General features: G+C 40.6%; 8 protein-coding genes and 3 long non-coding RNA genes across 24 annotated transcripts in view; 3 read left to right on the top strand and 8 right to left on the bottom strand.

Moving 5' to 3' along the window:
• Positions 1–1,103, bottom strand: part of stradb (STE20 related adaptor beta) — a 10,982-nt gene extending 9,879 nt beyond the window's left edge. For 2 of the 3 annotated variants that reach the window (XM_053683497.1, XM_053683498.1), the window contains exon 1: positions 947–1,103. The gene's annotated coding sequence lies outside the window, so the exon portion shown is untranslated. The remainder of the gene's footprint in view (positions 1–946) is intronic. The other variant, XM_053683499.1, reaches the window with a different exon arrangement.
• A 1,340-nt stretch (positions 1,104–2,443) lies between these two features.
• Positions 2,444–26,764, top strand: trak2 (trafficking protein, kinesin binding 2). Of its 9 annotated transcripts, none has more exons than XM_017479325.3 (17): positions 2,444–2,584; positions 6,787–6,971; positions 8,666–8,809; positions 14,627–14,689; positions 16,327–16,403; positions 16,500–16,616; positions 16,739–16,957; positions 17,723–17,801; positions 17,953–18,083; positions 18,265–18,339; positions 18,447–18,584; positions 18,745–18,824; positions 20,568–20,747; positions 20,871–21,169; positions 21,857–22,306; positions 22,534–22,633; positions 22,870–26,764. In XM_017479325.3, the coding sequence occupies exons 2-17, from the start codon at positions 6,917–6,919 to the stop codon at positions 23,495–23,497; spliced, it is 2,835 nt and encodes a 944-aa protein (XP_017334814.2). In that variant the 5' UTR covers positions 2,444–2,584; positions 6,787–6,916; the 3' UTR covers positions 23,498–26,764. The 9 variants fall into 9 exon arrangements, with proteins under 9 accessions (XP_017334814.2, XP_017334816.2, XP_017334815.2 ...); XM_017479327.3 differs by having other exon boundaries at positions 22,537–22,633; XM_017479326.3 differs by having other exon boundaries at positions 20,874–21,169.
• Positions 26,765–27,196: 432 nt separating this feature from the next.
• On the top strand, positions 27,197–30,403 carry LOC108271661 (zinc finger protein 239). 2 transcript variants are annotated; one of them, XM_017479380.3, is made up of 2 exons: positions 27,197–27,413; positions 27,833–30,403. In XM_017479380.3, exon 2 carries the CDS (start codon positions 27,926–27,928, stop codon positions 28,739–28,741), a length of 816 nt encoding a protein of 271 aa, XP_017334869.1. In that variant the 5' UTR covers positions 27,197–27,413; positions 27,833–27,925; the 3' UTR covers positions 28,742–30,403. The 2 variants fall into 2 exon arrangements, with proteins under 2 accessions (XP_017334869.1, XP_017334868.1); XM_017479379.3 differs by having other exon boundaries at positions 27,198–27,413; positions 27,859–30,403.
• A 1,837-nt stretch (positions 30,404–32,240) lies between these two features.
• Positions 32,241–47,736, bottom strand: trim25l (tripartite motif containing 25, like). Of its 2 annotated transcripts, none has more exons than XM_017479336.3 (21): positions 47,067–47,736; positions 45,984–46,079; positions 45,484–45,717; positions 43,995–44,151; positions 42,863–42,928; positions 42,071–42,115; positions 41,851–41,889; positions 40,491–40,553; positions 39,602–39,667; positions 39,246–39,302; positions 38,823–38,885; positions 38,613–38,678; positions 38,450–38,521; positions 37,536–37,604; positions 37,389–37,460; positions 37,242–37,301; positions 36,966–37,016; positions 36,831–36,848; positions 35,406–35,468; positions 35,190–35,255; positions 32,241–34,556 (listed from the first exon to the last, which is right to left on the bottom strand). In XM_017479336.3, the coding sequence occupies exons 1-21, from the start codon at positions 47,721–47,723 to the stop codon at positions 33,979–33,981; spliced, it is 2,658 nt and encodes an 885-aa protein (XP_017334825.1). In that variant the 5' UTR covers positions 47,724–47,736; the 3' UTR covers positions 32,241–33,978. The 2 variants fall into 2 exon arrangements, with proteins under 2 accessions (XP_017334825.1, XP_017334824.1); XM_017479335.3 differs by having other exon boundaries at positions 41,851–41,892.
• A 2,687-nt stretch (positions 47,737–50,423) lies between these two features.
• LOC124626050 (CMRF35-like molecule 8) lies at positions 50,424–55,425 on the bottom strand. Its single transcript, XM_053683543.1, has 7 exons — positions 55,386–55,425; positions 54,972–55,292; positions 53,538–53,882; positions 52,908–52,988; positions 52,693–52,788; positions 50,969–51,024; positions 50,424–50,803 (listed from the first exon to the last, which is right to left on the bottom strand). Exons 1-7 carry the CDS (start codon positions 55,423–55,425, stop codon positions 50,522–50,524), a joined length of 1,221 nt encoding a protein of 406 aa, XP_053539518.1. The 3' UTR covers positions 50,424–50,521.
• A 2,281-nt stretch (positions 55,426–57,706) lies between these two features.
• On the bottom strand, positions 57,707–71,443 carry LOC128628684 (uncharacterized). The gene is made up of 5 exons (XM_047158394.2): positions 71,095–71,443; positions 70,907–71,005; positions 70,691–70,795; positions 69,766–69,821; positions 57,707–60,017 (listed from the first exon to the last, which is right to left on the bottom strand). Exons 1-5 carry the CDS (start codon positions 71,222–71,224, stop codon positions 59,646–59,648), a joined length of 762 nt encoding a protein of 253 aa, XP_047014350.2. The 5' UTR covers positions 71,225–71,443; the 3' UTR covers positions 57,707–59,645.
• On the bottom strand, positions 67,021–67,419 carry LOC128634006 (uncharacterized). The gene is made up of 2 exons (XR_008397176.1): positions 67,167–67,419; positions 67,021–67,083 (listed from the first exon to the last, which is right to left on the bottom strand). It is a non-coding gene; the product is annotated as an uncharacterized LOC128634006 (long non-coding RNA).
• Positions 71,443–77,344, bottom strand: LOC124626045 (CMRF35-like molecule 6). The gene is made up of 7 exons (XM_053683507.1): positions 76,980–77,344; positions 76,705–76,812; positions 76,490–76,585; positions 74,559–74,614; positions 74,308–74,451; positions 72,829–74,186; positions 71,443–72,736 (listed from the first exon to the last, which is right to left on the bottom strand). The coding sequence occupies exons 1-6, from the start codon at positions 77,146–77,148 to the stop codon at positions 74,139–74,141; spliced, it is 621 nt and encodes a 206-aa protein (XP_053539482.1). The 5' UTR covers positions 77,149–77,344; the 3' UTR covers positions 71,443–72,736; positions 72,829–74,138.
• On the top strand, positions 75,332–76,810 carry LOC124628634 (uncharacterized). Its single transcript, XR_008397177.1, has 2 exons — positions 75,332–75,464; positions 76,515–76,810. It is a non-coding gene; the product is annotated as an uncharacterized LOC124628634 (long non-coding RNA).
• Positions 77,345–81,932: 4,588 nt separating the features above from the next.
• On the bottom strand, positions 81,933–85,344 carry LOC108271638 (uncharacterized). Its single transcript, XM_053683544.1, is given in 6 exon segments — positions 81,933–83,118; positions 83,236–83,291; positions 83,582–83,686; positions 83,806–83,943; positions 83,946–84,407; positions 85,242–85,344. Coding segments are annotated over 6 exon segments (978 nt in total). The 3' UTR covers positions 81,933–83,004.
• A 12,981-nt stretch (positions 85,345–98,325) lies between these two features.
• On the bottom strand, positions 98,326–100,329 carry LOC128634008 (uncharacterized). 2 transcript variants are annotated; one of them, XR_008397179.1, is made up of 3 exons: positions 100,259–100,329; positions 99,607–100,139; positions 98,326–99,486 (listed from the first exon to the last, which is right to left on the bottom strand). It is a non-coding gene; the product is annotated as an uncharacterized LOC128634008 (long non-coding RNA). The 2 variants fall into 2 exon arrangements; XR_008397178.1 differs by having other exon boundaries at positions 98,326–99,489.
• Between the last annotated feature and the right edge of the window lie 13,580 nt (positions 100,330–113,909).

Genomic DNA, 113,909 nt, shown 5'->3' on the forward strand with positions numbered 1-113,909 from the left:
GAAAAGAGTCATATTTAAGGAAGGAAACACTTCGAGACGTGTTATACTACTTTTCCCAGAACGGTTTGCCAAGGCGAACGGATTTGGAATTCATTAACGAATGCTTTGTTGTATTTTTTATCCGTTTATGTTACATTTCATGCTGTGGAATTTCTGTGAAGAAAAAAAAAATCAGTTTAGATTTGAAACGTTCTTCTATCTTAACTCTGAATCTTTTGAAACCAGGACGATTTCTTTCACATTTGGTCATCGTTACAATAGTTTTAAGTCATAAAGATGTCAGACTTCCATTCGTCAGTCTTGGAACCACACACATTTCCTGTAAGTATCAGTGAAGCCATGGAATCATTCGTAGCAGTTCCTGAAGAATATGTTTTTTTTTTGTTTTTTTTTACGTGTAACGAAATCCATCCGTCTGTTTTTCCGTAACGCTTCTCCTACAGGGTCACGGGGAGCGTGGAGACTATCCCAGGGAACTCGGGCTACAAGGCGGGGGACACCCTGATCGGGGTGCCAGGCCAAAGCAGGGCACACACACACACACACACACTATACGGACAATCTGCATGATGTTAGAGGGTGGATTCTACGCCTTGCGCTGTAATTCTTCACCTTTGCACTGAGATCAGAGAAAATCTGACCTCACAAAATGATGACCACAACAATTCTGTGGATTTTGGACTGGACATGATTAGCTTTAGAGATCGCACAGGAACGCACACACACACACACACAAACACACACTTACTATTACATCATATCCTGAGATAATTACATTACTGAAATCATATCAACACTGACAAAGATCTCATAAAGATTTCTCTTAGTTAACCTTTAACAGCTCAACATGTCCATCTCTCTCTCTCTCTCTCTCTCCCTCTCTCTCTCTCACACACACACACATACACACACCTACACACACACACTCACACACACACTCACTCACCAGTTTGGTTTGAAGGATTATCTAGATTATGATGGTAAAATCCAACCTCCTCTATCAGAACATATAGGCAGCTTCAGTGTGTGTCCTTAACACACACACACACACACACACACACACACACACACACACACACACACACACACAACAAAGTCCTCCCCTTCGCAGCTGATCTCACACAGTGACATCACACAGCAAGACACAATAATAGTCCCAAGGCTAGAAATATAGTGTACTACTACTACTACTATTATTACTAATAATATACTACTAATATAATAATAATAATAATAATAATAATAATAATAATAATAATAATAATAATAATAATAATAATAGGAACAGAATAAATTGTACTTCCTGCTGTTTTGTATTATAATGACGACAGCAAGAATACAAGTAAAAATGAGTCAAAGGAATACCTCATGTAGAATGTAGTCTGTAATGTTATGGCTTGATTAATGGAAGTCACAACTGTGTGCTACGAAACCCTGTACGGACTGATATAACATAGCAACATAATAAATAATTGTGTATAATAATGTACTACATAGGTTGTAGGCATGTTTATGTTGTATATTTTATAGTGTAGTAGAGAGACTATTTTTTATTTTTTTTTTAAATTTAGGATCACTTAAAAAAACAACAACAAGAATTCAAGAATAAACTTCTGAACGTTTTTTTTCTTTCAACTTTCTAATTCTGCTAATAATGTGGCGTTGATCAGATTGTATCAGAAGATGAAGATGATTTCTTTATTTCTAAAATGAATAGTAGCTAAAGTATAACTTCACCAAATCCTCAACGTCACTCACTGCTCTTATACAGTATTTACAATTTTGTCATACATGACAAAACTAGTAATAATAATAAATAAATGAGTAATATTTGTGCGCATGGTGATTTAGTGATTGGCACGATCGCCTCACACTGCCAGGGTTTGGGGTTCGATTCCCGGTATGTCTGTGGGGGTTTCCTCCGGGTACTCTGGTTTCCTCCCCCAGTCCAAAGACATGCATGGTAGGCTGATTGGCGTGTCTAAAGTGTCCGTAGTGTATGAATGTGTGTGTGAATGTGTATGTGAGCGTGCGATAGATTAGCACCCTGTCTAGCATGTACCCTGTCTTGTACCCCATGCTCCCTGGGATAGGGTCCAGGTTCCCCGTGACCCTGTAGGATAAGCGGTATAGAAGATGGATGGATGGATAAGTAATATTTAATCTTTTTATAATATATTTATATTTATATTTAATATTTAATCAATTCGTAATATTCTGACAATAAAGTGATAATACTATAGACTTTTTTCACGAAAAAAAAAAGAATTATTTAATTCATTTTTTATTTTTATTTTTTATTTTAAACCACCGCCCTAAAAACGTCTTCGTACATTTGCGATTTTGACCCAGGACTCTTATTCTCAAATCCGTCGGTTATAACCGTTGGAAACGTCACGGCGTCCATTTTTAAATTTCGTAATCAAAAAGCACGCGCTGCGCTCCTCCTAGTAGACTTCCGCCCTGCTCGAGCTTTTGTCTGTTGTTGGTTTTCTGGCTTGGCAGCAGCGGAGTCGCTCGCGCGTGCGCGCGCTACAGGCGTATCAGGGGAAACAACGGCTGTTTTAAAAGCGCTTTGCTGAAGGTTAGTAGTGTTTGTTTATTGTTTTCATCCTGTTTATTTTTCTCTCTGAATTGAAACCCGAATCGAGTTTCTATGTGACAGAGTGCAGAAATGTGAAACTAAAGGAGTATGACAGCAGGAAGGACCCGGATGTTTCCGCTTTTGCGCTCGTGCGAAACAGCTCAGCTATACACTGCTTTCTCTACTTATACATTCAACATTGGTTTATTTTCTATTCTATTCATTCTAGATCCGGTTCAGGTGAATACACACATGCATGGTGCATGGATACAGTGTGCTCCATCAATTCAACTCGATTCCCATTAATACAGCCCGAATTCTGTTCATTTTTTTGTGTATATATTATTTATTTATTTATTTATTTATTAAATAAATGCATGGTTACATTCTGAATGCGATCATATATTTATCTGTAGCGTTGCCCCATTTGTCCTAGATTCGGTTTATAGTTTTGCGTTCACACTAGAAAGTGATCTGATCTAATAAAGGACGATTCTTGCACCGGTTTGGAACTGAAACAGTTGCACTCTATTGTTCAAATTCACAAAAAGTGTTTCTTCCCCCGCAACATAATGTACATTAGTAACCTTTGCATGTATAAATTAGTCATATAATATATACACGTATACACAATGAATAAATAAATAAATACCACCACAGCACTAGCAGCGCCAGTCAGTAAACATATCTTTTCTATTTATATATGTTGTACTGGTGTTATATAAATTAGCACACCGGTGCATGGTTATCCAGCACCTTTCTTCCTAATATAAAGAATTCAGTTCTGTTTGGTATCGATGCATTGCATTGTTATATCTATGCTAACTTTGGTTTATGCGTTGGTTTTGCGTTCACACGAGAGAGTTTCCCGGTTTCGGTCTGCGTATTAATATGTCGCACTTATTGAGCCGATCACGTTATTGCACTATATAATTTTTTTTTCCTATTTCTAATTAAATGAGCTCCTCGTTCACTGTAAATCTGTAGATTTTTCTGCTTAATTTAATACGATTTGTGTGTATAATCATTGAAATCCCCACCGTGGCCCTGTGTGGGCGGAGTTTGCATGTTCTCCCCGTGCTGCGGGGGTTTCCTCCGGGTACTCCGGTTTCCTCCCCCAGTCCAAAGACGTGCACGGTAGGCTGATTGGCAGGTCTAAAGTGTCCGTAGTGTATGAATGGGTGTGTGAGTGTGCGAATGATTGGCACCCCATCCAGGGTGTACCCCGCCTTGTACCCCATGCCCCCTGGATAGGCTCCAGGTTCCCCGTGACCCTGAAGGCAGGATAAGCGGTATAGAAAATGGATGGATGGATCATTGAAATCGTTATAAATGTATATTTAGCAGCACTCATAGGCTTCATGTTTGGATCAAGAGATACTGTATGTTTATATATTTAGCAGTGATGCACTTTTGATTCAGTGTTTATCGGTAGATTGAAGCATATTCAACGGCGTGATGTATTTGGATAGATTTGGGTAAATAATATGCACCAGGCTTCCTGGACGGATCATGAAAATCCCATGTTTTTTATTTCGTTCTGTCCTGAATAAGATATCTCGCATAACAGATGTTTACATATCGTCCACAAGACAAGATAATAGCTGAAATTATAAAAATGACCCCGTTCAAAAGTTTACACACGGCCGATTCTTAATCCTGTGTGCCGTCACTTGGATGATCGCTGATTGTGTTTATGTTTTGTGAGAGTTGTTCACGAGTATCTTGTTTGTCCTGAGCAGTTAAACTGCCCACTGTTCTTCAGATAAAATCCTCCAGGTTCGGCACATTCTTTACTTTTCCAGCACCTTCTGCATATCTGAGTGCTTTCCAACAGCGGCTGTATGATGTCGAGATCCGTCTTTTCACGGTGAGGACGACCGAGGGACTCGTACACGACTATTACAAAAGGTGCGAACGTTCGCCGATGCTCAAGAAGGCAAGACGATACGTTAAGAGTCGGGTGTGTAAACTTTTGAACTGGATGATCGGTGTAAATTCTTAGTATTTTGTCTTCTTGGAGACATGTCAGTTTTTTTTATGTAGCTTCTGAAGGGCGGTACTAAATGAAGAAAAATAAGATCTTTAAACAATATAATGATAATTTAATAGAAAGGGCTTCCATATAGCCCCGCCCCCTCCCCCAGACATGTGAAGAATACGAGAGATTGTCGTCATAGGCGTGGAGTGAGCAGGACCTGCCAGATATTCCTTCATCTCCTTTAGAGGGATCGTTCGCCTACAAATGCAAATTCTGCCATCGTTTACTCCTCCTCACGTCGTTCCGAACCTGTATGCATTTCGTTCTTCTGCGGAACGCAAAAGGAGATCATTTTGAAGAATGTTGGTAACCAAATCGTTTTGGTGCCCATTGACTTCCATTGTATGGACAAAAAAACCCCCAGACATTTCTCAAAATATCTTCTTTTATGTTCCACAGAAGAAAGTCAGACATACGGTTTTGGAACAGCGTGAGGGTGAGTAGATGATGATGGAGATTTTATATTTTTGGGTGAACCATCCCTTTAATGTTGCTGTAGGTCTCTTGATCAGTTTAAAGTCCTGTTCTTGGTCGTTCTCCGTTTTCCCAACTTGTTGATGATGACTTGGGTACATCTCATGTTTTGGAAATTGTTTCGTACCCCTATCCTGATTGCTACCCGTATACACTGAGGTCCTGCACATGCTTTCTAAGCTCTTTATGGACCATGGCTTCAGCAGTGCAGATGAAACCAAGTAGATATCAGGAAAATCCTGGAGTTGATCATAATCGCTGTATCGATGAAGGGGGGTGTGTGTTTATATCCACTGAAGATCATCGAGTACTGACGGAGAGACTTAATGAAGGACGTGAAACACAACCTCAGCATGTCGCCTCGCTCGTGTCACTTTCATTCGTGTTTTGTGGAGCGAGGAACTAAACGGGAACTGATGGCACGTAGGAAGTGAAGTTGATTATTGCGGAACTGAAGTAACATCGGACCACAGAGTGTGTGTGTGTGTCTGTGTGTCTGTGTGTATGGTGATAATTGGCACCTCCATGTGGTATAAATTGACAATTTGGAGATGTAAATTTTTAAATTCTTGAAAGCAGTGATGGTGTGTCACTGTTGGAGGGAACCGTGTGTGTGTGTGTGTGTGTGTGTGTGTTTGGCACTGTTAAAGGATGGGGAGTGGCATTGTGCAGCTACAGTGACTGCTTCCCATATGAATGAGAGATTGAACATGATGACAAAAATAGCAGTTGTTCCTCTTTCTCTCTTTTGTGTGTGTGTGTGTGTGTGTGTGTGTGCGCACAGGCAATGTCTCTCTCTATCTCTCCCTCTGTCTCTCTCTCCCTCTGTTTCTCTCTCTCTCTGTCTCTCTCTCTCTCCCTCTATTTCTCTCTCTCTTCCCCCAGATTGCTCTCCTTGAATTTCTGCTCCTGAGCTCACTTCCTGCTTGTGGCTCCTCTAACTCGTGGCAGTGACTTAAGACTTCAAAAACAGGAAATACCCAGACTCTGGGAGATAACACACACACACACACACTGTGCTCTAGATGAATGTTTGACTGATGCACAACTGTAGATGAATAAGTGGGAGATGAAGGAAGTGAGAGACATACAATAAACAACCGGAGAGAGAGAGAGAGAGAGAGAGAGAGAGAGAGAGAGAGAGAGAGAGAGAGAGAGAGAGAGAGAGAGAGATGAAGGTGCGGGGGGGGGGTATGTAGGGATAGAGAGATGAAGGTGCGGGGGGGGGGGGGTAGAGAGAGAGATGAAGGGAGAGAAAGTGAAACAATGAACAAAAGGAGAGAAAAGAGTGCTAACACAAGCATTGTCCGAGTCAGAGATTCCCCTGACGTGTCCACTGTTTTTCAGACACACACATTTCTGCACGATTAATCACAATTATTCACTTTCTAATGAAATGAAGTAAGGAATAAAGCACCTCAGTGCATGCTGTTTTAGGAAAATACTCAATGACCTCCTGGTGTGATGAAGCTACTCTTCCCACCCTGACGTCGCTCAGTTTCCCATAGCAGCACGTCATGAAGTGTTTTATTCCTCTTATACCACAACAATTAGTAATGAACGACATGTCATACTATTTTTCTTTTTTTTTTTTTATCCGTTTATAGTTACATTTGATGTTTTGGAAGGTCCACGAAGCAAATGGGTCTCAGTCCTCATCCTGCAGTGTGTTGTTGGTCTCTTTCAGGTGGAGGAGGGTATGTATGAGGTGGAGGCGGGACAGGATGTGAGGTCATGATCAACCTTTTCTGACTCTCCGTCCTGCGCTAGGGTGTGATTGAGGAGCTCCGCCTCTCTCCACCCAGCAGCCAATCAGGATGCTGGAGGTGAAGCATATGAGTGCGGAGAAGAAGGAGACGGCTGTGGGAACAGGTGTGTGTGTGTGTGTGTGTGTGTGTGTGTGTGTGTGTGTGTGTGTGTAAAGCATGCACAGCATGCACCAGCAGCTATATTTATCTCTTGCCCCAGTGAACTACTTATTCCTCCAGCTCCAGTTAACATTCGCTGGCCTCAGAGAGACGGGGTTGTGTCTCAAATCGTCCACGTCACCCCTTCTGCACTACCGATGGACACTTGTTGATTAGGGACTGTGATGTCAGTGGTATATTATGCCTTTATGCTATGCTAAACTGTCGTTTCTGTATTGTTATTATACACTACTGAACACTGAGTGATTGTTTTAGCAAATCTTCTTTACGTAAGGAATAAAAAGTTACTGTGAATGAGCTGTTGCTATAGAAACAATAATGAAACGCACAATAATATTAACTAGCCGCTTAAGTGTAAATGTTTTGCATCCAAGCAAAACTAGTTAGCTTACATCACAGAAAAATTTCCAAACCCAGGCTAAGATTCTAGAAAATTCCTAAACAAAGCTAGCTAGTTAACCTCGAGGAAGATTTCCAAATAAAAATTGGCATCGTGGGAAATTTCCAGAAAACTTGCTAGCATTATAAAAACTCTCCAAAAGTTAGCTAGTAACTGCCAGGGAAGTAAAATCCAACCAAGAGCTAGCTAGCTAATGTTTAGAAGAATAATCCTAATCTTTGGAATTAGAAATTAGGATATTTTTGAATAAAGATAGCTAACATTACAGAAATGTTCAGACCCTGGCTAACATTACTGAAAATTCAAAAGCAAAACTAGCTAGCTAGCAAAGTGGCATCGAAGAAAATGTCCAAAATTCTTGCTAGCATTAGGGAAACTCCCCAAAAGCAAACTCAGCAAACTGCCATCGAAGGAAAAATCCAATCAACAGCTAGCTAACTAGCCTTTAGCGGAAAATCCCCTCTGTTAGAGAATATTTTCAGACTAACATCATAGAAAATTTTCCAAAACCTGCTAACATTTCCAAAATATGAAAACGGGCTAACGTGATTGAAAATAACTAAACAAATCGAGCTAGCTAACATTGAAGAAAATCACCCTCCAAAATAAAACTACCCCAAAAAACTACCTAGCTAAGCTCAAAAACGATTTCCAAATGAAAAACTGGCTAACTTTTATAGAAAATCCCCAAACAGAACTAGCTAACCAACACCGAACTAGATCCCCAAAACAAAGCTAGCTAGCATCATAGAACATTTCCAGACACTCACTGGTGTTCGAGAAGATCCCTAAACAAAACTAGCCAGCTACCCTCAAAGAAGATTTCCAAACAAAACCTGGCTAACGTTATAAATGATACTGAAACAAAACTAGCTAGCTAAGCAGCATAGCTTAACATTTCCAAACAAAAACACGCACCATAGCTGATTTTTTTTAAAGAGGAAAATCCCCTCTTTTGTGAGGATATTTTCAGACAAAGCTAGTTAGCTAACGTTAGAAAATGTCCCAATAGACAACTAACTATCTAATGATGGTTCAGCCAGACAGCTAGTTCAGTAGAGCTAAGGGAAGAGGACTTTTATTTTATATATAGGAGTTATATATTGATTGATTTATTTATTTATTTATTTATTTATTTATTTAGATTAGTTTGAAGCAGTGGTACTGTGATTATATCCTGTGTGTGTGTGTGTGTGTGTGTGTGTGTGTGTGTGTGTGTGTGTGTGTGTGTGTGTTAGATGAGGGCCGTAGTGTGTGTGTGAGCAATGCAGACCCTGTGTACGTGTACGAGACTCAGGACTGGATGGTTTCTCCGGCCTGCTCTCCAGATGAACACAACTCCATCTCTCCACTGCTGGCTGAGGAGACGTTTCGCTACATGAGTGAGTCATCTCGTGTGTGTGTGTGTGTGTGTGTGTGTGTGTGTGTGTGTGTGTGTGTGCGCGAGCGCACATACAGAGAGCTGTCCATATTAAGAACTAAATTTAGAACCTGTCCAACTGAATGATGGATAATTGGATGGAAACATAGACAGGAAGTGTAAAAGCTGAAGGAGGTGCTGGTTTAGTGGAAGAGTGTGTGTTGAGTGTGTGTTGAGTGTGTGCAGCGATTCATATCAGAGAGGCAGCTGTAGTATTATTTCTAGCCTTTTTAATTCACTGGATTACTCTGCCGGCTTCATGTCGTGTTTCCTCTGAATACCAAACATGCTAAATTGATTTATTTTTCGTTTCTACTTTGATTGGACAGTGTGTGCTTACCCTGGCTAACATTACAGAAATCCCATCAGCAAAGCTAGCTAGCTAACCAAAGATTTCCAAACAAAGCTGACATTATGGGAAATTTCCAAAAGCATACTCGCACAATAGGAACTCTTTAAGTATTATAGAAAATCTCCAAACATGGAATATATCAGAGATATGAATACCCAACTAAAAGCTAGCTATTGCAGCTAAGCTAGCTTTAGGGAGGCCGTTTTCATGCTAAGCTAGTCGGCTAACGTGAGGAAAATGTCCTAATACTAAGCTAAGGGATAAAAGAGTAAATAATCCGCCTTGTGAATGTCCATGACACTGTACTATATCGAGTCTTCATGCCCTTCTGCCTATTTTTTTACGAGCATTGGTGGTGCGGTTCCATGAAGGTCCGAAATAATCCACTTTAAGCAAATAATCCGCTGTGGATGTTGAGAAACGACCCTGATACTGATATACTTATACTGATATTTTCATATTTGAAAGCCCTGCTAGTTAATTTATACCAGCCGCTCCTGTATGTGTATATGCTGTGTGTGTGTGTGTGTGTGTGTGTGTGTGTGTGTGTGTGTACTGTATGTCATTGTAAGTATGCGTGTGTGTATATGTACTGTATGTCATTGTGTGTGTGTACACTGTTCTGTGTATCGGACAGTGTGTATCAAGGTTCTGCTATTTATATACACATTATTCAGTTTCGTGTGTGTGTGTGTGTGTGTGTGTGTGTGTGTGTGTGTGTGTGTGTGTGGGGCAAGGTCAGAGGAATTTATTGCTGGTCCCTTAAGTGCGTCTGACAGCAGATACAGGGCTAAAGTCACGGGATGGAGAGATGGAGAGATGGGGGAGGGAAGGAGGGAAAGAGAGACAGACAGGGTGAGAGAGAGAAGGAAAGAGAGGAGCAGCAGCCATGGCAGTTTTAAACCTTCAGAATGAGGAGCTTTATGACAACTTTGTTGCTGAAGGTCAGAGTTTAAAAGGCATTGAGGAGTGTGTGTGTGTGTGTGTGTGTGTGTGTTGTGTGCCTGCATGTATGTTTTTTTTACTACAAGGTCAGTTGTACAGTATTGTGTGTTTTGATTTTTATTAGTGGTGAGGAGTAAGTATTCAAATTGGTACGCTTGTAGCAGTGTTGGTGTGAGTCTGATGTCATATTTAAGCGCCTCCTGCTGATGTCATATTTAAGCTTTCCATGCTGATGTCATATTTAAGTGCCCCCTGTTGATGTCGTATTCAAGCGTTCCATGCCGATGTCGTATTTAAGCGTTCCATGCCGATGTCGTATTTAAGCGTTCCATGCCGATGTCGTATTTAAGCGTTCCATGCCGATGTCGTATTTAAGCGTTCCATGCCGATGTCGTATTTAAGCGTTCCATGCCGATGTCGTATTTAAGCGCCTCCATGCCGATGTCGTATTTAAGCGCCTCCATGCCGATGTCGTATTTAAGCGTTCCATGCCGATGTCGTATTTAAGCGCCTCCATGCCGCTGTCGTATTTAAGCGCCTCCATGCCGCTGTCGTATTTAAGCGCCCCCTGCTGTTGTGTTGTGTTGTGTGCGTCTGGTTTGAAGAAGAAGCGCATTTGGGTGTGGGTGTGTTCAGGTGTCCACTGGTTTTTCACTATATAGTGTAGAATAGTATGGTCACACAGAAATGTTCTGAGAATAAAGATTGTAGGCATCAGTGAAAGAGCAGAACGTCTCGGTGTAACCGTGTTTAATTTGAAAGATCAGGGCTGATTATCTGACTGAGAGACAATTGAAAGTTTAAAAAAATAGAAATAAAAGACTGAGTTATACTGGAAATTTGGGGCAGAGTCTTTGGCTGTACTACTTTCATGAACCATGACACTGGCTGCATCTGAGCGTTTGAACCGGACAGCTCTGACTGTGAATTATTATTATTATTATTATTATTATTATTATTAGTAGTAGTAGTAGTAGTAGTAGTATTAGTATTAGTCCCAGAGCTAAATAATATGGTAGAAAGTACATAGAATAGACATACAGAACATATTTTTCTCCTTCATTCATCAAGGCATTTTAATATCACCTTTACCCACTTGTTTACGAGAGGAATTTATCACCCGTTCTCATGTCATATTTGGTGGTTTTGCCTGAGAGGCAAATCTGAGTCCGTGTCCTCAATCGACCGTGTGTTCTGTTTGCAGTGCAGGGTCATGGAGTAGAGTGAACCGTCACCGTGTGTGCAACAACGGGTCAATTTCAGACACGCTGTAGAGGGACGGAGTGGAAATCAGGGCAGAGAGGACCAAGTTAACAGGAGATCACATCTTGCCCACAGGTTGTTTCGCAGGTCCTGCTTTGCAAAGCTTCAGCCTTTAACCTTTGACCTCCAGTGTTAGGCTAAGGTCGGAGCTCAGTACTCAGACATGCAGAAAGATATTGTGTGTGTGTGTGTGTGTGTGTGTGTGTGTGTGTGGTTATATAACATGCAATCAACCCGAACTTGTTTAACGTCACTGAACCTGTTTATCGTCAGCGAATGAAACCGGTTCTGAAGGACGGATTGTTTCACAAGGAGGTGATTACCCCGGAGTTTCTTGACCTGCAGTAACACTGTGTGTGACCTGTATAAATTTAGCCTCATCACCGTGAACCTGCTAACTATCCACTAATTTGACATGTTGTGTACTGTATATTATATTATTTATTTATTTATTTACAAATTGTTATGAATTGCAATAGTATGTATTATGTGTGTACTTTTTTTTTTTTTTAATTCTGTATCTGGCTCAGAGACAATTGAAGGGAAAAGGCTTCTCTGTTATGATGTGCGTGAAGTCGTACAGGAAATGTGGGGCCGGGTCTTTGGCTGTACTACTTTCAGGTACGATGGCACCGGATATTAAACCCCGATTGCAAAAAGGTTGGGACGCTATGTAAATAGAAACGGAATGCAATGATTTGCGTATCTCATAAACCATTATGTTATTCACAACAAAACATAGGAAGCATATCAAACGTATCGTTCGGACCTTCGGGGTTGGGGGTCCGTATCCCACCTCCGCCCCGTGTGCACGGAGTTTCACGTGTTCTCCCTGTGTTTCGGGGGTTTCCTCTGTGTGCTCCGGTTTCCTCCGCCAGTCCGGAGGCGTGTGTTGTGCCCCGAGTTCCCTGGGATAGGCTCCAGGCTTCCCGTGACCCTGTGTAGCATAAGCGTTACAGAGAACGGATGGATGGAAACCAGAAATGAATTAAGCTAAGCTATCATAAAGAAGACTGTGCAACACACGGAGTGGTGTACGCCGTGCTACGGCGGGTTTTACACGTTTCCGATTACTGCCGTCTTTTAAATTGAATACTTTTCCCACTGTACAACGTGATCGGAATGATATCTTTTTATTTAGAATTGTATAACAGACCGCGTGATAGTCCTTTAACCCATGGCAGACTGTATGGTGAAGATCCTCTGACGGTAGACCTGTGATTAAAGATGCTGACCGTGTTCTGTTTCCGTCATCAACCAGCGGGATCGCGGCTCGTGAAGAGAACGGGCGAGACGCAGAAACAAGCCCTCGATGTATTATTCGTAGAGGTCGACCGATCGATCGGTTTTGCACCGATAACAGATAGCCGGAGCTGAAACTATCCGCAGCGATAGTTTTTCCCGGCTGCAGGGGAGCGGCCGAGGAGGGTCCGCCGTCATTATACGGTACGAGAGCGGCCTCTAGAGGTGAAATAGCAAACTATCACTGACTAATTTTGTTGTGTTATTTGAAGTGTTTTTTGATTCATCTTGGATGTCTGTATTTTTATTGGTTATTTGGACGGTTAGTTTTTGGTTCAGTTTGGACGTGTATTTTTTATTTATTTACAAATAATATATGTTAATTGATATATTTATTTCATTTTAAAAAGTACAGTACATTGGTACAATCAGTACTGTTTTATTTTTGTAATAAAGTTCAGGATTATTTGACTCTGCGTGTTTTATGTTTTCATTCAGTATCAGTTTGAAACATCGGTCGATTAGTCGGTTATCGGAAGATATCGCCCGACTTGGTTCTGGGTATCGGTAAAATCCACTATCGGTCGACCTCTAATTATTAGCAGCGTCATGTCTGGAGGAAACGCGCTTTAAAAGGTGAAGAAGAGGAGTTTGGAGCGGTTCATGCCTGGGTAAAAGAGGAAAAACGGGAAAGTCTGTTGTTCGAAGTGAGCTTGGGGTATTGAGGATATTTTTTGCCGTGGGTAAAACTCTATTCGTAGCCGTGATGCGAGTGTTTTTATCGGGAAATCGGAGCTCGGAATGACATCATTTTCAAAGTGGGGGGAAAAAACATGGACGCCTGTACAGTATGTACGTCTTTTGTTAGCAACAAGCCAGCTAGCTACCTGTGATGAGTGGTGTATATTTACCTCCACAAAACTGTACAGTCGGTGTCATAGATGTCGCAAGTAAACATGTCTGTATGTTGATTGATCTAAAGATAATACGTGTGTGTGTGTGTGTGTGTGTGTGTGTGTGTGTGTGTGCAGCATAACTAACTCATTTACAGGTAAGAAGCGTTACTGTGTTTATCGTTGATGCCATGAGCAGCCGTGTTGGTCTGATGAACTCGCTGAACTCGGCGTGGAGGAGACCGTCACGGGATCATGAGTGGGAATTCTGAGTTGAGGAGGCGTATGGGGTTTTTTTTAATCTTTTTTTTTTTCTTTTTTTTTTTTTTTTGGTCGGTCGTTCATGACTAAGCGGAAACTTCAGCTCCTCGGAAAATCCGAGTTTCTCAAGAGCTCGGATTTCTTCTTCGACTCGCAGCACGGGAGCCGAAAAAGAGAAATAATGGCACGGTTGCGACTGATTTTCTGTAATTCGAGCCGCACTACAGGAAGAAGACGACACAGGATGACGTACATAACCTGGAACAGTGAAAACAAAATCTCAACTGTTGTGGAAAAATATGAAGGAGTAGATTAGCTCTTTGGGTGTTTTTGTGTAAAGTCTGTGTGAAGGTTTTTATATTGCGTAGGAGGTGTGTGTGTGTGTGTGTGTGTGTGTGTGTGTGTGTGTGTGCTGCGTTCTGTTTTTCTGTGTGTGGGTGGGTGTTTAATATAAGCATTAATACCACATTATGAATCTTCTCTTTGCCCAGGTGCGCTGTCTCTCTGGGTGAGGGGCGGAGCCTATGGTCAGGTGCTGAGGCTCTTTCCAGCTTTGCACTCATCCCTCCATCATTTTCTCTCTTTCTCATTCTGTCTTTCTTCTCTCTCTTAACTATCTCTCTCCTTTCACTTCACTATGGCCATATCTCTCTCTCTCTCTCTCTCTCTCTCTCTCTCTCTCTCTCTCTCTCTCTCTCTCTCTCTCTCTCTGGTGAATGGGTGTCTCACATCTGCCTCAGCTGATTATACCCTCACTGTCCAGCATTTAACATCTCTCTCTCTCTCTCTCTCTCTCTCTCTCTCTCTCTCTCTCTCTCTCTAGCTTTTCTCACCCTGGAGCCCTCTTCCTCCTCCTCCCTCTCCCGCTCTCACACTTTCTCCAAAGGTATCTTGCGCTATAATTCCTCTTATTTACTCTCTTTGTGTTCTTTATTGCTCTCTCTCCCTCCCCTTTGCTCTGTATTATAGTTGTGCATGTGACTTAGCTGTGCCCAGTTTAGTGTGTGTGTGTGTGTGTGTGTGTGTGTGTGTGTGGTTTAGCATGGCAGTTTTAGTAGCTGATCATTACTGCTCTGTACTAATTGTAGCTTTTTCTAGCATGACTCTGTGGGAAACATTTAGAGGCTAGATTATGTTTCCTGCATGCAGAGAATTGTGGGTAGTATTGTGTTTCCGTATAAGTGCGTGTGTGTGTATGAACAAGTATAAGCCTTGTGTATATACACATAGTGTGCTTGTGTGTAGGCATGTGCCACTATGAAATATTCTCATTACTTCTCATCGTCACATGACTTGTTTTTTTCCGTAATAAATGAAACGTCTACCCGTAGCTGTTATTTTTAGCTCCCGTTTCCTCCGTTATCATCGTCATCATAACTGTATCGTCGCGTGACGTACCTTGATCTAGCGACCTGTTCTCGTCATCTTTCTTGCTGCTGATCTTTCAGCTGACGTCGTATTTAAATAATAACGTTCGCCTACGATTTGTCGTTTTCGATCGTTTCAGCGCCCGGTCGTGTCTCGTTTCAAATTCCACTTTAGCTAAATCATCGCCGCTAGCTAGTTAGCCGTATATAACCACGGAAACGACGTCTATCGTCCTACATTTATACGTTCTATATTGGGTGAGTAGAATTACGGGATGGATGTGGTCCAAAGTTTGGACGTTATATAAATACGTATTATATAAGAAATAAAACATTTAACGTTGTGACGTTTTACGGAATAGAGATGCTACGGCTTTTTCTTTTTATAACGAAAACCTCAGCTGATACGGGAGCCCGTGCGATAGTGTTTTCTTTAAAAATGACTAAGCTTACAATGTTTTTCCACACAGATTGTTTCCCTTGCATTGTAAATGTAATAAAGTGCAAAGTATAACCAAAATAAATTCGACCCCTCCCCAACCCCCCACCCCCTACTGTCTGTCGAGTTTGGCTTAGCCTGGGCTGTGAGGTAAACGGAACGCTATTGGCTATTTAAATAGGGGGCTCTCTATGTCCCGCCCTGACTTCCTGTTTAGTGGAAATTACGTCAACACGTCGAATAGCGCTACGGGTTTCAAGGCACTTGACGGAGAGTTTAAAGAAAAGGAACATGTCCAGGTCCACGATACATTTCTTTTCCAATCCCAATTCCAAACTTTGCCATTCGTCCCAGGATCTTTGATACGTTTTATTTCGATATCCGAGCCACCGTGTTGTGCTGGTATCAGCCCGATCCTGATACTAGGCGTCTCTGATTAATGGATCGTTTTCCCGAAATGTTTTATTCCTCTTACACCACAGCAACTCGCCAACGGTTACAGTATTTAATATATTACAGAATGACGCGTCGTAATTTTTGGTTGCAGCTTTACTTCCGACTGTAAAGCTGTAGAGCTGACACTGGAGACTCCTTCCATAAATGACGAATAGACAAATCTTTATCGAACAGTTTGTTGGCACGTGCCTACTTGCGTGTGTGTGTGTGTGTGTTTGAGTTTGAGTTTGACCCCCATCCTATCTCCCTCTCTCTCTGTAGTTCTCACCTCCGACCGCGTGGAGCAGATGACAAAGACCTACAATGACATCGAGGTGGTCACACACCTGCTGGCCGAGGTGCGTAATCGGTCGATCTGTTTGAACAGCCGTAACCGTTCCTGATTCCCGATTCGCTGTCTGATTCTTGTGTTCCGTTTCAATTCCACTGGACAGCGGGACCGGGATCTGGAGCTGGCTGCTCGGATCGGTCAGTCTCTGCTGCAGAGGAACCATGTCCTTCAGGAGCGCAACGAATCACTGGAGGAGCAGCTCGCACAGACGCTGGATCAGGTACACACACACACACACACACACACACACACACACACACACACACACGTATGCAGCAGGGCTATAACCGGGCAGGCATGTTATGTATAGAATAGAGGTTATGGTCTTGTTGTCATCTCCAGGTCCATCAGTTGCAGCATGAGTTGATGAAGAAGGACGAGCTTTTGCGAATGGTGTCGAGTGTGAGTGAAGAGAGTGAGACGGACTCCAGCTCGTCTCCGTCGCTTCACCACGCACCCTCTAATCACACACTCGCACACACACTCACCCTCAGCCAGCTGGAGGTGCTGCAGAGCAAACTGCAGGAGCTAGAGGAGGAGAACCACAAACTACAGGTGGAGGTGAGGGACATCATGACTAATATCTCTCTCTCTCTCTCTCTCTCTCTCTCTCTCACACACACACACACACACACACACACACACACACACACACACACACACACACACACACACACACACACACACAGAGGATGGATGAGATGGAAAGATGGAAGAATGGACTGTGTAGAGGTCATCCGGGAGGCCCTCTTATATTATAGCTCATACAGAGGCCCTCTTGCTGCGTGGCTCACCCGGGAGGCCCTCTCGCTGTGTAGCTCACCCGGGAGGCCCTCTCGCTGTGTAGCTCACCCGGGAGGCCCTCTCGCTGTGTAGCTCACCCGGGAGGCCCTCTCGCTGTGTAGCTCACCCGGGAGGCCCTCTCGCTGTGTAGCTCACCCGGACAGTACTTTTAGTGTCTAGCTCAGCCAGGAGGCCCTTTCACTTTATAGCTCATTCAGGGGGCTTGCTCATCCAGTAGATCCTTTTAATGTGTAGCTCATCCAGGAGGCCCTCTCAGTGTGCAGCCAGGTTTTGGGGTTAAAATATCCTGCCCCTGGACCACTAGCTGCAAAGCATGAATGATGACGAAGCCAAACATGATGAGGCACGGTGGTTCATGGAATAAAACAGTCGTTTGTCTGCATTAAGAAAGTCCCAAAGAGAAGACCAAGCGCAGCCAAAAAATGTCAGATCTGTGATCATAGGTGATTCTTTCTAACTGCAAAAGAGTAGCAGCCTGACTCGTCCACAATACAACACACGATTTCAATTGTACGTCTGCAGGCGGGCCAGCTGAAGAAGGAGACCATCACGTACGAGGAGAAAGAGCAGCAGCTGGTCAGCGATTGTGTTAAAGAGCTCCGTAAGTTCATCACAGTTTGTCTAATGTAGTGCCTTTTTGTTTTGGAAACTCTTGATAGAAGACTGATCTCAGAACCCACTGTAGCGAATTAAAAAAAAAAAAATTAGTTCTTTGGGACGAAAAATTGAGGCTGTGTGTGTGTGTTTCTTAGGCGAGTCGAACACTCAGATGGTGAATCTGACTGAAGAACTTTCTCAGAAGAACGAGGATCTTATGAAACAGCAGGAGGAGATCTCCCAGCTCCTGTCACAGATCGTGGAGCTCCAACAGCGCCTCAAACAGGTGAAAAATGTGGAGGTGTGCAGACAAAAAAGAGAGCGCGAGAGAGTTGAGGGATGTGTAGAATGTAAAGAGATGGTGGAGAGGGAGAACCCCAGAAGAGAAATCGAGGCCGAGAGAAAACGGGAAAGGCAGACGGAGATGAAGATGGTGGCTAAAGTGTTGTTTGTGTTGATGTTTTCAGTTAGCACTGGAGAAAGAGGAGCTGAGGATTCATCTACAAGCCTCAAAGGACTCCCAGCGACAGCTAACTGCTGAGGTACACACACACACACACACACACACACACACACACACACTTTACACGCAAACATTGTGCTTTCTTCACCATCCAATCCCGGTCCTACTCCTACTCCTGTGTTTTAGCTGAACGAGCTGGCTGACAGGAATGCGGAGTGTGTAGGGATGCTGCACGAATCTCAGGAAGAGCTTAAGGAGCTGCGCGGTAAGATCAGTCCGTCTGCAGGCCTGCGCAGGCATCTCTCACACAGCCTCTACCCCATGGTGAGACGCACACCTGTCTCTCTCTCTCTCTCTCTCTCTCTCTCTCTTTCTCTCTCTCTCTCTCTCATATGTTCTTCTACTACACATACCAAACATTACGGGATTATTTATTTATTTATTTATTTACGTTCCGTCACGTTTGTCTGTCCCTCTTTCTCAGGAGTGTCTGGCGGCCGAGATTGAAGGCACTATGAGGAGGGAGTTGAGCGTAGAGGAGGAGATCACATTTCAGGACCAGAGGTAATACAAACGCACAACTGGTTACTGTTCAGACGGGATAAGATAGCCAGACGTGTGTGTTAATTAATGTAGTAGGAGGACATCTGGAGTAATTATGATCGACTTGCATGGGATAAGTGAGATCTGTAAATCGTCGAGATGCCAGCTCTTTCACAATCATCACCCTAAAAAAAGCCATGTGTACTATATATACACACCTCATTTTATACAAACTGATCGTTTTAACCTTTTATTCAGGATTGCGCATGTATGTTTTAATATATATTCATTCTTTATTTATTTTTTTCCCCCCTCACGTTTTAGAAGAATAATAATAATAAAGTCATCAAAACTCTGGAGTAAGACAAGCAGAACTATGGGAATTATGTATAAGTGTGCAAAATCACATGTACTGTATATTATGAACATTTATTTACATTGATACATGATTACAGAGATTTTGTTCATATAGAGCTTTCATTTTGGTGACTAGACTTGTGCCAAATGACCTACTATACACTATGGACTTACACTATGCACTATGTACTTTGCAGTGTAGTGTATGAAGTTTGGAAGGGTAGTAAATTCCGAGTAAATTTGAGCCAGTGCCTGGTAGCCCCGCCCCTTTTCTGTAAGCGAAGCTGCGACTGAATGCATGAAGTGTCTGACATTTTTCGGTTGAATAAGTGCATCATCCGGATACTTGAAGTGCACTTCTTCTCGGTGGGATTTTCAGGGTGAACATTATTTACACCGATCAGCCATAACATTAAAACCACCTGGTTAATATCGTGTAGGTCCGCCTCGTGCCGCCAGAACAGCTCTGACCCGTGGAGGCACGGACTCCACAAGTCCTCTGAAGGTGTGCTGTGGTATCTGGTACCAAGACGTTAGCAGCAGATCCTTTAAAGTCCTGTATGTTGCGAGGTGGGGCCTCTGTGGATCAGATTTGTTTGTCCAGAACATCCCACAGATACTCGATCGGATTGAGATGTGAGGAATTTGTTGGCCGAGTCAACATCTTGAACTTTTGATGTTCCTCAAACCGTTCCTGAACAATTTTTGCAGTGTGGCAGGGTGCATGATCCTGCTGGAAGAGGCCACTGCCATTAGAGAATAGTGTTGCCATGAAGGGGTGTACTCGGTCTGCAGCAATGTTTAGGTAGGTGGTATGTGTCAAAATAAAATCTACATGGATGCCAGGACCAAAGGTTTCGAGCAGAACATTGCACAGAGCATCACACTTCCTCAGCCAGCTTCCCACAGTGCATCCTGGTGCCATCTCTTCCCCAGTCACCGGTTCTGGACCACTTTTGGTAGGTATTAACCCCTGCATACCGGGAACACCCCACAAGACCTGCTGTTTTGGAGATGCTCTGACCCGGTCGTCTAACCATCACAATTTGTCCCTTGTCAAAGTCGCTCAGATCCTTACGCTTGCCCATTTTTCCTGCTTCAAACACTTGCACTTTGAGAACTGACTGCCTAATATATCCCACGGTGGTTTTAATGTTATGGCTGATTGGTGTCCACTACAAAATGGCGTAGAATAGTAGGGTAGTGCGTAAGGTCTGGCTGTAATCAGATCTTCCATGTCCTCGGACTATAAAGTTAAACATGCCTAACGCCACAGTTGCTAACTTTACAGCACTTTACATTATATTGATTCACAGAGCTGAATTAAACTGCTTCTGGTGTAAAAATGGGCTTTAGTCCTATCTGTGCACCTAGGATTAACCCATGACCTTTGACCCTGTGTTGCAGGTCGAGCCAAAAGCGTGTGTTTCAGACAGTGAGGTCAGCGAATGAGTCAATAATGCGAGCAGCAGCAGGGACGCCTCCTATTCCCGGGTCGGGGCACTGCAGTGTGGTGATGACATCACAGCCGTTTCATTCCAACACACACCCCACGCCTGACGGAGACCCACAGCGTCGCACGGACAAGTGAGTGTGTGTGCTACCTGTGCAGCGTATGTTTTTCTGTGCTGTTCTGTAGTGACCTGTGTGTGTGTGTGTGTGTGTGTGTGTGTGTGTGTGTGTGTGTGTGTGTGTGTGTGTTTCCTTCAGCAGTGTGTGCGTGGGCCGGCCCGGCTCTCCTGGAGGAAGTGACCTCGTCTCTGCGCTGCGTCGCCTCACTCTGAGGAGGCAGAACTTCCTGTGTGAGCGTCAGTACTTTCAGGCCGAGAGGACCAGGAAGCTGCAGGAGTTCTCCGACGGGGCGGAGTCAGAGGGTGGTGCGAGTGGCTGCAGCTCTCCAATGGGAAGCGTCCGCTCGTCTTTCACCAACCTTTCAGAGTTCTCCATGTCCTCCGGCTGCTTTAAGACGTTTTTGCCCGAGAAGCTGCAGATCGTAAAGCCCATGGAAGGTGAGTCCTTAAAAGAAATAAATCATAAATGGTGCCCTGCTCACTACACCCTACAGGCGAGCACTACATAGTGTACTAGTATAGGGAACAGATTTTGAATTGATGAATCTGCAGCCTCTTTATCAGTCCGTTGTGGATGTGTCCCAAACCACACACCCTATTCACTACGTAGGGCGCATAAACACCATCATAAACGCTTCACTGTATATTGTCTGTTGTTGATGTGTCCCAAACCACATGCCCTATTTATTATGTAGGGAGCACAAACACCATCACTATATTCTGTCCACTGTGGATGTGTCCCAAACATCCACACACCCTAATCACTATATAGGGCACATAAATCTATCACACATACCTCCCCTCATCGGTTCATTGTGGACGTGTCCCAAGCCACATCCTCTACTCCCTCTGTAGGGCATAAAATCACCCATCACAAATGCCTCTACATGTTCAATTCACCGTGGGTGCGTCCCAAACCGCAGACCTTATTCACTATATAGGGTATATAAACACCATGAGAAGTGCCTCGCCATTGTTATTCCACCATGGGCTTGTCCCAATCCACAGCCCCTATTTAATAAATAGGGCACATAAACACCAGTACGAATGCCTTGCCATCATCGGTCCAGCATGGGAGTGTCCCAAACCACACCCCCTTTGACGTTTGTCCTTTTCCTCCTGAAGGCTCTCTGACACTGCACCACTGGCAGCAGCTGGCAAAGCCACACTTGGCCTCCATCCTCGATCTGCACCCGGGTGTGGTCACTAAGGGCTTTAGGCCCCTCCCACAGGATTCTGTGTATCATCTGAACGACCTGGAGGAGGACGAGGAGAACGACAGAGTGCCGTGGGTGGACAACACAAAGCGACGAGATGAGAGGAAGACGGGAGGGGAGGGTGACGACGAAGGGATCACGTTCAATGTGCACTCGTCCTCCACTCCGGAGGGAAGGAAAGAGAGGAGTGTTTTCACGCCACTTAAAGCCCCGCCTCTTTCGCCATCTGTAAGAGCGTCTCCTGTCTCATTGGCTGCAGCTGTGACATTTGACACCTTAGTAAATTCAGCGTCAGGGTCGACGGCACTTCCTGTGTCCCAGCCAAGCCTGAGTGTTACTACAACAGCGCCCTCTATGGGTGAGTTTATTACTGAATTATTACACCACAGTGCTGGTGAATTCTCTAATCTGATTGGTCAGAAGGTGGTGATTCATTTTCTATAACAGCAGCCCTGATGGTAGTGCAGCTCCAAATCACATGTTTACCCTCGTTCTGATTGTTTCTATAGTAACAACACACAGGAATGTTATTCAAGATACTACTCGGTATGTGCGAGTGTGATTAATTGATTTTTTTTTATAAAGCAGTGAATCCTGGTAAGTGTCAGAGCTCCACTTTCTCCACCTACACCTTCACCACCTGCCGCATCCTGCACCCCAGTGATGTCACACAGGTCACACCCAGGTACTGCTCTCTGATTGACTGTTTCTGTTCCTGCAGTATTTAATTCATTAGACTGGTGTGTTGGGGTGTATGTTATTAATTCACTCCGTCATTTTCACTGTATTCGTTGTTTCTTTTATTCTTGATCTTTTTATTCTTTTATTCTTGTATTTTTTCCCCTCTTCTCTTTTCTTTTTCACTTTCATAACTGTTTGTTCTTCTTTCTGTCCCTCCCCTCCCCCCATACCTTCCCTCAGCTGTGTGTCCACCCCGAGTTCTCTCCGCTCCGTTCCCTCCACCCCGGTCACTCCGTGCAGGTTGAGTCTGGGTGACTCGTTTCCTCCTCGTCGCACTACAGCGCCCCCTGCTGGTCTGGCTAAGCTCCTGTTGGAGAAAGGCATCTCTGCCCAGAGAGTTCCTGCTCCTCCCTCTAAACCGCCTCAGCTCCTGCACCTGCCCCCCAGTACCCCTCCCAACTCCCCCTGCCCCTCCCCTGTACCCTTCGAGTCAACCTCCACACTCTCTGACAACTTCCTGGCATCACGGCCGGCTGAGCTCTTCCTGCAGGACGTATACGGCGTGAAACCCGACCTCGTCGAGCGTCTGCGCAAGCTCGGATTGGACAAAAAAGTCATCCGGACAGACTCGGACACGGCTCAGCAATCATCCACTCTGTTACCGACAGGGGGGGGAAGCTTATTGGTGGGATTGAGGCGGAACCAAAGCCTGCCTGCTATGGTTGGTCAACGCAGCCCGTCCTACCCTGTTCCGCCCCCTCACCCCACCTCCCTCGCCCTGCCTACTCCTTCCTGGGGTAACTTGAAACCACGCCCTACTCGTAGACACACCTCCCTTTCACAAGCTCCTTTTCCTAATGAGCATTAAAGAGCTGTTTGAGGTTGTTTGGCCAAAAAAGGGATTGGTGATTGGATGAAAATGTATTTTGTGGGCGTGGCCAGGGGTATGGATTAATCACTGACCTTTCTTGAGCTTTGCTCGGCTTCCTGTAAACTAACAGTAGACTAAAAGGCATGAAGAGACGGTCGCTCTTCAGTTGTGGCTTATTTCATAAAGCACAATCGTGTAAATAGATTTTTGGCATATTTATAGGCCTAGTTATACGCAGCAACAGGAAATATCACATGTCCTGATTTGACCTGGGGCAACAAGGGTGGAGCTTGAATATAATATAGCTTGAAAATACTGGTTTCATCACATAATATAGCAGAATATATAATGTTAGCTAGCATACTAGCAAACTTGGTTCAGATGCGATTATAATGTTCAGCTCAATGATATCTTGGTAAATAGCTTACCTAGCTATAGCTAGCTTGCTAGCAAACATGACTAGCGATGTATGATTATATTGCTACTGTTGGTGAGGTAGTTAAAGGGATAGCCGGCTAACGTTACAACAGTTCCGTGTCAAGCTAGCTGCCTAGATTAGCAAATTAGACTGAATTGTATAAATGAAACGCAGTATTTTATGCTAAGCCCCACCCTCGTCGACTCGGGAACGAGGACGTGCAGGAACGATCGATCAGAATGTTGCGTTAACTTTTTATTTATCCCGTCAAATAAGACTGTTTTGCTTTCACCATTCACTCTCCCCACATCGAAGCGTCTCGGAGTTTAACCTCAGTCGTAGCCACGCTGTCCGTTTATCCCCGAGGCTCTGCGGATCGAGAAAGGTGAGAGGACGTCGAGCAGGGATACCGCACGTAGGGTGAAGTGATCAAGGGAATAAGGAAAGTGTGTTACGGAATGAAAATTAGCGCTTCGTATGCGCGTGGGGTTTTTTTAAAGTGTAGAGCGTTTGTGGTAAGTCGAAAAGGACGCAGGATACAGATGGATCATGAAGGTGAATTGAAGGTGATTTAAAAAGTAGAAGTGAAATAGGAATAATAAATGAAACGATGAGCTTGCAGAGCCTCGGGGGAAACACGGTGCGTCAACACTAAGTAGTACTTTAATTCAGTGCCGGCTAGGTTCCGTACCGCTCATGTTACTGTGTCTACAACTCCTCACCCAGCATGCATCTCTGCCTGGTGTGCTAATCTTAGTTTTAACCCCGAAAGCACATTTTACAGCGGGATTTCACGATCGACAGTCTATCAGGGATTTAAATGCGCATTAGGTTGGTTTGACATTTGAATGATGTCTGCTAATGCTCACGAAGCTCCGCCCCTAGGATCTGTGGTGGCCTTGTAGAGTGTCTATAAAAGAAAAACGACTGACCGGAAGCATATCCAAACACAAACATGTTTTTCCTCTGTGACTTTTGCTAAGGCCACAGCTTAATCCATTGTTGTTGTTGTTGTTGTTGTTTTTAGCATGATCTACATATCATAATAATTAAAAAAAGGAATAATTAAAAAAAAAAACGCACCATTTAAAGCCTTATGAAGAAACGGTGTTATTAGGGACTTTATGTTCAGGGAGCAAGAGAAGGGATGGGAACACCCTCGTCTTACATGTTTCATTTGTACTGTGTTTATTCTAAAGGGAATGGGCACGAGTTCGCCTCACATTTTCACACACATGGTGACGCAGTAGTTCAATCTCGAGCTTGGGTTACTCTGTGTGTGTGTGTGTGTGTGTGTGTGTGTGCATGGTGCCTTATGAATGACTAGCGTCCCATCCAGGTCGTAATCCTGCCTTGGATCTGCTCCGGATGCACCACAACCCTGACCAGGTCATTAACGCTCTTCATTAGTTCTACTCCGGTACAGCGTGTTGTGATTGGCTAAGAGCAGTAACGCATAACACACAGATCAATAACTTCAATATCGGTACCAACCACTGCGAATGGTATTTTCTCATGACGCTCAGTTTTCCACATCCCCCTCCCCCCCATTCAAAGCACTTTTTTTATTTTTATTTTAACCCACTAACATAATGGTATTTATTATTAAATGACAGAGTAGTATGTACAAGCAAGAGAACATAACCATAAGCTAGTGGCATGAAGTAATTTTATTAAGCACTTTCATTTAGAAGAGGTATTTCATTAATATATGTTGCTTATGAGTGTGTTATTTTGGTAAGTTTAAGAAGGGATTCGACTTTTTAAAACCTTTTTGTCCTGGTCCAAACCAAAATGAACATGATTTGACCAGCGTTTTTGCTGGTTGGGCTTTATTACTGCTTTTGTTGTTGTTGTTGTTGTTGTTGTTGTTGTTATTGTTATTATTACTGTTATTATTCTTTTTTTGTAAACTAAACTTGTATGTATGGTTGTAGTTGCAAAGTCTTGCGTTTTATTATAGTGCCATTTTTAATAGCCATTGGATAATGCACTGAAATGGGGCGTGGCTTGTAACGTCACCGAGACGTCTGCTTTAGATAGTTATGAAAACATTTAATATAGTTGATATAACTTGCTGAAGGAATTCATTGCCACGTGATGTATTGTACAGGATTTACACATTGTTGGAATGTTACAAAGAAGCACAGCATGTGATTTGGGTTCGACTGGCTCAGCGTTTGTAACAGTAGCTATTTAAATGAAAATTAAATGTACATCGTTCGTTTATGCCGAATTTACTCTGGCACCGGAGCTCCAAGGCTTTTTCTGTGTATACATACAGTACACAAAGTTTGTATTCCCTTCCTCTAATGACCCTAGATAAACATTTTTTTTTTATTATTTAAATGCGCCATTTTTAGGAAATAGTAAAGTTAGCTTGAAGAAAATGAAGTTGAAACTTGAAACTACACGATCATCTATCATCATCATCATAATCACTTCCAGCTTTCTGCTGTAAGTTCTGCTTTCAAACTTTCAGGCAATATCATTCTGGTTGTCCAAAATGGCCGCCCAGGGAGATAATTTGTACGTTTATAGAACAGACTTTAAAAGATATAGAGATATTTCTGGGAAAGATTTTCCACGAGAAAGACTAGCCTTGTAGCTCCAGTCCAAAACTAACCCATGTTGGACACCGGACGCGTCTTGTCCTCAGAGCTACTCTCCTCATCCTCACATCTTCTCAGACACTCAGGGTGAGCGGTGGTGATGATGATGTGTTTATGATATTCATTTGATAAGCACAGAGATATGAATGTTGTCCTGTTTAAATCCTAATCAGTGCTGTTTTTTCTTGCCTCCCCTTTTTTTCCTTTTTTTTAAAATAAAGCAATGAAAAAATATTTTCCCCACGTTTCATTTAATACCGTGGCAGAAAACTACCTCTGTGTAAAAGGTAAGTTGTTTATGATTAGCATGACTAGCATTAGTAGTGTCCATTCAGAAACTTGTTTCTTTTCTACCAGCTTGACTAGCTCGGCCTGTGTTTTGGCAGCTAAGCTCAATGTAAACTTTTCTCCCGAATCATTTATGAGTATTGTGTAAAATGTTTTAAATTGTGTACAGAATAACATTTTGAATTCTCGTACACTGGAAGACAAGGGTGAAATAAAATGGCGGACAGTAGAGAGCAGTAATGCAGGCTAAATAAAAAAGAATTAGCGGCTAATAAACCACGTCACGTGACCGACACGAGTCAATACCTGTGCTGAGCAGGTCTCTGGTGAAATACACACTCACTCACGGTAGGGGGCAGTAATGCGCACAAAAACTAAACTCAGTAAATACCCAGAAGAAGGAGAAGAAGAAGCGCTGCGTTTTTGCAGAAGAGCCAGGTTAGCCTTCTGACCTGAACGTAAACGCAACATTTTTGTTACAGGATTATTATATTTAAAAAAAAAAATTATTATATCTCGGAAAGTTAAAAAAAGACAGGTATTCTATGTGTATCTGAGATGGTTAACTACGTTCGGCTTTAACGCCTGCTTTAAGGTAAGTTCTACTAACGCTTGCTAGCTGAGCTAGTGGCTGAACTCCAAATACACTTCTATTTCCTGTCTACGTGCCCTACATAGGGAACGAATTACTAGTATATGTGCCCTATGTAGTGCACTTTTTAGCCAGTAGCGCTCTATTTAGTATTCAGCCTTGGAGACAGGTCACAAAACTGATGTAATGATTAACGCTGTAGCTTTTAGTTGATTTTCTTTTTAAATTTAAATAAAAAATAAACATTTATATACCCTATATGACCTGGCTTGTTATTAGAAGAGGATAAAATGAATTCTTATAAAACGCTCAAAGAAATCAATTAAATAGAGGAATGGAGACTATATGCCAAAATGAATCATTGTTATTGTCTTATAGGTTTATTCTTATGGTTTATGTTTGTTTTTTTGCTTTTCTTCAAGGTATTCTTTTTCTTTCTTTGTCCCAGGAATGAGAACGCTCCTGACGGCAGTCTCCTCCTTTTTGTGCTCCTCCAAACAAACCTCATAGTCACCATGATGAAATTGAAATCGGAGGAGGTTAAATACGAGAACGTACCCACGAGAATCTCCAGCGATGAGCAGGTTTCACCTGGAGTTCAGCACGTTGACACTACGTGGAGAGAAGCGCAGCCGGGAACGTACCGGTGCACGAAGAGTTTCGACGATCTGGGAAACGCCGAGACGCACCGTTACGTCCACGCGGGAGAGAAACCGTATTACTGCTCGGAGTGTGGGAAGCGGTTTATTGAGCGAAGACATCTGGAACGCCACCAGCGCATTCACACGGGAGAGAAGCCGTATCGCTGCTCGCACTGCGGGAAGAGTTTTACCCGAGAGGACACCCTGCAACAGCACCAGCGCCTTCACACGGGAGAGAAGCCGTATCGTTGTTCGGACTGCGGGATGAGTTTTACCCAGCAGAGTACTTTCCAGCTGCACCAGCGTGTTCACTCAGGAGTGAAGCCCTATGAGTGCTTGGAGTGTGGGAAGAGTTTTCGGCGGCAGGACACGCTCCAGCAACATCAGCGCATTCACACCGGCGAGAAGCCGTATCACTGTTCGGACTGCGGGAAGAGTTTCAGGCAGCAGAGTCATCTCCAACTACACCAGCGCGTGCATACGGGAGAGAAGCCTTATCGGTGCTTATACTGTGGGAGGAGCTTTAGCGATAGTCGAAACCTCAAAACGCACCAACACGTTCACACCGGAGAGAAGCCGTATCACTGCTCGCGCTGTGGACTGAGATTCGCGTATTCGAGTGTATTTAAGACACACAAGTGCATTACAGCGGAGGCGGCGCACGTGAATGCGTCAAGTCAAGAAATCTGATTATTACTGTGTTTGGGTTTTGCCTTTCGTTTAGCTCTTGCTTTTGAAAAAAGGTGCAAAGATTTATTATCACACATCATTATTGCTTTGCTCCAAAGTGTTGGACGTAGGGCTGCAACGATTCGTCTGAAATCGCCAACTAATAATCGGGTAATTGAAACGCGTGAATTTCGGGGGGGGACTCAAAGATAGGAAGAAAGTTTATAAGCTCTCACGAGGTGGTTTTTCAGACAATTCGACAATGCAGTATTACGAGAAAATGAAATGGAAACACATTTATCGCATTTAGGTCACATGACAAAGTGACAAAAAGAATCACCCCGTACTCTGCACAGGTAGCCAGTTTATAAAGAGCGATGAGGTTGCGCTTCTCGGTCGGAACTGGCTCCTTCGGGAATAATACGGCAGGTGACACGAGCGCCTGATATTAAGTGGGTCGTCCTAGCTGAGCCATATCTCCCTGCAGCTCTCGCCTGGTTTCCCGCTGAAGATAAGCAGAGTTGAGCCTGACCAGTACCTGGATGGGCCAGCAGGGGGAGCTCACTATATGGTCTGTGTGGGTCCTAATTCCTGAGTATAGTGATGGGGACACTACAGTAAAAACAGCACAGTCTGCGGTAAAGCGAAGTCCTGACTCTCTGTGGTTATTAAAAATCCCTGGACACGTATCGTAAAAGATTAGGGGTATAACCCCGGGGTCCTGGCGAAATCCCCTCATTGGTCCTTCTCTATCACGGCTCTCTAATAATCCCCATCTCTGAATTGGCTACATCACTCTCTCCTCTACACTAACAGCGGGTGTGCGGTGGGCTCTCTGGCGCACTATGGCTGCCGTCGCATCATCCAGGTGGATCCTACACCCTAGTGGTGGTTAAGTAGATTTCCCCCTTATACTACGTAAAGCACTTTGAGTGTCTAGAAAAGCGCTATATAAATCTAACTAACTAACATTCTGAAGTTTTGGATCCTCTGTAAAATCCTTACGCACTACGATCTCCCAGAAATCCTGCCAGGTAGAACGGGCTTGCCTTTCCGTTCGATCGCGTGCGTTAAAATGCCTTCCGCCGCCTTCCGTTAAACACTACCACGCCTATTGCGTTGGATGCCATTCAAATCACCGTCCCAACACTCGTCAGCTCTCGGAGACCCGTCGCCGTGTTTAATCGTAGCGACTACAGCGAGAGGAGATTTAAACCCAGATTTAATCGCATAGCATCATTTAATATAAACGCAGAACATTTCGCATTGATCTTTTGTCGACATTCTTAAAATATCGCTTCTGTTTTGTGCAAAAAAACTGCGACACAAGCATTAAAACAAAAATAGCCGAAAGCTCGTGCTCGGTAACTGAAACATACGAAACCGTAGATGTTCTAGCCTCATTTTACATTCCATTCAATACGCTTGACATGTATATGTGCTGGTAAATTTCATTTTTTAAAATTTTTTTAACCCGTTTAATTTTGTCTCGTTCCGTAATTAATTCCGTAATTCCAGTGGATTATTCCCTGTTACAAGAACAGTCATCGCTTGATTAACCAGAGAGGAGAAAGTCAAGTAACAAGATATTGAGTTGTTCCTCACTCTATATGATTTATATTTGAATTATATTATTGCAAAAAAACAGCTAATAAAAATGCCAACTGGTTATTTATTACAGCAGTCCTCATGTACAAGCCACATTTAATCTGATTATTTGTTGATTAATTGACTATTAAAATGTTTGTTTGTTTTTTTGCAGCCCTAATTATAATATATGTTTAATTAAAGTAGCAGATGTTAGCATTTTATTTTTATTGAACGTCGACGGGTAATACGTTAATAATGTAGGACTTCATTAACGTCTGCTTAACCGTAATTGGCTTAATTCTTGATTCTATTTTTTTTTTTTTTTTTTTTTTTTTGATTTTATGTGGATCATTTTCCTCGACAAAAATTGCATCATAAAATTGTCTAATAATGAATTAACATGCATGTTATTTTAATTCGGAGGTTGCATTCGTGTAACCGTGTCGGAACATGTACGAACTTTGGACCGTGGATCTTCTACCTAAGAATGCGTGAGAGCGAGCGTGTGTGTGTGTGCGCGCTCGTAAAAGGTTAACAGTTCGCCTTGTTGAAGACCTGCAGTAATCCTAGAAGATGATAAAACCCCGCGTGCAGGTTTGCAACAAGAAAGAGTCAATATTCAGGTGTAATTATCGACCTCATGCCGTATTACGTGGTAATGTGTTGTACGTGCTATTGTTTGATGAGCACTCAAGAACACCAGCTCTCGGTCCCTCCAGGATTTCGCAATCGCAGAAATGAACGCGAAATCGATCTAACGCCACGATTTACAGAGGAGCTTGTCATTTTTTTTTTCCCGAAATGCGACATCATCGCGACGTGCATTCGGTCCAAACGCCCCGCGATTCACGTGCGCCGAACACGAGTACAGCTAAAAAGTCTCATTTACCAACGGACGTCTCGGCGAAAGAGCGTGCGAAACAATTACGCCAATTCGAGAAGTTTTCCCACAAAAATCCTGTGCAGATCTAGAAAGTTGAGGCAGAAAAATCGAGCATTTTGGGCTGCGACAATCGTGAAAAAACTCGAATCCTGTACGGTCTGCTGTCTCCACAACCAAGATTGAAAAACATCGTTTCTGCAAACAGATTTCTGACTCTCGCTCACTTTAGACTATGAAAAGATTTCCAACAAACGTGACATGCCAGGTGCTGGGCGTTCAGCCGATCTATACACCGTGACCGTGACGGATCCATAACCTGGTGCGCAAGCCTCTGCGTAGATATTGGAACCCGTTGCCTCTTTCTTCTGTGACAAATGAACAGTTTGTCTGAGGACTGGATGACTGCCATCTGGTTTAGATAGGACCCGTATATACTGTATATACCGAGCACGACAAGGAAATGTTCAGATTTGCTCTCATGGAACACTGTGAGGTCAGTAGCATTGCAGAACTGCGGGAACTTGGGTAGAAATCTTGAATTAAACAACGACGTCAAACCACACGTATCAAAGTTATCCGGCTACTAGTTTCCCTACACTTTGTGCTAATCACTAACGAAAAGTACGTTTCAATTTCTTGAAAGTGGGGCCTATGGGACTGAACTACCAGAGGCAGATCCAACACCAGGCTTATGGGGACTCCAGGTGGATGGAAGTGCAGAATGCTGGTCACAAACAAATGGGTTCGCCATCCATTGTGCTGTGGACATGACATCACCGGACACGTCTTGGCTCAAATCTGCGGACATTCTGCTGTAATTTAGAAAAATTGCAAGCGTCTCAGAATATCGAGGAGTTCGTTTCTGTGATCGCAAGATGGTGAAAAAATCGGAGGGACGGAAAGTATTTTGGGAATCCGGCAGCGCAGGATCCGGGCTATGAGAGACGATATTCACTGAAAAGCTTCCACTTAATAGTACGAAAGACCCATGTAGCAGGGGCTCTAGGCTGCAGTCCTCTCTTGACGATTCAGTCGGAGATGCCACGCGACACGACTGTTCACACGGTTTATTTATCGTTTATTTAAATAGCATTTGAGCTCCAGTTATGTATTTATACATAGCCTACATGAAGCTCGGAAATGAAGCAAAATTAGAAGCAGGAGCATAAAACAAAAGGAGTTTCTGAGGAAAAACAAGTTGATGGAAAGAAACTGAGTACAGGATATTCAACTGAGAACCAGACAGAAAAAGAATGAGGAAAAGAAAAGCCTTTACCTAGCTGAAGGTCTGAGTGAAACAGAACTCTGATGTTGTGGTGTTCGCTGTCTGGACGGAAGTTTTCCGTGCTGAATCAACAGTGGCTGATTGAAAACGCTAGCTATCTGTATTGCTAATAAATACAACAGCTAACTCTAAACTACAAACCTTGTGAGTTAACAATCCTCCTGAGTAAACAGTGCTAGAAGTTATGATGTATAATGAAACCGAGTCTCTCTGAGCAGATATCTGAAGCCAGTTCATTCTTTTCAAACGTTCATAGGACGAGAGAGTTCATTTTCTTCTTACGTAACCCAAAAGGACCCATGTCACACCCCTCTTCATCTCCCTCCACTGGATTCCTGTAGCCGCCCGTATCGAATTCAAGGCCTCGATGCTCACGTACAAGATCTTGTCTGGAACAGCGCCCCCTTACCTCAACTCTCTCCGGAAGGCTTACGTTCCCTCACGCAATCTGCGGTCGGTTAACGACCGACGCTTAGTAGTGCCTACTCGGCGTGGTTCGAGGTCCTTTTCCAGAACGTTCACACTAACTGTCCCGTAGTGGTCCCTTCCAACCTCAATCTGGACCACAGAATCTGTCACTATCTTCAAAAAACAGCTAAAGACCCATCTCTTCTGTCAGCACGTAGCTAACCGCTAAAACGCCGACCCCACATTAAAAAAAAACAAACAAAGGAAAAAAACCTTACACCTCTACTCTGCGCACTTTGCTTCTCGAGAACTCAATTATAAATCTTGTACGGTAGCACCACTTGTATTGTTCTCCGCTTGATATATTGACCAAAGTCGAGCTAAGATCCATGAGCTAAGACTTCTAACGGTGTTTTCACACCCGGCTCGTTTGGAACACGAATCACTGTTTTACTTGGACCAAGCTAAAACGCCTCGTTGAAATTTGATCTAACGAACACATTTCTGACAACTTTCAAAAACGCGTAAAAGTTTACAAGGTGTTTCGCGAGAGTCTCAAGCACTTTAATCGCTCCATGGAACATGTCGATTAGATCAATTATAATAACTACAGCTAAAAAGAAAGCCATAATATGCTCGCGGAGCTGCTGTCTATCCGTCTTGATGGATGACTGCTATGACCGGAACACCGGAAGATAAACAGGCGCACTCTGACCAATGAGAGGACAGATTCCTCACGTGTGACTCGCATGAACACGTTTCGATACGCTTTGAAACGTTGCCTTGTGAAAGCGAACCAGCCAAGGAGAAAATGCGACAATGTAAGAATTTGTAACAGTTTCGGAGCAAAGCTACAGGTCTGAAAACGCCCTAAGACCGTGATTGGCTAGAATTACTCTGATTGATACGTGATACATGAAGGCACTAATGCTAATCTAAACTCAGCAAACAGCAAAAAAACATTTAGTGCTTAAGAATATTGAATTTTTAAAATGGCATTCTGGCACACGAGTATGAGGACTGCGTGATACTTCACTATATCTTTCCAAATCATATCAGTAATCTGGAGAAAAGGTTATGGAATGATCTGGGTTAGAGGGAGCAGATTTTAACGCTGTCTGTAGACGCGCTGAAGTTTCCGTTGGCGAAGTTGAGGCCGACTCCGACGCCGCTCCCAACTCCAAAAGCGGCAAACAGCGGCCGACTGGACGAGACACCGTGGAACGTGTGTAGGTGCACGAGCACATCATCAACACCATAGAAGGTCAGAGACTCCTCCTCCTGGTTCAGGAACACGCCCACTCGGGGGCAGTACGTCACTGAGATCTCCTGCTTCTGGTTGTTGTGCATAGCAGCGCAGCACATGTCTGACAACTCCAAACTCCATGATTGGCCATTGTAGCCAAGCCCTGCCCTTGCGTCCGCACCTTTACGGGGCATAGAGGTACTGGCTACACCCACTGAAGAGCCCCGCCCACGCCACTCCACCTCCCAGTAACAGCGGCCAGAGCTGAGTGGCTGGAGGCTGAGAATCTGCGTCCAGCTGTCAAATCGCTCAGGGAGGTCGGGGTACGATTGGGTGGCGGTGTGCAGTGTCGCTTTGGTGGCATCTTCACTGAGAACTAATCGCCGGTGAGCCGTGTTGGGGTCAAAGGTCAGCTCGCAGGCATCTAATTCAGAGAGAGAGAGAGATTTATTTAATTATTTTTCTTTAATATGTGTGGGTTTTTAGATGTTGTAATAGACTCCGGTCTCAAGACGTTTTCGGTATTAACTTGGACTTAGGCTCGGACTAATTGGCATATGTACTTAGACTGCGTCTTGGGCATTGGTCTCACTAAAATAAAGTAGTATATACAACGTTAAGTCAAGAAGTAATTCGTTCTTCTAGAAAATATGCACAATTGAAGCAGACGTGTTCATTTGGACTTGATCGTGACTTGGCATTGACCCCCTTAAGACTCGTTCTTGACCCAGTCTTGGTTAGTCCTGGTCTTGGACTTGACAATCGCGGTCTTAACTACAGCTTTATACAAAGCAGTGTACTGCGTGAGTCAAAAATCTCAAAATTAATATCGTCAGAAAGGAAAACAGACACGAGTAGGTTTAACCGGGTTACCATTTGGTTTCTGACATAAAAGTCTGGTGTTTTCTCAGTGTCATGTTAACAAACTATCCCACATGGAAGTCTAATGTCTCCAATTAAAGTCGTTAAAATGAGCAGTGATCCAGTAGTAATCTGAGTATATTACACCGTGTACGTAACTGGATCTCAGTGTGTGTGTGAGTCTGTATGCACGTACACTGCAGGAACTCGTCTCTGCTCCTCGGCTCGGGAGCCTGGATGCTGTCGATATCGATCTCTCTCACTGCAGGGGAAGGAAAGTGGGATGATGAAGCTGTTAGAAGAAATGAAGGGACTCTATGTGGATGTGTATAAGTGTAAATGCAGTATCTAGGGGGATTTTATGCATGGAATGAGTTGGAGGAGATGAGGAGGAGATGATGAAGACGCTCACATGAAAAGGCAGGGATAATGGAGGAGTCTGCGGGAGGAGAGTCCAGGAAAAGTCCAGGGTTTACTGAGCAGAGAAACAATCGGACCAAAATCACCATTAGTACCATAATAGCACCATTATCATTATCAATCTTGTTACTAATATAATTTAATAATATCATCTTAAAAAAACGCTCTGGCTCAAAAATATTATTGTACATGTTTCTGAATAGTTTGTTTGTAAAATAAATCTGCACTGTATGGGTCTGGGTTTTTTTTTTTTTTTTTAACAGTTAAAGTGATCGTCGAGTAGAAAGTTTCAGAACCCTGAACGAACCATCTAATTCAATCCCAACTTTGGAACAGGGTCATTTTTATATATTCAGCTATTATCTTGTCTTGTGGACAATATGTAAACATCTGTTATGTGAAATAGCTTATTCAGGAGAGAACCAAATAAAAAACAACATGGGATTTTCTTATTTTGATAACAGGATTAAGATTTAGCAGATTCTGCAAAGGGTATGCAAACTTTTGGGCACAACTAAAATACTTATATATGCTTATATATATTATAAGCTTATATTATATATATTTAATACTTTTTATATATTTATATATTTATATATATATATATATATATACACACACACACATATATATATATACACATATATATATATATATATATATATATATATACACACACACACATATATATATATATAATATATACATATATATATATATACACACACACATATATATATATATATATATACACACATATATATATATAATATATACATATATATAATATATACATATATATATATATACATATATATATATATATATATATTAATATATATTAATATATATATATATATATATATATATATATATACACACACACATATATATATATATATATATATATATATATATATATATATACACACATATATATATATAATATATACATATATATAATATATACATATATATATATATACATATATTAATATATATATATTAATATATATATATGTGTATATATATATATATATATATATATATTAATATATATATATATATATATATATATTAATATATACATATATATATATATTAATATATATATATATATATTAATATATATATATATATATATATATATTAATATATATATATATATATATATATATATATATATATATATATATATATATATATATATATATATATATATATATATATATATATATATATATATATATATATATTAATATATATATATATATATATGTGTGTGTATATGTGTATATGTGTATATGTGTATATATGTATATATGTATGTATGTATGTGTGTGTGTTGGTCCGTCCGTATTGTTTGTATACTGTAAATGTCTGAATTGGTCAGTATCAATACAAGATCAAGTTTTACCTTCAATCTGGTTTCCCCCTGCAGAGAGAGAGAGAAACAAAACATTTAGCGTTAAATTTCTCAAACAGGATACAAAAAATGCAAAGCATGTACGCTTCAGGAGTAAGCTGAGTGTATTGAGCGGGTGTGACTTACACTGATCCTTCAGAGACTCTACTTCCTGTTGTATAGGTGAGGCCTGTTTCACTAGAAGAACAGAAAATCAGTGCGTAACTGATGCCTGAATGAAGCTTCTCAGAGTGGGTTTCAGTTTTATATGAAGAACTAAACGTTATTCACGATACTGACATTAGACATTCGAACTGGGATTTGGTTCAGGTGTAGACACGATTCAGTGGAAATATCTCACGGAGATGATAAAACAGCTGGGTGTGTTCGTGTGAGCGGCTCAGGGATTATTCCTTCTCTCACCTGACTCTTGTCTCTTCCTCCGGTTCCTTGGTAACAGTGAGCTCAGACTCCAGCGATCGGCTGATTTTACACCGCAATAAGGAAACAACGATTAGACGTGCATTCGACACCATGAGCACTGTTTTTTGTGCGAGTAAAACATCTTACATTGTCGTTCGGGCTGCTGTCTGGTCGCCGCCGTCTGCTGTGTCCTGGGTGAGCTCGGGACATCCGCATTAGCTAACCGAGAGAGACGATTAACGTGTGTCAGGAAGAATAATCAGCACCTTACCTCTACGTTAAGACACTGTGTACCTGTCTCTCTCTCGTCTCTCTTCTCTCTGCCTCTGATCGACCTGATGGAACCTAAGCTCCAGCTATCAGCTGAAAGAGAAGTGTTAAAGAGTGTTAAAATGCGCGCATGTTTGTTTGTGTGATCTGTTACTATATGCTATATAGCCAAAAGTATGTAGACACCACATCATCACACATACAGTATACAGTATCTGCTTCTTCTTCTCCAAACTGTTCCCACAAAGTCAGAAGCACACTATCATATAGAAAGTCTTTGTGTGCTGTAGCGTTACAGTTTCTCTTCACCGGAACTAAGAAACCCAAACCTGTTCCAGCGAGACAGTGCCCCTGTGTACAAAGCGACCTCCATGAAGTCACGGTTTGAATACAAGCTTGGAAGAAGGTGGAAGAACTGGAGTTTCCTGCACCTCAACCCCACTCAACACCTTTGGGATGAACTGGAACTGGAGCGTCCTCGACATCCCAACATCAGAGTCTGATCTCAACCTCACTAATGCTCACAATCCCCACAGCCACGCCCCACAACCTAGTGGAAAGCCGTCCCAGACGAGTGGAGCTTATCATAACAGCAAAGTGGAGAATGAATCCAGAATGGGACGTTCAACGAGCACATAGGTGTGATGATCAACTGTCCACAAACTTTTGGTTATATAGTATATGTCTTTGCATCATTTTGTTCTTGTATAACACGAGCTAGCCAGGCATGGTAATACTGTTGTACACACACGCCTGCTCTGATAGAAAAAGATCACATTCACACCAAAAGAATACATGTACCAGGCTTATGGTAGTTGAAATCAATTAATCAAAAACATTCACGCATTTAAAGACGACCTTGTTACTTCATGTCCGTGGTTATTATCGTTTTAAGAGGGGGGGGGAATCCCTAGGTTCGTGTGTGTTCTGCATCTTACATTGCCTTTGTGGTTGCTGTCTGGTCATCGCTGTCTCCTGTGCTCTCTGGGAACTCTGCACTTCCCCATTAGCTAACAGAGAGGACACGGAGACAGATCAACACAGAGCTAGAGAGAGATGTTAAACGAGTGTGAGTTAGATGCGTGTTAAGATGCAACGTACCTGTCTCTCTCTGGTCTCTCCTCGGTCTGCCTCTGGACCTGACAGAACTTAAGCTCCAGTTATCAGCTGTGAGGAAAAAAAAGAGACGTGTATGTGAATGACTGTCTATCTACGTGCAAGGTCCGGTCCTGGCCCGATCGTTGTATATGCAGAACTCGATCGTAAATATTCATGAGCATCCACTATTTTGTGTGTGTGTGTGTGTCTCACCTTGCTCCTGGTCTTCTCTCCTCTGTGTCGACTGGCGTAGAGAGCGTATACTCCAAGTGTCAGCTAATGAGGCAGAAATGAATGCGTAAACTGTTTTTCATGTGCAACCTTGCAACACACACATTATTTTTGAAAACACAGCCTGCTTTATCAATTAACATGTCGGCATTTGCCCCTAATCTGTATTATCCAGCTTGCATTTCAGACACAATCTCAGCATTTGATCCTTAAAAACAGGCAAAACCCTGCGGAAATAACGAAAGAACACAGCAATGGCATTTGTGTTTTCTTTTTCGTCTCCGTACAAGGATAATTATACAAAGCTAACGTGAATCAGTTTACATCACCGGAGGTCTCACTGTTGAAGATACCACAAATAAAACGACGACACTAAAATACACAGGTTTTCTTGCGTGATCTTACCCACGTTATCATTTGTGCTTCTGCTTTGAGATACTGCCGAGTCTTGAATCTCCCTCTCTGTAGACGAAGGACATGGAAAAACAAATACACCCTCGATAGTGAATGAAATATGTGCTATATTTTCTGGACTATAAAATGCTTTTATAGTCTATTCAACCTGTAAGAGGAACCAATGTGCCATTTAAAAGGCTGTAATAAATGTCAGAAAAAAGAAAGAAACAAACAAACAAAAAAACACCTGTTACACTAATGTACACAAATGATATAGCCTGATTAATGAATTTAGATGTGTAGGCTTTATAGTCCGGTAATTACGGAGTGTATTGTTACTGTACAGTGAGGTATGATTAGATCACCTTGCTCTCTCTCCTCTCTCCTCTGCGTCTCTCTCGGTGTCAGAGATCTCACACTCCGATTATTAGCTGAGACAAAACACACACAATGAAAAGTCTGTTTATACAGTATATGACACCTGATATACATATACATACACACACACATATACTGTCATATATATATATATATATATATATATATATATATATATATATGAATGGCAGTATATGTATGTATATATGAAGGATTTGGCTTCATATATACATACATGGTTTCAAATAAAAGCATTTGAATACATTGAAATACAAATGATTTCCTCTTATTTGTTGTTAGTCTTCTCAGTATTTTACTCTTAAAGCCTTTTCTACCGAAGAGAAAAGGAGGGAAGATGTTTGGATGTTGTGTAGCTTATTTAAAGGCTGAAAATCGCCGGGTGACGTGTAGTCGAGTGCAAAGATTTGCATGCCATTTGGGCGAAACGGAAAAAGGCAGTAAACAAAATTCATATCAGCAGGACATTTAGTGTATTAGGTTCTACAGATGTTACTTTATAATCATAAAATCACGTTTTTAATGTTATCACTCAAAAAAAAATATACAATTAGTTTTAAAAAAAAATGAAATAATGTATGCAAATATAGGATTAGTAAAATAAATATGGCCTTCTTCAATTTAAAAAAAAAAAAAAAGGGCCTATATATTGTTTATGTACAAACTGCAAAGTTGAATTTTGGAAGTCAGACAATTCAACTTTAACTTCTTATTCATAGATAAATTGTAAAATACGGGTACATTGACCTTTGTGTGCATTCTGTACTATAGGAATGACTCATTTCTATGAAGGATTAAAGATGATATAATATTGTACATGCATTCACGTGTGTGTGTGTGTGTGTGTGTGTGTAATACCTTGTTCTCGCTCCTCTCTGTTGTAGCTCGCTCTCGGTCTTGGGGAGTTTGACCCTCTATCAACTAACACGAGGACAAGACATCTTTGGTAAAACATCTCATCCACATAGAAATCCGCATGTGTTGAATATCAGGGTGTAACTTATTACAGTTCATCATGTATGATATTGCTCTCATGGACAAATAAAAGATATTATCACTTTGTGTCGGAGGCAGCATGTCTGGAAGGGGATTATTCCAGGATGAAGTCTGTCTTGTATAGAAATTGGCTTTGGAATGGCTGCTGTTATTTGAAATATTTGGCCAAACTAATCCGATCTAATCTAATCTGAATAGGTCGAGTGGACAGCGTGCTAGAATTGATGATGTAAAATGTATAAAATGGTAATTAAGCATCGATGAAAACAGGAACAGCTACATTATTACTACATTTAGAAACATCCTGTCATGACGATATTTTCGCATATGATTAAAAAGTAGATTATTGTGAAATCGATTCATCTTCAGCTAGAGCTTTATCCTGTTCAGGGGGGCGGTGGAGCTGGAGAACACTCACTGCAAGGCTCGTACGAGAACTCACAGACAGTAACCCCAGTCACAGGTTACTTCTGAATATGTTATGTGTATTGTTATTATTCTAGATACACTTTCTTGTGCACTCTATCTATCTATCTATCTATCTATCTATCTATCTATCTGTCTATCTGTCTGTCTATCTGTCTGTCTATCTGTCTGTATGTCTGTCTAGCTATCTGTTTGTCTGTATGTCTGTCTATCTATCTATCTGTCTGTCTGTCTGTCCGTCTATCTATCTATGATACTTCTGAATATGTTTATTGTTATTATTCTGGATACACTTGCTTGTACTCTATCTATCTATCTATCTATCTATCTATCTATCTATCTATCTATCTAGCCAGCTAGTTACCCAGCACTAATGTTATGAGATTAAAATTTTGAATTGGCACATGCCTATATACCCAAGGTGCTCTTTCTCACTCTCGCTCTCGCTCTCTCTCTCACACACACACACACACACACACACACACACACACACACACACACACACACACACACACATACCCTCACAAACTCATGTTGTGGCTAATTTCGCCTCCTAATATTCTGTGGACAGTTTTACAGATGGACAAAGATTTATAATCAGTTCTGATAGTTTTAGATACAGATAGATAAATACTGGTGACGTGCAGGCAGATTTAGAGACAGAGGGTCAGTTTACAACATAGACAGACAGTTTAAGAGGTAGAAATAGAGTTAGAGATAGATTTAGGGACTGTTTAAAACATAGACAGTTTTAGAGACAGACAGATTTGGAATGGATATGTTACTGCAATGTTACCTGGGCCTCGAACACTCACAGAAGGCAGTGGAGGGGGACCTGCTGCGCACACACACACACACACACACACACACACACACACACACACACACACACACACACACACACACACACACACACACACACACACACAGAGGCATATGAGATACGAGTAAAGCCTGAAAATAAAATAAAAAAAAGAGTAAAATCAGATATTATTACATATACATGTAGATGATACCTTGTGTGCGACTGCTTGATGTTTTGGCTCCGATTCCAGAAAACACTGACGGACACAGAGAGAAAACACGTTTACAGCTTTATAGTTAAGTAGTTATATCAACATTAACCCAGAGTTGCATTCTGCTTACTGCACTCATGCTGCTTATTACTCATATTACTGCAGCGTACAGCTGGCACACGGTGGCGTAGTGGTTAACACGGTAGCCTCACACCACCAGGGTTGGGGGTTTGATTCCCGGGGGTTTCCTCCAGGTACTCCGGTTTCCTCCCCCAGTCCAAAGACATGCATGGTAGGCTGATTGGCATTTCCAAAGTGTCTGTAGTGTATGAATGTGTATGATTGTGTGCCCTGCGATTGATTGGCACCCCGTCCAGGGTGTACCCCGCCTTGTGCCCCATGCTCCCTGGGATAGGCTCCAGGTTTCCCTGTGACCCTGAAGGATAAGCGGTATAGAAGATGGATGGATGGAACTGTCCAACTGTGGATGTTCTGTATCCGTAGTTCCATACTTGCTTTTTTTGCACCATTGATTACACTCATCATGTGAATATAAAGCTATATTTACTTTATATCCTATATAGGAGTATACCATTATAAGTTACTTCTGAATATGTTTATGTTTATTGTTATTATTCTGGATACACATGCTTGTGCACTCTATCTATCTATCTATCTATCTATCTATCTATCTATCTATCTATCTATCTATCTATCTGTCTGTCTGTCTGTCTGTCTGTCTGTCTGTCTGTCTATCTATCTGTCTATCTATCAGTAGTGGACTTTACTCACATTTTAAAATGGCCGGCTTCTGTCCGCTCTGTCGCTCAGTCACTGTGAACGGCGCTGTGTTGAACACTGTAGGAAAACCGATGGCGTTAGGGTTTGCACAGCAGCTTGTAGGCTTGCGTGATTGAGAAAGGAAAGCGTGGCGATAATACATCGCCAAGAACCGTACACTGAACCGTATACCAAATCAACACCTCAGGTGAGATCATCAAGATCAGCTGAGTGTAAGACACATACAGCAAAAATGTCCAACAACGAACAGTGCGAGTGATTTAAATGTTGTCTGCCTGGTCAGAAATATTAAGCTCAGTCTCAGTCTGACTATATTTAGTAAAAACAGCTCTTCTCTTCGATAAAGGCACAGATCGAGAGGGATTCATGGGCATAGAGAGTGAGGTGTTCTGATGCTTTAATACACTGTTACTCCTGGGGCTCCTCTTTCGCTCCAGACCTGCCTGATTCATCCTGATACGCTACTTTTCCTCCATGCATACACTAAATATACACTAAAAAGTCTCACAATTACAAAAAAAAGGTTTTAATCTTTTGGACACTGTAGCTTTGTACTTAAATGCTGCTGCTGTAATCATAAAGACTGTCCTGTGCTCTGCTTATCCCAGGACTCTTATTCACAATCTTCTCACACTAAACATCCTTTCAATACACCGAGTACTGTTTGTCTTTAGTCGTCTACAGCTTTATACTGTAATCATTTATGGTATAATCCCACTATCCGGTTTCACCCAGAAGAAACCGGGTTCCATTTTGAGTCTGCTTCATGTTAAGTTTTCTTCCTAGTGTCACCTCAGGGAGTTTTTTCTTGCCATCTTCCGTTCTGGATTGTTCATTATAGACCTAAATCTGCATCCAGATTTCTGTAATATATCTTTAGATTGTCTATTCCAACACTAAAGGAATATACGGTACATACTATACACATGCACCAAGTGGCCAGTTTATTACTCATACTGATCGATTAACCAGGGGCAAGCCATTGTGTATCACTAAGGAATTATCTTGTGTTTCATACAAAAACAAAACGTTCTCAATGCACGCAGGATGTGAGCTTGAATTCATGCAGAATAAACAGTATACTGTACGTATCTGTGTGCTCGTATCTGGGAGTGTTCCTGACCTGTCTTGTTAATTTTGTCCAGCTCTTGGTTGCACGTGTTCTCCACTTTCTCCCTGAGATCCGAAACGATGGTTTGTACAGGATCAAACGAGGCGTCCAGATTGACCGTGAAATCGCCGAGCTCACTGAGCTCCGGAGAGCAAAGACACTGATACGTCTGGTGTGAGCAGAAGGAGAAAAATTAAACAGGAAATGTAGATAAATTATTTAAATGACTTGATAAAACTGCCAAATCTGAACTAAATGAATGATCTGGATCACTGATTGGTATTTTAGTCTAATATTAAACATGACATTATTATTCTATCAGTTTTGAAAAGATTCATTGCTATTATTATTATTACAATTTAAAAAAAAACAATGCTTCATCATTGACGTATTATTTGTTAAAATATGATGAAATCGAACCCCTCTGTAGTTTATTTATCCACACTTTCGCAACAACTTGGAAGTCCTCGCCTCCAACTAGTAAAAATCACAGAAAACACCTCCTCAACATGAAATTTCAACTTGGGGTAGTTTTCTCAACTACCACTTCCTCATCTGTTTACAGAGCGACATGAAATCAACATGGCCGCTCACGCTGTGAACAGTATAAATCCCCTTTCTCTACTTTTAAACGAGCAGGACTGGCTCTAGATCAGTTAATATACCTGCACAGTGCAGTACTTGGTTAAATCTAGATCACTGACCATAATAATTGCTGTTTTAAGAAGGTAATCATCAACATTAGAGATATCACTCTACACACAAGTAATGTTAGCTGGCTAGCTTGTTGCTAATGCTACCTGATATTACCCGCTGCTGTCAATTTCAACCCCAAATATTGCATGAATGGTTAAAGTTCACTATAGAAAAACAGGCCTGTAACTGGAAAAGTGTGGTTAAAGTAGCTTTTCATCAGCTTTATGTTCTGACAAAGCAAACAGAACACATGCGTTTGTGGAGGCGTCCATGTTATTTAAAAAAAAGAGACGTCAGATCTACCTCGGTGACGTCATTACAGGTGTAAACGTGTACTTACAAGGCACCATGAACGCAGCATTAGTTCTGTTGCCTCCGGTCATTTCTGCCATGTACACCTGAACCTTTCTGACCCCTATGGCTTCCTGTACTCTATACACCCAGTTTGTTATCTTCTTAGCTCCTCATGTTCTTTAATTATTCATTGCCTCTTTACTTTTTACTTAAATTTTATTTAAAACATCTTGAAGCTCTCTCCTTCTCTCATCCAGCCAATGAGTGTATGCTATACAGCCATAGAATGGGATCCTGTGACTTTTATTAGCATTTTATTTATATTCCCGTGTAATGCATCCAATGAATGCAGACGCCAGCATTTGAAAGTTGTTTAATTGCGTAGGACTGTCACATTACTGATACTTTCACTTTTTCAGTATTTTTCCCAACACTGTGTAACAGTTAGGATAAAAATAAGTGACCCGAGGTGAAGTGAACTAAGGAGCCAACCCTGGATTTGCTTGTGTACCTTGAGAAAGTAGATATTGTCCTGACATGTCACCAGCTCCTTTAAATCAGAGTCTTTCTTCCTCAGCTGACTGATTTCCTTCTCCAGTTTGTCCACCAGCTGCTGGGCCTCGCTGATCTTCTCCTGCCCGCTGGAGCTCATCACCTGCTGGATCAGGTCCGCCAGACGCTGCACCGAGCGCTGAAGCTCACACAGCACCGTGTCCGTCTCCTCGCTCACTGTGTCGAACGAGCACTACACACACACACACACACACAGACATACATACACACACATACATACACACACACATCACACAGATAAAGGCTTAGATAAACTATTCCATTCGTGTCTGACGTAAGCAGCTACTTTAGACGTCTCACACACATTCAGACCTGTTTAACTTGTGTGATGGCTCGAACACTAGCACAGGGTGTGTTTAGGGCGTTCACGGACTGTTAAATACTGTAATCTGTGTTTGAAAAGATGAAAGTGTGTGTTATTGAATTAAAGATGGCCACCTTGAGGGTCTCCAGGACTTTCTTCATGTCTTTGAATTCCTTCTCTCTCTCCTGCAGCTTCTGCAGATTCTCCACCTGAACCATCAACAGGGTTTTCTGAGACGGGGAAAAGGCAGTGACGTCTTATTAAACATTTAAAATATGCATCATTAATTGTAAATATACAATATGTAGTTACCCCACAATAATACACTAACACTAACACTCTCTAATAATATTAACACACTTTATAAGACATTCTAACGCTCATAACACAGAACCCATGAGACCTCACTAATACCTACCAACAACGAGCAGTACTATCATGACATCAGTGTTAACATGCTTTATAGCACAGTGCTGTTCAATTCTCAACTCTGAGTGGTCAGAAGGTGTTGATTAATTTTCTATAACAGCTCCAAAGCACAGATTTATATTAACACGCTCGCTCTATTAATACGTTATCGTTTCTGTAGTAACGATCTACACAGGTACTGGTACACTGGGTGCTCAAAACAATCTAAGGCTAATAATAAATGGATTAAGGAATGTGTCGTTATTTAACAAATAATAACTTATAATCATTGTTTAATGAGATGTTTCAAATGCATCTGCAGTAGTGATGGAAATTCCGCCTCTTTTCAGTGAGTCACATCAATCGACTCAGCTCACTCATAAGAGCCGACTCTTTCGGCTCCCAAGTGGCTCAGTGACAGATTGTTTTTTGATTCACAATCGGCCTACCAAAGTAGTTTAAAAAATCTTTCTCTACCTTCTTATTAAAATAACATTATACTTTGCATGTTACTTGTTATAAAATCTTTTTAAATAAATATAAGCAAGAAAGGGCCTACATAAAGGAATCTTGCATCAATAGCCTAATATGACTCTGACTCTAAAGTCTGTCCAACAACTCTGGTGTTGATTAAAGGCGTTCGAGAATTATGAATATATTGTACTGATTCATTTGGATGTGTTACCGTTCTTTAGATATGCGAGTCGACTCAGAGAGTTCACCTAACTGACTCGGATGGAAGAGTCGACTCGTTGGAAAACGACACATCAGTCACGCGCAGGGTTTAAACGCTTTAAACTCTCCCGCACCTGTTTCTCCGCGCGCTCCGCCTGCGTGGAGACGCTCTCGTGCTCCTTGTGCTGGTTGCTCGTGCACAGCCAGCAGATGTAGATCTGGCACGTGCGGCAGTAGAACTCTTGCAGGTACTTGTGCTCGGGACAGATCTTCTGCGTGAGGTCTCCGGTGGGCCCGATGAGCTCGTGGCTCTTCAGCTTGGCTTGCGTCTCGTGCGGCTTGAGGTGACTCTCGCAGAACGACGCCATGCACGTCAGGCAGGTTTTCACGGCGGCTCTCGGCTCCACGCACCGGTCACACGGCACGCACGAGGCAGGAAGTTGTCTCACGGCGGCTTTGCGGTCGCGCGCTCCCCGCTCGGACGCAGACGCGGCGGCACGGCGCGCGTTACGGATGGACTCGCGCCCTGTCGAGCTGAGGTTGCCCCGGCGGAGCTGCTCCACGGCTTCCGCCAGCATGGTGTTACGGCAGAGCTGAGGACGAGGGTCGAAGTTCTGGCGGCACTCGGGGCAGCTGCACGCGCCGCTCTTTTTGCGCTCCGAGTCCCAGTAGTCGGTGATGCAGTGCATGCAGTAGCTGTGACCGCACGGGATCGTCACGGGCTCGGTGGGCAAGTCGAGGCAAACGGGGCAGTTAAACTGCTCCTCCGTCCACAGATGACCTCTACTCATTTTTACAGAAAAGAAAGAATCGAGCTAATGCATTAAACACACACACAAAAAGTAATACAGTTGATGCACTTTAAGCAAATTCAAGCAACTTTACACACACTCTGTGAGGATGTGTGTGATGGGTTGAGGGTGAGTCACTGTCACCTTTCAGGTGTTTAGGGGCGGGGCTTCACTCACAGAGCAGGTTTGAGGAGAAAAACAGGGACCAACATACCTGTCATTCCAGCATCTCTCTCTCTCTCTCTCTCTCTCTCTCTCTCTCTCTCTCTCTCTCTCTCTCTCTCTTCTAGCTTTCCATTTTCCTCCCCCTTTCTATTCATCCTCTCACTCTTCCATTCCTCCATTTCCTCTTTTCTCCCAGCAGCTTGATCTTCACAGCTCCATCCAGGTAGAAGAAATACGCAAGAAGTACTGTATATCTATCACGGCTCGATGTAACCGACCATCTCTCAAGGTACAAGGAAAACATGCCGTCAGAATCTCCTCTGTCCCACACTCAGGTGGTGGAATGAACTTCCCCAGGCTGTCTGAACAGCTGAGTCACTGCCTGTCTCAAACCAAGACTGAAGACCAAGCTCTTCACTAAATTACTACTTCAATCAGCACTAATTTAACTTATAGACGCCTCTCTAACAGCTTATTGGAGGTCTTTCATAAAGTCCTCAATCACAAATGCGTACGTTTAAAATTCTGTTGAAATGCTAATTTCATGTTTTGCACAACCAATGATTTAATCAAATATTGCTATTCGACGGATGTTAGCTGTCGTTCCGTTGATTTGATCGCCTTTCTAGATGTTGCGCAATCGCAGTAACGGATAAACACTGACTTGATTTAACGCCATAGAGTTATTATTGAACCTAGTGGTCAAACGCGGGAACTGCAACAGACCACTGGGGCAAGAATCACTCTGCTCCGGGGAGAAGCAGAAGACCTAACAGTTAAAGTGGTTGCCAGATTGGGCTAGTTTAAAAACACGCAACAGTTTTACAGGAAGTGATTGAAATGTTTTCTAATAAAATGATATACAGAACCATTACTGTAGTAAGATGTAATGTAAATATCAGGAAAGGGAACAGTGAATCACGAAGTGGATAATGTTTGTACGTCAAAAATCCATGTGCAGTACGGTGACCTTGTTTCCCATGCAAGGGCTGAGGAAAAAAAAAAAAAAAGTTGCACCATTTTTCAGTGCCTGGATAATTTCTTTTGTGCTAGTTTCAAGTCTTTTGTATGTTTTTTTAGGATGGAAATCTTGCTGAAACCTGGCAACCCTTTTTTGTGTACGTCTTACACATGGGAATCACACCTACTGTATCAAACACAATTAAAACAAAGGTACATCTAAAACCATTTAAACTGACTGTCTGCTAGATGACTGTACTGTATGTCTAGGGCGGGCATACTCAAAAAATTCACTAGACACTAGCCTATAGCATAAATCAGCTGTGATAGCTTCTCAGCATATTAATGTTGTCCTTCCCCACCAAAACCACCTGATGTTATCTGCTAAAGATTTACATTCCTCACCCTCGTACCTTCATACGTTATCGTCAGCAAAGAAGAAGTTTGACCAGGAAGCACTGGTAAAACTTTCTCTTTTATTAGCAAACACACTTACAGCACAAACACAGGCTTGCTGGTTAGCTACAGAACTGCTACGATAGGGATAACAGGTGTTGGATAGTACATAGAACAAAGTCAAGAATAACATTCCAGCGACACACTAACACGGACAAACCATAAACACATTTCTCTTACAACAATAAACACTTATTCTTATCAAACAAATCCTCAAGCACCACAGTAGCAGTCAAGCTGCTTTAATAATAATAAATGCTACAATACTCCTTATTAACGCGACAGTACTTTTGCTAAAAATACTGCATATTAGTTGCTGAATAAAGTGAATTTTAAGCTATGACTAAGGGGTTAAGAAAGTTTAAAGAAATCCCTTGTTTAAACATTGGATGCTCAAGGTCAGTTGGTTAAAATTCTTGTATGACGCCAAACCTGTATAATAAACAGCTTGAAACCAGAAAAAGATGAATTCACTGAGCAGGCCCACCCTGACTATCCTGGTGAGTGTGGAGCTTTCGAAATATAAAGCTGAAACAGGAATTTTGGTCCAAATTGCAAAATGCTGTGCTATACCACCAGTATGAGTGTCTTCACTGCATCTTTCCAGAATATTTAATGTTTCTCCATGTGTATGGTCAGTGCTCCAAATATTCTTTTAAGAAGAAGAAGAAGGAATTGAAGAAGTTCGAATCCCAACGATGCTACAGCCAAGAGTACAAAATTAGACATTTGGACTTTCTGGGTGGGAGGGGTCGCATGCTGTCTCTCTCTCTCGTCAATCACAGTGACACTAACCTACTGTGAGCATCTGTGAGCTCATGTATGCTGAAGAGGTCAGATAGAGTTTTTCTCCAAGTATGTTACACTGCCATGTGATGCAACAGGAGCAGCAGTTTCAAAATATGTAGTTGGATGGCTTCACCTGTCTCTGAGGAAGTCTCTGTAAGATTTTGCTCTTCCTGGTTGGTAGCTGTCACATGACAGGGGAGAGAACTGTCCACGTCCAAATTAGGAACGGGGAAAAAGAAGAAGAAATGTATAAACAAAGTAGGAAAGTTCTAGCACCACATGGTTGGAGTCCTAATGATGAGAAACTAGCCACGTGAATTAACATGACTGACTGTATCATAATCACACGAGACCTCTTCCTTCTTAAAGAGAATCTGTGGAACTGCATCATTAGAGCTGGTGGCCCTGGAGTGAAAACTCACTGCTGCCTAAGTCAGACCTTCATCAGATTTCTCAGCCGAGAGACGTGTGGGTAAATGAGCTGTGGAGTAGATGTCCTGATCAGAGGGGATTGTGGGTCGTTGAGCAGTAGAATAAACAGCAGAATCACAGAGGATTGTGGGTAACTCTGTGTTTGAATAAACAGTTTGAGGATCAGAGAGGATTGTGGGTAGTTGAGCAGTAGAGTAAATTGTGGAAGATTCCTCATCTGAGGCAGGAAGTCTTCTGGTGTCTTTAATCTCTTCGTAGTAACAGTCATCAAGAGGAACCTGAGAGCAAAGAGAAACAGAAACAAAATGTGTATAAATGCTTTCATCCTTTTTTTTCATGAAGCAATAAGTTTTGGTACTGAAAACACACACACACACACACACACACACACACACACACACACACACACACACACACACACACACAATGATAAAGACAGCTACCCCTTGGTTGTTTCCTGAGCCTTGGACAGAACTCCTGCCAGTAGAAGCTGTACCTCCTGAAAGAAGCAGTAGTCAGTAGTTATCAGTACTATTGTTATGTTCAGTTTTGGAGTTATAATGGGCAGGGGGGTATTCCACTAAGCGAGCTAACTAAACAAGGCATGCTTATTTCAAGCTCAGCTAGCTTCTGTCAATTTCAGTTCCACAAATGGCTGGTGAACTGTATTGGCCTAGCACGGTGCTTTCACTGTTCTGCTGTAGTGCAGTAAGAACACAGAAAGTATACATAATGGTTCTGTATTATGAAACAGCATTTTTGTCTCATGAATCTATGAATAAATATAAATATAATATGAGATTATATATCCATCCATCCATTTTCTATACCGCGTATCCTTTTCAGGGTCACGGGGAACCTGGAGCCTATCCCAGGGAGCATAGGGCACAAGGTGGAGTACACCCTGGACAGGGTGCCAATCCATCGCAGGGCACAATCACATACACACTCACACACCCATTCATACACTACGGACACTTTGGACATGCCAATCAGCCTACCATGCATGTCTTTGTACCGGGGGAGGAAACCGGAGTACCCGGAGGAAACCCCCGCAGCACGCGGAGAACATGCAAACTCCGCACACACAGGATCACGGCGGGAATCAAACCCCCGACCCTGAAGGTGTGAGGCAAACGTGCTAACCACTAAGCCACTTATTATTATTATTATTATTATTATTATTATTATTCGCATTTCAATGACAGGATTTTCAAAAATCTTCTCCAAATCCAGATTCAACATATTTTAATACTGTAAAGACAGTAGACTCAGTAAAATTGACTACATATTAAGATGTTGGTCTGAGTAACATTCTATCATTCATTTCTTACAGCAATAACAATAACAGGATTTAATAAAATATTCAATATGTTCCAAATTCAGAAGCAATCTTTTATAAATGTAATTTAACACAGAATAAAAACACTGACATCCGTCTCTAAAATGATATAAACCCAGTGCACTAAGTAAATATTTGGCATTAAATGAATCCAGTTACTTCAGTTATGTGATTTTGTCATCGCCTAGTATTTGTAGATTTTACCTGAGATATAAGTATGTATTAACTGTGTTCATTTTGACTGTAAAACCAATTTAAATCGTCTTTTCTATTATTTTTATGTTCTATTAATCTCGATAGTGTGCAGTTCATTGCCTCTCTGTTTCTCACTGGCACTGCTTCTCCTGCTGAACATGTCATAATCCTGTTTTTGACCAATGAATGAGGTTAATAGTAAACATACACACACTGCGCTCAGCTGTACACTGGAACTTTTTAAAGCACGCATTACTGTAACCTTTATGATGATTAAATAGTAAATTGTTTCCTTAGTAGATTATTAGATTCAGTAACTTCAGTAATTGCTTTATTCTGGTCAGGGTTGTGGCGGAGCAGGGACTTATTCAGGGCACCACACATTCAGCACACACACACACACACACACACACACACACACACACACACACACACACACACATACACACATACACACTCATTCACGCACTCTGAGAAGAAACCAGAGAACCTAGAGGGATCTCATACAAACACAGCCAGTACATGCACAAGAACTCATTGTTCGTTCATTCATTCATCATTTTACAATTCATGAATGTGTTAAACATTTTAGCATGTGTTTTGTGTGTGTGTGTGTGTGTGTGTGCATACTGCATCTCTTTTGTAGAGTCAAAGTGAGGAATATGATTGCAATCAGAAGCAGCAGCAGAATTACAGACACAGTGATCACAGTGGAAACTGGAAATCCTGGAAGAGAAACAAACAGACAGTCACTTTAACCTACATGCTGATCATTCATAAGGGATCAGATTCATCAAAGTCATGTAGTTAGACTCTGGGGGTGATGAGGATCTGAGCAGAATCACCTGCTGGAGGAGAAGATGGAGTAGACTCAGATAATGATGAAGGTTGTGTTGGTATCGAGGCTGAAACTGGGACACGTGGCTCTAAAGCAGAGAAAAGTTTAGTTAGATAATGAAAGACATTAAGTGAGTGAATCTAGTAAATGACTGATAGCAGCACAGATGCAACACAATACAGTGTACATTCTCTATGTGTGGAACTTCAGAAATACTGACTGCTGTTAGCTGAGAAAATCAAAAGTTATAGACTGCTGTGATAAATTGCAGCGTTGCTATTTATACATCTGATAAGACACAGGAAGTGCAGTGAAGCAAAAAGACACACGTGCACAGGAAGAACAGAGAACAGACTCTGAGCCTAATAAAAATCTGCTCATCACATCATTTAGTGTGAAAGGACAGAAGTCAGAAGGTTAAGAGATAATATCAGCTGGATCACTTCAATTCCATGTGGTAGCAAGTTTCTTTATAAAAATGAATTCTCAGTTTGTACTGCCATTATTGTTATATTCACTGCCAGTAATATCACAGGCTAGTGTAGGTTAGGATGTGCACTGATTCTATGCTTCACACAAAGCCTCTGGAACGTCAGAATAGTTAATGCAACGTGTCTCCATGTCTCTACAAACTCACCAGTAACTGTCAGGTTGATCTGTGTGAAATAAACCTTGTATCCATGATCAGATGTCCAGGCTGCTTCAGCTCCACACCAGTATTCACCAGAGTCCTTCTCAGTTACATTTCTAATACTCACAGTGAACATTTGTGTTTCTCCGTCATCATACAGGGAGAATTTCCCCTCATTTACATATTTTCTACTTTCTTTAACAGATGCTTTATAAGAACAAGCAGCACGTTGCAGCCTCGTCTTGCAGAGAAACTTGGGGTCTCTCCTGAAGGATTGTGGGTATTTACAGCTGATATTCAAATCTCCTCCTACATGGACAGTCTTACTGATGGACTTCTCATAGGACAGATCTGCAAATCACAACCAATCAGATCAGTTTATATGTGTATATGTGTCCTAGCTCTGATTAACAACACTTAGACAGTTATACAGTAAATTTACATATAAATCTGATGTTTCTTCTGATAAACACACTGAAGAATCCTGCACTTCTGCTGTCCTGAATTGAGAATCTGCCATCATGTGACCATTCACTGTGTAGTTTTGTTGTTATTGGATTAAAACTCCACTGATGTGTTCCCATCTTACAGAAAGATTTGGGTTTGTCTTTATATTCATCCTCATATCTGCACTTGATGTTGATTCCTCCCCCTGCATATGCGCTCACTTCTCTAGAGACCGAGCCCCCTGTTAAAAGCAAGTTCAATCCTGCTCAATTAATTAAAACTGGAAGCAGCTTATAAACTTTACACTGCAATTCAAGTTATATATATATATATATATATATATATATATATATATATATATATATATATATATATATATATATATATATATTCCAAGATGATGTCTCACAGGCAAATTCATGACTATGCACATGATTTAATTTGTCTGAAAATTTACTAAGGTTCAGGTTATGATTGACAGTCAAAATCAGGAAGCTCATGGTAAAAACAATAAATAAAAATGGCGGGTGAAGTGTCAGGCAAACTGAACAGCACCGGGCAATCAGAAACAAAATGAAGTGTGTAAGCAAAAAGTCAAAAACCAGAAATAATGAGCAATGAAATCATGCTCAGAAACACACACGGTAGTGAAGATCATTTGAATAAATAATGAAGTAAAATTAATACAAGGAAGTAAATGAAGGAAGCAGGAAGTTCAATAGTTTGCAGGTCAGTTTGAATTCAATTTGATATTTTAAATGTAGTGAAGAAATAAAGTTCAAATGTACAGATTGATTGGTTTCTCAGCCTGGAAAAGGTGAAAAATTAAATCATTATCTCAATATTTGAATGAAAATATAAAGAGTAAAAATATGAAAAATATGTTAAAATGATACTTAAGTATAGAAATAAAGTGTGATTACTTTGTATTTTGTCTGCTAATGACACAAGAGCTTTGTGAAGATAAACACAAGGCAGCGGTGGGAGACTCACCTTTCTTCACCTTCAGTTCCACCGGTGTGTAAATGTCATTTCCCCAGGATATATCAACTCCACACTGGTACGTCCCAGTGTCCTCTCCAGTGAGCTCTCTGATCTTCACACTGAACTCTGCTGATTTGGTGTCATCAAACAGTGAGAATCTTCCTGAATTTATCCACTCGTTTTTAGCTCCTGTCTTTATTTGGTCAGAACAGCCTGGTACTGAACCCTTACAGAAATATTTTTGTTTTTCTGTGTATTCTGTATGATACTTGCACTTGATAAAGACTCCTCCTCCTGAATATCCTGTTATGTTCTTGGAGGCTCCTCCATCTAACAAAACACCAAACATCCATCTGAGCAAAACCTTCCTTCCTGTAACACTGCTGCTGATAGTAAGGATTATTCTGAAGTGCATTTCTTTACCTGAGATCAGACAGAGGGTGAAGATGAGGAGGATCTTCATCCTGAGTTCACACTCCCAGATCTCCACACCAACTCCACTTCAGAAAGATATTAAAGCTCCTGTCGTGTTACACACTGTTACTGTCTCTGTCCCACTCTGTGAATGTGCTGTGTGTCTTCATCTGTGTTTTAATCAGAAAGTGATGCAGTAACCACTTCCCCTTCTGTCAGAGTAAGAAACAGCTGCAAACCTCGTTCTATGGGGTCTACCGTAGGCATGCGCAAGGCCCCCTCTTTAGACCTGCGGTTACAGGACTCTGCACTTCCTTGCTCAAATGCTAGGTGGAAATCAGCTTTAGGGCTGTGAAGCAAATAAGAACCATGCTGAATATTTTTTTTTCCAACTAGCTAATACAGCTCATTTTTACAAATCCGCTAGCTGGCTGAAGGATAATGTCGGGCGTAACAAGCCAGCGCTATGTAATTCATATTTAATTAACTAACTTGTCTTTTTATTTTTGTCATTCTTATTATATCTTAGGCTTTTATTTTGTGCAAACAATAAGTCATTACCAGTGTGTAGATAATTTCACTCAGCTAGTGCACAAGAGCATAACCAGAGGTGTAAAAAGTGCATAAAAACTGCAGTTATGTGACATTATGACGTAATGTGTCAGAATCTTATTCAGTTTAAAGCACGGAGCCAAAAATATACTGGAGTAATATTAAAAAGGTATTTAGACTGGGTGGCACGACGGCTTAGTGGTCAGCACATTTGCGTCACATTTGCAGGGTTGGGGGTTCGATTCCTGCCTCCGCTCTGTGTGCAGAGAGTTTGCATGTTCTCCCCGTGCTTTTAGGGTTTCCTCCAGGTACTCCGGTTTCCTACCCGTGTCCAGTGATGTGTTGTAGTCTATATGGCATTTCCAAACTATCCATAGTGTGTAAATTGGTGTGTGTTTGTGTCCTGCAATGGTTTGGGTCCCTCGCCTTGTCCCCTGGGATGTAGGCTCCATACTCCCCCGTGACCCTGTATAAGATTAGCAGTATAGAAAATGGATGGATGGATGGATGGATGGATAGAGGTATTTAGCTTTAAACAGTCTTGGAAATGTAAAACGTAGGCCTAAATGTTTTGGCGTGGAATTAACGGGTGATGTCGGTCCTCACACAGAGATGAATTGCTTTAGTAGGTTGCTTTATTTTACACTGATGTCAGTTTGGGTTTGGTTTGGCAGACTATTCTCAGCCCAGCAGTGACACCGAGTTGTTTTTGCATGCACACACACGCACACGCCACAAACTAATACCTGCTCAGTGGTGGTCCTGTGATGGTCCTGACCACTGATGAACAAGCTTAAGGAGGACTAACAAATCGTGCCGAGAAACAGATCTATAATTTCAGAAGTACAGAATGCATCTCTATGGAAAGTAAACACGATAAAATGGACAATGATTGCAGACACAAGGTAGGTGTACCTGATTACCTGTAAGTATATAATTTTTTGCATGCAATGTCAGATATTCGATTTGATTTGAGACCATATCAGCACACGTTCTTCAGCCGATGTACTTGTATCAGGGTAAGCAAAACGATTTCATTTACGCTTGTCTTGAATGTGGTCAAAGAACATCCCAGACAACTCGGAATGAGGTTTGAGTGATCCAATCATAATCCAATCAGCATGAGTATCGAGTCCATTTACACTGGCATTTGATGCACTCAGGTGAAACCCAGTCGTGATCAGATCACTGAAAACGCACATTAATTCAGGGTGTAAAGGGGGACGCTTTTCATCTGCCAGTTATTAGGCTCACAGATAACTCGGCTTTGCTGGTGTACGTAATCATATTTGCTGTCAGAGATATGAAATTGAAACTTCTCGTCGAGTCCCAGTGTTTGTGGGGTTAAATAAATGAAACGACTAGCTAAAAGAATACTATTTATAATCCCACTATCCGGTGTCACTCCGAAGAAAAAGCGTCCCTTTTCGAGTCTGTTTTCTTTCTCATGTCGTTTCAGGGAGTTTTTTCATCACGACTGTGACCTTTGACCTCTTGTATATGGCTCTAAATCTATGGATTTCTGTAAGGGTGCTTTTTGGCAATGTTTATAACTAAAAACAGTATACAATTAAAAAGTCAGCGTAGATGTAGTGTAAAGCATTTGGCAGAAGCCCTTATCCAGAGCAACAAACAGAAGTGCTTTGAAGTTTCTATCAATAAATACATCCTGATACTGGTTCACTAGGTCACGGAATAAAAACGCTTTGAACTACAGAAAGTTTCAGTTATATTTATTGTAATAATTAAGCAAATAAAAGAAAAAAAAAGTCATGAAAAGCAACATGATATCAGTACATGTATAAATTATTTTTAAAAAATTAATGAAAACACTAAATGAATAAGAAACTGCACCACAATCTGCAACTATTAGAGAAGACAATACAAGATTCTTTCAAAGCACTGATCTCACTCCATTTCTTTTACAAAACTGGACACGTTTTGTTTTAGGCCACTCCGGCTAGCCCACGTCACGAAGACGAGTCCATGGAGGCGGATACAAATGCAAAACAACCAAAACAACCAGAAAGTAAGCACTACTTAAACTATCAAAAAGACTATGCCTAGTACAAACATCAAATGGCACTAACAAAACTTAACATAACATGAACATAATGCTCCAACAAACAAAGTGAGAACACAAGGAGCTTAAACAGAACAACTAATCAAGAAATAACAAACAGGTGGGCATGACTGAGACAGGAAATCAGTGAGACAATAGAACAAGAAGTCAGGGTGCCCTCTAGTGGCCCAAGATGGAATTGCCCTTGTGGACCACGACAGCCCAAGTTTTCTAATTTCCTTCAACAATGGAAATCCATTGAAGTAAGTGGACCACTCATGAAATTTGTGAACAGTTTGCTGCGCACTGGATTCTGAATGACATCACACCAAATTTAGATCCCATGTAACACAACAAAATATTCCACAACACACAGTCTAGTTAGTTTGATGGACTGATGCGTACAAGGCCTGTGATGTTTCGGGCTCAGTGCGCACACTAATCAGGACGGATTTTGCCAAGGCATTTGATGCAGTAGATCACACAGTGACAGTACAAGGCCTCCTCGATCGTGGAGTGAGACCGGACCTAATCTCATGAATTTGCAACTTCACGACTGTCCATCGCCAAAAAGTGCATCATCAGGGATATCTCTCTGATTGGGAATATCAAACATGTGGAGTTGCACAGGGATTCGTACTAGGGCTTATAGTCTTCTTAACGCTGATTGACAGTGCTCTCCTGGATGGAACAGATTACTGGAAATATGTGGATGATATGACATTGGCCCAGATGTGGACACCCCAACTACCCTGTACCCTCTGGACAGACCCTGAATGGTCTTAACAACTGCGTAGAGGAACATAAAATGAAACTCAACTCAAGGAAATGTAAAGTTTTACGTTACCAGCATGAGACATAGACCAGCCAGGCCGAGCCTCTCCACTGATCAGAACATATTGGACGTTTGTGACATAGTCAAAGTCCTGGGGGTTATCATCCAGGGTAACTTGAGATGGGACAGTCAGGAGGACCACATGTTGACCTCAGCCAACAGGAAGCTTGAGGAAGAGGAACAACAGGAGGACGTGCAGAAAAGGGCTTGTAAAATCATACTTGGTCAGAGGTTCCTGTTCTCACTGCTCTTACCGCACTTTGGCGGTGTACACACTACATGACTTTCACACACAGAATAGCTGACACATGGCTGACACTGAAACTACATGACTTGACTCACTTGCAGTCAGTTGGTTAGCATTGTACAAGCACCAAAATGAGATACTGACTGGATTATTGGGGATAAAATTGTGTAGAATCTATACTTTAGGGGAAAGGGCCCTAAGATTCACACATCGTGAACAATAGCTCAGAACTGAAGTAGGTACTTATGGCTTTGGGCTTTCTAATGATGATGAGAAAGAAGAATTTTCAGCCAATTGTGGTGCTATCTCACCCCTATAACATCTGATACAGATATCTTCAGTGCGTCTGTTCAGGCACATTACTGGATTTTGCTTCAGATATTGTTTTGGGCTCAAGCTGTGGAGGGGAAGAAGAGGAAGAAGAAGAACAAGAAGAAGAAGAAGAAGAAGAAGAAGAAGGAGAAGAAGGAGAAGTAGAAGAAGAATCTAAACAAAGCGGTAGAGTTCCAGTGCCACATGGTTGGAGTCCTAACGATGAGACACTAGCCTCATGAATTAACATGACTGACTGTATCAATCACACGAGACCTCTTCCTTCTTAAAGAGAATCTGTGGAACCGCATCATTAGAGCTGGTGGCCCTGGAGTGAAAACTCACTGCTGCGTAAGTCAGACCTTCATCAGATTTCTGAGCCGAGAGACGTGTGGGTAACTGAGCTGTGGAGCAGATGTCCCGATCAGAGGGGATTATGGGTAGTTGTGCAGTAGAATAAACAGCAGAATCACAGAGGATTGTGGGTAACTCTGTGTTTGAATAAACAGTTTGAGTATCAGAGAGGATTGTGGGTAGTTTTGCAGTAGAGCAAACTGAAGAAGATCCAGCGTCTGAGGCAGGAAGTCGTCTGGTGTCTTTAATCTCCTCATAGAAACAGATATCAGGAGGAACCTGAGAGCAAAGAGAAATGGAAACAATATAAAAATATAAATGATTTCATCCTTTTTTTATTATTATTGCAAAAGACACTAAGTTTTGTACTGAGCACACACTGATGAAGACAATTACCCCTTGGTGAGTTCCTGAGGTTTGGACAGAACTCCTGCCAGTAGAAAATGTACCTCCTGATAACGGAAGTCAAGTAATCAGTAAATGTTATAAATGCTGTTATTTTTAGTTTTAGATATCTTTAGTTTTGGAATCAGTCATGAATTCATTTCCAGTAAATGCTTTACATTAGTCCATTACAGGACATCACACATCCACCTACCAGCATGTTTTTGTGAGGTCAGATATGCAAAACAGGAACCCAAGCTCAGGACTGAATTCTGGACACTAGGGCTGTGAGACAGCAACGCTACCTGGTGCACCACTGTACCACCGATCATCAACCCGTCACACCAAATTAAACCTGTTACACACTGATATTGTGTTGTGTTTGTGTACCTTGATTCTTGTGTGTTTTTTGTAGAATCACAAAGAGGAATGAGATTGCAATCAGAAGCAGCAGCAGAATTACAGACACAGTGATCACAGTGGAAACTGGAAATCCTGGAAGAGAAACAAACAGACAGTCACTTTAACCTACATGCTGATCATTCATAAGGGATCAGATTCATCAAAGTCATGTAGTTAGACTCTGGGGGTGATGAGGATCTGAGCAGAATCACCTGCTGGAGGAGAAGCTGGAGTAGACTCAGATGATGATGATGATGATGATGATGGTGAAATTAATGATGATGATGATGATGAGGATGATGATGAAGGTTGCGTTGGTATTGAGGTTGAAACTGGGACACATGGCTCTAAAGCAGAGAAAAGTTTAGTTAGATAATGAAAGACATTAAGTGAGTGAATCTAGTAAATGACTGATAGCAGCACATATACAACACAATACAGTGTACATTCTCTATGTGTGGGACTTCAGAAATACTGACTGAGACAACGTGTCTCCATGTCTCTACAAACTCACCAGTAACTGTCAGGTTGATCTGTGTGAAATAAACCTTGTATCCATCATCAGATGTCCAGGCTGCTTCAGCTCCACACCAGTATTCACCAGAGTCCTGCTCAGTTACATTTCTAATACTCACAGTCAACATTTGTGTTTCTCTGTCATCATACAGGGAGAATTTCCCCATATTTACATATTTTCTACTTTCTTTAACAGATTCTTTATAAGAACAAGCAGCATGTTGCAGCCTCGTCTTGCAGAGAAATTTGGGGTCACTCCTGAGGGATTGTGGGTATTTACAGCTGATATTCAAATCTCCTCCTACATGGACAGTCTTACTGATGGACTTCTCATAGGACAGATCTGCAAATCACAACCAATCAGATCAGTTTATATGCGTATATGTGTCCTAGCTCTGATTAACAACACTTAGACAGTTATACAGTAAATTTACATATAAATCTGATGTTTCTTCTGATAAAACACATAATTAAATCTCCTCACCTTCTGTTACTTTCAGCTTCACTACAGTGTAGATCTGTATTTCATCAGACACAACAACAGCACACGCGTATGTTCCAGTGTCCTCCGTAATCAGCTCTCTGATAAACACACTGAAGAATCCTGTACTTCTGTTGTCCTGAATTGAGAATCTGCCATCATGTGACCATTCACTGTGTAGTTTTGTTGTTATTTGATTAAAACACCTCTGATGTGTTCCCATCTTACAGAAAGATTTGGGTTTGTCTTTATATTCATCCTCATATCTGCACTTGATGTTGATTCCTCCCCCTGCATATGCACTCACTTCTCTAGAGACCGAGCCCCCTGTTAAAAGCAAGTTCAACCCTGCTCAATTAATTAAAACTGGAAGCAGTTAACATAACGTCGCTTACTATCAAACACGGCTGATTTTATCATTCACACAGCGGTTAGCGTAACGTTAGCTCACTTACTATCAAACACGGCTAATTTTATTATTTACACACAGCGGTTATCTTAGTGCTGTGACTAACATTACTGAAACACTGATTGATTCCAACACTACCAGCGTTAACATTGCTGCTTGCAGTGAGTGTAAGTTAGCTAACGCTAGCTAGCTAGTCATGAATAACTGACTCCGCCCACAGCCAGGAGACAGAAATCCAACCACATTTCCTCAATGTTCATTTAATTTCATGTCTTTTTATCATGAGATCTGTTTTTTCTCCATTAAACTGTAACTGTGATGTATGAAGATCAGGTAAGGCTTATATGCAGTCATTATTGTGTAGAAATTTAAAATTGTGATATTCATACAAAGTGGTTTGGATTTCGGAAGCTAATTTAAATATAAAATGTTAAAATGCACAAAAATGTGATTGGTTTCTCGGCCATGCAAAAGTAATGGACAATCAAATCATGATATTTGAAAGTTTTAGTCAATTTTTTACTTGGAAGGTCTGAATAAATATCTCCTACTCACCTTCCTTCACCTTCAGTTCCACTGGTGTATAAATGTCATTTCCCCAGGATATATCAACTCCACACTGGTACGTCCCAGTGTCCTCTACAGTGAGCTCTCTGATCTTCACACTGAACTCTGCTGATTTGGTGTCATCAAGCAGTGAGAATCTTCCTGAATTTATCCACTCGTTTTTATCTCCTGTCTTTATTTGGTCAGAACAGCCTGGCCATGAACCCTTACAGAAATATTTTTTGTTTTGTGTGTATTTTGTATCATACTTGCACTTGATAAGGACTCCTCCTCCTGAATATCCTGTTACATTCTTGGAGTCTCCTCCATCTAACAAAACACCAAACATCCATCTGAGCAAAACCTTCCTTCATGTAACACTGCTGCTGATAGTGAGGATTATTCTGAAGTGCATTTCTTTACCTGAGATCAGACAGAGGGTGAAGATGAGGAGGATCTTCATCCTGAGTTCACACTCCCAGATCTCCACACCAACTCCACTTCAGAAAGATATTAACGCTCCTGTTGTGTTATACACTGTTACTGTCTCTGTCCCACTCTGTGAATGTGCTGTGTGTCTTCATCTGTGTCTTAACCAGAAAGTCACAGCACACCCATTTCCCCTTCTAGAAGTGTGATAAAGAGCTCTACAGGAAGTGTGTGTGTGAAATATGTGTGAACTACATGCCTCTGATCAGTTACAGTGTATAAACTATCATATGAAGATGTGAGAGTGTTTAATATTAACATTCTGCATCTGAGCATCTTTCTCCATGGGAGTTATTTCTCCTCTCAGTACTCCAGTATTAACTTTACTGAGGATATTTATTACTCCATGTCAGTGTGTACTGCTCTACTGCCAGAAGGCCTCTACTGCCCTCTACAGCACAAGGTGTGTAACAGAGGGAGAAAGGTACAGTTTAAACTGAACACTACAGAATTCACCATGGAGGATTAAAAATGTAAATAATGAGAGAGCAGGACTTTGTCTGAATTGTAGAAGTTTCTGGTGCTGCTTTGGGAAAACACCTCCACATATTCACATATTCTGAAGTTCTGAGATCAGCTTCCTGCACAACAACGTCCCTGCTGTCTGTGTGTGAACACTAGGGGTGTAACACAGTGACACTTTCTGTATCTGTATCTGTTTAGTGATCTAAATATCCATATCTGCTTGCAAATATTTCCTCTAATCCTAGTGACCTGTTTATATAGATCCTAACCTGGACTATCAAACCTGTGTTTATCTGCCTGGTATATGAAAGCCAATCCAAAGTTAAGTGATGCTTAGTGTCAATGTTACTATGGTAACGAGTAACATATCAGACCATTCAGCATGTTCACCTTTTTAATCATGCTATTTGTGTTGATAACAAGGTTTAAATTTTTTTCCGTCTCATAAAAAGGCCTTCTAATGTGCTTCTACTTGCAAGAAAACATGATGAAGTGCCCTCTAGGCCGCCTTTTAAGTGGATTATTAGAAATGATTACTCATCTAGTTTATTCAGATAGAAATTTCTTTGGGATCGTTCTCAATCTGTGCACTTTATTCCTTTAATTCTAGGCTATAACTTGGCTTTCAAGAGCTTGAGCTGAGTGTGCAAAAGCTAAATGCTACATTACTAACATCATCCAGCCATTATACAGAGCTCTGTCGCTCACTGCTCCAACAAGCAGAACGATTCTGGAGCAGGATACAATAATAAAGTCCAGCTATCCATTCATTTTCCATATCGCTATTCCTACAGGGTCGAGGGGAACCTGGAGCCTTTCCCAGGGAGCATGGGGCACAAGGCGGGGTACACCCTGGACAGGGTGCCAATCCATCACAGTTAATCACATACACATTCACACACCCATTCATACACTACGGACACTTTGGACATGCCAATCAGCCTACCCTGCATGTCTTTGGACTGGGAGAGGAAACCGGAGTACCCGGAGGAAACTCCCGCAGCACAGGGAGAACTCTGGAGGTGTGATGCAAACGTGCTAACCACTAGCTAGTTGAACTCGGTAACTCTAGCTGAACTGTTCCGTACAGGTCAGGTAAGTCCTGGGGCGGAGCTTTGTGAACACAGGGGTAATTGGGGAGAAAGTCCTTGGTGTGTTGGCCTTCGGCTGTGACTGGATGTAACCGATCGGCGAGAGTTTCCGCTTGCAGTCAGGGGAGGAGTTTAAAACAGAGCCGTCACTTTCTGCTTCCCGTAGTGACGCTTGTGCAGTGTTTGCTTTCTTTATCGCAGAGGAAGTGGATTAGATGTAATATTTCTCAGATAAACAAGCGTCTGAATTTTACATGTAGCAACCAGAAACACATGTCACTGAATAGATTAAGTTAATACAGTGCCTGTATGTACAAGAAGAAAGTTCAACAAAAACCTGTATTATTTAAAAACCAATAAAGTGAGGTCTATATTCTTTTATCAGTTTTATTTTGATAAACATGACACAATACAACATTAAGATCACATGGAAAGGGTTTTCACTGTTATAAAAATACAGATTTGTGAGTCTTAGCAGAACTGAAGGTGTCAGAATAAACATGAAAAGCGCGTCATCGTTGTGGTCAGTGAGTCTGGCCAATCCTGAAATAGCTGTGTCGTCATCAGAGCTCGTGCAGGAAGTCGACTGCTCTGGTATCGCTATCGCGGTACTTTGATGCCAAACGTCACACTGACCTTTTGGTTTTATATGATCCGCCACGCCTACTTAGATCAAAAGATGCAGGCTATCTGACGGTACCTCGAATAGTGAAGGCTACAGCAGGCGGAAGAGCTTTCTCTTATAGGGCCCCACAGTTATGGAACAGTCTTCCTATTAGTGTTCGGGACTCAGACACAGTCTCAGTGTTTAAGTCTAAGCTTAAAACGTATTTGTTTACTCAAGCCTACCCTGACTAGATTCTGTTCTACTTTCTCCCTCTCTCCTTTCGCCGAGCCCCACACGAATTTATGGAGATACTAGAGATCCAGATCCTTTCTGCCTCTGGATGGAGCTCAAATCTTCTTTAATTCCAGACTGCTGGGACTACGGCTGCTCTTAACGCCATACAGACTTCATATAAATCCATAATGAACTTTTTCACAATATCTGTTGTTACCCAGATGAGGATGGGTTCCCTTCTGAGTCGGGTTCCTCTCAAGGTTTCTTCCTCTTAAAACATCTTAGGCAGTTTTTCCTTGCCACCGTCGCCACTCAGTGGCTTGCTCAGTTGGGATAAATTCACACCTTTAATATCTGTATACCGTGTTGATATTTCTGTAAAGCTGCTTTGAGACAATGTCTATTGTAAAAAGCGCTATACAAATAAAATTGAATTGAATTGAATTGAATTGAACTGACGTGGAGGTCTGCGCAGCGCTGCATGAAGTTGAACACAACTGAACACAGCTCCTGGCTACAGCCGGCAGAATGGGGCGGGGCTAAAAATGTGTCGCTCCGCCCATAACCGCTCTCATTGGTTAGTGACGATGTAATGACGTCGACGCCTCAGCATGTTCTCATTGGACTCTATGCACAGTCACTTCCGCTTTCAGTCTCAGTGGCTAGCGCAACTTTCAGTGCTGTACCGGAAGTGATTTTGCTTTCCGTTTCAATGGGCGCTGTCAGCATGGCTTTTTACACTCACTGCTTGTAAGATCTTCCACGGATTACTGTGAACGATGACAATCGCATTATGATGTTAGTATCTGTCTTTCCCTCTAGTGAGAAGGAGAATGGCTTTAAACTGTATGTTTCGAGTTATATCCACAACTTTGAGGATCTCAAGCTAACAAGCTAGCTTTATTTGTGACAGTTCATTCTCTTATACGTTTAATATTCTCTCTAGTTAACCTTATTTAAATATTCTGTTTTTATAATTTGTTATATCTATTATTTTAAAATAGACCATATTTACATGTGTCTTGCTTTAATCTAATGTTTAGTATATGAATAAAAATGTTTTCTAATACCAGCCTGCTCTTATTTACTGTGCTGAGTTGCTTTGCTCAATCCTGAACATGTTCATACTCGCTTTTCAAACAGAAAAAAATACACTGAAAATGGGAAATGATGGAAACTAATCACAGAATTAAACCCTTCAGTTCACCCCACAGGTTTTCTATGGGGTTCAAGTCAGGGGACTGGGATGGCCATGGCAGGACTATATATATATGACTAAGGGAATTTGGCCTATGTGTTACCACATATTTATACTAGAAATGATATATAGAAATGAAAGTTCTTGGCCGAAGCCGAAACCGAGTATAATGAAAAACTTGGCCGAATACCGAACAGGTTTTTTTTCGCGTTTTTTTCCAGTTATTTTGCCATTTTTTGTTCACCATTGCATAAATGAAATAGTCACAATGTGCTTTTTACTATCTTGTCTTGCTTTTCAAAGAAAAAATCAATTACAAAAACTACAATTTCAAAAATATTTATTTATCACTGAACATTTTTTTTTCATTCCAGCAGGCATAGGCGACCAACAAGGCACAATATAACTTTAAATAAATAAATCAGTAAATAAAAATATTTTGATGTGGTCATCTTTGAGCCCCCCTTGAATAGCCGATGTTAGGCCTATAACTGACTGCTGAAAGAATGGAGCACTCTGTAGCCTACAACAAAAAAGTGCATTGAAAAGAGTGCAGAAAATGGTTCTATCCGGTTCTATACGGCTGATTATATTGGGGATATATACCGCTCACGTCCCTGTACAACTCGCGGAGTATTACAGTGGATATAGTATAGTTAAATACGTTGTTAATGTTATGTACATTGATAGATTTAGTTAGTTTAAACTATAAATTAGTTCTTTTAGTCCTCGCTGGTTTCTCCGCTCCCAGTCCATAGTACTAGTTCATGTTTCTTGTTTTGTGTTGTGACCCTGTTTTCTGTGACCTCACTCTGGTTGCTAGGCTACTTGGTTGCGTCATCAGACACGTCATTGTTCGGTCAAATTTGTTCGGCCGAACACCGAAAGAGCTTTTTTTGCTATTTAGGCTACCGAACATTCGGTGCATCCCTAATTTATACACTTGTGAAACAGGAGGTCATGGTTGAACAATTTCTTGTTCCTAGTCGCCCAGGTGTACTAAAAAAAGGTAAAATGTCAATGAGAATATATTTTGAATATATTTTTCTCATATGAATACATAGGGATGCCAATAATAGTTGCACACCTATACTTAATAAAGATTTTTTTTTTTGAGAAACCTGTGTTGTGTTTGCAGTTGTTTGATATCCATGAGAACAGAGTGTGAATTTTTTAAACAAAATATCAAAAGTTTTAAAAGTAAAGAAAGCTTTTCACAGCCTTCTTTGCTCATATTTACCAAGGGTGCCAATATTAGTGGAGGGCAGTGTATGAGAAAAATGTTATGATGATAGATACATTCTTACCATTTATCCTTTCTTTATTAAGTTAATTCATAATCTCCCTATCTTAAGACTTGACACTCTTGCTGAGAATAAATCATCTTTTATATAAATGTTAAAAATCTGTTGCGTTATTCTAAAGCAAATATATAATAATTAATAAATAAACAGCCAGAGATTAACAACCAGAAGAATTTGTACATCAACAAAATTCGTTGACATTGAGATTTATAGTTCTTAATGCCCATGTGACATGATGTGACATATAAGGCTAAGTGAAAATCAGCCAAGTAAAGTAGTAAGAGGATTCTTGTTTGAAAAATAAAAAATAGACAAATTGACAATGTATTAAGTGTGTTGTAGCTTATTAATAAACAATGATATCAAACACAATTTAATATCACATGTGAGTCGTAAGCATTGTTATCAACTGCATTTCCTGTGATAGTACCGAGCCGTCGACCTCATTACATTGCCACTAACCAATGAGACCAGTTATGGGCGGAGTGACGCATGTAGCCCCGTCAAAAGTGCAGCCCCGCTCCATTCTATTTGGAATTGGGGCCGGGCTGAAGGTGTAAAAAAAAAAACTTTCAAATGTTGAATCCTACGGAAGCCCTAAGCGGTCATGCATTGTTAATTTTTTTCTTAGTTGTTTTCTCGTGATCAGGACATAACCAAAGTTGTACGTAATTTAGTCCAGAGAAAATCTCTCGCCTTGTGAATGGGACTGGTGTTCCATGCACGTTGGCGTCTTTGGCCTCATAAATGTAATAATTGCCCGTTGTAGAGATGGACTTTATCTCCACATTAAGAGAGAGGTGTGTCTCCTTCTCACGTATCGGACACTAATGTGGAGTTCCTCAATCCTACATGGATGATGTGTGACGATATGGCCAGCGGATGGCACTGTGGCTCGTCTTCGGATGAGTCACATGACTCTGTTTTGGTTCACTCGCTCCCAGGTTGAGCGTTAGCGCTAGTCATTCTGATTTGTCACAGGTGATTGCGTTTTGAGTTGATTATACTTTGTATTTAAACGCCTGAGTTACTGAACACGGGGCTCAGTATTATTAGTTGTAAGATTTGTATTGTTGGTATCGTTTGTTTTCATGCCTGGAAGGCTATTGTTATGCCACGTTCAAGTTTGCCTGTGAAGACTGGATTACTTTGGTTTTGTGTCTAAGTTTAATAAACACTTTGATCTGCGCCTGCATCCGCCTCCTGTCTACGTAACGTTACAGATGTATTTTTGTAAGCCAACCCCAGAAGGTAGCATCAGCCTGGTTCCCTCTGCAAAAATCCAATAGGATTTTCCCATTGGTTTTTAGATTATTGCAGAAAATAAACTGTGACCAACTAAAGTTTATGATTCTCACACGTTTTGTTTATCAAGAAAATCTTCACAAATTAACAACTTTTATGAATTTTGCAGCCTAAATACAATCGCCAGTAGAAAAAAGCTAATGTTTGGCTATAAACGAACTACACCATAGTCGCATGACTTCAACGTCAGCACCGCTACGCTTCCGACAACTCTTTCAATCTTTATTTAAAAAACACTACCATGTGTGGGTAACTGAGCTGTGGAGTAGATGTCCTGATCAGAGGGGATTGAGGGTCGTTGAACAGTAGAATAAACAGTAGAATCACAGAGGATTGTGGATAACTCTATGTTTGAATAAACAGTTTCAGGATCAGCGAGGATTGTGGGTAGTTGAGCAGTAGAGTAAACTGAAGAAGATCCAGTGTCTGAGGCAGAAAGTTGCCTGGTGTCTATAATCTCCTCATAGAAACAGATATCAGGAGGAACCTGAGAGCAAAGAGAAACAAAAACAAAGAATATAAATGTTTTCAACAACAAATGTTGTTGTAAAAGACAATAAGTTTTGTACTGAACACACACTGATGAAGACAATTACCCCTTGGTGATTTCCTGAGGTTTGGACAGAACTCCTGCCAGTAGAAGCTGTACCTCCTGATAACGGAAGTCAAGTAATCAGTAAATGTTATAAATGCTGTTATTTTTAGATTTAATTTAGTTTTGGAATCAGTCATGAATTAATTTCCAGTAAATGCTTTACATTAGTCCATTACAGGACATCACACATCCACCTACCGGCATGTTTTTGTGAGGTCAGATATGCAAAACTAGCTAGTAGCAAGAGCAACCTCTAAATCATCTGTCCTCACCCTACTTGACCTCTCTGCTGCTTTTGACACTGTGAACCATCAGATCGTCCTGTCAAGGCCTTGATGCTCACCTAAAAGATCTTGTCTGGAACAGCACCCTCCTACCTCAACTCTCTCCTGAAGGCTTATGTTCCCTCACGCAATCTGCGAGCGATTAGTGACCGACTCAAGGTCCCTTTCCAGAACCTTCAAACTAACTGTTCCTCAATAAACTTCCAACCTCAAACCAGACCATGGAATCTCTCACCATCTTCAAAAAACAGCTAAAGACCCACCTCTTCCGTGAACACCTAACCAACTCATTAAAAAAATATATATATATTGCACTTACACCTCTACTCTGTGCACTTTGCTTCTTCTAGAACTCAATTAATGGATCTTGTATGGTAACACTACTTGTATTGTTCTCTGCTTGATATATTGCTTTGCTTGTATTTCCTCATTTGTAAGTCGCTTTGGATAAAAGCGTCCGCTAAATGAATAAATGTAAATGTAAATGTAAAACAGGAACCCAAGCTCAGGACTGAATTCTGGACACTGGAGCTGTGAGACAGCAACACTACCTGCTGCACCACTGTACCACAGATCATCAACCCGTCACACCAAATTAAACCTGTTACACACTGATAATGTGTTGTGTTTGTGTTTGGGAACCTTGATTCTTGTGTGTTTTTTGTAGAATCACAAAGAGGAATGAGATTGCAATCAGAAGCAGCAGCAGAATTACAGACACAGTGATCACAGTGGAAACTGGAAATCCTGGAAGAGAAACAGTCACTTTAACCTACATGCTGATAATTCATAAGGGATCAGATTCATCAAAGTCATGTAGTTAGACTCTGGGGGTGATGAGGATCTGAGCAGAATCACCTGCTGGAGGAGAAGCTGGAGTAGACTCAGATGAAGAAGAAGATGATGGTGATGATGAAGGTTGTGTTGGTTTCGAGGTTGAAACTGGGACAAATGGGTCTAAAGCAGTGAAAAGTTTAGTTAGATTAGTCTAATTAGTCTAGACAGGATAGTTAATGCAGTGTGTCTCCATGTCTCTACAAACTCACCAGTAACTGTCAGGTCGATCTGTGTGAAATAAACCTTGTATCCATGATCAGATGTCCAGGCTGCTTCAGCTCCACACCAGTATTCACCAGAGTCCTGCTCAGTTACATTTCTAATACTCACAGTGAACATTTGTGTTTCTCTGTCATCATACAAGGAGAATTTCCCCTCATTTACATATTTTCTACTTTCATTAACAGATTCTTTATAAGAACAAGCAACACGTTGCAGCCTCGTCTTGCAGAGAAATTTGGGGTCACTCCTGAGGGATTGTGGGTATTTACAGCTGATATTCAAATCTCCTCCTACATGGACATTCTTACTGATGGACTTCTCATAGGACAGATCTGTAAATCACAACCAATCAGATCAGTTTATATGTGTATATGTGTCCTAGCTCTGATTAACAACACTTAGACAGTTATACAGTAAATTTACATATAAATCTGATGTTTCTTCTGATAAACACACTGAAGAATCCTGCACTTCTGTTGTCCTGAATTGAGAATCTGCCATCATGTGACCATTCACTGTGTAGTTTTGTTGTTATTTGATTAAAACACCACTGATGTGTTCCCATCTTACAGAAAGATTTGGGTTTGTCTTTATATTCATCCTCATATCTGCACTTGATGTTGATTCCTCCCCCTGCATATGCACTCACTTCTCTAGAGACCGAGCCCCCTGGTAAAAACAAGTTCAATCCTGCTCAATTAAATAAAACTGGAAGCAGTTAACATAACGTTAGCTCGCTTACTATCAAACACGGCTAATTTTATTATTTACACACAGCCGTTAGCGTAACGTTAGCTCGCTTACTATCAAACACGGCTAATTTTATTATTTACACACAGCGGTTATCTGAGTGCTGTGACTAACATTACTGAAACACTGATTAATTCCAACACTACCAGCGTTAACATTGCTGCTTGCAGTGAGAGTAAGTTAGCTAACGTTAGCTAGCTAGTCATGAGTAACCGACTCCGCCCACAGCGAAGAGACAGAAATCCAACCACATTTCCTCAATGTTCATTTAAATTCATGTCTTTTTATCATGAGATGAATAAAGTTTTTTTTTTCATTTTTTTCTCCATTAAACTGTAACTGTGATGTATGAAGATCAGGTAATGACTTATATACAGCCATTATTGTGTAGAAATTAATAATTGTGATATTCATACAAATTGGTTTGGATTTCAGAAGCTAATTTAAATATAAAATGTTAACATGCACAAAAATGTGATTGGTTTCTCGGCCATGCATTATTATTCAATTTTATTCAATTTTTTACTTGAAAGGTCTGAATAAATATCTCCTACTCACCTTCCTTCACCTTCAGTTCCACCGGTGTGTAAATGTCTTTCCATAAATCTTTATTAACTCCACACTGGTATGTCCCAGTGTCCTCTACAGTGAGCTCTCTGATCTTCACACTGAACTCTGCTGATTTGGTGTCATCAAACAGTGAGAATCTTCCTGAATTTATCCACTCGTTTTTATCTCCTGTCTTTATTTGGTCAGAACAGCCTGGCCATGAACCCTTACAGAAATATTTTTTGTTTTGTGTGTATTCTGTATCATACTTGCACTTGATAAGCACTCCTCCTCGTGAATATCCTGTTACGTTCTTGGAGGCTCCTCCATCTAACAAAACACCAAACATCCATCTGAGCAAAACCTTCCTTCCTGTAACACTGCTGCTGACAGTGAGGATTATTCTGAAGTGCATTTCTTACCTGAGATCAGACAGAGGGTGAAGATGAGGAGGATCTTCATCCTGAGTTCACACTCCCAGATCTCCACACCAACTCCACTTTAGAAAGATATTAAAGCTCCTGTTGTGTTACACACTGTTACTGTCTCTGTCCCGCTCTGTGAATGTGCTGTGTGTCTTCATCTGTGTCTTAAGCAGAAAGTCACAGCACGCCAACTTCCCCTTCTAGAAGTGTGATAAATAGCTCTACAGGAAGTGTGTGTGTGAAATATGTGTGAACTATGTGCCTGTGGTCAGTTTCAGTGCATAAACTATAATATGAAGGTGTGTGAGTGTTTAATATTAACATTCTGCATCTGAGCATCTTTCTCCATGGGAGATATTTCTCCTCTCTGTGCTCCACTATTAACTTTACTGAGGATATTTATTACTCCATGTGAGTGTGCACTGCTCTACTGCCAGAAGGCCTCTACTGCCCTCTACAGCACAAGGTATGTAACAGAGGGAGAAAGATACAGTTTAAACTGAACACTACAGAATTCACCACGGAGGATTAAAAATGTAAATAATGAGAGAGCAGGACTTTGTCTGAATTGTAGAAGTTTCTGGTGCTGCTTTGGGAAAACACCTCCACATATTCACATATTCTGCAGTTCTGAGATCAGCTTCCTGCACAACAACGTACCTGCTGTCCGTGTGTGAACACTAGGGGTGTAACACAGGGACACTTTCTGTATCTGTAGCTATATCTGTGTCTCTCCAAAGCACTTCTGTAAGTCTCTGTAGAAAAGGGCATCTTCTAAATGCTGTAAATGTATAATACAGAATGCTGATATAATATTACATCGTGGTGTTTTTGTTTACAGTTTGAGCTTGAACACATTTCTCTTACAAAAATAAAGCCTGATTCTAATAAAACAGAACATTAAACACCGTATTAACAGACAACCACAAGCACTCACAGTTATACAAATGAACTTCCACTTTACATTCCCTGGGGCTTTAAAGAGGTTCATTCTACAGTCTGGCAGTAGGCTGATGAGATCCACAGTTTAAGTCGTGCCACCAAATAAATGAAAATAAGTTATGTTTTCTCTGCCAAAGCCTTCATTCTTTGTTGGTTAACATGATACTGATACAACGCTGCTATTACCTAGAGCTAATAGAGGTGCAGAGTTTTGCAGGGTCAGGAACATTATAAAGGTTTGACACACAGTGAAATTATGCAATCATGCAAATTAGCTCAGAATCTAAGTAGGCAGAAACTATGGGATTGGAGCTTTGAAGAATAAAGAGAATCAAACGTTTTGTCCAGAGTGCTGTACTTCATGACTACCAGAACTCTGATAGACGTGTCTTCACTGCATCTTTCCAGAAAATCTGAAGAAGAAGAAGAAGAAGAAGAAGAAGAAGAAGAAGAAAAGAGTAAAGATCCAGGGCCACATGCTCAGAGCCCTAATCACGCTCCAATAATCTATCCACACAAAGCAGCGTAACTGACTGAAGTATAGTCACATGAGACTTCATCATTAATGCTTGGAACTGCATCATTAGAGCTGGTGGCATTGCTGTAAATAATCACTGTTGTGTAAGTCAGAACTTCAGCAGATTTCTCATCCTCATAGGCACACACAGCAAGAGAAACCTGAAAGCAAAGAGAAATAGAAAAGATATTTAAAAACACACACACACATACGTTTTTACATTTTATCATTATTTATACAAATGAACACACACATTGATGATAATTACCTGTTGGGCATTTCCTGAGTCTTGGTCAGAATGCCTGCAAGTAGAAGATGTACCTGCTGAAAAAAGTAGTCCAGTAGTCAGTAGTTATTGCTACTGTTTTTATTTTTAGTTTGAGATTTTATCATGACTCTTGTAACTTTATACATTTGCTAGAAAGTTCAGTAACAGTTGGTGAATAATAAAGACTACGGTAAAATTAAGACCTGAATTATAAGCTATGACTAGAGCTTTAAGAAAGTTTTCATAATCCTAATTTAAACATTAGGTGAGCCAGGAAATATCGCTTACGTTATTTATAATGCTTATATTAATAAATAAGTAGTGCAGTAAATATGTTTCTTTACAAACAAAGTAAAAAAAAAAACAGATGATGTGATTCTGTCATTAATCATTTATTCATTCATCTATCTTCAGTTAATGCTTAATAAAGGCCATTGCACGACTTTGCACACTATCACACACTCTCATGTACACACGCGCACACGCGCGCACACACACACACACACACACACACACACAAACTCACAAACTCATTACTAAAATTAATTGAATATCGATCTTAATTACGATTTCGACTGCCCCCGATTACATGAACATGATCGACTGCGATATTGACGTTTAAATTTCGTCCTCCGCTCACAGAAAACTCCGCTGCAGATCAAATCAAGCGTTTCCTAAACTTACAGCCAGTCACCATAGACTGGCGCAGGGATGACGTCATTTTGTAACGCCAAAACCCGGAAATGAGTTAGTGTTTCAGCGCTTCAGAGCTATTGCGTGCTCCAGCGCTTGCGCGAGGGGAAATCGTGACATTAACAAGTTGCTAAATAGGACTACAGACGTTGTCGGGGACATTAAACGTCATCACGGCGAACAGGAAAAGTCTTTGCAGATAAACTGGTTCAGGTATGCTGTGCACAATTCCCCAAATAAAAACGTGGATGAAGATTGATCCACAGATTAAATCCGTATTGTGGAAAATGTTTTTAAATCAAGTTTGGAAAAGTTATCGGAAGCTCGGTGATGTGACGTTGAAGTCGAGTGACCGTGGTGTAGTTCGTTTATAGCGTACGGTTAGCTGTTTATTTCTGCAGATTGTATTTAGGCTTCAAACTTCATAAAAGTTGTGTTCATTTGTGAAAATGATCTTGATGGACAAAACGTGTTAGTATTGTAAAGTTTTGTTGATCAGAGAGACTATTTTTTGCAATAATCCAAAAGCCTTTGGGAAAATCCTATTGTGTTTTTGTCGAGGGAACCGGTGTGATGCGAACTTCCGGGTTCCGGTACAAAATAACGTCATCCCTGCGTCACTCTATTGGGTGATTTGTCTGCGTCTCTCCTCCTGTAAACACTGTTATTGCCTTTTCTGCATTCGCCTGAATTGTTTTCATTTGGTTGCATATTATTATATTTGATGCATATTTTCATTTGGTTGTTGGTGTATTTATTTTTACTTATCCTATATTTTGGGTACAATTTTATTTATATTTTGCTTCTACTAGATGATGCACTTTAAGGACCAGTCTAATTTGATGCAAAGATTTGTACATTAGCAGGAATGTAGCGAACATGTAGGTGAAAGCAGCGGTCTGTTTATTTAAATGTAAAAGTGCAATAAAAACATGTTGTCCCTCAAATCAATTAATAATCCTCATTTCAATATTGATCAAAAATAGTCGTGATTATCTTTTTGGCCATAATTGTGTAGCCCTACACTCATGTACACAGACACACACACACACACACACACACACACACGCACCTAGAATTTTGTGTTGTGAATATTAACAGTAACCAAAGCTCAGGGTTGAACCCTGGACCCTGGAGTTGTAAGGGAGCAACACACCACCATACTGTCCGATGATGAAATTGAAAGTGTTAAACATTTTGGTGTGTGTGTGTGTATGTGTGTGTATATATATATATACCTCGCATACTGCATCTCTTCTGTAGAGTCAAAGTGAGGAATATGATTCCAATCAGAAGCAGTAGCAGAATCACCGACACAGTGGAAACTGGAAATCCTGGAAGAGAAACAAACAGACAGTCACTTTAACCTACATGCTGATCATTCATAAGGGATCAGATTCATCAAAGTCATGTAGTTAGACTCTGTGGGTGATGAGGATCTGAGCAGAATCACCTGCTGGAGGAGAAGCTGGAGTAGGCTCAGAAGAAGATGATGACGATGATGATGATGATGATGATGAAGGTTGTGTTGGTATCGAGGTTGAAACTGGGACATGTGGCTCTAAAGCAGTGAAAAGTTTAGTTAGATAATGAAAGACATTAAGTGAGTGAATCTAGTAAATGACTGATAGCAGCACAGATGCAACACAATACAGTGTACATTCTCTATGTGTGGAACTTCAGAAATACTGACTGAGACAACGTGTCTCCATGTCTCTACAAACTCACCAGTAACTGTCAGGTTGATCTGTGTGAAATAAACCTTGTATCCATGATCAGATGTCCAGGCTGCTTCAGCTCCACACCAGTATTCACCAGAGTCCTGCTCAGTTACATTTCTAATACTCACAGTCAACATTTGTGTTTCTCTGTCATCATACAGGGAGAATTTCCCCATATTTACATATTTTCTACTTTCTTTAACAAATTCTTTATAAGAACAAGCAGCACGTTGCAGCTTCGTCTTGCAGAGAAACTTGGGGTCACTCCTGAGGGATTGTGGGTATTTACAGCTGATATTCAAATCTCTTCCTACATGGACAGTCTTACTGATGGACTTCTCATAGGACAGATCTGCAAATCAAAACCAATCAGATCAGTTTATATGTGTATATGTGTCCTAGCTCTGATTAACAACACTTAGACAGTTATACAGTAAATTTACAGATAAATCTGATGTTTCTTCTGATAAACACACTGAAGAATCCTGCACTTCTGCTGTCCTGAATTGAGAATCTGCCATCATGTGACCATTCACTGTTTAGTTTTGTTGTTATTTGATTAAAACACCACTGATGTGATCCCATCTTACAGAAAGATTTGGGTTTGTATTTATATTCATCCTCATATCTGCACTTGGTGTTGATTCCTCCCCCTGCATATGCACTCACTTCTCTAGAGACCGAGCCCCCTGTTAAAAGCAAGTTCAACCCTGCTCAAATAATTAAAACTGGAAGCAGTTAACATAACGTTAGCTGACTTACTATCAAACACGGCTAATTTTATTATTCACACACAGCCGTTAGGGTAACGTTAGCTCACTTACTATCAAACACGGCTAATTTTATTATTTACACACAGCGGTTAGCGTAACATTAGCTCGTTTACTATCAAACACGGCTAATTTTATTATTTACACACAGCGGTTAGTGTAACGTTAGCTCGCTTACTATCAAAAATGGCTAATTTTATTATTTACACAGCGGTTATCTTAGTGCTGTGACTAACATTACTGAAACACTGATTGATTCCAACACGACCAGCGTTAACATTGCTGCTTGCTGTCAAAGTAAGTTAGCTAACGCTAGCTAGCTAGTCATGAATAACTGACTCCGCCCACAGCCAGGAGACAGAAATCCAACCACATTTCCTCAATGTTCATTTAAATTCAAGTCTTTTTTATCATGAGATCTTTTTTTCTCCATTAAACTGTAACTGTAATGTATGATGATCAGGTAAGACTTATATGCAGTCGTTATTGTGTTGAAATTAATAATTGTGATGTTCATGCAAATTGGTTTGGATTTCAGAAGCTAATTTAACCAATTTTTCACTTGAAAGGTCTGAATAAATATCTCCTACTCACCTTCCTTCACCTTCAGTTCCACAGGTGTGTAAATGTCATTTCCCCAGGATATATCAACTCCACACTGGTACGTCCCAGTGTCCTCTACAGTGAGCTCTCTGATCTTCACACTGAACTCTGCTGATTTGGTGTCATCAAACAGTGAGAATCTTCCTGAATTTATCCACTCGTTTTTAGCTCCTGTTTTTATTTGGTCAGAACAGCCTGGCCATGAACTCTTACAGAAATATTTTTGTTTTTGTGTGTATTCTGTATCATACTTGCACTTGATAAGGACTCCTCCTCCTGAATATCCTGTTACTTCCTTGGAGGCTCCTCCATCTAAAAAAACACCAAACATCCATCTGAGCAAAACCTTCCTTCATGTAACACTGCTGCTGATAGTGAGGATTATTCTGAAGTGCATTTCTTTACCTGAGATCAGACAGAGGGTGAAGATGAGGAGGATCTTCATCCTGAGTTCACACTCCCAGATCTCCACACCAACTCCACTTCAGAAAGATATTAACGCTCCTGTTGTGTTACACACTGTTACTGTCTCTGTCCCGCTCTGTGAATGTGCTGTGTGTCTTCATCTGTGTCTTAAGCAGAAAGTCACAGCACGCCAACTTCCCCTTCTAGAAGTGTGATAAAGAGCTCTACAGGAAGTGTGTGTGTGAAATATGTGTGAACTATGTGCCTGTGGTCAGTTACAGTGTATAAACTATCATATGAAGATGTGAGAGTGTTTAATATTAACATTCTGCATCTCAGCATCTTTCTCCCTGGGAGTTATTTCTCCTCTCAGTGCTCCAGTATTAACTTTACTGAGGATATTTATTACTCCATGTGAGTGTGTACTGCTCTACTGCCAGAAGGCCTCTACTGCCCTCTACAGCACACGGTGTGTAACAGAGGGAGAAAGATACAGTTTAAACTGAACACTACAGAATTCACCATGGAGGATTAAAAATGTTAATAATGAGAGAGCAGGACTTTGTCTGAATTGTAGAAGTTTCTGTTGCTGCTTCTAATGTGCTTCTGCTGTTGCAGAAGCACATTAGAAGGCTTTGTCCATTTAATAATCACACTTAGATGATGTTTTTCTGAGACGGAAATCATTTAAACTTTGTTAACAACACAACTAGCATGATTAAAAAGGTGAATATGCGGAATGGTCTCATGTATTACTCGTTGTCATAGTAACATTGACACTAAGCATCACTTAACTTTGGATTAGCTTTCATATACCAGGCAGATAAACACAGGTTTTATACAGAGAGTCCAGGTTAGGATCTATATAAACAGGTCATTTGGAATAGAGGAAATATTTGCAAGCAGATATGGATATTTAGATCACTAAACAGATACAGATACAGAAAGTGTCACTGTGTTACAGCCCTAGTGCTCACACACGGACAACAGGGACGTTGTTGTGCAGGAAGCTGATCTCAGAACTTCAGAATATGTGAATATGTGGAGGTGCCCCCCCCCAAAAAAAAGTAAAATAAATAAATAAATAATAATAATTTCTCCGTTTGTGTGTTGTATGTAAATAAATATGAAATAAAACACGAGGGAGACCAAGTATGAGCAGCATGTAATTTTTTGAGAATGTCACTGGGCTGGTGGGACTGTAATCTGTGGGTGAAGACAAATGATAGGGAGAAAAAGGCTGGTAAAAAGGTGTACGTCCGGGGGAGGAACTATAGCCAGCTGAGGGGTATGGAGGAGAATAGTCAGGACTGGCAGGTGAAAAAGGAGGAGAAAGGTCAGAGCCCGGGTCAGAGAAGGCCATGTCATCATCGGTCTGATAGTTGGAGGGGTGAATGGGTGGAACAGCCGGCAGCGGGTCAGTCTGAGTGGCAGCATCCACACACACATTAGCGGGACAAATCCTGTACCAAAGCTGCGGTGGAAAACCTGAGTCAGCAGACGAGGTGCGGAGAACCTCGATCAGCATGGTGATGTCGGCAGTGAGATGCGCAAGCTGATGGCGAGTGTTCAGATCCAAGTCCATCCCCTCCAGTAAAGGAGACAAGACGAGCTGACGTTCGCCTAGACCCACAGAAAAACATAGAATAAGCAATACTCAGGAGGAAACACCACATGTACTCAATTAGTGAGGCATGCCTGAGGGCCTAGCTGGATTACATCTGCACGCATGCACACACATATACGTAGGAGCAGAGGGTCAACTGAGAGTTACATTACAAATACACACACACACGGAGGATTGTCAGGTATTTAGAAAATATAAATTTACATATGTATGTATGTATGTATGTATATATACACAGGGACGTGCAAGCACTAAAAGAGAAATGTGGGAAAAAGAATAAAACTTACCCACAATTGGAGATGGCTTGTGCAAGGTTACGGAGATCCTCTCTCAATGAAAATCCAGTCAGGAGTGACACAGTATGCGGAAGTCAGTTTTTTAAAAAAGTGAAACCGGACAGGCCGAACAAAAGGGGAATGAAACCAAGCTAAACCTGAAAGATAAGGAGCAATGAAGTAAGCGAATTCCGCAAGATAAGAGTTGCTGGAAAACACCGTTTTGCAAATGTGAGAGTTGCTGAAAAACACTGTTGAGGGAACGTAAGGGTTTTCGGTATCGGTTAACTCAGAACATATCGGTATTGGAAAAAAGTTGCTGAGGGTGGGAAATCTGAACCTAAGAAACTGTATAAATAGGAGAGCCTCAGCTCTGGGTTTTTAGGTCACCCTTGGGACGTCTCAACTGTGTGGATCTCATGTGAATTGGAACAATAAACTTGGACCCTTGCTTCTTCTCACTCACTGGTTCGGTGTCTTTCTTTCTTCATGCAACAGTCTGGTAGATGTGAGTATCTGTTTCTATGCTACATTTTTGTTAATCATAACTATATTCAGTTAGTGGACCTAATTTGATACAACATGTGCCCTAGTGTTTTTACATTTTACATTTCCTGGTGCTTTATAGAGGTTAATTCTACAGAATTGCGGATCAACACTGCCATCTAGAGGAGCCTTTAGTAAAAGCAAATCATGTTCAGCATAAACTCAGCTGTGTTACTTTTTGGATATACAGTACAGTGGGGTCCAGATGTCTGAGCTCTAGTGAAAATGCTTCTCTTTATCATTATTTTTCTATTTAACACAAAGGTTTTCATTACACATGAGATTATCTGCAACTACTTGAGTGAAAAATAGAACCTTAGAAATATTTACATGAATTTCAGAGTTTCTTAATATTTGGTACGTCCCCTTTTTGCTTTAACGACAGTGTGCACCCGAGCTGGCACAGACTCCACAAGTTTGCGCAAAACCTGATGATCCATTTTAGATAAAATCCATCAGCGTGTCGTCTTTTGTCTTCTTCTTCTTTATATATATATATATATATATATATATATATATATATATATATATATATATATATATATATATATATATATATATATATATAAAAACCTTGTTTATTTCCAGAATTTAAATCTAAATAAAACTTCAGATTTTCACTGTGGTTTCAGAATTTTGGACCCCAGCTGTATGTATATAATAATCTTATATATGCTGTGAATACTGACCTGAGATAATAACTTCCTGCTTAGGAACAATACTATGCACTTGAGAAAGTTTCAAAATTATTTATTGCATAACATCCTGCTGAAAACATCAAAAGTGAACAGTCCATAATGAATTCAACATAAAAAAATTATTTGAATGACAAAAATACACTGTGTGCCTTTATCTGAAGAAGCATACACGACAGAATCAGAGTCTTGATTATGAAACAGAGGGCATGAGGATGGCTGATATAAGTACGCAGAGCAGTAATAATGAGTGTGGTCACTATAAGACAAAGTAAAAATGAACAACGTGAACAAAAAGTGAAGTGAGCGGGTCAAGCTGATTTTGAGACTTTGGGGTTAAGATAAGACGAATGTCTCCACTTCTCTCTTTCTTCTAGCACTCACTCTCTGTAAAGATACTATTTAAAATCATACTCCTATATACAGTACAATTCATACCATTCTCCATATATTAATACATACAGCATTTCTTTCCAAACATACCATGGACCACACATACAATACACACCACACTCAGTACATACAATACGTTCATATAGCTATTCAAAATGGATGAAAATACAAAGATGAATATAGCCACAAGCAGTGATCATATTAAAGAAAAATCACAATCTGTACTTATTGTAAAATTAGAGAAAATACCAGAAGCTACGGTGGACTGGTGTTCCTCCCAGGGTGTACTCCTGCGTCACGTCCAGTGTTCCAAGGCTCCAGATCTACTGCAAACCTGACCAGGACACAGTTACTTAAGATGAAAAATACCGACTGGGATGAATGGATGGATGGAATAATGATGATGATGATGATGATGATGATGATGATGATGATGGTGATGATTAGAGACAAAATAATTATAAACTAGCCACATGAATTAACATGACTGACTGTATCATAGACATATGATATCGCTTGCTTCTGACAGATCATCTTTGGAACTGCATCATTAGAGCTGGTGGCTGCTGCATAATTCAGGCCTTCAGCAGATTCCTCAACTAACTGCTGATCAGCACTGGCTGCGGAATCAGAGAGACTTGTGGGTAACTGAGCTGTGGAGTAGATTTCCTGATCAGGGGGGATTGTGGGTAATTGAGCAGTAGAATAAACGTTTCAACTACATGTTGGCATAAACATTTTGAGGAGGATCAGAGGGGATTGTGGGTAGTTGAACATTGCAGTAAATTTTTCCAGCGTCTGAGGCAGACAGGCGTCTGGTGTCTTTAACCTCCTCATAATCAAAGACAGTAAGCACAGAGAAACAGAAACAACACATATAAATGTTTTCATGGATTTTCAAACACAGTAAATTTTGGTAATGAACACACACACTGATGAAGACAGTTACCTCTTGGTCATTTCCTGAGCCTTGGACAGAACACTCGCCAATAGAAGCTGTACCTGCTGAAACAAAAAACATTCATTTTCTGTCTCTTCTCATCCGTGTTCATTGTAGGTCAGCATGGACAGGATCACTGTGTCACTAACTACTCTTCCTACTGAACATGTAACTGACTAATGAACAAGGTTAACAACACTCACACACACACACACACACACACACACACACACACACACACAGATATACACACTCCGAGCATCTGAAACCATTCAGACATGATTAAACAGCAAGTAGTGCAGTAAATATGTCTCCTTAAAGATGAAGTTTGTAAATAATATTAAACAGACTAGACCTTGTATCCTGCATTTCTTATGTAGAATCACAAAGAGGAATATGATTCCAATCAGAAGCAGCAGCAGAATTACAGACACAGTGATCACAATGGAAGTTGGAAATCCTGGAAGATAAACAAACAGACAGTCACTTTAACCTACATGCTGATCATTCATAAGGGATCAGATTCATCAAAGTCATGTAGTTAGACTCTGGGGGTGATGAGGATCTGAGCAGAATCACCTGCTGGAGGAGAAGCTGGAGTAGACTCAGATGATGATGATAATGATGATGGTTGTGTTGGTCTCGAGGCTGAAACTGGAACACGTGGCTCTAAAGCAGTGAAAAGTTTAGTTAGATAATGAAAGACATTAAGTGAGTGACTCTAGTAAATGACTGATAGCAGCACAGATGCAACACAATACAGTGTACATTCTCTCTGTGTGGAACTTCAGAAATACTGACTGAGACAACGTGTCTCCATGTCTCTACAAACTCACCAGTAACTGTCAGGTCGATCTGTGTGAAATAAACCTGGTATCCATGATCAGATGTCCAGGCTGCTTCAGCTCCACACCAGTATTCACCAGAGTCCTGCTCAGTTACATTTCTAATACTCACAGTGAACATTTGTGTTTCTCTGTCATCATACAGGGAGAATTTCCCCTTATTTAGGTATTTTCTACTTTCTTTAACAGATTCTTTATAAGAACAAGCAGCACGTTGCAGCCTCGTCTTGCAGAGAATCTTGGGGTCACTCCTGAGGGATTCTGGGTATTTACAGCTGATATTCAAATCTCCTCCTACATGGACAGTCTTACTGATGGACTTCTCATAGGACAGATCTGCAAATCACAACCAATCAGATCAGTTTATATGTGTATATGTGTCCTAGCTCTGATTAACAACACTTAGACAGTTATACAGTAAATTTACATATAAATGTGATGTTTCTTCTGATAAAACACATAATTAAAGATCCTCACCTTCTGTTACTTTCAGCTTCACTACAGTGTAGATCTGTATTTCATCAGACACAACAACAGCACACGCGTATGTTCCAGTGTCCTCTGTAATCAGCTCTCTGATAAACACACTGAAGAATCCTGCACTTCTGTTGCCCTGAACTGAGAATCTGCCATCATGTGATGATTCACTGTTTAGTTTTGTTGTTATTTGATTAAAACACCACTCATGTGATCCCATCTTGCAGAAAGATTTGGGTTTGTCTTTAAATTCATCCTCATATCTGCACTTGATGTTGATTCCTCCCCCTTTATATGCACTCACTTCTCTAGAGACCGAGCCCCCTGTTAAAAGCAAGTTCAATCCTGCTCAATTAATTAAAACTGGAAGCAGCTACTAAAAATGATACTTGAGTTAAAATGATACTTGAGTTCTAGCTTTAAAGAAAAGTATTCACAATTAAACGATTTGTCTTTTACCGACATGATGTATCACTCGCAACTTCATGTCTTTAAACACAACTCACTTTCTATAATCTGAGTTAGAGTTCTGTTCTTATGTCTTCATTTCTATGAAAATCTTTCTACTTTTATTATTTACACACAGCATTTAGTGGAACGTTAGCTCGCTTACTATCAAATAAAATCGTGATATATGAATCTTTAGTTAAGTTTTTTTTACTTGGAAGGTCTGAATAAATATCTCCTACTCACCTTCCTTCACCTTCAGTTCCACCGGTGTGTAAATGTCTATTCCCAATTTATCAACTCCACACTGGTACGTCCCAGTGTCCTCTACAGTGAGCTCTCTGATCATCACACTGAACTCTGCTGATTTGGTGTCATCAAGCAGTGAGAATCTTCCTGAATTTATCCACTCGTTTTTAGCTCCTGTCTTTATTTGGTAAGAACAGGATCGCCATGAACCCTTACAGAAATATTTTTGGTTTTCTCTGTATTTTGTATCATACTTGCACTTGATAAGGACTCCTCCTCCTGAATATCCTGTTACTTCCTTGGAGGCTCCTCCATCTAACAAAACACCAAACATCCATCTGAGCAAAACCTTCCTTCATGTAACACTGCTGCTGATAGTGAGGATTATTCTGAAGTGCATTTCTTTACCTGAGATCAGACAGAGGGTGAAAATGAGGAGGATCTTCATCCTGAGTTCACACTCCCAGATCTCCACACCAACTCCACTTCAGAAAGATATTAAAGCTCCTGTCGTGTTACACATGGTTACTGTCTCTGTCCCGCTCTGTGAATGTGCTGTGTGTCTTCTTCTGTGTCTTAAGCAGAAAGACACAGCACGCTCATTTCCCCTTCTAGAAGTGTGATAAATAGCTCTACAGGAAGTGTGTGTGTGTGTGAAATATGTGTGAACTACGTGCCTGTGGTCAGTTACAGTGTACAAACTATCATATGAAGTCGTGAGTGTATCTCAATATAGTTGTGAGTGTATCTCAAGTGTATTCTGCATCTGAGCATCTTTCTCCATGGGAGTTATTTCTCCTCTCAGGCCTTCTAATGTGCTTCTACTTGCAAGAAAACATTATTAAAAATGATTACTCATCTAGTTTATTCAGATAGAAATTTAATTGGGATCGTTCTCAATCTGTGCACTTTATTCCTTTATTTCTAGGCTATAACCTATAACAAGAGCTTGAGCTGAGTGTGAAAACGCTAAATGCTACATTACTAACATCATTAGTTAAAACCCGCGGAAGCGGATTTTGGGAAATGCAGGTCATCAGCGCCTTATAGTAATGGAGTCAGTAAGGGAACGTCTAAAAGGTGCATGACCTGGGCAACTGCCAATCCATCGCAGCGCACAATCACATACACTACGGACACTTGCCAAATGCCAACCAGCCTACCATGCATGTCTTTGGACTGGGAGAGGAAACCGGAGTATCCGGAGGAAACACCTGCAGCACAGGGAGAACCCAGGAGGTGTGAAGCAAACGTGCTAACCACTAGCTAGTTGAACTCGGTAACTCTAGCTGAACTGTTCTGTACAGGTCAGGTAAGTCCTGGGGGCGGAGCTTTGTGAACACAAGGGTAATTGGGGAGAAGGTCCTCGATGTATTGGCCTTCGGCTGTGATTGGATGTAACCGATCGGCGAGAGTTTCCACTTGCAGTCGGGGGAGGAGTTTAAAACAGAGCCGTTAAGTTGGACACTTTCTGCTTCCCGTAGTGACGCTTGTGCAGTGTTTGCTTTCTTTATCGCAGAGGAAGTGTATTAGATGTAATATTTCTCAGATAAACAAGCGTCTGAATTTTACATGTAGCAACCAGAAACACTTGTCACTGAATAGATTAAGTTAATACAGTGCCTGTATGTACAAGAAGAAAGTTAATCATAAACCTGTATTATTTAAAAACCAATAAAGTTGGGTCTACATTTTTATCAGTTTTATTTTGATAAACATGACACAGTACAACATTAAGATCACATGGAAAGGGTTTTCACTGTTATAAAAATACAGATTTGTGAGTCTTAGCAGAACTGAAGGTGTCAGAATAAACATGAAAAGCGCGTCATCATTGTAGTCGGTGAGTCTGGCCAATCCTGAAATAGCTGTGTCGTAATCAGACCTCGTGCAGGAAGTCGACTGCTCTCGTATCGCTATCGCGGTACTTTGATGCCAAACGTCACAGTGACGTGGCGGTCTGCGCAGCGCTGCATGATGTTGAATACAACTGAATACAGCCCCTGGCTACAGCCGGCAGAATGGAGCGGGGCTAAACATGTGTCGCTCCGCCCATAACCGCTCTCATTGGTTAGTGACGATGTAATGACGTTGACGCCTCAGCATATTCTCATTGGACTCTATGCACAGTCACTTCCGCTTTCAGTCTCAGTGGCTAGCGCAACTTTCAGTGCTGCACCGGAAGTGATTTTTGCTTACCGTTTCAATGGGCGCTGTCAGCGTGGCTTTTTATACTCACTGCTTGTAAGATCTTCCACGGATTACTGTGAACGATGACAATCGCATTATGATGTTAGCATCTGTCTTTCCCTCTAGTGAGAAGGAGAATGGCTTTAAGCTGTATGTTTCGAGTTATATCCACAACTTTGAGGGTCTCAAGCTAACAAGCTAGCTAGCTTCATTTGTGACCGTTCATTCTCTTGTACGTTTAATTTTCTCTCTAGTTAACCTTATTTAAATATTCTCTTTTGTATAGTTTATTGTTATATCTATTATTTTAAAATAAATGTCTTGCTTTAATCTAATGTTTCCTACATGAATAAAAATGTTTTCTAATACCAGCCTGCTCTTACTTACTGTGCTGAGTTGCTGTGCTCAACCCTGAACATGTTCATACTCGCTTTTCAAACAGAAAAAAAATACACTGAAAATGGGAAATGATGGAAACTAATCACAGAATTAAACCCTGAGGATGTGTTAAGCGGTTGTGTCCATTCTAGATTCAGTAGGGGTCAATCACAATGTTATAGGACCCACTCATAATGGTGGTCACACTCTTGACCTTCTACTAACTTACAGATTAAATATAGAAAATGTCATATTTCCTCAGTGAAGCGATTCTATTCAATTTTATTTGTACAGCACTTTTTACAATAGACATTGTCTCAAAGCAGCTTTACAGAAATATCAACATGGTATACAGATATTAAAGGTGTGAATTTATCTCAACTGAGCAAGCCACTGAGTGGCGACGGTGGCAAGGAAAAACTCCCTAAGATGTTTTAAGAGGAAGAAACCTTGAGAGGAACCCGACTCAGAAGGGAACCCATCCTCATCTGGGTAACAACAGTTCGTGTGAAAAAGTTCATTATGGATTTATATGAAGTCTGTATGGCCTTAGGAGCAGCCGTAGTCCCAGCAGTCTGGAATTAGAGAAGATCTCAGATCATTCTCTCATCTCGGTTAAATTGTGTGTTGATCATAATATATGCAGCTTGCCCGTACATTCACGCTGGTGGGCTCTCCTCTTCAGTTCACCCCATAGGTTTTATGTGGGTTTCCAGTCAGGGGACTGGGATGGTCATGGTAGGACCTTGATTTTGTGGTCAGTAAACCATTTTTGTGTTGATTTAGATGTATGTTTTGGATCATTCTCCTGCTGGAAGATCCAACCACAGCCCATTTTGAAGCTTTCTGGCAGAGGCAGTCAGGTTTTCATTTAATATTGGTTGATATTTGATGGAGTCCATGATGCCATGTATCCTAACAAAATATCCAGTTCCTCTGGCAGAAAAACAGCCCCAAAACATTAAAGATCCACCACCATATTTAACTGTGGACATAAGGTATTTTTCCATATGGCTACCTCTCTGTGAGCCAAAAACACCTCTGGTATTTATTACAAAAAAGCTCTATTTTGGTTTCATCTGACCATAGAACCCGATCCCATTTGAAGTTCCAGTAGTATCTGGCAATCTGAAGACGCTCGAGTTTGTTTTTGGATGAGAGTAGAGGCTTTTTTCTTGAAACCCTTCCAAACAACTTGTGGTGATGTAGGTGACTTCAGATTGTAGTTTTGGAGACTTTCTGATCCCAAGACGCAACTAACTTCTGCAGTTCTCCAGCTGTGATCCTTGGAGATTTTTTGTCCACTCGAACCATCCTCTTCACAGTGTGTTGAGACGATATAGACACACGTCCAATTCCAGGTTGATTCATAACATTTCCAGTTGACTGGAACTTCTTAATTATTGCTCTGATGGTGGAAATGGGCATTTTCAACACTTGTGCTATTTTCTTATAGCCACTTCCCATTTTGTGAAGCTCAAAAACATTTTACTGCACATTGTATGTGCATTGCTATTGTATATATATGACCAAGGGAATTTGGCCTATGTGTTACCTCATATTTATACCCCTGGAATAAACAGGAAGCGATGGTTGAACAATTTCTTGTTCCTAGTCACCCAGGTGTACTAAACAAAAGTAAAATATCAATGGGAATACACTTCAAATATATATTTTCTCATATGAATTCATAGGGGTGACAATAATTGTTGCACACCTATGTGTAACAAAGATATTATTTTGGATAAACCTGTGTTGTGTTTGCAATTGTTTGATATCCATGAGAGCAGAGCATTTTTGTGAATTCTTTTAACAAAATATCAAAAAGTTAAAAAATAAAGACAATTTTTCACAGCCTTCTTTGCTCATGTTTACCAAGGGTGCCAATATTAGTGGAGGGCAGTGTGTATATGTGTGTGTTTGTGTCTTTATTAAGTTAATTCATAAGTTCGCTATCTTAAGCCTTGACACTCTGGCTGAGAATAAATAAAACCTTTATTTAAATGTTAAAAATCTGTTTGTTTTATTCTAAAGCAAATATACAAATAAATAAAAATAAAAAAAACAACAGCCAGAGATGAATAACTTTAAGAATTTGTATATACAAATTTCTACTTGGAATTGGGGGCGGTCTGAAGGAGTAAAAAAAAAGCTTTCAAATGGTGAATCCTACAGAATAATTTCCGCTGTAGAAATAGACTTTATCTCCACATTAAGAGAGAGGCGTGTCCCCTTCTCAGGTGTCGAACACTAACGTGGAGATCGTCAATCCTGCATGGATGATGTATTTTTGTAGGCCAACCCGGAAGGTAGCATCACCCTGGTTCCCTCGACAAAAATCCAATAACATTTTCCCATTGGTTTTTAGATTATTGCAGAAAATAAGCTCTGTGACCAACAAAACTTTATGGTTCTTACAAGTTTTGTTCATCAAGATAATCTTTACAAATTAACACAAACTTTATGAATTTTGCAGCCTAAATACAATCGCCAGAAGTAAAAAGCTAATATTAGGCTATAAACGAGCTACACCACAGTCACATGACTTCAACATCAGCACCGCTACGTTTCCGACAACTCTTTCAATCTTTATTTAAAAAAACACTACCATTGGGAAATATTATAAACTGATAAATCTACAAGTTGGAAAGTCTGAGTTGGAATAGTTCGCAAAAGCGCGAGTATAAACACAACGAGGCTGTAGTAGATGAGTTTTCCTGTTCGGTGTGATGACGTTTAATTTCCTTGATAATCTCTGTACTCTCATTTAGCCACTCGTTAGCAGCCACCTTTTTCAAAATCACGAGTGGAGTACTACTGATGTGTTTTAGGCATAGAATAAAACGTGAAAATATCCTGAGATTGTGTTAACCACAGACCTTATTTCAGGCATTTAAGCAAAAACCCATTAAAAAAACCCACTGAGTTCGGGACGATGGCTGTCTAATACATAGAATAATTAAGTTGAGATCACGAGAAAGCATTAAAGAAAAATTAACAATGCATGACCGCTTAGGGCTTCCGTAGAATCCACTCCCACAATCCTCACAGACTTAATCTTGAAAAAATAATGACCACTTTTCAGTCTTTTTTTTTTGCCTAATAATAACCAACATATTTTGATGATGAAGAAGAAGAAGAATCTAAACAAAGCGGTAGAGTTCCAGTGCCACATGGTTGCAGCACTAATGATGAGAAACTAGCCACATGAATTAACATGACTGACTGTATCATAGTCACACGAGACCTCTTCCTTATTAAAGACAATCTGTGGAACTGCATCATTAGAGCTGGTGGCCCTGGAGTGAAAACTCACTGCTGCGTAAGTCAGACCTTCATCAGATTTCTCAGCCGAGAGACGTGTGGGTAACTGAGCTGTGGAGTAGATGTCCTGATCAGAGGGGATTGTGGGTTGTTGAGCAGTAGAATAAACAGCAGAATCACAGGGGCTTGTGGGTAACTCTGTGTTTGAATAAACAGGTTGAGGATCAGAGAGGATTGTGGGTAGTTGAGCAGTAGAGTAAACTGAAGAAGATCCAGCGTCTGAGGCAGAAAGTCGTCTGGTGTCTTCAATCTCCTCATAGAAACAGATATCAGGAGGAACCTGAGAGCAAAGAGAAACAAAAACAAAGAATATAAATGTTTTCTACAACAAATGTTGTTGTAAAAGACAATAAGTTTTGTACTGAGCACACACTGATGAAGACAATTACCCCTTGGTGATTTCCTGAGGTTTGGACAGAACTCCTGCCAGTAGAAGCTGTACCTCCTGATAACGGAAGTCAAGTAATCAGTAAATCTTATAAATGCTGTTATTTTTAGTTTTAGATTTAGTTTAGTTTTGGAATCAGTCATGAATTCATTTCCAGTAAATGCTTTACATTAGTCCATTACAGGACATCACACATCCACCTACCGGCATGTTTTTGTGAGGTCAGATATGTAAAACAGGAACCCAAGCTCAGGACTGAATTCTGGACACTGGAGCTGTGAGACAGCAACGCTACCTGGTGCACCACTGTACCACCGATCATCAACCCGTCACTCCAAATTAAACCTGTTACACACTGATATTGTGTTGTGTTTCTGTTTGTGTACCTTGCATCTTCTGTCTTTTTTGTAGAATCACAAAGAGGAATGAGATTGCAATCAGAAGCAGCAGCAGAATTACAGACACAGTGATCACAGTGGAAGCTGGAAATCCTGGAAGAGAAACAAACAGACAGTCACTTTAACCTACATGCTGATCATTCATAAGGGATCAGATTCATCAAAGTCATGTAGTTAGACTCTGGGGGTGATGAGGATCTGAGCAGAATCACCTGCTGGAGGAGAAGCTGGAGTAGACTTAGATGATGATGATGATGATGATGATGATGGTTGTGTTGGTTTCGAGGTTGAAACTGGGACAAATGGGTCCAAAGCAGTGAAAAGTTTAGTTAGATTAGCCTAATTAGTTTAGTCAGAATAGTTAATGTAGTGTGTCTCCATGTCTCTATAAACTCACCATTAACTGTCAGGTCGATCTGTGTGAAATAAACCTTGTATCCATGATCAGATATCCAGGCTGCTTCAGCTCCACACCAGTATTCACCAGAGTCCTGCTCAGTTACATTTCTAATACTCCCAGTCAACATTTGTGTTTCTCTGTCATCATACAGGGAGAATTTCCCCTCATTTACATATTTTCTACTTTCTTTAACAGATTCTTTATAAGAACAAACAGCACGTTGCAGCCTCGTCTTGCAGAGAAACTTGGGGTCACTCCTGAGGGATTCTGGGTATTTACAGCTGACAGTCAAATCTCCTCCTACATGGACAGTCTTACTGATGGACTTCTCATAGGACAGATCTGCAAATCACAACCAATCAGATCAGTTTATATGTGTATATGTGTCCTAGCTCTGATTAACAACACTTAGACAGTTATACAGTAAATTTACAAATAAATCTGATATTTCTTCTGATAAACACACTGAAGAATCCTGCACTTCTGTTGTCCTGAATTGAGAATCTGCCATCATGTGACCATTCACTGTGTAGTTTTGTTGTTATTCGATTAAAACACCACTGATGTGTTCCCATCTTACAGAAGTATTTGAGTTTGTCTTTATATTCATCCTCATATCTGCACTTGATGTTGATTCCTCCCCCTGCATATGCAGTCACTTCTCTAGAGACCGAGCCCCCTGTTAAAAGCAAGTTCAATCCTGCTCAATTAATTAAAACTGGAAGCAGCTACTAAAAATGATACTTGAGTTAAAATGATACTTGAAAAAAAAAGTCTTCACAGTTAAGAAGTCCTCACAACTTCATATCTTTAAACACAACTCACTTTCTATAAATTGAGTCAGAGTTAAGGGAAAGGCTTGAGTTTGTACTTTTCTTATGTCTTCATTTCTATGAAATGTAGTGAAATTGCTATGAGGTGGAGGAAGATGGATGAAAGCGTGAGCCGATTATTAATAATCCAAATCTACAAACAAAACCATGGTGAAAAACCAATGACAGATTATGTATAGGTCTGATGGGAATCTGAGTCTAAGAGGCCTCATGCACTTTTATCAAGTTTTTACATTAAAATGTGATAGTTTTCACATGAAGAATTTATGATTTTTAAAGCACTGAGTATAATTGATGTACATTTAATTTATAAACAAGTAGAAATCTACGCCAACAGCATTGACATGGACGCCTCCTCCACCAACACGTCTAGTGCTTCTTGTTCCTAATGTCTCTAATACCCTTAAAATATCCTCCAAACAGAAAGGACACTATTCAAGAAAAACTATTTCAGATGATATTTGACCTTGTTGAGACCTTGACCCCGTTTTGGATTAATTTTAAAATAAAATTCGTTCAGCTTCTGGTTTCAGTGAAAATTCCATATAAATCCTACAAACCTTCAACTGGTTCTTGAGATATACAACGATAATATTGGAGAGACAGATGGATGATTAACTACTGAACCTTACAAAATAAACTCTGAATTCTACAAGATTTAAATTTTTCTGCCGGATGTTTGCTGGTATCCTGCAGGAATGATGAAATCCTGCAGGACACATTGACAAACTCTGCAGGATATTCCTATAGGGTTTAGTGTGGAGCCTTCAGTACAACAGAAACATGCAGGAATTTCCAGCAATTAGCTCCTTACTACGGAGCCCCCCAAGTGTCATGTAAGAAAAAAAATACAGCCATGTGTAATCCGCACAGTTTACAAAACTGAGGGCACAGTTTACAAAACCGAGGGTACGGATTGCAAAACCGAGGTCACAGGTTACAAAACCGAGGGCACAGTTTACAAAACTGAGGGTACGGATTACACATGGCTGTATTTTTTTTTCTTACCTAACATTAGGGGGGCTCCGTAGATTTGTAAACCTACCCTCGGTTTTGTAATCTGTACCCTCAGATTTGTAATCCGTGCCCTCAGATTTGTAAATCGTACCCTCAGAATTGTAATCCGTGCCCTCAGATTTGTAAACCGCGCACACTGCGTTAAAGTTGGGTTTATACGGGACATTCGCTGTACATTCGGGTTTCTCTCTTCTATAAGGTGCTGATGACCTGCGCTTCCCAAAGATTGGCTTCCGTGGGCTTTAACGGGAGAAAATTTAAAAATATATTCAGTTGTATTGTACTCAATACACATTATTAAGACAATACACATTATGTGCTTTTTGTGTGTTTATTTCTTGAGAAATAGAAGAGAGAACTCGAATGTACAGCGAATGTCCAATATAAACGCAACTTTAACGCAGTGTGCGCGGTTTACACAACTGAGGGTACGGATTACAAATCTGAGGGTACGATTTAAAAAACTGAGGCCACAGATTACAAATCTGAGGGCATGGATTACAAAACTGAGGGCACGGTTCACACATGGCTGTATTTTTTTTCTTACCTGACACTAGGGGGGCTCCATACCTTAGTATCAAACATGGCTAATTTTATTATTTACACACAGCGGTTAGTGTAACGTTAGCTCGCTTACTATCAAACACGGCTAATTTTATTATTTACACAGCGGTTATCTTAGTGCTGTGACTAACATTACTGAAACAATGACTGATTCCAACACTACCAGCGTTAACACTGCTGCTTGCAGTTAATTAAGTTAGCTAATGCTAGCTATCTAGTCCTGAGTAAATATTGACTCTGCCCACAGCCAAGATACAAAAATCCAACCACATTTCCTCAATATTAATTTAACTTCATGTCTCCATTAAACTGTAACTGTAATGTATGAAGATCAGGTAAGACTTATATGCAGACATTATTGTGTAGAAATTAATAATTGTGATATTCATACAAATTGGTTTGGATTTCAGAAGCTAATTTAAATATAAAATGTTAAAATGCACAAAAATGTGATTGGTTTCTCGGCCTTGCAAAAGTAATGGACAATCAAATTGTGATATTTCAAAGTTTTAGTCAGTTTTTTACTTGAAAGGTCTGAATAAATATCTCCTACTCACCTTCCTTCACCTTCAGTTCCACTGTTGTGTAAATGTCTATCACCCAGGATATATCAACTCCACACTGGTACGTCCCAGTGTCCTCTACAGTGAGCTCTCTGATCATCACACTGAACTCTGCTGATTTGGTGTCATCAAACAGTGAGAATCTTCCTGAATTTATCCACTCGTTTTTAGCTCCTGTCTTTATTTGGTCAGAACAGGATAGCCATGGACCCTTACAGAAATATTTATTGTTTTGTGTGTATTCTGTATGATACTTGCACTTGATAATGACTCCTCCTCCTGAATATCCTGTTACTTCCTTGGAGGCTCCTCCATCTAAAAAAACACCAAACATCCATCTGAGCAAAACCTTCCTTCATGTAACACTGCTGCTGATAGTGAGGATTATTCTGAAGTGCATTTCTTTACCTGAGATCAGACAGAGGGTGAAGATGAGGAGGATCTTCATCCTGAGTTCACACTCCCAGATCTCCACACCAACTCCACTTCAGAAAGATATTAAAGCTCCTGTTGTGTTACACACTGTTACTGTCTCTGTCCCGCTCTGTGAATGTGCTGTGTGTCTTCATCTGTGTCTTAAGCAGAAAGTCACAGCACGCCAACTTCCCCTTCTAGAAGTGTGATAAATAGCTCTACAGGAAGTGTGTGTGTGACATATGTGTGAACTACATGCCTCTGGTCAGTTACAGTGTATAAACTATCGTATTACGGTGTGTGAGTGTTTAATATTAACATTCTGCATCTGTGTGTGTGACATATGTGTGAACTATGTACTAATCCAAAGTTAAGTGATGCTTAGTGTCAAGAGCTTGAATGGCTGAGTGGGCAAAAGCTAACTGCTACATTGCTAACATCATCTAGTCATTTGGAGGGGTCAATTGTTTGGAGGGGCCTCGTGTCAGTAATTTTATGTAACATGAAAAGTTACTCAGGATATGGAAATCTAATCATCATTAATCATAATTTTATGTGTTTTAATGCAGTAACAAGGCTTTCAAGCACATTATACAGCCTTTATACAGAGCTCCACTGCAACAAGAAACTTACTTCAGTAACGTGATGATGATAGATTCAGAATAAGAGAAATAAAATGGTTATAAATCATTATCTGCTGAATTTAACATGTTTCAAGAGCTATAACTGCACATTTATTCACTTGAATGGCTGAATGGGCAAAAACTAAATGCTAACACAGAGATACAGAGCTCTGATGCTGTAACATGCAGAGTACCTGGGAAACATTTTGTCACTCAGGATAAGTGACATCTAATCATCATGAATTATTATGAGCAGAAGTCCATGTGTTTTAATGCTATAACTTGGCTTTCAAGAGCTTGAATGGCTGAGTGGGCAAAAGCTAACTGCTACATTGCTAACATCATCTAGCCATTATACAGAGCTCTGTCGCTCACTGCTCCAACAAGCAGAACAATTCTGTAGCAGGACACAATAATAAAGTCACTCAGGATAAATGAAATATAATTGTAATTAATCACCAAACACAATAAATCAGTGTCTGCCGAGGGGAGAGGTTAGTGGAGCTAGGTTTCTGAAAGCCAAGCACAGCCATCGCTATTCACTGTTATAAACTGCTAGTGAAAGTGTTTTAGCTATAAAAGAGCACTGCAGATGTGCTCCAGTGTTTTGTCCAGTACTGAGACTAAGGAGCAGACAGGTGAATAAAACAAGCCAGTTAGTTGGAGGAAGCTTCTGGCTTTATCAGCTACTTGTATATAAGAGCTGTGTGCTGGGTAACGTGTACAGCATAATCAATTAAAGTTGCTTGTTGTATAGAGAGATTTCCACAGTTCATTAATATTCTGCAGTGCCTAATGATGATAATACTAATCCTTATGCTAGTTGAACTTGGTAACTCTTGCTGAACTGTACTGTACAGGCCAGGTAAGTCCTGGGGTGGGGCTGAAGGAGTAAAAAAAATCCTTCAGATGTTGAATCCACCTTCTTAATCAGCAGAGACATCTCATGAGGGGGTCGAGGTGTGAGTTCTCAAAAAACTGGGAAGTGATCCTCATGGGGAAATGTTTGAATAAATCTGGCTCCAGTTATTTGTAACGTATACATGACACCACACTTGAGTGTTACATTGGTGCTTGAAAGTTTGTGAACCCTTTGGAATTTTCTATGTATCTGCATAAACATGACATAAAACACCTTCATATTTTCACACAACTCCTAAACTCCTATACTAATGTGTTAGCTTGATAGACATTCCAATGTCTGAGACTCCCACATATAGACAGTGGACTTCCAGCCTGCAACAGCAATCAGAGTAAAACACTAGGGCACAAGTGGAGAAATTATTTATTTTACATTTTATTTTGTTGAATTTTTTTATTATTATTATTATTATTATTATTATTATTATTATTATTATTTTACATTTCCTGGTGCTTTATAGAGGTTAATTCTACAAGATTGTGGATCAACACTGCCATCTAGAGGAGCCTCTAGTAAAAGCAAATCATGTTCAGCATAAACTCAGCTGTGTTACTTTATGGACATACAGTACAGTGGGGACCACATGTCTGAGCTCTAGTGAAAGTGCTTCTCTTTATCATTCTTTTTCTATTTAACACAAAGATTTTCATTACACCTGAGATTATCAGCAACAGCTTGAGTGGAAAGTAGAATCTTAGAAATATTTACATGAATTTCAGAGTTTCTTAATATTTGTTACATGCCCATTTTGCTTTAATGACAGTGTGCACCCGAGCTGGCACGGACTCCACAACTTTGTGCAAAACCTGATGATCCATTTTTAGATCAAAACCATCAACATATCATCTGAACATGTGCCACATGATAATATGTCACAATTTACTTTATTTATGTATTTATTTAACTTTCTGTTTATTTCCAGAAGTTAAATCTAAATAAAACTTCAGATTTTCACTGTGGTTTCAGAATATTGGACCCCAGCTGTATGTATATAATAATCTTATATATTGGTGTAAATACTGGCCTGAGATGATAACTTCCTGCTTAGGAACAATACTATGCACTTGAGAAAGTTTATTTATTGCATAACATCCTGCTGATAACATCAAAAGTGAACAGTCCATAATGAACTCAACATTTAAAAAAAATCATTTAAATGGCAAAAATACACTTTGTGCTTTTATCTGAATAAGCATACATGACATTCTTGATTATGAAACAGAGGGCATGAGGATGGCTGATATAAGAACGCAGAGCAGTAATGAGTGTGGTCACTATAAGACAAAATAAAGATGAACAACAACATGTGAACAAAAAGTGAAGTGAGCGGGTCAAGCTGATTTTGAGACTTTGGGGTTAAGATAAGACGAATGTCTCCACTTCTCTCTTTCTTCTAGCACTCACACTCTGTAAAGATACTATTTAAAATCATACTCCTATATACAGTACAATGCATACCATTCTCCATATATTTAATACATACAGCATTTCTTTCCAAACATAACATAGACCACACATACAATACACTCAGTACATACCATACGTTCATATAGCTATTCAAAATGGATGAAAATACAAAGATGAATATAGCCACAAGCAGTGATCATATTACAGAAAAATCGCAATCTGTACTTATTGTAAAATTAGAGAAAATACCAGAAGCTACGATGGACTGGTGTTCCTCCCAGGGTGTATTCCTGCCTTACGTCCAGTGTTCCCGAGGCTCCAGATCTACTGCAAACCTGACCAGGACGCAGTTACTGAAGATGAAAAATACCGACTGGGATGAATGGATGGATGGAATAATGATGATGATGATGATGATGATGATGATGGTGATGATTAGAGACATAATAATTATAAACTAGCCACATGAATTAACATGACTGACTGTATCATAGACATATGATATCGCTTGCTTCTGACAGATCATCTTTGGAACTGCATCATTAGAGCTGGTGGCTGCTGCGTAATTCAGGCCTTCAGCAGATTCCTCAACTAACTGCTGATCAGCACTGGCTGAGGAATCAGAGAGACTTGTGGGTAACTGAGCTGTGGAGTAGATTTCCTGATCAGGAGCGATTGTGGGTAATTGAGCAGTAGAATAAACGTTTCAACTACATGTTGGCATAAACATTTTGAGGAGGATCAGAGGGGATTGTGGGTAGTTGAACATTGCAGTAAATTTTTCCAGCGTCTGAGGCAGACAGGCGTCTGGTGTCTTTAACCTCCTCATAATCAAAGACAGTAAGCACAGAGAAACAGAAACAACACATATAAATGTTTTCATGGATTTTCAAAAACAGTAAATTTTGGTACTGAACACACACACTGATGAAGACAGTTACCTCTTGGTCGTTTCCTGAGCCTTGGACAGAACTCTCACCAATAGAAGCTGTACCTGCTGAAACAAAAAACATCCAAGTAGTCAGTAGTTGTTATTTCTGTTATTATTAGCTTTGGATTTTATGATGGCCGGAAATCCTGTGGTGTATTTATTCATCTGTATTATGGGTTCATTTTCTGTCTCTTCTCATCCGTGCTCATTGTTGGTCAGCATGGACAGGATCACTGTGTCACTAACTACTCCTCCTACTGAACATGTAACTGACTAATGAACAAGGTTAACAACACAGACAGACAGACACACACACACACACACATACACACACACTCCGAGCATCTGAAACCATTCAGACATGATTAAACAGCAAGTAGTGTAGTAAATATGTCTCCTTAAAGATGAAGTTTGTAAATAATATTAAACAGACTAGACCTTGTATCCTGCATTTCTTATGTAGAATCACAAAGAGGAATATGATTCCAATCAGAAGCAGCAGCAGAATTACAGACACAGTGATCACAGTGGAAACTGGAAATCCTGGAAGAGAAACAAACAGACAGTCACTTTAACCTACATGCTGATCATTCATAAGGGATCAGATTCATCAAAGTCATGTAGTTAGACTCTGGGGGTGATGAGGATCTGAGCAGAATCACCTGCTGGAGGAGAAGCTGGAGTAGACTCAGATGATGATGAAGGTTGTGTTGGTATCGAGGTTGAAACTGGGACATGTGTTTCTCTGTCATCATACAGGGAGAATTTCCCCGTATTTACATATTTTCTACTTTCTTTAACAGATTCTTTATAAGAACAAGCAGCACGTTGCAGCCTCGTCTTGCAGAGAAACTTGGGGTCACTCCTGAGGGATTCTGGGTATTTACAGCTGACATTCAAATCTCCTCCTACATGGACAGTCTTATTGATGGACTTCTCATAGGACAGATCTGCAAATCACAACCAATCAGATCAGTTTATATGTGTATATGTGTCCTAGCTCTGATTAACAACACTTAGACAGTTATACAGTAAATTTACAAATAAATCTGATGTTTCTTCTGATAAAACACACAATTAAATCTCCTCACCTTCTGTTACTTTCAGCTTCACTACAGTGTAGATCTGTATTTCATCAGACACAACAACAGCACACGCATATGTTCCAGTGTCCTCCGTAATCAGCTCTCTGATAAACACACTGAAGAATCCTGCACTTCTGCTGTCCTGAATTGAGAATCTGCCATCATGTGACCATTCACTGTGTAGTTTTGTTGTTATTTGATTAAAACACCACTGATGTGATCCCATCTTACAGAAAGATTTGGGTTTGTATTTATATTCATCCTCATATCTGCACTTGATGTTGATTCCTCCCCCTGCATATGCACTCACTTCTCTAGAGACCGAGCCCCCTGTTAAAAGCAAGTTCAATCCTGATCAATTAATTAAAACTGGAAGCAGTTAACATAACGTTAGCTCACTTACTATCAAACACGGCTAATTTTATTATTTACACACAGCTGTTAGCGTAACGTTAGCTCGCTTACAAATTAGATTACAAATCTGAGGGTACGATTTAAAAAACTGAGGGCACAGATTACAATTCTGAGGGCAGGGATTACAAAAGTGAGGGCACGGTTCACACATGGCTGTATATTTTTTTCTTACCTGACACTAGGGGGGCTCCATACCTTACTATCAAACACGGCTAATTTTATTATTTACACACAGCTGTTAGCGTAACGTTAGCTCGCTTACTATCAAACACAGCTAATTTTATTATTTACACAGCTGTTAGCGTAACGTTAGCTCGCTTACTATCAACCACGGCTAATTTTATTATTTACACAGCTGTTAGCGTAACGTTAGCTCGCTTACTATCAAACACGGCTAATTTTATTATTTACACAGCGGTTATCAGAGTGCTGTGACTAACATTACTGAAACACTGATTGATTCCAACACTACCAGCGTTAACATTGCTGCTTGCTGTCAAAGTAAGTTAGCTAACACTAGCTAGCTAGTCATGAATAACTGACTCCGCCCACAGCCAGGAGACAGAAATCCAACCACATTTCCTCAATGTTCATTTAAATTCAAGTCTTTTTTATCATGAGATCTTTTTTTTCTCCATTAAACTGTAACTGTAATGTATGAAGATCAGGTAAGACTTATATGCAGTCGTTATTGTGTTGAAATTAATAATTGTGATGTTCATACAAATTGGTTTGGATTTCAGAAGCTAATTTAAATATAAAAAGTTAAAATGCACAAAAATGTGATTGGTTTCTCGGCCATGCAAAAGTAATGGACAATCAATTCGTGATATTTGAAAGTTTTAGTCAATTTTTCACTTGAAAGGTCTGAATAAATGTCTCCTACTCACCTTCCTTCACCTTCAGTTCCACCGGTGTGTAAATGTCATTTCCCCAGGATATATCAACTCCACACTGGTATGTCCCAGTGTCCTCTACAGTGAGCTCTCTGATCTTCACACTGAACTCTGCTGATTTGGTGTCATCAAACAGTGAGAATCTTCCTGAATTTATCCACTCGTTTTTAGCTCCTGTCTTTATTTGGTCAGAACAGGATAGCCCTGAACCCTTACAGAAATATTTTTGTTTTTGTGTGTATTTTGTATCATACTTGCACTTGATAAGGACTCCTCCTCCTGAATATCCTGTTACATTCTTGGAGGCTCCTCCATCTAACAAAACACCAAACATCCATCTGAGCAAAACCTTCCTTCATGTAACACTGCTGCTGATAGTGAGGATTATTCTGAAGTGCATTTCTTTACCTGAGATCAGACAGAGGGTGAAGATGAGGAGGATCTTCATCCTGAGTTCACACTCCCAGATCTCCACACCAACTCCACTTCAGAAAGATATTAAAGCTCCTGTTGTGTTACACACTGTTACTGTCTCTGTCCCGCTCTGTGAATGTGCTGTGTGTCTTCATCTGTGTCTTAACCAGAAACTCACAGCACACCCATTTCCCCTTCTAGAAGTGTGAGAAAGAGCTCTACAGGAAGTGTGTGTGTGAACTATGTGCCTGTGGTCAGTTACAGTGTATAAACTATCATATGAAGGTGTGAGAGTGTTTAATATTAACAGTCTGCATCTGAGCATCTTTCTCCATGGGAGATATTTCTCCTCTCTGTGCTCCAGTATTAACTTTACTGAGGATATTTATTACTCCATGTCTGTGTGTATCTGTTTAGTGATGTAAATATCCATATCTGCTTGCAAATATTTCCTCTAATCCTGCTGACCTGTTTACATAGATCCTAACCTGGACTATCAAACCTGTGTTTATCTGCCTGGTATATGAAAACTAATCCAAAGTTAAGTGATGCTTAGTGTCAATGTTACCATGACAACGAGTAATACATGAGACCATTCAGCATATTCACCTTTTTAATCATGCTACTTGTGTTGTTAACGAGGTTTAAATTATTTTCGTCTCATAAAAACATCATCTAAGTGTGATTATTAAATGGGCAAGGCCTTCTAATGTGCTTCTATTTGCAGAAAAACATGATGAAGTGCCCTCTAGGCCGCCTTTTAAGTGGATTATTAAAAATGATTACTCATCTAGTTTATTCAGCTAGAAATTTCATTGGGATCGTTCTCAATCTGTGCACTTTATTCCTTTATTTCTAGGCTATAACTTGGCTTTCAAGAGCTTGAGCTGAGTTGCAAAAGCTAAATGCTACATTACTAACATCATCCAGCCATTATACAGAGCTCTGTCGCTCATTGCTCCAACAAGCAGAACAATTCTGGAGCAGGATACAATAATAAAGTCCAACTATCCATCCATTTTCCATATCGCTTTTCCTACAGGGTCGAGGGGAACCTGGAGCCTATCCCGGGCAGCATGGGGCACAAGGTGGGGTACACCCTGGACAGGGTGCCAATCCATCACAGTTAATCACATACACATTCACACACCCATTCATACACTAAGGACACTTTGGACATGCCAATCAGCCTACCCTGCACGTCTTTGGATTGGGAGAGGAAACCGGAGTACCCGGAGGAAACCCCCACAGCATGGGGAGAACCCTGGAGGTGTGAGGTGAACATGCTAACCACTAGCTAGTTAAACTCTAGCTGAACTACGTGACAGGTTTGTCCTGGGGGCGGAGCTTTGTGAACATAGGCGTAATTGGGGAGAAGGTCCTCGATGTATTGCCCTTCGGCTGACTGGATGTAACCGATCGGCGAGAGTTTCCGCTTGCAGTCGGGGGAGGAGTTTAAAACAGAGCCGTTAAGTTGGACACTTTCTGCTTCCCGTAGTGATGCTTATGTGGTGTTTGCTTTCTTTATCGCAGAGGAAGTGGATTAGATGTAATATTTCTCAGATAAACAAGCGTCTGAATTTTACATGTAGCAACCAGAAACACTTGTCACTGAATAGATTAAGTTAATACAGTGCCTGTATGTACAAGAAGAAAGTTAATCATAAACCTGTATTATTTAAAAACCAATGAAGTGGGGTCTACATTTTTATCAGTTTTATTTTGATAAACATGACACAATACAACATTAAGATCACATGGAAAGGGTTTTCACTGTTATAAAAATACAGATTTGTGAGTCTTAGCAGAACTGAAGGTGTCAGAATAAACATGAAAAGCGCGTCATCATTGTGGTCAGTGAGTCTGGCCAATCCTGAAATAGCTGTGTCGTCATCAGAGCTCGTGCTGGAAGTCGACTGCTCTCGTATCGCTATCGCGGTACTTTGATGCCAAACGTCACAGTGACGTGGCGGTCTGCGCAGCGCTGCATGATGTTGAACACAACTGAATACAGCTCCTGGCTACAGCCGGCAGAATGGGGCGGGGCTAAACATGTGTCGCTCGGACCATAACCGCTCTCATTGGTTAGTGACGATGTAATGACGTCGACGCCTCAGCATGTTCTCATTGGACTCTATGCACAGTCACTTCCGCTTTCAGTCTCACTGGCTAGCGCAACTTTCAGTGCTGCACCGGAAGTGATTTTTTCCTACCGTTTCAATGGGCGCTGTCAGCGTGGCTTTTTACACTCACTGCTTGTAAGATCTTCCACGGATTACTGTGAACGATGACAATCGCATTATGATGTTAGCATCTGTCTTTCCCTCTAGTGAGAAGGAGAATGGCTTTAAACTGTATGTTTCGAGTTATATCCACAACTTTGAGGGTCTCAAGCTAACTTCATTTGTGACAGTTCATTCTCTTATACGTTTAATTTTCTCTCTAGTTAACCCAATTTAAATATTCTGTTTTTATAGTTTATTGTTATATCTATTATTTTAAAATAAACCATATTTACATGTAGTGTCTTGCTTTAATCTAATGTTTCCTACATGAATAAAAATGTTTTCTAATACCAGCCTGCTCTTATTTACTGTGCTGAGTTGCTTTGCTCAACCCTGAACATGTTCATACTCGCTTTTCAAACAGAAAAAAATACACTGAAAATGGGAAATGATGGAAACTAATCACAGAATTAAACCCTGAGGATGTGTTAAGCGGTTGTGTCCATTCTAGATTCAGTAGGGGTCAATCACAGTGTTATAGGACCCACTCATAATGGTGGTCACACTCTTGACCTTCTACTAACCTACAGATTAAATATAGAAAATATCGTCATATTTCCTAAGTCTGAAGTGATCTCGGATCATTCTCTCATCTCGGTTAAATTGTGTATTGATCATAATATATGCACCTTGCCCGTACATTCATGCTGGTGGACTCTCCTCTTCAGTTCACCCCACAGGTTTTCTATGGGGTTCAAGTCAGGGGACTGGGATGGTCATGGCAGGACTATATATATATGACCAAGGGAATTTGGCCTATGTGTTACCACATATTTATACTAGGGATGCACCGAAATGAAAGTTCTTCGCCGAAACCGAGTATAGTGAAAAACTTGGCCGAAGACCAAATACTGAACATGTTTTTTTTCACGTTTTTTTTTTCATGTTTTTTCCATTTATTTTGCCATTTTTTGTTCACCATTGCATAAATTAAATAGTCAAAATGTGCTTTTTACTATTTTGTCTTGCTTTTCAAAGAAAAAAATCAATTACAAAAACTACAATTTCAAAATATTTATTCAACATTTTGAACATTTTTTTTTCATTCCAGCAGGCATAGGCTACCAACAAGGCACAATATAACATTAAATAAATTAGTAAATAAAAATATTTTGATGTGGTCATCTTTGAGCCCCCCTCGAATAGCCGATGTTAGGCCTATAACTGACTGCTGAAAGAACGGAACACTCTGTAGCCTACAACAAAAAAGTGCATTAAAAAGTGCATTGAAAAGAGTGCAGAAAATGGTTCTATTCGGTTCTATACGGCTGATTATATTGGGGATATATACCGCTCTCGTCCCTGTACACCTCGCGGAGTATTATAGTGGAAATAGTATAGTTAAATACGTTGTTAATGTTATGTACATTGATAGATTTAGTTAGTTTAAACTATAGATTAGTTCATTTAGTCCTCGCTGGTTTCTCTGCTCCCAGTCCATAGTACTAATTCATGTTTCTTGTTTTGTGTTGTGACCCTGTTTTCTGTGACCTCACTCTGGTTGCTAGGCTACTTGGTCGCGTCATCAAACACGTCATTGTTCAGTCAAATTTATTCGGCCGAACACCAAAAGGGCTTTTTTTTGCTATTTAGGCTACCGAACATTCAGTGCATCCCTAATTTATACCCTTGTGAAACAGGAGGTCATGGTTGAACAATTTCTTGTTCCTAGTCACCCAGGTGTACTAAAAAAAAAAGGTAAAATATCAATGGGAATATACTTCAAATATATTTTTTGCATATGAATTCATAGGGATGCCAATAATTGTTGCACACCTATACTTAATAAAGATTTTTTTTTTTGAGAAACCTGTGTTGTGTTTGCAGTTGTTTGATATCCATGAGAGCAGAGTGTGAATTTTTTTTAACAAAATATCAAAAATTTTAAAAGTAAAGAAAACCTTTCACAGCCTTCTTTGCTCATATTTACCAAGGGTGCCAATATTAGTGGAGGGCAGTGTATGAGAAAAATGTTATGATGATAGATACATTCTTACCATTTATCCTTTCTTTATTAAGTTAATTCATAATTTCTCTATCTTAAGACTTGACTCTTGCTGAGAATAAATAATCTTTTATATAAATGTTAAAAATCTGTTGCGTTATTCTAAAGCAAATATATAATAAATACATAAACAGCCAGAGATTAACAACCATAAGAATTTGTACATCAGCAAAATTCGTTGACATTGAGATTTATAGTTCTTAATGCCCATGTGACATGATGTGACATATAAGGCTAAGTGAAAATCAGCCAAGTAAAGCAGTAAGAGGATTCTTGTTTGAAAAATAAAAAATAGACAAATTGACAATGTATTAAGTGTGTTGTAGCTTATTAATAAACAATGATATCAAACACAACTTAATATCACATGTGAGTCGTAAGCATTGTTACCAACTGCATTTCCTGTGATAGTACGGAGCCGTCGACCTCATTACATTGCCACTAACCAATGAGACCAGTTATGGGCGGAGTGACGCATGTAGCCCCGTCAAAAGTGCAGCCCCGCCCCATTCTATTTGGAATTGAGGCCGGGCTGAAGGTGTAAAAAAAAAAAAACAACTTTCAAATGTTGAATCCTACGGAAGCCCTAAGCGGTCATGCATTGTTAATTTTTTTCTTAGTTGTTTTCTCGTGATCAGGACATAACCAAAGTTGTACGTAATTTAGTCCAGAGAAAATCTCCTGCCTTGTGAATGGGACTGGTGTTCCATGCACGTTGGCATCTTTGGCCTCATAAATGTAATAATTGCCCGTTGTAGAGATGGACTTTATCTCCACATTAAGAGAGAGGTGTGTCTCCTTCTCACGTATCGGACACTAATGTGGAGTTCCTCAATCCTACATGGATGATGTGTGACGATATGGCCAGCGGATGGCACTGTGGCTCGTCTTCGGATGAGTCACATGACTCTGTTTTGGTTCACTCGCTCCCAGGTTGAGCGTTAGCGCTAGTCATTCTGATTTGTCACAGGTGATTGCGTTTTGACTTGATTATACTTTGTATTCAAACGCCTGAGTTACTGAGCACGGGGCTCAGTATTATGAGTTGTAAGATTTGTATTGTTGGTATCGTTTGTTTTCATGCCTGGAAGGCTATTGTTATGCCACGTTCAAGTTTGCCTGTGAATACTGGATTATTTTGGTTTTGTGTCCTTAAGTTTAATAAACACTTTGATCTGCGCCTGCATCCGCCTCCTGTCTACGTAACGTTACAGATGTATTTTTGTAAGCCAACCCCGGAAGGTAGCATCAGCCTGGTTCCCTCTGCAAAAATCCAATAGGATTTTCCCATTGGTTTTTAGATTATTGCAGAAAATAAACTGTGACCAACTAAAGTTTATGATTCTCACACGTTTTGTTTATCAAGAAAATCTTCACAAATTAACACAACTTTTATGAATTTTGCAGCCTAAATACAATCGCCATTAGAAAAAAGCTAATGTTTGGCTATAAACGAACTACACCACAGTCGCATGACTTCAACGTCAGCACCGCTACGCTTCCGACAACTCTTTCGATCTTTATTTAAAAAACACTACCATTGGAAAATATTATAAACTGATAAATCTACAAGTTGGAAAGTCTGAGTCTGGAATATTTGTGCAAGAGCGTGAGTATAAATACAACGAGGCTGTAGTAGATGAGTTTTCCTGTTCGGTGTGATGACGTTTAATTTCCTTGATAATCTCTGTACTCTCATTTAGCCACTCGTTAGCAGCCACCTTTTTCAAAATCATGAGTGGAGTACTACTGATATCTTTTATGTCATAGAATAAAACGTGAAAATATCTTGAGATTGTGTTAACCACAGACCTTATTTCAGACATTTAACCAAAAACCCATTCAAAAACCCCACTGACTTCGGGACGATGGCTGTCTAATACATAGAATAATTAAGTCGAGATCACAAGAAAGCATTAAAGAAAAATTAACGATGCATGGCCGCTTAGGGCTTCCGTAGAATCCACTCCCGCAATCCTCACAGACTTAATCTTAAAAAAAAATAATGACCACTTATCAGTCTTTTTTTGCCTAATAATAACCAACATATTTTGATGATGAAGAAGAAGAATAATCTAAACAAAGCGGTAGAGTTCCAGTGCCACATGGTTGCAGCACTAATCATGAGAAACTAGCCTCATGAGTTAACATGACTGACTGTATCATAGTCACACGAGACCTCTTCCTTCTTAAAGAGAATCTGTGGAACCGCATCATTAGAGCTGGTGGCCCTGGAGTGAAAACTCACTGCTGCGTAAGTCAGACCTTCATCAGATTTCTGAGCCGAGAGACGTGTGGGTAACTGAGCTGTGGAGCAGATGTCCTGATCAGAGGGGATTGTGGGTCATTGAACAGTAGAATAAACAGCAGAATCACAGGGGCTTGTGGGTAACTCTGTGTTTGAATAAACAGGTTGAAGATCAGAGAGGATTGTGGGTAGTTGTGCAGTAGAGCAAACTGAAGAAGATCTAACGTCTGAGGCAGGAAGTCGTCTGGTGTCTTTAATTTCCTCGTAGTAACAGTCATCAGGAGGAACCTGAGAGCAAAGAGAAACAGAAACAAATAATATGAATGTTTTCAACAACAAATGTTGTTGTTGTAAAAGACAATATGTTTTGTACTGAGCACACACTGATGAAGACAATTACCCCTTCTTGATTTCCTGAGGTTTGGACAGAACTCCTGCCAGTAGAAGCTGTACCTCCTGATAACAGAAGTCAAGTAATCAGTAAATGTTATAAACACTGTTATTTTTAGATTTAATTTAGTTTTGGAATCAGTCATGAATTCATTTCCAGTAAATGCTTTACATTAGTCCATTACAGGACATCACACATCCACCTACCAGCATGTTTTTGTGAGGTCAGATATGCAAAACAGGAACCCAAGCTCAGGGCTGAATTCTGGACACTGGAGCTGTGAGACAGCAACGCTACCTGCTGCACCACTGTACCGCCGATCATCAACCCGTCACACCAAATTAAACCTGTTACACACTGATAATGTGTTGTGTTTGTGTGTGTACCTTGCATCTTCTGTCTTTTTTGTAGAATCACAAAGAGGAATGAGATTGCAATCAGAAGCAGCAGCAGAATTACAGACACAGTGATCACAGTGGAAGCTGGAAATCCTGGAAAAGAAACAGACAGACAGTCACTTTAACCTACATGCTGATCATTCATAAGGGATCAGATTCATCAAAGTCATGTAGTTAGACTCTGGGGGTGATGAGGATCTGAGCAGAATCACCTGCTAGAGGAGAAGCTGGAGTAGACTCAGATGATGATGATGAAGGTTGTGTTGGCCTCGAGACTGAAACTGGGACACATGGCTCTAAAGCAGAGAAAAGTTTAGTTCGATAGTGAAAGACATTAAGTGAGTGAATCTAGTAAATGACTGATAGCAGCACAGATGCAACACAATACAGTGTACATTCTCTATGTGTGGAACTTCAGAAATAATGACTGAGACAACGTGTCTCCATGTCTCTACAAACTCACCAGTAACTGTCAGGTTGATCTGTGTGAAATAAACCTTGTATCCATGATCAGATGTCCAGGCTGCTTCAGCTCCACACCAGTATTCACCAGAGTCCTGCTCAGTTACATTTCTAATGCTCACAGTCAACATTTGTGTTTCTCTGTCATCATACAGGGAGAATTTCCCCTCATTTACATATTTTCTACTTTCTTTAACAGATTCTTTATAAAAACAAGCAGAATCTTGCAGAGTCTTGCAGAGAAACTTGGGGTCACTCCTGAGGGATTGTGGGTATTTACAGCTGATATTCAAATCTCCTCCTACATGGACAGTCTTACTGATGGACTTCTCATAGGACAGATCTGCAAATCACAACCAATCAGATCAGTTTATATGCGTATATGTGTCCTAGCTCTGATTAACAACACTTAGACAGTTATACAGTAAATTTACAAATAAATCTGATGTTTCTTCTGATAAAACACATAATTAAAGATCCTCACCTTCTGTTACTTTCAGCTTCACAACAGTGTAGATCTGTATTTCATCAGACACAACAACAGCACACGCGTATGTTCCAGTGTCCTCCGTAATCAGCTCTCTGATAAACACACTGAAGAATCCTGCACTTCTGTTGTCCTGAATTGAGAATCTGCCATCATGTGACCATTCACTGTGTAGTTTTGTTGTTATTCGATTAAAACTCCACTGATGTGATCCCATCTTACAGAAAGATTTGGGTTTGTCTTCATATTCATCCTCATATCTGCACTTGATGTTGATTCCTCCCCCTGCATATGCACTCACTTCTCTAGAGACCGAGCCCCCTGGTAAAAGCAAGTTCAACCCTGCTCAATTAATTAAAACTGGAAGCAGTTAACATAACGCTAGCTCACTTACTATCAAACACGGCTGATTTTATTATTCACACACAGCGGTTAGCGTAACGTTAGCTCACTTACTATCAAACACGGTTCATTTGATCATTTACACACAGCGGTTATCAGTGCTGTGACTAACATTACTGAAACACTGATTGATTCCAACACTACCAGCGTTAACATTGCTGCTTGCAGTGAAAGTAAGTTAGCTAACGCTAGCTAGCTAGTCATGAGTAACTGACTCCGCCCACAGACAGGAGACAGAAATCCAACCACATTTCCTCAATGTTCATTTAACTTCATGTCTTTTTATCATGAGATCTGTTTTTTTCTCCATTAAACTGTAACTGTGATGTATGAAGATCAGGTAAGACTTATATGCAGTCATTATTGTGTAGAAATCAAAAATTGTGATATTCATACAAAGTGGTTTGGATTTCAGAAGCTAATTTAAATATAAAATGTTAAAATGCACAAAAATGTGATTGGTTTCTCGGCCATGCAAAAGTAATGGACAATCAAATCGTGATATTTGAAAGTTTTAGTCAATTTTTCACTTGAAAGGTCTGAATAAATATCTCCTACTCACCTTCCTTCACCTTCAGTTCCACAGGTGTGTAAATGTCATTTCCCCAGGATACATCAACTCCACACTGGTACGTCCCAGTGTCCTCTACAGTGAGCTCTCTGATCTTCACACTGAACGCTGCTGATTTGGTGTCATCAAACAGTGAGAATCTTCCTGAATTTATCCACTCGTTTTTAGCTCCTGTCTTTATTTGGTCAGAACAGCCTGGCCATGAACCCTTACAGAAATATTTTTGGTTTTGTGTGTGTTTTGTATCATACTTGCACTTGATAAGGACTCCTCCTCCTGAATATCCTGTTACTTCCTTGGAGGCTCCTCCATCTAACAAAACACCAAACATCCATCTGATCAAAACCTTCCTTCATGTAACACTGCTGCTGATAGTGAGGATTATTCTGAAGTGCATTTCTTTACCTGAGATCAGACAGAGGGTGAAGATGAGGAGGATCTTCATCCTGAGATCACACTCCCAGATCTCTACACCAACTCCACTTCAGAAAGATATTAAAGCTCCTGTTGTGTTACACACTGTTACTGTCTCTGTCCCGCTCTGTGAATGTGCTGTGTGTCTTCATCTGTGTCTTAACCAGAAAGTCACAGCACACCCATTTCCCCTTCTAGAAGTGTGATAAAGAGCTCTACAGGAAGTGTGTGTGTGAAATATGTGTGAACTACATGCCTCTGATCAGTTACAGTGTATAAACTATCATATGAAGGTATGTGAGTGTTTAATATTAACATTCTGCATCTGAGCATCTTTCTCCATGGGAGATATTTCTCCTCTCAGTGCTCCAGTATTAACTTTACTGAGGATATTTATTACTCCATGTCAGTGTGTACTGCTCTACTGCCAGAAGGCCTCTACTGCCCTCTACAGCACAAGGTGTGTAACAGAGGGAGAAAGATACAGTTTAAACTGAACACTACAGTATTCACCATGGAGGATTAAAAATGTTAACAATGAGAGAGCAGGACTTTGTCTGAATTGTAGAAGTTTCTGGTGCTGCTTTGGGAAAACACCTCCACATATTCACATATTCTGCAGTTCTGAGATCAGCTTCCTGCACAACAACGTCCCTTCTGTCTGTGTGTGAACACTAGGGGTGTAACACAGTGACACTTTCTGTATCTGTATCTGTTTAGTGATCTAAATATCCATATCTGCTTGCAAATATTTCCTCTAATCCTACTGACCTGTTTATATAGATCCTAACCTGGACTTTGTATCAAACCTGTGTTTATCTGCCTGGTATATGAAAGCCAATCCAAAGTTAAGTGATGCTTAGTGTCAATGTTACTATGGTAACGAGTAACATATCAGACCATTCAGCATGTTCACCTTTTTAATCATGCTATTTGTGTTGATAACAAGGTTTAAATTTTTTCCGTCTCATAAAAACATCGTCTAAGTGTGATTATTAAATGGACAAGGCCTTCTAATGTGCTTCTACTTGCAAGAAAACATGATGAAGTGCCCTCTAGGCCGCCTTTTAAGTGGATTATTAGAAATTATTACTCATCTAGTTTATTCAGATAGAAATTTCTTTGGGATCGTTCTCAATCTGTGCACTTTATTCCTTTAATTCTAGGCTATAACTTGGCTTTCAAGAGCTTGAGCTGAGTGTGCAAAAGCTAAATGCTACATTACTAACATCATCCAGCCATTATACAGAGCTCTGTCGCTCACTGCTCCAACAAGCAGAACGATTCTGGAGCAGGATACAATAATAAAGTCCAGCTATCCATTCATTTTCCATATCGCTATTCCTACAGGGTCGAGGGGAACCTGGAGCCTTTCCCAGGGAGCATGGGGCACAAGGCGGGGTACACCCTGGACAGGGTGCCAATCCATCACAGTTAATCACATACACATTCACACACCCATTCATACACTACGGACACTTTGGACATGCCAATCAGCCTACCCTGCATGTCTTTGGACTGGGAGAGGAAACCGGAGTACCCGGAGGAAACTCCCGCAGCACAGGGAGAACTCTGGAGGTGTGAGGCAAACGTGCTAACCACTAGCTAGTTGAACTCGGTAACTCTAGCTGAACTGTTCCGTACAGGTCAGGTAAGTCCTGGGGCGGAGCTTTGTGAACACAGGGGTAATTGGGGAGAAAGTCCTTGGTGTGTTGGCCTTCGGCTGTGACTGGATGTAACCGATCGGCGAGAGTTTCCGCTTGCAGTCGGGGGAGGAGTTTAAAACAGAGCCGTCACTTTCTGCTTCCCCTAGTGACGCTTGTGCAGTGTTTGCTTTCTTT

The sequence above is a fragment of the Ictalurus punctatus genome, chromosome 11, assembly GCF_001660625.3.
Source record: "Ictalurus punctatus breed USDA103 chromosome 11, Coco_2.0, whole genome shotgun sequence".
NCBI classification, from domain to species: Eukaryota; Metazoa; Chordata; class Actinopteri; order Siluriformes; family Ictaluridae; genus Ictalurus; species Ictalurus punctatus.

Excerpts from the sequence above, each read along its gene's own strand:
- trak2 (XM_017479325.3), top strand. The coding sequence starts at position 6,917 with ATGCTGGAGGTGAAGCATATGAGTGCGGAGAAGAAGGAGACGGCTGTG. Across the intron at positions 8,810-14,626 it reads GGAGACGTTTCGCTACATGA|CTTTTCTCACCCTGGAGCCC; the intron begins GTGAGTCATCTC and ends CTCTCTCTCTAG. Across the intron at positions 18,585-18,744 it reads CACACAGCCTCTACCCCATG|GAGTGTCTGGCGGCCGAGAT; the intron begins GTGAGACGCACA and ends CCTCTTTCTCAG.
- LOC108271661 (XM_017479380.3), top strand. The coding sequence starts at position 27,926 with ATGATGAAATTGAAATCGGAGGAGGTTAAATACGAGAACGTACCCACG.
- trim25l (XM_017479335.3), bottom strand. The coding sequence starts at position 47,723 with ATGAGTAGAGGTCATCTGTGGACGGAGGAGCAGTTTAACTGCCCCGTT. Across the intron at positions 41,893-42,070 it reads ATCAAGCAGTCGCACACAAG|CAGGTCCCCCTCCACTGCCT; the intron begins GTATCATCTACA and ends GTGTGTGCGCAG. Across the intron at positions 40,554-41,850 it reads TGTGAGTGTTCGAGGCCCAG|TTGATAGAGGGTCAAACTCC; the intron begins GTAACATTGCAG and ends TCCTCGTGTTAG.
- LOC124626050 (XM_053683543.1), bottom strand. The coding sequence starts at position 55,425 with ATGAAGATCCTCCTCATCTTCACCCTCTGTCTGATCTCAG. Across the intron at positions 55,293-55,385 it reads CACCCTCTGTCTGATCTCAG|ATGGAGGAGCCTCCAAGAAC; the intron begins GTAAAGAAATGC and ends GTGTTTTGTTAG. Across the intron at positions 52,989-53,537 it reads GATCAACCTGACAGTTACTG|AGCCACGTGTCCCAGTTTCA; the intron begins GTGAGTTTGTAG and ends TCTCTGCTTTAG.
- LOC128628684 (XM_047158394.2), bottom strand. The coding sequence starts at position 71,224 with ATGTTCACTGTGAGTATTAGAAATGTAACTGAGCAGGACTCTGGTGAA. Across the intron at positions 71,006-71,094 it reads GATCGACCTGACAGTTACTG|ACCCATTTGTCCCAGTTTCA; the intron begins GTGAGTTTGTAG and ends TCACTGCTTTAG. Across the intron at positions 69,822-70,690 it reads AAAAACACACAAGAATCAAG|GAGGTACAGCTTCTACTGGC; the intron begins GTTCCCAAACAC and ends TTCCGTTATCAG.
- LOC124626045 (XM_053683507.1), bottom strand. The coding sequence starts at position 77,148 with ATGGGGAAATTCTCCCTGTATGATGACAGAGAAACACAAATGTTGACT. Across the intron at positions 76,813-76,979 it reads GATCAACCTGACAGTTACTG|AGCCACATGTCCCAGTTTCA; the intron begins GTGAGTTTGTAG and ends TCACTGCTTTAG. Across the intron at positions 74,452-74,558 it reads ACTCAGGAAATGCCCAACAG|GTTTCTCTTGCTGTGTGTGC; the intron begins GTAATTATCATC and ends CTTTGCTTTCAG.